Source organism: Miscanthus floridulus, chromosome 3 (genome assembly GCF_019320115.1).
Source record: "Miscanthus floridulus cultivar M001 chromosome 3, ASM1932011v1, whole genome shotgun sequence".
NCBI classification, from domain to species: domain Eukaryota; kingdom Viridiplantae; phylum Streptophyta; class Magnoliopsida; order Poales; family Poaceae; genus Miscanthus; species Miscanthus floridulus.
This window is the reverse complement of record NC_089582.1, coordinates 142,042,388-142,184,149: the sequence shown is the minus strand read 5'-3', so window position 1 is coordinate 142,184,149 and position 141,762 is coordinate 142,042,388. Positions and strand designations below refer to the sequence as shown.

General features: G+C 45.5%; 9 protein-coding genes, 1 non-coding gene and 4 pseudogenes across 10 annotated transcripts; 3 read left to right on the top strand and 11 right to left on the bottom strand.

Moving 5' to 3' along the window:
• Nucleotides 1-15,084: 15,084 nt before the first annotated feature.
• On the bottom strand, nt 15,085-16,373 carry LOC136544579 (uncharacterized). The gene is made up of 3 exons (XM_066536689.1): nt 16,108-16,373; nt 15,607-16,024; nt 15,085-15,144 (listed from the first exon to the last, which is right to left on the bottom strand). The coding sequence occupies exons 1-3, from the start codon at nt 16,371-16,373 to the stop codon at nt 15,085-15,087; spliced, it is 744 nt and encodes a 247-aa protein (XP_066392786.1).
• Nucleotides 16,374-28,002: 11,629 nt separating this feature from the next.
• On the bottom strand, nt 28,003-28,767 carry LOC136544578 (uncharacterized; annotated as a pseudogene).
• Nucleotides 28,768-32,173: 3,406 nt separating this feature from the next.
• On the top strand, nt 32,174-34,922 carry LOC136542659 (glucan endo-1,3-beta-glucosidase 4-like). The gene is made up of 5 exons (XM_066535185.1): nt 32,174-32,293; nt 33,288-33,419; nt 33,869-34,177; nt 34,381-34,408; nt 34,510-34,922. The coding sequence occupies exons 2-5, from the start codon at nt 33,320-33,322 to the stop codon at nt 34,697-34,699; spliced, it is 627 nt and encodes a 208-aa protein (XP_066391282.1). The 5' UTR covers nt 32,174-32,293; nt 33,288-33,319; the 3' UTR covers nt 34,700-34,922.
• LOC136542658 (uncharacterized) lies at nt 34,869-36,453 on the bottom strand. Its single transcript, XM_066535184.1, has 5 exons — nt 35,976-36,453; nt 35,777-35,863; nt 35,586-35,693; nt 35,259-35,459; nt 34,869-35,169 (listed from the first exon to the last, which is right to left on the bottom strand). Exons 1-5 carry the CDS (start codon nt 36,246-36,248, stop codon nt 35,020-35,022), a joined length of 819 nt encoding a protein of 272 aa, XP_066391281.1. The 5' UTR covers nt 36,249-36,453; the 3' UTR covers nt 34,869-35,019.
• Nucleotides 36,454-55,402: 18,949 nt separating this feature from the next.
• Nucleotides 55,403-57,516, bottom strand: LOC136544577 (uncharacterized; annotated as a pseudogene).
• A 236-nt stretch (nt 57,517-57,752) lies between these two features.
• LOC136544576 (E3 ubiquitin-protein ligase AIP2-like) lies at nt 57,753-59,056 on the bottom strand (annotated as a pseudogene).
• Nucleotides 59,057-60,077: 1,021 nt separating this feature from the next.
• Nucleotides 60,078-68,239, top strand: LOC136547300 (uncharacterized). Its single transcript, XM_066539254.1, is given in 23 exon segments — nt 60,078-60,119; nt 60,121-60,360; nt 60,488-60,682; nt 60,770-60,929; nt 60,932-60,992; nt 61,131-61,203; nt 61,308-61,364; nt 61,558-61,637; nt 61,713-61,775; nt 62,295-62,382; nt 62,530-62,625; nt 62,724-62,801; nt 63,549-63,622; nt 63,799-63,863; nt 64,031-64,194; nt 64,292-64,359; nt 64,445-64,505; nt 64,948-64,985; nt 65,268-65,336; nt 65,522-65,831; nt 66,300-66,407; nt 66,512-66,608; nt 67,815-68,239. Coding segments are annotated over 21 exon segments (2,112 nt in total). The 3' UTR covers nt 66,330-66,407; nt 66,512-66,608; nt 67,815-68,239.
• Nucleotides 68,240-74,062: 5,823 nt separating this feature from the next.
• LOC136547299 (serine/threonine-protein kinase VIK-like) lies at nt 74,063-78,918 on the top strand (annotated as a pseudogene).
• A 717-nt stretch (nt 78,919-79,635) lies between these two features.
• LOC136547298 (transmembrane emp24 domain-containing protein p24delta9-like) lies at nt 79,636-82,215 on the bottom strand. Its single transcript, XM_066539253.1, has 4 exons — nt 81,845-82,215; nt 81,525-81,734; nt 80,011-80,087; nt 79,636-79,921 (listed from the first exon to the last, which is right to left on the bottom strand). The coding sequence occupies exons 1-4, from the start codon at nt 82,100-82,102 to the stop codon at nt 79,777-79,779; spliced, it is 690 nt and encodes a 229-aa protein (XP_066395350.1). The 5' UTR covers nt 82,103-82,215; the 3' UTR covers nt 79,636-79,776.
• A 2,966-nt stretch (nt 82,216-85,181) lies between these two features.
• On the bottom strand, nt 85,182-95,832 carry LOC136542656 (uncharacterized). Its single transcript, XM_066535183.1, is given in 21 exon segments — nt 85,182-85,490; nt 85,932-85,951; nt 85,954-86,155; nt 86,929-86,988; nt 87,116-87,346; nt 89,710-89,856; nt 90,146-90,288; nt 90,422-90,475; nt 90,562-90,632; nt 92,052-92,188; nt 92,276-92,311; nt 92,803-92,899; nt 93,074-93,131; nt 93,398-93,508; nt 94,006-94,063; nt 94,192-94,274; nt 94,364-94,448; nt 94,566-94,643; nt 94,943-94,985; nt 95,439-95,508; nt 95,620-95,832. Coding segments are annotated over 21 exon segments (2,040 nt in total). The 5' UTR covers nt 95,741-95,832; the 3' UTR covers nt 85,182-85,355.
• Nucleotides 95,833-118,298: 22,466 nt separating this feature from the next.
• Nucleotides 118,299-120,343, bottom strand: LOC136542654 (29 kDa ribonucleoprotein A, chloroplastic-like). Its single transcript, XM_066535181.1, has 4 exons — nt 119,927-120,343; nt 119,482-119,583; nt 118,793-119,104; nt 118,299-118,701 (listed from the first exon to the last, which is right to left on the bottom strand). The coding sequence occupies exons 1-4, from the start codon at nt 120,248-120,250 to the stop codon at nt 118,639-118,641; spliced, it is 801 nt and encodes a 266-aa protein (XP_066391278.1). The 5' UTR covers nt 120,251-120,343; the 3' UTR covers nt 118,299-118,638.
• A 137-nt stretch (nt 120,344-120,480) lies between these two features.
• LOC136542655 (exosome complex component RRP41-like) lies at nt 120,481-123,604 on the bottom strand. The gene is made up of 7 exons (XM_066535182.1): nt 123,282-123,604; nt 122,808-122,886; nt 122,204-122,306; nt 121,992-122,112; nt 121,434-121,522; nt 121,182-121,331; nt 120,481-121,103 (listed from the first exon to the last, which is right to left on the bottom strand). The coding sequence occupies exons 1-7, from the start codon at nt 123,433-123,435 to the stop codon at nt 121,014-121,016; spliced, it is 786 nt and encodes a 261-aa protein (XP_066391279.1). The 5' UTR covers nt 123,436-123,604; the 3' UTR covers nt 120,481-121,013.
• Nucleotides 123,605-133,568: 9,964 nt separating this feature from the next.
• On the bottom strand, nt 133,569-133,642 carry TRNAI-AAU (transfer RNA isoleucine (anticodon AAU)). The gene has a single exon. It is a non-coding gene; the product is annotated as a tRNA-Ile (tRNA).
• A 1,130-nt stretch (nt 133,643-134,772) lies between these two features.
• On the bottom strand, nt 134,773-135,930 carry LOC136547296 (probable calcium-binding protein CML46). Its single transcript, XM_066539252.1, has one exon. It carries the CDS (start codon nt 135,617-135,619, stop codon nt 135,017-135,019), a length of 603 nt encoding a protein of 200 aa, XP_066395349.1. The 5' UTR covers nt 135,620-135,930; the 3' UTR covers nt 134,773-135,016.
• Nucleotides 135,931-141,762: the final 5,832 nt, after the last annotated feature.

Genomic DNA, 141,762 nt, shown 5'->3' with positions numbered 1-141,762 from the left:
GTCCTCTTTGTTTCCTTTGTCCACGCCGGACTTTGTCTTCCTGCTTCCGCCTTCCTTCATCAGTTTCTTGGTTATTTCGGGGTTAGTTTGAACCATCTAACCCCCAATGCCGTTCTCCATCTTTCTATTTTTGTTCACCTTTGTGAAGCCTTCCTTGGTATCCCTCCTTCTCTATCTCTTTTTTGCTTTTTCTTTCGTCTGAAACCTCAACCCCGCCGTGAAGAAACTAGTGTTCTTGGCGGTTGCGGAATTCAGTTTCGCCAGGGTCTCAAGATTAAGTTTTTTGACTGTGACCTGGTCGATTCTGTAAAAGATTGGCGTGCCGAGTGGTTTTATGCTGCCAATCTGATCCCTTCTCTCGTCGTCCACTCTGGATCTGGTCCTATGGTGAATGACCGATGGGACAAGAAGCTTGAGTCACCTGCTGAGATTCAAGTGATCCAGCCACTTCTTGATAGGATTAGCATGCTGAAGCAGCAGGGTTTGACCGGCTTCGAAATTGTTTCGAGCTTTCTTCGTCGTCAGGTTCAGCCTTTGAAAGAGCGGGAGCATCTTGGCTTTGAGTATTCTAGGGCTGAGGATCCTTCACGCATGGTCCCAGCTCTTGAGCTGACCGGTGAGGAGGTACTCGAGCATCTCCAGAAGATGCTGAAAGGAGTGAGCGTCATTCCTCCTGCTATCTCTGAGTTCTCAGCCAACAACCCACCCCCAGCTGTGAGTTGTCTATCTTTTTGTTTGAGTACCTTATGTACTCTTGCTGCTTCCGTTCTTGCTTAGCTTTTCTTTGTCTCGGTGTTTTATCCTTTTTCGCAGGGGCTTGGGCGGAATTTTGTTGATCCGATCCCCCTTGATGTTCTCCCTGTTGTGGCGGAGACTGGGGATTGTCTAGCTAGAACTTCTGCAATTAGTAAGTCCCAAACCTCTACAACCCTTCCTAGGGTTTCTTCTGGATTTGTTGATGTATATGAAGAATATGTTCCTCGTCTAGTCCCTCGCGGTCCTCGTAGTGTCCCGAAGAGGGGGCGAGCAGATGGGTCTTCATCTGGCCTACCTATCTCCAAGAAGCTTCGCAAACCAAGTACTCCCTCAGGTACTCCAGTTGTTGCTAGCATGCTCTTAGGTGAGCACATTTAATACTCTTTGTTCCTTTATTTTCCTGTTTCTCTCTTGAACCGAGTACTTTTTATCCTCTTTTCAGCAGGTGCTCTGGTTTCCTTGGCTTAGGAAGAAGAGGATGATGAAGTACCCCTCATCATGTGGCGGTGAGTTGTTTTTCATATTCCTGTTGCGTTGAATTTCTCTTCTTTGTCTTGACCTTTAGTCTTGAACTTTTTGAAGTAATCGGAGGTCGGGTGTGAGTTCTTCCGAGGCTCCCGCGCCAACTTCTTCTGAAGCTCTGGTGTCGAGTTCTTTGGTAGCCTCTGTCCCGAGCTCTACCGCTCCTCCAGTGCAGAGTTCTTCCACGGCTTAAGCCCCGGCTTCTTCCGTGGCTCTGTTGTCGGCTATCCCGCTCCTATCACTGGGTGGCGGGGATGTTTTCGCCATCGTGGTTCCCCCTGCGAGGCCTTCTTTTGGCTTCGCGAAGAAGAAAGTGGTCGGGTGAGTAAATTCTGGCTTTTATCTTTTTGGTTTCTCTCTTCCTTCTTCTGGTTCTTATCGGTGTTTCCTTTTATCATTTTTCAGTGTTTCGTCTTCTCTCGTTTCTTCATCGACTTCTTCTTTGCCTCCTGCCGTGCCGACGAGTTCTGAGCCTCAGGACTCACAACATTCTATTGATGAAGTTGCTGCAGGGGCTTCGGAGCTTCCTGGAGAAGTTGCGGATTTGGCCGCTCCGGAGGTGACTGTGGCCGTCGTGCCGGGTCCTTCTGAGGGTTTGGCTCTGACTTCCCTGGAGGTTGCTTTGGTCGCTCCTTCTTTGCCCCAGCCGGCTTCTTCTTCTCCTTCTCTTGCTTTCGGCGGTCCCTCTTTTTCTGGTGACATGGTACAACAGTTCGATGCCACCTGTTGGTTATCGGAGCTGACCACAGCCTGGGGGAGCTTGTCGACCCTCGTGACTTCTTTTGGTGAAAAGCTCCAGGTAGGTTTTACTGCCACTCCTTTTTTGCGTGCTTGTTTTTCTTTTGTCCTTACGCCTTGTTTCTCTTTGCCCTTTTTTGCTCAGTCTTTCTCTCGTGATCATTCTGGCTTCTTTTTCTCATCTAAGAATGAGAGAAAGTTGTCTTCTGAGGTGGACGCTCTGAAAGCCGATCTCGACCTTCTCCGGGCTAAGTTGGAGACAGAGCGTCAAATGTACCAAAAGGAGGAGAAGACCCTTCATGCTCGGGTCGTGGAGACGGAGAAGCAGAGGGACACCGCGGTGGAGTCTGTGAAGAATGAATGCAAAGGTGCTGCGGGTTCTACCTGTTTCTTCTTGTATTTTTTACTTCTTTTTTCGCTGACTTGTTCTTGGGTGTCTTGTCTAGTTCTTCGAGTTGAAAAGCAGAAGCTCTCGGAGAGTATCGACGAAATGAAAGCTCTTGTCCGCTCTAGTCATAATAAGGCTGAGGAGGTAATTACTCATGCTGAGGAAGAACTCGCCCTTGCTAAGCTGATTAGGCGCGGAGCTGATAGAGATCTTGTGCAGGCCCAAAAAACTATTGAAGGCTTGTCCGGAAAGCTGGCGATGGCTACTGAAAATTGGAATGTTTTATGGAAATCTTTTCGTTCAGTAGCCGATGTTCTTCGGACTCCAGCGGATGACGGGCAATCTTGGGCGCAGTTCATTCCCTGGATTCTAACTCGTTTTCAAGAGTTCGCGAAGAAGTGTGCTCAAGTATGTACCAAGAATGTGCTGACCTAGGTCCGGGTCCTTGCTCTAGAGGCGCCTCTGTCCAAGATAGCAGAGGAAGCTGAAAGCCAAGAATATCTTGACGTCGTTGAGAAGATGGAGCCTGAGGTCGAAGGTTTAGCCAGTAGGGTTGTAGACAGTCTAAATATTGACATTTTCCTTTCTGATGACAATGCCTGATCCGATTGAGCATCCCCCTGTAATATTACACTCCTCTTTAAATGAAGATTCTTTATTTTTGTTGATGTATTCTTTGCGTGGGTGCGGTCGAAGTTGCTTGTCTTGCTGAGTACTTTGTCCTATTTTCGTCTCTGCTCCGCAAAACAACTCTATGCGTTATCCTAATGAGACCCCTCGATTTGTCGAGTACTTTTCTTTTCTTCCTCTTTTGTGATCCATCGAGCGCTTTGTCCACGCTATGACTTGTTAGGTGTAAATCTTTGTGTTGATAACCTTTCGTCCGTGCTATGTAAAAACGACTCGGCATAGAATGTTGCCTTGACGAACTTGGCGCTTGTGCTTTTCCGAGGAAAAAGTATTCCTATGTGGATGTAGCCCCCGAGCCTCTTGCTTTTCGGAACGAAGAGCTGGAGGGTCTTTTGAAGTTCAATTTCGGTCGACTAGTTTTAGCTTTTAGCTACCTTCATCGGCGGGCTCAAGCGTCTTTTCAGCTATTTTGCTCTCAGCCGGGATGCTCAGGCATGTTTTCAACCATTTTTCTTTTTGTTTCGGGTGTTGGCTTTTAGCTACCCTCATCGGCAGGCTCAAGCGTCTTTTCAGCTATTTTGCTCTCGGTCGGGATGCTCAGGCATGTTTTCAGCCATTTTGCTTTTTGTTTCGGGTGTTTGCTTTTTAGCTACCCTCATCGGTGGGCTCAAGCGACTTTTCAGCTATTTTGCTCTTGGCCGGGACGCTCAGGCATGTTTTCAGCCATTTTGCTTTTTTGTTTCGGGTGTTAGTTTTTAGCTACCCTCATCGGCGGGCTCAAGCGTCTTTTCAGCTATTTTGCTCTTGGCCGGGATGCTCAGGCATGTTTTCAGCCATTTTGCTTTTTGTTTCGGGTGTTAGCTTTTAGCTACCCTCATCGGCGGGCTCAAGCGTCTTTTCAGCTATTTTGCTCTTTGTTTTGGGTGTTAGCTTTTAGCTACCCTCATCAGTAGGCTCAAGCGTCTTTTCAGCTATTTTGCTCTCGGCCGGGATGCTCAGGCATGTTTTCAGCCATTTTGCTTTTTGTTTTGTGAAAACAACTCGTTGGAAGTCATGACAAGACATGCTCTAGATGAATATCATCTTTATTGATCATGAATATAAATTAATACATATGTTGTTGAAGAGTATTGTCTTTCGTCTATTGTGAATGTTGGTCCCTTTTGGCTTGTATATCTGCTTTTTCTTGAGTTGTTTTTACGCGTAGAATCTTCTTAGCTGGCTGATGTGCCATGTATTGCTGACTTCTTTTCCATCTTCGGTCATTAACTTGTATGTGCCTGGTCCGGTGACTTTTGTGACAATGAACGGGCCTTCCCATGGACTGAGTAGCTTATGTCGTCCGTCAGTCTTTTGTATCCTTCTTAGCACTAAGTCTCCAACTTGCAGTGATCGAGGTTGGGTACTCTTGTTGTAGTGCCGTCTTAAACCTTGTAGGTATCTGGCTGATTGGAGGGTAGCGTTTACTCTGACTTCTTCTGAGCTGTCGAGTTCTAATCTTGTGTGTTCTGCTTCTCCTTCATCGTATTATTCTATCTTTAGGGATGTCCAGATCAAGTCGGCGGGTAGTACAGCCTCTGACCCGTAAACTAGGAAGAAGGGTGAGTAGCCTGTTGCTCTGCTTATTTGAGTTCATAGCCCCCATACTACTTTCGGTAATTCTTCAATCCATTTGGACCCATAGTCCACTAGTTCTTCGTATAACCTTGGTTTTAATCCGGCTAGTATGAGTCCATTAGCCCTTTCTACTTGTCCGTTGGCTTCTAGATGTGCAACAGCCGCATAGTCTATACTGAAATCACAGTCTTGTGCCCAGCTCTTGAATTCTGTAGCTGTGAAGGGGGAGCCTAGATCCGTGATGATTCGATTGGGCATGCCGAAGCGGTGCATAATGTCTTAGATGAACTCGACTGCTTTGGTTGCGATGTATTTCGCGAGTGGTTTGTATTCAATCCACTTGGTGAACTTGTCGATTGCTACAAAGATGTACTCGAAGCCGCCTTTTGCTTTTTTCAAGGGTCCTACTTGATCCAACCCCCAGCAGGAAAAAGGCCAAGCGGGTGGGATGCAGATAAGATTGTGAGCTAGTACATGGGCTTGTCTTGCAAACATTTGGCAACTTTTGCATTTTCTGACAAGCTCTTTTGCGTCTTTCAAAGCGGTTGGCCAGTAGAATCCGGTGCGAAATGCTTTGCCAACTAGTGTTCTTGAAGCGGCATGATTTCCACAGCAACCTGAGTGTATTTCATCTAGGATCTCTTTTCCTTCTTCAAATGAGACACATTTTAGGAGTATTTCTGATAATGCTGCTCTTCTATAAAGTCTATCTCCTACTAGAACGTAGTTTTTGCTTCTATAAACAACTTGGGTGGCTTCTGCTTTATCTGCTGGCAATTTATTTTCTTTGATGTAGTCGATGAAAACTTGGCTCCATGAAGTGTTGATTACCAAGATCTAAACGTTTTTAGCCTTAATTTCATGGGTTGTTTCACCGGGTTGTTTGATAGAGGGAACTGATAGCTCTTCTATGAATACGACGGGTGGAACCTTTGCTCTATCCGATCCGAGCTTGGCAAGGACGTCTGCTGCAATGTTGGAATCTCGCAGGACGTGTAGAATTTCTAATCCTTGAAAATGTTTTTCGAGTTTCCGTATTTCAGCACAGTAAGCACTCATATTTTCTTTGGTGCAATCCCAGCTGTCGATGTTTCACCACCGATAGCCTACCACGGGGGTACCCGGGGCAGTATGTTCGGGCTTCGGCGTATGCCGAACTCGATGGTTAACGCAAGAGACAGTCAATTTATCCTGGTTCAGGCCCTCGATCGTAGATCGAGTAATAACCTTATGTCCAGTCGGCGTTAGCCTTTGCGTTGGATTGATCGTGATATGTTGTGTTTTACAATTGTTGGGTTATATCTGTCTCAGGAGCCCTGCCCTCCTTTATATAGTCAGGAGGCCAAAGTCCTAGTCGGTTTACAATGAGATTTCCTAGTAAAATTACTTAATAGTTCTACTACTAAGATTACATGGGAAGAAACCTAGTTGGATTAGATCTTCTCTCTCTTGCGGGGTATCCAGTGGGTCCCACATCGACAAGCCCCCGAGCACTTCATGGTTGAGCTCTGAAAGTCTCGCTTTGCTTCTTCAAGTCTTGTAAGAACAAAATGTCATCCGAGTGCTTTCTGGAGCAAAACCTTATAGCGCTTCTTGGGATCCTCGATTTGTCGAGTGCTTTTTGAAGAAAAAGTATATCCATCTGGTTGTAGCCCCCGAGCCTCTTGCTATTTGGAACAAGGAGCTGGAGGATCTTGTCTTGAAGTTGCTCTGATTGTTCGTTGAAGTTTTATCAAAAAGAACTCGAATATGGCTCGTTCCGGGTTCTTTTTGTCGTAATGTCTTGAAGTGGTCTGCGTTGAGGAAGTCTTTTGGTGACGTGCGCTTTTTCAAAAAAAGTGCACTCACTGAGTGTAGCCCCCGAGCCTCTTGCTATTTGGAACAAAAAGTTGGAGGGTCTTGATCCTTTATGTTGTTTGAAAATTTGTGTTCTTAAGTAGTCTCCGAGACTTGGATTATGTCATCATCCAAGTAGTTTTGCAACATCTTTCCATAGTGGCCCTTTAGTCTTAGATTAAACCATCATTCGAGTAGTTTCGCGGTACCTCTTGCTTTTACTTGCAAAAGTTGGAGGGTCTAGATTCTTGTCTTCAAAAAATTCTGGGGCTATGTGCCCCGCGGCCCCGCGCTTTGTCTGAGTTCTTCTCTTTTAGAAAAGAAGTCGGATGAAGAGTCTTGATGTGTCGTCGTCGTTTTAGTCTTGAGTTTCTTGTATTTTGGTCCTTTGTCTTTGGTTCCAAGCCTTCAGGAGTAGTTGAAATGAAGGCCGAGCTCCCTAGCTTAGTGTTGATTAAGCTATGATGCTGGCTGAGCCCCCGAGCGTATATCCGTGTTGTTCAGGAAGAACTCAGATGCGAGGTCTTGGCGTATTCTTTGATAGTCTGCAGTTGTCAGATGTAGTTGTATGGCGGTTGAGTGTAAATGCCTTTTGTTCACGGGTTGTACTGTGCTGGTATATTCTTCCGAATATGCCTGTCTTCGAGTACTGCTTCCTCTCGCCTAAGTCATCCATTATTGAGTCCTATCTTTTCACTGTGTCCTTTGTTAGGCTTATTTCGTTGATACTCCTAGTCCATGTGCGCTGCTCCTTTAGTCTATAAATACTGTCCCGGAGTGCTTGTTTTCATCCATTGGACATTCTGTTGAAACCTTCATGGTTATGAACATGGTAGTTTGTGAAGTAGAGCAGCCCCCGGGCATATTTTGTAGTTCCTGTGTGTCTTTTCATAGCTGGAGGAAGTCTTGTGATAGGGATTAGAGGTAGGCTAATCCCGCAACAGCACTATGCCAGGATGTACGTGGTGGTAGTTGGAGGAAGTCTTGTGATGTGGGCTTCGTTCCTTCATCCGGCAGTTCTAGGTTGATCCTCGTCGCCTGTCTTGAGACTATCCAGTGCAGATCAACACCATATCCAGCATCACATCGGTCTTGGGTAGACAGATGCCCGCCGGCCTTCTCTGCTCCATGTTGCCCTGCCGTGCTGCCGATTTCCACCTTGGATGCACTACGTTCGTCCTTTGAAGAAAACAGTGTAGCTGATGGCGGTTTGTCCTTCCGAGTAGCAATTTGGGACACGTAGTCATTCCAGAGCCTAGCCGTGTCCGTGTTCCTTTTTGCTACTTTGCTTTTTATGGCGCCGAGTTCGTTGGGTCTTGTAAGATTTGTAATCTTTCATTTTTGAAGTTGCTTATAATGTAACGAATCTTGTCTTCTGAGTTGTCTTTTACTTTTCTACCGTGATCCCTGTCATTCATGAGATTACCGAGTTCTTTCTTAAATAAACGGGTTACTTTGTTCCTTGCAAGGTAGCCCTTCCTTTCTTCTTGGCTTGACGAGTTGTTGTTGTAGTTATCTGATAAACCTGCCGTGGTGTTGTGCGGATAAGTCTGAAATCTGCCTGTTGGTTTGTACCGTTGTGTGGATTCGTGCCCTCCGTCGTTTTAGCAGCGTCAGTAAATGGACCGTTGCGTTCACACTATGTTTTAACGGGCCTTGTGGGCCGTTTTTGTTACTGAAAAATCTATTTAAGGACCTTTTATCTTCCTTTCCCTTGCTGCCTAGCTTTTGTCTTTAAACCCTAGCTTTCAGAAATCCGCCGCCGTCATCGTCGCTATCATTTAAGCACCATCATCCTTGCTTCCTCTTCCCTAGTGCCTTCTTTGCTTCCACCAGTTCATGGGAAAGAAGAAATCCGCAAGCAAGTCTCAGGCGACCTTCGTGGACGAGGAGTCGTCTCTTTCTTTGATTGAAAACCAGGAGTTCATGGCTATGAGGGCTGCTCAGAAGGTTTGGCCAGCTCCAACAACAAGCGAAGACCAGCTGCGTGAGCTCGTTAGCGATGGCTTGATCCAAAGCAAAGTTATCGCTAAATGGAGAGTTCCGGGCGAGCATCGGGTTCCGGCTCCGGGTCCTGGTGAGATTGTCCTCTTTGTTTTCTTTGTCCACGCCGGACTTTGTCTTCCTACTTCCGCCTTCCTTCATTAGTTTCTTGGTTATTTCGGGGTTAGTCTGAACCATCTAACCCCAATGCCGTTCTCCATCTTTCTGTTTTTGTTCACCTTTGTGAAGCCTTCCTTGGTATCCCTCCTTCTCTATCTCTTTTTCGCTTTTTCTTTCGTCTGAAACCTCAACCCCGCCGTGAAGAAACTAGTGTTTTTGGCAGTTGCAGGATTCAGTTTCGCTAGGGTCTCAAGATTAAGTTTTTTGACTATGACCTAGTCGATTCTGTAAAAGATTAGCGTGCTGAGTGGTTTTATGCTGCCAATCTGATCCCTTCTCTCGTCGTCCACTCTGGATCTAGTCCTATGGTGAATGACCGATGGGACAAGAAGCTTGAGTCACCTACTGAGATTCAAGTGATCCAGCCACTTCTTGATAGGATTAGCATGCTGAAGCAGCAGGGTTTGACCGGCTTCGGAATTGTTTCGAGCTTTCTTCGTCGTCGGGTTCAGCCTTTGAAAGAGTGGGAGCATCTTGGCTTTGAGTATTCTAGGGCTGAGGATCCTTCACGCATGGTCCCAGCTCTTGAGCTGACCGGTGAGGAGGTACTCGAGCGTCTCCAGAAGATGCTGAAAGGAGTGAGCGTCATTCCTCCTGCTATCTCCGAGTTCTCAGCCAACAACCCGCCCCCAGCTGTGAGTTGTCTATCTTTTTGTTTGAGTACCTTATGTACTCTTGCTGCTTCTGTTCTTGCTTAGCTTTTCTTTGTCTCGGTGTTTTATCCTTTTTCGCAGGGGCTTGGGCAGAATTTTGTTGATCCGATCCCCCTTGATGTTCTCTCTATCGTGGCGGAGACTGGGGATCGTCTAGCTGGAACTTCTGCAATTAGTAAGTCCCAAACCTCTACAGCCCTTCCTGGGGTTTCTTCTGGATTTGTTAATGTATATGAAGAATATGTTCCTCGTCTAGTCCCTCACGGTCCTCGTAGTGTCCCGAAGAGGGGGCGAGCGGATGGGTCTTCATCTAGCCTGCCTGTCTCCAAGAAGCCTCACAAACCAAGTACTCCCTCAGGTACTCCAGTTGTTGCTAGCATGCTCTTAGGTGAGCACATTTAATACTCTTTGTTCCTTTATTTTCCTGTTTCTCTCTTGAACTAAGTACTTTTTATCCTCTTTTCAGCAGGTGCTCTGGTTTCCTTGGCTGAGGAAGAAGAGGATGATGAAGTACCCCTCATCATGCAGCGGTGAGTTGTTTTTCATATTCCTGTTGCGTTGAATTTCTCTTCTTTGTCTTGACCTTTAGTCTTGAACTTTTTGAAGTAATCGGAGGTCGGGTGTGAGTTCTTCCGAGGCTCCCATGCCGACTTCTTCTAAAGCTCTGGTGTCGAGTTCTTTGGTAGCTTCTGTCCCGAGCTCTACCGCTCCTCCAGTGCGGAGTTCTTCCACGGCTCCAGCCTCGGCTTCTTCCACAGCTCCGTTGTCGGCTATCCCGCTCCTGTCGCCGGGTGGCGGGGATGTTTTCGCCGTCGTGGTTCCCCCTGCGAGGCCTTCTTTTGGCTTCGCGAAGAAGAAAGTGGTCGGGTGAGTAAATTCTGGCTTTTATCTTTTTGGTTTCTCTCTTCCTTCTTCTGGTTCTTATCGGTGCTTCCTTTTATCATTTTTCAGTGTTTTGTCTTCTCTCGTTTCTTCATCGACTTCTTCTTTGCCTCCTGCCGTGCCGACGAGTTCCGAGCCTCAGGACTCACAACATTCTGTTGATGAAGTTGCTGTGGGGGCTTCGGAGCTTCCTGGAGAAGTTGCGGATTTGGCCGCTCCAGAGGTGACTGTGGCCGTCATGCCGGGTCCTTCTGAGGGGTTGGCTCCGGCTTCCCTGGAGGTTGCTTTGGTCGCTCCTTCTTCGCCCCAGCCGGCTTCTTCTTCTCCTTCTCTTGCTTCCAGTGGTCCCTCTTTTTCCGGTGACGTGGTACAACAGTTCTATGCCACCCATCGATTATCGGAGCTGACCACAGCCTGGGGGAGCTTGTCGACCCTCGCGACTTCTTTTGGTGAAAAGCTCTAGGTAGGTTTTACTGCCACTCCTTTTTTGCATGCTTGTTTTTCTTCTGTCCTTATGCCTTGTTTCTCTTTGCCCCTTTTTGCTCAATCTTTCTCTCGTGATCATTCTGGCTTCTTTTTCTCATCTGAGAATGAGAGAAAGTTGTCTTCTGAGGTGGACGCTCTGAAAGCTGATCTCGACCTTCTCCGGGCTGAGTTGGAGACAGAGCGTCAAATGTACCAAAAGGAGGAGAAGACCCTTCATGCTCGGGTCGTGGAGACGGAGAAGCAGAGGGACGCCGCGGTGGAGTCTGCGAAGAATGAATGCAAAGGTGCTGCAGGTTCTGCCTGTTTCTTCTTGTATTTTTGACTTCTTTTTTTGCTGACTTGTTCTTGGGTGTCTTGTCTAGTTCTCCGAGTTGAAAAGCAGAAGCTCTTGGAGAGTATCGACGAAATGAAAGCTCTCGTCCGCTCTAGTCATAATAAGGCTGAGGAGGTAATTACTCATGCTGAGGAAGAACTCGCCCTTGCTAAGCTGATTAGGCGCGAAGCTAATAGAGATCTTGTGCAGGCCCAAAAAACTATTGAAGGCTTGTCCGGGAAGCTGGCGACGGCTACTGAAAATTGGAACATTTTATGGAAATCTTTTCGTTCAGTAGCCGATGTTCTCCGGACTCCAGCGGATGACGGGCAATCTTGGGCGCAGTTCATTCCTCGGATTCCGACTCGTTTTCAAGAGTTCGCGAAGAAGTGTGCTCAAGTATGTACCAAGAATGTGCTGGCTCAGGTCCGGGTCCTTGCTCCAGAGGCGCCTCTATCCAAGATAGCAGAGGAAGCTGAAAGCCAAGAATATCTTGACGCCGTTGAGAAGATGGAGCCTGAGGTCGAAGGTTTAGCCAGTAGGGTTGTAGATAGTCTAAATATTGACATTTCCCTTTCTGATGACAATGCCTGATCCGATTGAGCATCCCCCTGTAATATTACACTCCTCTTTAAATGAAGATTCTTTATTTTTGTTGATGTATGCTTTGCATGGGTGCGGTCGAAGTTGCTTGTCTTGCTGAGTACTTTGTCCTATTTTTGTCTCTGCTCCGCAAAACAACTCTGTGCGTTATCCTGATGAGACCCCTCGATTTGTCGAGTACTTTTCTTTTCTTCCTCTTTTGTGATCCGTCGAGCGCTTTGTCCACGCTATGACTTGTTAGGTGTAAATCTTTGTGTTGATAACCTTTCGTCCGCGCTATGTAAAAATGACTCGGCATAGAATGTTGCCTTGACGAACTTGGTGCTTGTGCTTTTCTGAGGAAAAAGTATTCCTATGTGGATGTAGCCCCCGAGCCTCTTGCTTTTCGGAACGAAGAGCTGGAGGGTCTTTTGAAGTTCAATTTTGGTCAACTAGTTTTAGCTTTTAGCTACCTAATCGGCGGGCTCAAGCGTCTTTTCAGCTATTTTGCTCTCGGCCGGGATGCTCAGGCATGTTTTCAGCCATTTTACTTTTTGTTTTGGGTGTTGGCTTTTAGCTACCCTCATCGGCGGGCTCAAGCGTCTTTTCAGCTATTTTGCTCTCGGCCGGGATGCTCAGGCATGTTGTCAGCCATTTTGCTTTTTGTTTCGGGTGTTTGCTTTTTAGCTACCCTCATCGGCGGGCTCAAGCGTCTTTTCAGCTATTTTGCTCTCGGCCGGGACGCTCAGGCATGTTTTTAGCCATTTTGCTTTTTTGTTTCGGGTGTTAGTTTTTAGCTACCCTTATCGGCGGGCTCAAGCGTCTTTTCAGCTATTTTGCTCTCGGTCGAGATGCTCAGGCATGTTTTCAGCCATTTTGCTTTTTGTTTCGGGTGTTAGCTTTTAGCTACTTGGAAGGACAAACCGCCATCAGCTACACTGTTTTCTTCAAAGGACGAACACCGGACAGTCTCAAGACAGGCGACGAGGATCAACCTAGAACTGCCGGATGAAGGAACGAAGCCCACATCACAAGACTTCCTCCCACTACCACCACGTACATCCTGGCACAGTGCTGTTGCGGGATTAGCCTACCTCTAATCCCTATCACAAGACTTCCTCCAGCTATGAAAAGACACACAGGAACTACAAAATATGCCCGGGGGCTGCTCTACTTCACAAACTACCATGTTCATAACCACGAAGGTTTCAACAGAATGTCCAATGGATGAAAACAAGCACTCCGGGATAGTATTTATAGACCAAACGAGTAGCGCACATGGACTAGGAGTACCAACGAAATAAGCCTAACAAAGGACACAGTGAAAAGACAGGACTCAATAATGGATGACTCAGGCGAGAGGAAGCAGTACTCGAAGACAGGCATATTCAGAAGAATATACCAGCACAGTACAACCCGTGAACAAAAGGCATTTACACTCAACCACCATACAACTACATCTGACAACTGCAGACTATCAAAGAATACGCCAAGACCTCGCATCCGAGTTCTTCCTGAACAACACGGATATATGCTCGGGGGCTCAGCCAGCATCATAGCTTAATCAACACTAAGCTAGGGAGCTCGGCCTTCATTTCAACTACTCCTGAAGGCTCGGAACCAAAGACAAAGGACCAAAATACAAGAAACTCAAGACTAAAACGACGACGACACATCAAGACTCTTCATCCGACTTCTTTTCTAAAAGAGAAGAACTCGGACAAAGCACGGGGCCGCGGGGCACATAGCCCTAGAATTTTTTGAAGACAAGAATCTAGACCCTCCAACTTTTGCAAGTAAAAGCAAGAGGTACCGCAAAACTACTCGGATGATGGTTTAATCCAAGACTAAAGGGCCGCTACGGAAAGATGTCGCAAAACTACTCGGATGATGACATAATCCAAGTCTCGGAGACTACTTAAGCACACAAATTTTCAAACAACATAAAGGATCAAGACCCTCCAACTTTTTGTTCCAAATAGCAAGAGGCTCGGGGGCTACACTCAGTGAGTGCACTTTTTTCGAAAAAGCGCACGTCACCAAAAGACTTCCTCAACGCAGACCACTTCAAGACATTACGACAAAAAGAACCCGGAACGAGCCATATTCGAGTTCTTTTTGATAAAACTTCAACGAACAATCAGAGCAACTTCAAGACAAGATCCTCCAGCTCCTTGTTCCAAATAGCAAGAGGCTCGGGGGCTACAACCAGATGGATGTACTTTTTCTTCAAAAAGCACTCGACAAATCGAGGATCCCAAGAAGCGCTACAAGGTTTCGCTCCAGAAAGCACTCGGATGACATTTTGTTCTTACAAGACTTGAAGAAGCAAAGCTAGACTTTCAGAGCTCAACCATGAAGTGCTCGGGGGCTTGTCGATGCGGGACCCACTGGATACCCCGCAAGAGAGAGAAGATCTAATCCAACTAGGTTTCTTCCCATGTAATCTTAGTAGTAGAACTATTAAGTAATCCTACTAGGAAATCTCATTGTAAACCGACTAGGACTCTGGCCTCCTGACTATATAAAGGAGGGCAGGGCTCCTGAGACAGATATAACCCGACAATTGTACAACACAACATATCACGATCAATCCAACGCAAAGGCTAACGCCGACTGGACGTAAGGTTATTACTCGATCTACGATCGAGGGCCTGAACTAGGATAAATCGACTGTCTCTTGTGTTAACCATCGAGTTCGGCATACGCCGAAGCCCGAACGTACTGCCCCGGGTACCCCCGTGGCAGGCTATCGGTGGTGAAACATCGACAGCCGCCCGACTCGACCCCCAACCTCCAGGGCCTTGCAGGCAGTACGGGCGGTGCTCTACAGCGTGTTGTACTCCTGGATCTTGGCCTTGAGCACTGCCTATAGTTCAATGGAGGCCTTAGCTGCCCAGGAAACCTCCTTCTCCAACCCTACACCAAGACAAGTGGCAGGGGGTTAAGCACAAAAGGAAATAAGCTGAACAGGGGCGAAGGCCTATGGGACTCACCCTCGGCTTTCTCTTTCTAGCTTTGGACCATGACCCAAGAGGCCTCGGCCACCCTAGAAGCCTCCTTCTCCAGCTCTGCATTGCATCGGGGAGTTAGGGGTCGAACGCAAGAAAAACAAATAAAACAAGGGGCGCGGCTCAATAGGACTCACCCTCGGCCTTTTCCTTCCAGGCTAAGGCCTCGACCCAGGAGGCCTTGGCCACCTTGAGGGCCTCTGCCAAATCGCCTTTCGTCAGCAGGTGCGCGCCCTGCTCCACCCCCAGCTGCCTGGCGACGGCCTTGGCAGAGACCTCCGCTTGTTCAGCCCAGGACCTGAAGGTGTCCCGCTCGCCGGCCACCCGGGTCAACTCCTCCTCTAGCTCCTTGATCTGCGCCGCCAAAGGGGTGGCCTGCTCCCGAGCCGTGGCCGCCTCGGCCTTCATGTCAGCACAGCGAAGGCGGAGGTCCTCCACCTCTGTGCTCTGCACTGACAGAAGCTCATTGGCACCGGCAAGCAGGTCCTTCTACTGCCGGAGCTAGTCCTAGACGCCCCTCTCCCACTGGAGGAACAATGACTTCCTAAGGGACCGGGCCTCGAGCTCCTAGATAGGCAAAATAGACGTCAAGCACTATGAGAAAACTTGGGAAGAGACGACACAGCACAAGGAAAGAAAGCGCGCACCTAGGCAACGCCTAGCAGATCGTTAGCCATGACAGACAGTGCTATCAGCAGCGACTGCTCCGCCAGCTAGCAGAATTGCTCGAAGGAGCCCCAGTGCCCCCCCCCTCGGCCGTGTCCTCGAGGGCGAATAGAGGCTCCCCCTTAGGGCCGTCTCGGCTCCACCACAAGACACGCGGGCTATCCCACCCGCGGGGCTCGGGTTGTACCCGGACAAGAGCCGAGCTCCCCTCGCCTGAGGTCGGAGCTGGCTGCTCCATGGTACTAGCCGCCTCGGCGTCCGCTACCTCCTTCCCCTAGGAAGTATCATCAAAGGAGATCGAATGGACCTCCACCTCTTGGGCGCTTCCCTGCAACGGCGGTGGGTCTTCGCTAGGGGCGGTACTGAAGCTTGCCCCGCCTCCGTCTCCATATCCTGGGCCACCGGCTTTACCGCACCCAGGCCAGCCTTCGCCACCTCAACCTCGGTGGTCCTAGGAGCCCCGGCCTCCGTCGCTTTGGCCTCGGAGGTCCTAGGGGCCTCAGCCTCACCCTCGGTGGCCTCAGCGACTGGGGGCGTCTCAGCTTCATCTGACGCGCGGGCCTCGGCCTCGTGGGGCATAGGCGCCTCCTCCCTCGCTTGCTTTGTGGCCGCCTCAGTAGCCTCTTCTTGGGCAACCGGCTCCTTCGGGTCGGCCCTGGCTGACGCCGCGCCACGCTCTATGGCGGCTTGTGCCTCCACCACCCATTGGGTGGGGGAGCTAGTGCTCACCTTGAGTGCCTTATGTGGCGCCAAGGCAGGCGCTTCCGCCTGACGCTTCCGGCTAAAGGCAAAGCACTCATGGGGTTAGCATATGGCCAAAGAACGAGTGGAAGATGCAGCAAACTCCACTGATAAAACACTTACCTCAAATGGGGACACAACAGCTTCCGCACTGCGTCCCTCGTCCTCTGCAACGGCGGTGGCAGTGGTGATGGCATGGCCCCCATGTCCGCCGGTGCCGGCCAGCCCTCACTGGACTCCGACGCCCCCTTGACCCTTTGCAGAGGTGGTTGCATCGCCCTCGCTGCTGCCTGCTCCACCTCCGCCGTCGAGCCCACTGGGCTGACGGCGCACTTCCCTAACGCCCGTGCCTTGGGCGTGTTGGCCTTGGCCCTAGGGCGGGTGATCATCGGCCCTAAGGCATCCTTTCCTTCTCCTCCTAGAAATGTCAGGCCGCTCGCCGATGCCCCGAGCGCAGTCTCCCTAACGTCAGGGAGATGGTCCAGAGGACCCTACCCCGCCTTGCTCTCGTCGTCATCGCTCGAGGAATCCGACAACGATGGTGATGGAGACGGCTCCACCGGGAGATCGTCGTGCCTCTGCTGTCGACGGCGTTTCTCTAGCTCATCACGCTCGAGGCCCTTCCTCTTGTGCCTTGCCTCCTTGGCGTCCTTCCACTTCTTCTGTGCCTCGACATGCACCCTGTTCACCGCCCACCACTCTGCGTCTTTGGGAATGGGCGGCGGGGAGGCTCGCACATCCCTCATCCCCTGCAGGAACAGCAAATGTGAATAAGGAACACATCGAAAATGTAAGGAGCAAGGAGGCCTTAGGGGTTGTAGCGGCGCATGACTTACCAGAGAGAGGTACCCCCGTGATGGGTGTATCGGAAACGGGGTCAGACCACTGCTCCTCAGCCACCCCTCCACCGTCTCTCTCACCCGACATAGAATCTCCTCGTCGGAGAGGGCGACGGTGGACAACCGGACGCCATCGATCAGCTCGTCCAGTGTCATCACGAACAGGCGTTGCCGTTGAACCATCAGCAGAAGCACCCTCCAGCGATGGAAGGCTACCATGACCACAGCCACCGTAAGGCTACGGCTATGTAGCCTCTTCAACGCCTCTAGAAGCAGTCACAGCTTGGGCTGATTAGCCATCGAGACACCGTACCTCCACTTCTCTGGCTGGCTCTCCATGATCTGCTCGGTATAGGGGGGAAGTCCGCCGTCATCATTATAGAGGTAGAACCAGCTGTTGTACCAGCGGCGGTTGGACGACGTGAGCTGGGCCAGGATGTAGAGGAGCTGCCGGTCTTGGCGCACCTGGAGAGTGCAGCCGCCAGCCCTCATCGCCTTCTGTGTGCCCGTCAGCTTGGTGGTGAGCCCCTCCCAAAAGAGGTGGAGCCACAGCTCCTAGTAGGGGGCAATGCCCAGGTACCCCTCACAGACAGCGACGAAGATGGCCACCTACACGATGGAGTTGGGGTTGAAGTTGTGGAGCTCCACACCATAGTAGTGTGGGAGCACCCATATGAACCGGTCCGCCGGTAGGCCGAGACCGTGCTCGTGGAAAGCCACGAAGCTCATGATGTAGCCATCACGTGGCCTCGGCTCTGGTCTGTTGGGGTCAGTAACTAGGTGAAGGAGGCCATCGTCGACAAGCGACTACAGTGTCGCCGCAGACATGTTGGACGGACCCCAAGGATCCACCTGGACGACAATAGCTCCACCGGCCATGGGTGCGGTGGAAAATGTGGCTATGGCGGTAAGGCGAGCTCTCGCTATCTCTCTCTCTCGCCTTTCCACCCCCTTCTCCCTTCTTCTCCCCGGCGCTCTCTTCCTCTGTTCTTAGCAACCGCTTGAGGGCAGAAAGGTCAAACGTATGTAGGCAAGGTAAGGAGGGGAGGGGCGAGGCTCGTCACATATTTATGAGGAAAGGGGGTGAAATGGATGAGCGATGAAATCGGGGAAGTTTCCCTTAGATCTGGCATAGTTAATCCGGATCCGATTAAACTGCCCACATGTCCACCTTTTCCTTATTAAACACGCGTGCATAGTAACGTCCCATCTGCAGACATCGCATCGCGTCCGACCACAGCGACGGTAGGCATCATTCCATCTCCTCGAGAAACTGCCTCAAAAGGCACGCCCACCGTTGTCAACCGATGGGAGGGGAATATCCCACACCCGATTCCTTTTAGACTAAGGAACAGGGCACCGAGCCCGTTACGGTCCAGGGGTTCGAAGGCTAGGCCCCTGAGGGTCTCAACAGCCGCCCTAGGACAATATAGTCAGGAATGACTATGGGCGAGCCCGTACATGGCCAAGGCCCGAGCAAGTGATTGCTTGGGATGCCCTAAGTCGTGTCCGAGACCAGCAGGGAGGTCTCTAAATGGGATCCCACCGTAGGGAGGCACCGAGCCCCTGGGGCCAATCAAACGGCCCTAGGACCCACTAGAGAAGCCTTCTGGTACTTTTGGAGTGTGTCTCTAGACCACCAGTCGACCCCTATCAAACGAGGCACGAGCCTCCACTTGGACTTACCCAATAACAGCTCACCAGAGGTGTCACTGCTCGTGCCCACTGAGGGTAGCCTGGCATTCTCCACCCCTCCTTCCGAATGAAAAGAATGCGCGAGGGCCACACAAAAAAGACAGAGAAACTCCTGATCACCCTCTTGCTCCGCACAGAGGCTCGGGGGCCCTTCCTGCATACACACCGAGGCCCAACAACTCGAACTCGCACTTAGGGGCTTGGTAAAAAGCGATAAAGGGCACCAAGCCCGTTACGGTCTAGGGGTTCGAAGGCTAGGCCCCTGAGGGTCTCAACAGTCGCCCCAGGACAAACAGAGTTAGGGATGACTATGGGCGATCCCGTACATGGCCGAGGCATAAGCAAGCGACTGCTTGGGATGCCCTAAGTCGTGTCCGAGACCGGTAGGGAATTCTCTGAATGGGATCCCACCGTAGGGAGGCACTGAGCCCCCAGGGCCAATCGAACGGCCCTAGGACCCACTAGAGAAGCCCTTTGGTACTTTTGGAGTATGTCTCTGGACCACCAGCCAACCCCTATCGAATGGGGCATGGGCCTCCACTTGGACTTACCCGATAACAGCTTACCGAAGGTGTCACTGCTCGCGCCCACCGAGGATAGCCTGGCATTCTCCACCCCTCCTTCCAAACGAAAAGGATGCGCGAGGACCGCACAAAAAAGACAGGGAAACTCCTGATCGCCCTCTTGCTTTGCGCAGAGGCTCGGGGGCTCTTCCTACATACATGCCAAAACCCCACGACCCGAACTCACACTCTGGGGCTTGGCAAATGTGACAAAACCCCCCCGCTCGATAGGGAAAAGCCCCTAGAGGAGTAAACCCACTCCTCCAGGGCCTCGGGGGCTACACCCGGCGGGTGCGCTCGCACGCACCCACCGAAGCCTCGAGTCTAAAACACCATCCCACCAGGAGCTACCGTGAGCCAAGTCTCGTCAAAACCTTAGGGAGAGCGCTCACGCTCCCCCCAAGGCTCGGGGGCTACTGTCGGGTATCATAAAAAGGGGTCCCCTAAGCAAGAACCAAAAAATCGCTTAGACCTTGTAAAAATTGAAGCCATGAGACAAATCACCGGCAAACCCTGACCTTATCTGAGGCTCAGCTGGATCACCCGGCCCACCTCGGATAGTATCCCGCCTCACCCGAGGCCCCGCATATAAGGCCTCGGACGAGGTACCGATTCTCCACCTCGCTCGAGGCCCCGCACGTAAGGCCTCGGACGAGGTGCCGATTCTCCGCCTTGCTCGAGGCCCCACCCGTAAGGCCTCAGATGAGGTGCCGATTCTTCGCCTCGCTGGAGGCCCCGCTAGTAAGGCCTCGGACAAGGTGCCGATTCTCCGCCTCGCTTGAGGCTAGCTTGGCAGCTACCCCATCACCGCCGCCTCAACCGGGACGTCACGTCCAACTAACGTGACCAACCACTCCCGCGACGTTAGCCAAATGATGGCTCAACACAGCGGAGTGACCGACGAGATGGGAGTCACATCAACACCATGCCGCCCAAGACAGGACGGGGCAGGGGTTACCGCCCGCTGTGCTCGGCACTGTGCCCACGATTGACACTCATGTGGCACTGTGCTGCCTAACCCCACCTGCTCTAAGGACAGTGCAACATGGGGAGTCATGTTTGGGTCCCTGTAGCCTCAGAATCAATATAAAAGACCAACTGCTCCCTTCGAGCCTCGGCTACCCGCCTCCGCACCCCTATAGCCTCAGGACTCGCGCCCGCTGAGCCCCCCGTGATGGTTCAGCCTCTGTACCAACTAGGCCTTGGCTCTCTACGTTGTCAACATATAGCAGTCGGCACGTCGTCCACAGTATGCGCCATGCCCTGCGTCAAGCCATCATAGGAGCTCCCACGTCGCATAGGACCAGGCGTGATCGGCGTGTCGCTCTAGTGCACCGAGGACAAGACTACTCCGTCGACCATGCCGCCACAGTGACAAGCCACAGGGCTCTGACATACCACCTCCGCTCACATACGCCATGTAACGAACACATGTATCGCCCTTGTCCCCCCCTTCAACTATAAAAGGGAGTGATCGAGGCTGTTTCTAGAGGAACACGCATAGATAGACAGAGACTCACGTAGACTCACACAGACACACATGCTCCAGCGACGCTCAACACTCTGTAATACGCATGCTCCCTCACTGCGAGAGATCAACATCTCAAGCAACTCATGCCACTCTATGCAGAGACCTAGGACTAGCTCCGTCTCTCGCCTAGCTTGTAAACCCCTACTACAAGCACCTCGGTGCAAGGAATACAAGATCGATCTCTCAGACTAGACGTAGGGCACCTATTGCCTGAACCAGTATAAACCTTGTGTCTCTTTGCATCACCATCCGAGATTAGGGGCACGCAGTACACTTTCACTAGCTGGTTGAGGGCCCGCCGGTCCAAAACACCGACAATTATAGTTAGAAAATATATTAATGTTAGTATGGACATTACGTATGATGATTTCGATGACTTAATGAAGTTTCTTGAAATACTTCTGTAGATGGATTGTTGTGTTAGAGTTTTGTATGGAGGAAGTGTTAGGAGAGAGAATGGTATGTTTGAGGATATGGAAGAAGAATTGGAATGGTTTGATGAACCTCCTAGCTTCAACGACCTTTGTGTTTGTTTGAATATAAAGTTTGGCGATGATTTCACACTAAAGGGGAGGTGAAAGGGTTGAGATGGTGACTAGAGGGGGGGTGAATAGTCTTTTCTAAAACTTAATCTCATCGGCTAACCAAAACAAGTGCGGAATTATGACTATCGGTGTAGCCAAGACTACACCCTCTATCTATATTCACTAGCACCTTTCAAAGATACTAATTAGCAACAAAGGTGTCGGGCTAGCTAGAGCTCTCCTAACCAATTCTAGAAGTAAGGTCACACAAACCTATACCACTAGTACTTTAAGCGACAAGAGAGCTCCTACACATGCTAGTAAGCAAAAGCACAAAGCCAACTAAGCTTACTAGCAATGCTCAATAACAAGGCAACCAATGCCAAATTAGAGAGCACAATTACTTAGCTACATAAACTAAGCAATGTGACTAACAAGGTTATGCAAACCAAATTAGCCACGCAAGGAGCTACTTCTATGCTACACAAGCAAGAAGGTAACTAGTAAGCTACACAAGCTAACTAATTACAAGAGCAACTACACAAGCTTAATATGTATAAAAGTAATTGCAAGCTTGTGTAATGGGGATGCAAACCAACAGGAAGAACAAGGTTGACATGATGATTTTTCTCCTGAGGTTCACATGTTTGCCAACACGCTAGTCCCCATTGTGTCGACCGCTCACTCGGTGGTTCGGCGGCTAATTAGCATCACCCGCTAAGCCTGCATGTCGGGCACCGCAGGAACCTACCCTAAAGGTGAGGGTAGCTCAATGACATACTTTACTAAAGTTGCTCTTCGTGACTCCCACGGGGTGAGCACAATGCCCCTTAGAAGCTCTTCTTCGGAGCGCCGCACAAGCTTCTTGTGGGCTTTGACGGAGACCACCACCAAGCCGTCTAGGAGGTGGCAACCTCCAAGAGTACCAAGCACCACCAGCTTGCAACTTGATCACCTAGTGCCACTCGATGCAACCTCATGATGTAATCGCACTAGAATCGCCCACTCACACAATTAGATAATCACTATCAAGTATGTGTGAGATGGAGGGCTCCTAAGCACTCTCAAGCATGGACACAAAGTCCCCCAAGGTGCTCAGCACTAGCCATGGCCGAAGGCCAGTTCTATTTATAGCCCCAAGGGCTAAACTAGCTGTTACCCCTTCACTAGGCAACTGTCGGGTCGACTGGACGCTCCGGTCGTGTTGACCGGACGCTGGACCTCAGCGTTCGGTCGCCCGATGATAGCCATGTGTCACCTATGTTCAATGGTATTCTTCTAATCTCAATGGTCATCTTCTGATCGAACGCAGTAGCTTCAACTGACCGGACGCTAGACCCTCAGCGTCCGATCATTTACAGTAAGGTACCGACCCTGACCGGACGTGTCCGGTTGGACATAATCGGACGTAGCCCCAGTGTTTGGTCACTCTCAAGCGACACTACTTTGTCCGACAACAGGACCGGACACTGCCACCAGTGTTTGGTCACTTTTAGAGCCAGTGTCCGATCGATAGACCGACGCTACACGCTGACTGCCACTACTGACCGGACGCTGAGCCTCAGCGTCCGATCACTGCGTGACTAGAGTCCGGTCCACTCTATGGGACCTTTCTCATCTTTGTTTCTTCATTGAGTTGATCCACATCAACTCCAACTTCATCTCCTTTGTAAATGTGCTAACACCACCAAGTGTACACCACTATGTGTATGTGTGTTAGCTTTTCATAATCATTTTCCAAAGGATTAGCCACTCAACTTGCCACGCCACTCAATCCTAGTGACGATGCAAAGTTAGATCACTCGAGTGGCACTAGATGACCGATATGCAAACAAGTTTGCCCCTCTTGATAGTACGGCCATCTATCCTAAACCCGGTCATAAACTTCTCTACACACCTATGACCGGTGAAATGAAATGCCCTAGGTTATACCTTTGCCTTGTGCATTCCATTCCATCTCCTCCAATGTTGATGCAACACATGCACCGACATGATCAACAATGATATGATCCACTTCATATCATCACATGATCATATTGGTTCATCGATCTTGACTTCACTTGCTCTTCACCGTTGCCATCGTCCATCGACGCCAAGTCTTGCTCAAGCTTCACCGCCACGTGGTCCATCACTCCAAAGCCTTCGACCCTCCCATCATGCTTGCAACCGGTCCATTAAGCCAAGTCTTGTCTTGATCTTCTCCACCTTGATCACATGACTCATGTGCATTTAAGCTCCTTCATCATCACATGTGTGAGCTTTGCAACATCTCCAAGCCATTTTCACCTTCATGGCATACGTTGCTCATACACATGTACCTATGGACTAATCACCTATGTATCTCACATAAACACAATTAGTCCACCTAAGTTGTCACTCAATTACCAAAACCAAACAAGGACCTTTTAGGAGGTTTGATACTGGGAAGACTAGGGTACACTATGTCCTCATGCCCTTGCATGACCCTGCTCACTGGTCCTGCTACACTAGGGTTCTCCAAGGTTCCAATGTGTCCATGGCTGAGGTGGTGGTGGAGAATGGGTACAGGATGCATGGTGTTTAGGATGGCCCATCCATTGATGGTTTCAGAGGCAATGAAAAAGAATTAGGGGTCGAAGGGGAAGCATCTTAGGATAACATGGATTTAGACGGTCAGTTGACGCAAGAGCAGTTTCATTCAACTGCAGTAGGTTGTATAAGCAATGACTTTGATGTAAATGAGTTCGAACGGGAAGAGGAGGAGGAGGACAGGATCAGTGATGTAGTTAGCAGTGATTTAGACGATTCTGATGATGACCAAGGAGGTATAGATGCTATGGCAACAACGGCTGATGTCATGCCAGTACCGGTCCATACTATGCCATTACCAGTACCAACTGAGGTTTTGCAAGGTGTCCATGCTTAGGGTAGACTAGTCACATATTTGACTGTAGATGATATCCCCTATGATTCATAGGCCAGAATTAGCGAAGCACAGCAGTATGTTCCACCACCACCTTACACAGCGACTGAGCTTGAGCAACTAAAGTCCAAGAACGTACCTTTTAGGGGCGTTCCAAACTATAGGGATGTCAGCATGATGGATATGGTAGTTTGTGATACCGGTCTCCAGATGTGTAGGAATTCATTGTATAACCATGAGACAGAAACCTTTAGAAAGGGGATGATATTCAACACAATGTCAGAGATGAAACTCTTCCTTTAGGACTATGCTATGTACCACCATAGACCGTACATCGTCACTCATTTGGACCAAGAGTTGAGGTACCACTTGATATGCAAAAATGGTTGTCTGTGGAGGTTAAATGCACGAAGGAGACAGAGTGATGGCAAGTGAAGGATAACTAAAGTTGTTGAACCCCACACTTGCCTAGACAATAGGGGGAAGGAAAATCATCAGCAGCTCACTGCACGTTACCTTGCCCGTCGTATATTAGGGCTCGTTGATGACAACAATGACATCTCAGTGTCTTCTTTACAATAGTCCATATCTAGATTCGTTAGGTACGATGTGATGTATGGAAAGGCTTGGGGTGCTAAGCAAATTGCTCTGGCGATTCGATGGGGTACTTGGGAGGAAGCGTACAACAGGGTGCCCCGCATGTTATGTGCAATGCATTATTACAACCCTGGCTTGAAATGGTTTGTGGACACCGGAGGGATGTTTTTTTGAGACCTATTGAGGCATGTCCTCTATCATGTGTTCTGGTCGTTTGCGCAAATAGAACATGCATTCTAGTTTTGTCGTCCAGTCGTACTTGTTGATGGCACTTTCCTGACAGGAAAGTATAGGGGCACCTTGATGATGGCTGCTGTTGTTGATCCTGAGGACTAGATAGTACCCATGACATTTGCTTTGGCAGAGGGAGAGAATAATGAATCATGGTCAGGGTTCATGCGGCTTCTACGTGTGCAAGTGCTTGGCCCAACTCACACTATATGTTTGATCTCCGACCATCACGCAAGGCTTCTTAATGCTATAGCTGAGCATATAGATGGGTTCCCACCTCTAGTACATAGATGGTGCATGACACACTTTGCCGCTAATTTCTAGCGGCGTCAGTGGAAGCAGGAGATATGTGACAAGGTAAAGGCTCTATGCTGTGTACGTACAAAGCACTAGTTCAAGGAGACAAAGAGAGAACTAGACAAGTTGGTAAATACAGCGGGAAAGGCCTGGTTAGAGGCGTAGATGGAATAGAAGGCTCAGTGGGCGTAAGCATATGACGAGGGGGGTTTCAGGTATGGCATCATGACCACTAACTCCTTGGAGTCCTTCAACCGTGTATTCACCGGAGTTCGATCGTTGCCTGTGTCTAAAATTATTGAGTTCTCCTTTCATAAGTGCAATGAATATTTTGTGAAGAGGTGGGAGCTTGCGTAGAGGAATATAGCTGAGTAGGGGCATTTTGGTAAGGCCGGAGCTGAACATTTGAAGGAGACCGAGGAATTGGCCAAGCAGCACACCACCGAGCCGTATGGACCCCGCCGCCATATCTTTAGTGTACGGGGCAAGGGTGGCACAAGCCTAGGCGGCGAACGTTATGGTGGATGAAGCTACCAAGTTGATCTTGAAAAGGTAGAGTGCAGTTGCAACATCCCTCAGATCATGCATGCCCCTTGCTCTCATATGATCACGGCCTGCAGGGTTTGTGGGTACAACTATAAGGATCGGCCATATATGTCACCCTTGTATCTCCGTTCGAACACCGTTAGTATTTGGGAGATGAGCTTCGAGCCATACCTTGACCCAACATAGTGGCCACCTTATAATGGTTATGACTACATGTCGTATCCGGATCTAATGAAGGTAGGGAAGGGTGGGAGGAAGAAGAAGCGACTGAAGGGGGACATGGATGCTATGAGAGGGTACGGCGAAGACATGTACAGTGGGGGAGACTTCAACGAAACCCATGGCAGGAATCTTTGCTCCGTTTGCAAACAATCTAGCCACAAGGCTAGCTGGTATAGAAGACACCAGGTGATTTCATATTGTGTTCGTATTGCAAAACAAATAGTTCAAATTTTGCAATGCTACATAATGTTACTCTGAAAATTGTTAATTTGAATACTGCAACCCTTTGTTTATCATTTTGTAATAGGATGGCCCCTCCCACGCCGCACCAGCTAATCCCCCTTCTTGATGTGGAGTACGACGACCCCCTTCTTGTACCGGACGACGAGGTTCATTACGTCGTGGGACTTGGTTCATTACGTCGAACTTATGTCGAACGAATATTGTCGTCGAAAACTTATAGACTCATAAACCAATGAAAATGTTGTATGACAACTTATCGTCCATTTATTTGCTTCATGTTCATTTTGTACAACACTTGTAGTTTTGTACAGCACCTCTACCTATAAGCCCACCTCCGCTTGTAGTTCTATAGTTTTGTACAGCACAGACACGCCGTGGGCTATGGCACGACAAATGATTATGTTCGTTTTAGAAATTTTTAACGCATGATACAAATAAATGTGATCACTTAAGATTAATTATGGGTAATCCAAGTACATGATACATGGGTATAATACATTAGTAGTTCAAATGGAATATAAGATAACACAATAGAATTTCTACTACATGGCTACATTGACCATTAATAAAGCATGGAACTAACAGATGACGCAATAAAAAACCCTCAGTCAGAAACATACTGAGTAAGCAACTCATTATCCGAGTACCAATCCTCAACCACAACCTTGTTCCTGTGGCTAGGCTCACCTATGTTGCTCTGACCTGCCTGTCGCCTGTAGTAAGCGGCCTCCGCTTCATCTGTGGCCTAAGTGAAAAACGCGTTGTCATCCTCCTCCGCCTGTAACCCCACCTCTGCTAGAGCGATGAGCTCGCTCAGTCTGCCAGTGTCGTCCTCATTCTCCTCCACCTGCAAGCCCACCTCTACTACAACAATTAGCTCACTAAGTCTAGCAGTGTCGTCCTCATCCTCGTCCCCCTCATCAGACAACACAATCGGTGATTCAATGGTGCGACCAGCTCGCTTTCTATGCTCATCTAACTTCTTTTCCTCGTACCTTGCACGAGACACCTCTACAGCATGTTCCTCGCTACATCCAATCCCTTCATGTATAAAATGCAATCAGTTAGCAATATGATTATATTACATTTAAAATCAGGAAACAAAAATAGGCGTTCAAGCACTCACTGGCACATAATGTTGCAACATGCTCGTTCAAGACCTGCATCTGTACTCTTGTCTCCTCCCTTGCCTCCTTTCTTGCCCTCTCCTCCTCTAACATCATCCGTCTCTCTAATCCCCCTTTGTTAAGCCCAACATCGACCGGGTTACAAATATCGCGTTGTCTAGCAAACTCACGCATCTTTTCTTTGTGATGTTTAACGAATAGGTTGACGTAGTCAGGTCCATATCCCCTCTTCCTTGCAATTAGTTGCCTCTTCTTTAGTTCATCCAAGAACTTAGCTTGACCATCGTAACGTTCCCACCTGTATTTCCTAGTGCTCTGTTCAAAAGAAATATTATATCATATATGTCTTAGCAAAAGAAACAAAATACGATTTCTTGTTTACCATAAAAATAACGAACCTCTTCGTACTCAACATATGGCCGCAATAATGGCCTATTCCAAGCTCCGAAGGGACTAGGCCATAGTTAGAATTAACACCACATTCGCACTTGACTGGTGGTGCTTTGTAAATTAACCTTTCTTTCTTCTTTTGTTTTGCTTTTGGAGGTTCTTCGGGCCATTTGTTCTTAGGACCATACAATCACTCCTTGAAATGACACTTCACCATTGAATACACCTAAATAACGTGACATTAGTACATACACATATAGCTCAACATTTCAACACATACACTTTGCACTTACTTAATGCTTGTTTGGACACACAAACTCTAACGTATTGTCAGGGTTTATCATGGCTCGGTCTCCATAATGGCACAGAGGAGGTTCCTCGAGTTGTCTAACTGCGACTAAGTGCTTCTCCTTAGCCATCATTGGAGGAGGGTTAGGGGTAGGTGGAACCCACCGCTTGAAGTGCTCTCGTGGATGTTGCCCTCTCTACCAATCGTCGAAAAGGAGGTACCTGGGATCAAACTTATCTGCACCATCGATCAACTAAAAGAAAAAGCATCTCTCATAGGCCTACACAACAAAAATTCAACAAAATATTAGTAACCTAGTAATACAAATGAAGAAGAAAAATATACGGAAATAATAACTTACATTAAAACGACTGCACGTGTAGAAGCAATGAGCCGTTGTGTCCGGATGTCTCGATTGAAACATGTTGGCCGGACGACCACAGTCACAGTTAGAGACAGGGAGTTAAGGAGGGATGGAGGCATCTTTGCTAGACTCGTCGGGATACATTTCTCTAGGACGACCCCGTTTTCACCATAACTGCTCCTGAAACATGTCTTCCATCTAATAAAACGGTTCAAATTAAACACCAATCAAAACAACACAAATTAATGTAAAATGTAATCATTTGCAATGCAACTAAAATATTATAAACAACAATTATAGCAACAAAAATATACATGGCAAACATACTTCTAACTAAATAATTAACCTTGATATTGACAAAGTCATACTAATATCTTCACCATAGTTCCCAAACATAATTTTCCTACTTACCTTAACTCCCATTCATAATATCCTATCCACCATTCAAACGAAAATAAAATGTGCGTCATTACCTTGAACTAGGACGAGGAGGGAGGGAGGCAGCCGGGGAATGGAAGGGAAGGGAGGGAGGCGGCAATGGAGGGCCGGGCTACCGCCGTTCGTGGCGCGGCGACCGGCGTGCTTGGCGGCAGTCGAGAGTGGGAGCGACGCCTAGGCCGTTTTGCTGCTCGGGCAACGGGACTGGCCGCGGCGGAGGTTATACCCGGCTCTACCGCGCCACCGATCAGGGCGCGGCAGAGCCCTACCACGTCAACGGCCAGCGTTTCTGGTCGCCGTCACGTCAGCCCTCTGCCGCGGTGGCGCGGCACAGGGCAATAGGCGCGGCCAAAAGTGTTAGTTTAAAAAACCAAGAGTGTTAGATTTAAAATTAAGTCTGAAAAAGTGTTAAAATTAAAAAAATCGAGATGGACAATGATCAGTAGGCAGCAATGTCCTTAATATCGTTCCTAGCCGTCAAATTGGATAGCACACTTCCCACACTTATATTCATATTTTAAAACAAATACAATATAGACTTAAATATCCTCAAATACGGATATGAACTAAATTCGATCTTTCATAGCTGAATTCAAAATCGAATATCATATAGAGTAAGAACATGGTCCCAATGCAAATGTACAAGAGAGAAATAAATATGGATACGAAGCCACGCTGCTGCTTCCAGATTTCTGGTCATGCTTCTTCGCTTCTTCCTTTAGACCTGGCGGATGCAGGAATCCATGGAGCTTGCCGAATCGCCGTCCCTCATCCCTGCCTCGGCACGCAACGCTGCAATGGTGTTGCTTGGAGGCTGGCATGGCGGCACCTGCGGATCCGTGGCAAGCCGATAGCCCCCACGCTTGCTCTGTTGGTGCGCTCGCTACTCACGCTCGGTGTGGCCTGTGGCGGGCGATGTCGGGACGTGCGGTTGGATGCCATCGGAGCCCCGCGTCAGGGCGCCGTCACCGCTCGGCGCACGCACGCCGAGACCCGTGGGCGGGCGCCGCGACCTTCCCACGACCACATGGAGGAAGCCCGCGCCCCGCCGATGCAGCCGCCGCGGCCAGGAGGCAATCGTGCCCCGCGCCTTGGAGGCAGCCCCGCCCCTCTGGTTCTTCCGCCGTTGCCGCCGCCGGAAGCCCGCGACTGGATGTAGCTACGTACGAGACTTGGGATGAGGCGACCCGTGCTTCTGTTTGGGATGAGGCGATAAGGATAGAGGGCAGTGTGGTCATTTCGCCTTTGCTTTTCAGATTTATAATTTTTTAATTCGTTTAATCCATGTCCAGCTGACGGACGTCTAAAGCAGAGGCAAATGGACCATTCATTTCAAAATAGCAGGGGTAAAAATACAAAGTTAAAAAAGCAGGGGCAAAAATCACAATTAAACTACTGGACAAGGGCAAGAACCTAATTTTCCCATTATAAAAGTGGTTTGGGGTGATTAAGGAATAGTTTGGAATTCCTAATGCAAAATTGTCTTCTTTCTTTTAAAAGCGAGATTTTAAAAATAATTAGAGGAATCCAACGAATATGCTCCTAACTTTTCTTTACCAATTGTTTATTTATTTATTTTGAACTACTGGACATGTTCTTACATGTTTTTATGCTTAATATTTCCTTTTCTCGAGACTGTGCTTGGTATATGGAATATCACATTAATATTCTTCGTCTTCTCTCAATATTTTATTCCAAAGAAAGAGTGCAGAAGGACATGTAATAGAAGGTTTGCCTCCCTAGGCCATTTAGTATTTCTCATTAAGAATGTAGATATAGACGATTTGGCCGGTGTGGCCATTGTGTTTTTTCCACTGTTGACCACATGGAGCCGCACTCTTGATGGTGATGACTCCATTTTCTCATTGTGCCTGATGTGGTAGTACCAACCACCTATGCCATTATCTTCCCTCCACATGGCCCTACAAGCGTGTGCAACAAAAGATAAGGTACAAGAAGCATGGCGAATATTTGGAAAACAAAAAGGTCCAACCTTTTGTTGGTTGCTTTTGTGAAACTCAAAGCGAATGTCCATGAAAAATGAATTGATATAGATAGATACAAGGGGGGGGGGGGGGAGGTGGATGTGCTCGATCATTACGCAAGCGTGTGCATAGTTGCTTTGGAGTGGACAGAACAGTTGGAAAACTGTAGAACATCTGCACTGCTAATCTTCCTTTTGTGGATTGTGGATTGATGTTTATGATTGTCTTCCAAATTATATAGAATCTTAAATTCCATGTCTTCTCCTTTCAGAGCAAAGACAGTGATTCGTCGTTGTGGGAAAAGAAACATGAATTAGTGGAAAAAAGTGCAAGCGAAAACAAAAGACATGCTGATTGATCATTAGTATAAGGTTTAAGCATGGATATTATCCATTCTCTATGCTCATTGACCCATATAACTTTCAAAATAGGTCTCGTATCCCCCTCCCCCTATCCGCTCAGTCCACTACGCCAACACTATAAATCTGTTGATTTTCCCCTTTTTCCATTCGTGCAATGCTATATCTACCTTAGCATTGTATGTTCCTTGCCATCTTCTTATGTAGAAACATGATATAAATATGATCCTTTGAACAACTTATAGCATGTTTGGGCAATAAGTGTTTGGGCTGTTAAATTGACTCATCCTTCGCAAGCATATATTTAAGCGTAATCATAAAAGATTAGTTGACGGATACAATGCGGTTACAGTAATTTCTTAAACCAAACTCCATGCATATTCGCATAAGACCCTCCAAGTCAGTGGTACATTTTTAGATAATGAAGCCAGTGGTAGTTATTTTCTTCTCTTTTTCCGTGAAGAGTCAACAATTCTAATTATTATTCATTCTCTTATATGCCGACCATTGTAGCAACTATATAAACGCCTAATTTGTTTAAAAAAGAAAATGTAATTGCATGAATATCCTTTGTTATTTAGTTAAACCCTTACATTTTCGCAATATATATTAATTCAATCCCCGATTTGTTGGTATGAGCAGGTGGATGCGGGTAAAATTATATACAGATATATCATGTAACAACTCTTTAAACCAGATCAACTCTATATAAAATAATATCAGTTTATATATTTCATAATTAGTGATATTGTATACTTATTTAGTATCATAAATGTCAGTATCTTTTATATAGATTTGATCAAACTTAAAATTGTTTGATTTTTTTAGAAGCGAGAATTGTTTTTTATGAATGAAATATATTGTTATTTTAATAAAATCCAGAAGGGTTATAGAGGTGCCGAAATGGTTTCTTCCATCCAGAAAATAAAAATGGGTCGATTTACTTACTGCTCCTGATGTGGACCCACACAGATTTCTGTCTAGGGTCCTTCCAAACAGCACCAGAGTTGTTGCCTTTTCTTCTCCCGTTCCCCGTTCACCCTGCGTGCTCGCTCGCTCTTTCTCTCACCCGCAACTCGGCGACCGCCGCCGCTGCCCTACGCCAGGTGCGCTGCTGCTGGTCTAGTAGCATCGTCGGTCCCTTCGCCGGCGACGAGCACCCGCCAGGTATGCGCTCTTCTCTCTCCTTTCCTGTGCTGTGCGAAACCGAGCATTGGAACTCGAAGGAGTAATAAGCTGGGGCCGCCCCTGCTATCAGGTTGCAGAATCACTCGTCAGAATCCGTTGAATTATCACAATTCGATCAACCTACTGCTCTTTTACCAGCCAATACTATTTTCTCTCCATAGATTACAGATCAAATCAGTAGTTCAGGATCCGCGGAGAATTTCCCTAGAATATAATAGGATATATGCACCTGTGCAGCGAAGAAATTCATCTACCATGTAGGTCGATGTTTCTTTCAGCTTAATAAGCAGCACAAAAAGGGGGAAAGGAAGTGGTATTAGTTCATGCCGACGCAATAGTTTTACTTGATTGTGAGTCAAGACTGAAGAGTAGGATTAGAAATTTGGAGTATGACTGTGACGCATGCGTTTCACTATCTTCGTTTTCCAAGAGACGTCTCTTGTTCCGCTTCTGTCACGTCATGCTATAATGGTGCGAATATGTAATTCGGTCCACAAGGGTCTAGGGTTATAAGGAAAAAAAGAAGAGTGATCATGAAGGTGGAGTTTTGAGTGCTGCTATACATACAACCTTGTAACTTGTAAGATTGAATTGAAGATCAAATGTTGGTCCTCTTTTTAATTAGAGGACTATGGATGCTCCTCCATGTTGTCACATTGTCTACCATTCAAAACTTTTAGACATCCCAATCCGAAAATACAAAACCACAATATTTGAGATCTTTTCTTTCACATGATTCGATAATCAATATACGTGTCTCTCCGACGTACACGTACATATTCTGTGATGGAAAAAGTACTATAATGTTGTGCGCCAACAACTCCTGCTTGATTATGCTCAAAATCTAATATTTTAATTCCTTGAACAACTTGTTTGATGAATTGCTTTCACTAGTTTTCTCTCGATTGCTCTTGCTGACGTGATGTCTTTGTTCCTTTTCCTTTGCTCTCGATCACTATATCTAAAATTTCAGCACATTGTTACGGTAGCAGGTGGTCCTTGAGAATGTTGGCGGTTAGAGAGTCGAATAGTAAAATGCTCGGCAAAACATTGTACTTGCACGGATGCCTGCTCCTGCTCATCTTCCTTCTGGCAAACGTATCAGGTACGTGTAACGTAGCTTTCGCTGCAGTAGCCGCATCCATTTCTTTCTCACTTCCTTTTTCTCATTATTGAGATTCCCAATGCCCCTGAAAATTTCACCATAAAAGGCGGTGCTACTTTTGTGGCTGGGGATGGGTTTATGCTGCAAAATATCTGATTATATGAAGCTCGGAGCACCATGTAGTCTTACATCAGTGAAAATGCTCTTTGTGTGTGCGGATCTCCGGTACTTTTTTACCCTTTTTCCTTGAGCAAGTGTAGTTCACCCCCACTTATTTGCAAATATAGATATATTTTCATGTGTCCGTGGAGTCTGTAGGGTTGCATGAGGGCGGTGTTGTAGACGAGAACGCTCTTTGCTCTGATGTTTTCTGCAGTAGCTCCAACCCCAGCCCCCAGTTTCTTCATTTGTTGCAACTTCACAACGTGCTCTGTTCCTACAATGTGCAGGCAGCCATGCTGAAACCACCGTCGCTCCAGACTCAGAGGACGGCAGCAAGAGGAGGTCGCTGGCCACCAGCATGTTCTGTGTGGCGAAGCCGGGCGCGGACCCAACGGCGCTGCAGATTGGACTGAACTGGGCGTGCGGGCCGGGCCAAGCGAACTGCGCGCCCATCCAGCCCGGCGGACCGTGCTACAAGCAGAACAACCTGGAGGCGCTAGCGTCCTACGCGTACAACGACTACTACCAGAAGAACTTTGCCACCGGCGGCTCCTGCAACTTCAACGGCACGGCCATGACCACCACCGCTGATCCCAGTAAGTCTACTGTTTATTACCTGTCAATATGAAATGTTCCTTGCAATTGCAAGAGAAAGCATGTCCTCGTCCTTGGCAAGGTTCAGTCAGGTTCAGCAAAGTTTGCGCAGTACCAATGTTCCGAGATTCAGTTTCATTAAATTTGATGGGAATTGTCTGAATCACGACCTCTGATCTTTTCATCTGAATTGTTCTCATTTCAGGCTCGGGGCAGTGCGTCTTCACGGGAAGGTGAGCATCTTGAGATCACAGAAGCGCACCATACATGTCAGTCAGAAACGTGCACCATCTTGTAAGTTGTAACACGTCACATTTCTCTTGTCGGCATGCAGCTCCATGGCAGGAGGCGGCACGCCGGCCGCGAGCGCCCCCAGCGGCCTCTCCCCGCCGTCGACGTTCACGCCGGGGATCGGGAGCCCCTCCAACACCCTGATCCCTCTGGACGGCGCCGAGAGCCTAGTGTCCAGCGCTCGGTGGGCGATCTGCGCCCTGCTGCTGGCGTTGCCGCTCTTCTTCCTCTGACCACCGGCGGCGGCAGAGATGAGGGCCGGTGCTTGCTGGTACAGCGCTAGCTTATGTTTTTGTTCTTGGGTAGGTCGCTCTCGTGTGGCGGTGTTGGTGTACATGTCAGGGTCGCGTTGGATGTGCTGGGATGGGAGATTACATAAGATGCTACAGAGATCGATTCATATGTAGACAGTGGACTGGACTCCGCCGTGTTTCCGTGTGTTCTGGTCTCAGATTAGTTCCTGTATAGCAGAAACCAGATGTAAATGATCACGCTGCACACATACGCCTCTCCATGTACAAGCTAAGGCTAGGATCGTCAGCGACTCTAGCTTTCAGAGGCTTTGGTCTCTGCTCGATGCCGTCGCGTCCAGCGTCGGCATGGCCCTGGACGCTGCCGCCTTCTCCCGGTGAAACCTCCTGAAGTCGGTGACGAGGCCGACGTCCACGTCCCGCTTCATCTTCTCCGCCAGCCTCGACAGAACCTGCATTGCATTACTTGGTTCCAGCTTTCAGGAATCGGAAGAGTACCGTTTTGGATGCCAGGCGAGGCGAGAGCTACTGAGCTAGGTACCGATTCGGCAACGCCGCGCAGGATGGTCTCTGGCACGAGGCGCAGGGGCGGCGGCAGGACGCAGGTGATGGCGATCTCCAGGTGGCCCCTCATCCGGCACCCGTGGCTCCGGCTCCGGTCGGCGTACAGCGACCCGCTCACGCCGAGGTCGAAGCTGGAGGGGGCGTAGCTGACGTCCAGCCCCCCCAGTTCCCACTCCGTCTGAAAAGGGACACAGCCAAAAAAAAGGCGCATTTCGATCACCACTCGCAGTTGCAGGTGCTGGTACACGAAGGAGAAGGAAGGAAGAATTCTGGTAAGCCAGCCGGCTGGTCAAGCTATACGCACGACTCGGAGGTCGAGCCCGCCGGCGCGGTGCCGTAGCTGCATGACGACGACGGGGCGCACGGTGAGGAGGAGGAACTGCAGCGGCAGCATCTGAACCCGCCACTCCCCCTGCAGAACCCAAAATCTATCGGTTTCGCCGGGCGAGCTGGAGAAATCGACAGGAGCGGGCGCGTGAGGTGGTGGTTACGTACGTCGCCGACCCGCTGGCTCCTGCTCTCGTCGGGGAACATGGCGCGGAACACGCGCGCGCGGTCCTGGAGGTACTCGTCGAAGGAGACCTGCACGCGCACGCACGGCCCGTCCGGGACAGCTTCAATTTTTGCCCCAATCCACATCTATGGCCGCACTCGCAGAGATTAGGTGGTAGCTGGTAGCTGGTAGCTGGCTTACCCCGGGGGATTCGTGGAGGGGCGTGTCGGTGGAGATGCTTGCGCTGTAGGTCACGGCGTCCGGCGGCGACGACGGCCGCGCCCCGGCCTTGGCCCTCACGGCGTGCCGAGCTGCAGGCGGTGGTGGCCTGCTCGTCCATGCGTTCCGCGCACCGCCAACTCCGACTCCTGCGGCAGCGGCTGGCCATCGCGTGCGGCGGCCCGCGCTCGCTCTCGCTGGGACGACCAGCTGCCACGGCTGGTGACACTGAGGTGTATTCGCCGCGGCGGCCATGGCCGGCCGTAGTGCCCCACTACCCCACCCCCCAAGCTAGCTGACAACAGCCTGACACGAGACGTAGCAGCAGAGCAGAGACGAAGGGTAGTGAGACGCAGACAACGGCACGCCGAGAAACACTGGCCTCACATGTGTCTCAATGTGGAATTCCTCAACGTGTCGGGCGGCGCAAGCGAGACTCGGAAGTGGATTGCCGGTCAGCGCTGCAGCGCCAGCAGACGCCTCCCCCCCACCCCCTCGTCGAGACCTTGTGTGGTGGCGCTGACGTGGAAGACTTATACATACGCGCCCATACGGCAGTCAACCTACAATCACTGCACATGTCATTTTTTAGACCTTAGTCATTTGAACGTTTGATACAGGGATTAAAGTTTAGTAGATGTCGTATTTAATACTAATTAGAAAGACTAAACATGAGCCTAATTAGGCTTAATAGATCCGTCTCGTAAATTAGTCTCAATTTATGCAATTAGTTTTGTAATTAGTCTACGTTTAATACTCTAAATTAGTGTCTAAATATTCGATGTGACAGCGACTAAATTTTAGTAAAAGAAACCAAACACCCCAAGCTTGTGGTCATTGGCGATAAGATTGATTGTGTCCTCGTGGAGAATGCCCAGGAGCAACCTACACTTACAACTAATGGCTCTAATATGGTCACTTGTTGATGAAATCAAGGTTTGCAATGACGTTTCGTTGTAGCAACCATCGAAGTTATTGTAGGTAACAACATCCTAAGAAAAACATTTGATTTCGCCGGTGGATCATATAGGGATTCTAAAGATATAAATCTTACTTTGCTAATTGATATATTTTTAAAATTAATAGTTAGAATTAGAAATGTTTGACTTAGTACCTCTATATTGGGGGTGTTTGGGACTGCTTCACGAACTCTGCTCTACAAACTCTATTGTGAAGCAGCTCTAAAAACACAGTTTGTGGAGCACTCCTTTAGGCGGCCTCACAACGTGTAGCTGAATCATTTGGCTAAAAATGTGGAGCTAACCTGAAACGGCGTGGCTAGCGCCCGGACGTCCCGACGCTACCTCCCGTCCGGACGCAGCTCTGGCACCTGTAACACCCCGGTGTTATGCCTGCATTTAGTCACTGCAAATCATGCATATCATGCATCATCAAGCATTCTAATCACACATGTCTAATCATGTAAATAACAATTGAAACACTGCTTCGAAACATTTGAAACATGTGTGAAACCTGAATGTTGCATACCTTTGTTTGACTTGTTTTGCCCTGATTTTGCTTGCTAGGTTAGTAAAACATGGTTGGCTACTATTGTAAATCATCTAGGATTGTTTAGTTCAAATTTTTGGAGCAAGGTTGTATTCAAATTAATTCGAAATTTGGCTTCAAAAATAAATTCCCAAAAATTAGGATTTTGAGTTAAACTTGGACTTTGAATTTACAATTCAAAATCTAGAAAGAATTTGGCTTTGGTCATAAAAGCAAAGTTGTAGAGAATTAAATTCTAGTCAACTTTTATTTTTGGTACATTTTTAAAAGATGTCATTTTCTTGCTCAAAATAATATTTGAAAGATGGCATGTAAAAATTCCTTGAAAATACAAATGAAAAAGGCTTTTCCCTCCTTCGCGGGCCGCCGCCTCACTTCTGGCCCACGACCGAAGTCGGCCCAGCCAGCCTCCCGCGCGCGCCTTGCCTCGCTCGGCCCAGCCCAGCGCCGCGCCGCGCCTGGCCTGCATCCGCGCGCCTGCCCGCTGTTGGCCGCGCCGCGCGTCCGACCGCGGCAGAGCTTGCCCGCCGCGTGGCGGCCATGCGCCGTCGACGCTGCCGCGCGTCGTAGCCGGCCTGCGCCCGTGCCCACGCGCCCGCCTACACCTGCTGGTGCCGGTGCGCTCGCTGGCTCACTTCCGCGCTGCCTCGCCTCTCTGCAAGCACCGCGCGCCCGCAGCTCTGCCTCTCGCCGCGCCACGCACCCGCCGGCGAAATTCGCCGCGGCTCCTCCACCTCGGCCAGCAAGCACGCGCCCGCAGCTCCGCCTTGCCCTCCTTCAAGTTGTGCTCGCATTTGCGCCGCCTACCGAGCTCAGGTAGAGCCGTCTCAAGCCTCGCCACGCCGGCCATGGCGCCGCCGTGCTCGGCCGCCATGGAAGGCCTCTTCCTTCTCTTCTCCAGCCCCGCCTAGCTACCCTACCGCATTCGCCATCCTCTCGCGCATCACGTGCGCCTGCTAGCTCGCCCTGCCATGGCCGGAGATGGCCGCCGGCCTCGTGGCCAAGCCGCTCCGCCGCGCCAGCGCAAGCGCCGGCGTAACCCCTGCCTCAGCCAAGCCAGGCCGTGGGCCGACGCCTGCCGGGCTGTCTTCCCTTCCTTGCGCTCGGGCCGCGTAGGCCAAAAGCAGTCGTGGGCCGCCTAATCCGTTCGGGCTGGCCCAGTAGCGATTGAAGGAATTGTTTTCCATTTTTCTTTATTATTTGAAAATAGAAATGGTTTGAAAAATGTTTGGATACTCAAAGTTGCTCCAAATCTATTGAAATAAATTTGTCTAGGTTCCTTATCATCAGATATACTTGGGAAAATTATTGCATGTCATTTTTGAAATACTTTTCGGTAGAATTTTATTTAATCATGTATATTGCTGATTACTTGAAAAATATGTAGAAAAATCTATAGGCTTCAGAAAAATATGACTCCAAGTTTGTTAATCTTCTTATGTCATGTATTTCCTAGGAAAAATATGTTTCATGCATGTGTTGTGGGAAAATTTTGAGGTGTAGTTCAAGTACCTTTAATGGCTGATTTTTGTTATTTTAGCTAGAGAGCAAACTTTGTATAAAACATGCATGTGATAAATTTTGTATAGTCATTGTATGCTATGAAGAACATAGGAAAAATACTAACTCTATTGTTTGACACTTTTCACAGTACAAAGTATTTTCATGTACAAAATTATGCCATAGCTTGTTATTTTTGTGTAGGCTAATCCACTCATTCAAATATCATGAAAATCTGTTAGTAAACTACTTAGGGTAGTACTATGCTGTAGTAATTTTCTAAGATTTTTCTAAGCAAGAAAAATAGAGGTTGCTATTCAAACCTATTATTAATTATGTTTTAATTAAGTGTTGCTTTTTGTGGGATTTAAGAAATTAGTAAAGCTTTGGTGTATCTTTGAAGCATTTAATAAAATGTGTTGAATTAACATATTAGTAGTAGAAGAGAATGCAGTAGATAACATGTGCTTGTAGTATATTTTCTTGGATGATGTTGACTACCTTGCATTTAAACATATCCCTTGTATTCATCTCATTTGATGCACCGATTGCATAAGCACTTACGCACATTGCATCATACAGGATCGCAAACCGAGAACCCAGCCGTCATATCCGAGGAGCCCGAGGAGGTGCAGCCGTAGGAAGTACCCGAAGCCGACGAGGAGGACGTTGAGGAACTTCCGGAGTGCCTAGATCACCGTCCGAGCTCCTTCGAGAGAGGCAAGCCCCGGAGCATTTTTCTCCCGGTTTGCAATGATTTAATTAAATGCTTTACTTTAATTGATGCATTACGTTCAGGAGTTGTTTGCAACCGTTGCTGCATTATACCTTGTCTACCTTTGTTATACTATATCCTTGTTACCCGGGTATCCGCAGTCGAGTCAATGCTTAGCTGGCTTAGACCGGTAGAAGTCGGGTGATTCCCTGTCACCTGCGAGCTATAGGTGGTTACCTGGATCTGCTTGGATGACTATGAAGTCATGTTATAACTAAGTGTTAAATGAAGTTGAGACCGGACGGAGACTTGCAGAGTTTTGGACTGTAGTGCTTTCCGTCTGTGTCAATTAAGGACCGACCGTTGTTGGGCCTCGAGTCATGTTGAACGCATGCCTTACATTTAGCTGGCCGAATAAAGTACCTTCCGACCGCGAAGCTGGGAGATTTTTCGGGCCGAGTAGATTGCCCGCAACGCACTGTGTCGGAGCAGGTGTGGTAGGACACGGGGAAGGGATGATAAGACCAAAGTGTAGTCGGTCGGCCCCCGGGTACATGTGGTTCCTGGCAAACTCGAGATACCTGGAAAGTTGACTCGGTGATCAATATCTCACTTTAGCGGGTGAGTGAGGTTTGTGTAAGGAATAAATCACCAGCTGGTTAGAAATCGATTCAAATCGCCATCGCTCCTGGATAGTGAGCACTTGACTTGAGTTACTTCATCGTAGTAAATGTTTATGGAACACTTGGATAGTTATAATGAGTATGACAGTATGGAAGTTGTTTAATGATCATTGGTTATCATTATCTGCTTAATCACATGTTTACTCTAGTACAGGTGCAAATCTAGTCGACAGGTTAATAATAATGAACTTGGCAATAATGCTTTTAGAAAGGTTCTTGAAATGCTAAAAATGCTTCTTTTTGCAAATGAGTCAGCTACCCTACTATAAAGCCCTTCATAATCCTTGGTGTCATTTATTTTCGGTTATGTCGGGTAAGTCTAGCTGAGTACCTTCTCGTACTCAGGGTTTTATTCCCACTTGTTGCAGATGGGCAGATGTATTACGGCTACTGTATCAACTGCCTGTATCCTGCGATGGGTGATGCTTAGGACCGTGGGCATGGTCATTTCTTACGTCTCGTCTGATGCTTTTGTTGGAGATGATCATTCGCTGGCACTATATTTGAACTCCGCGTGAGTGTGTGTGTGGTTTGAACAAATGACTTCCGCTACTTTTATTCGAACTGGTTTTGTAATAACTATGTTGAAACTCTGATGTATCTGAGATTGCGAACTTTTATGTAATATGTGATGGTGACCGCTAAACTTATTACAATCTTGGCTGGAATGGAAGTTGGTTTGAAATCCTTCGTGATTTCATGGACTACCAGGTTATACGGGCTTAAGTTTGCTAAATCGTCTGCTCTGGCGGATGATTTTCTTACTTAATTTCGTATAATTGGTCGGTTCTGTTACAGCTGGTATCAGAGCATGGTTTAGCATGTTACTGTTCATAAGTGTATTTAAAACAAAAAGGCATTTGAAAAACGTGATTTCCAAACCATAAAGTGTGCCAGTGGTCATATCCTCTATGCCCAGTTAAGGACTCTAGGTGACTTAATTAAGTACTGACTTGGGGTTCTTGCATCATATTTCTCTTTCGTCGCTCATACGGCGTGCTATTGTATGAGTGCCACTTGTTTGAGTGGTAATGTATGGATTAATTGCCTCTACACCTCGGTAAGTGTGAGTTGTGAGAGCATGATCGGATACACCGCCGATCTAGGGTGAATGCTTATAAGATGCTGGAGTAATTACATGTTCTACGCATGTTTTACAAAGGCATCTCATGTATGGGTCTTCCATTTGTTGAGGCGATGCCGTCAATAGGACGATGGTTCGGGTAGTTACTACCGTTGTACACATATCTGGGGATTCATGTAGAGCGTATAGATAAAATTTACTGCTTTTATGCATTCATTGGGAATTGGGCTGAAATGAATCTTCTGTAGGTACATAACAACGCTATCGTGTAGAACGTATTAGCTACGTATTTGAGAGTGTTTGTATGACACCGAATTAGTCGTTAGAAAGTATTTATTTCCTAAGTTTGTGAGAACGTACGGCACATACATACATCATGTTACTTGTGCATTTCATTCATGTCATGCATTCCTCCCCTTATAAATTGATTATCTTATTTTGATAAAAGTTGTATCACCTAAATATGTTTCCCCGAGGTAATAAAAGAACTTTTGCTACAGATGGCCCGCATGAAGCAGACCGCCCGTAAGTCCACCGGAGGAAGAGCACCTCGACGTCCGTTGGCCCTGAGGGAGCACCGCACCACGGACACCTTCTTGAGCGAGTTTGGCATGCCGACTTTGCTTTGGAGAGTGCTCCATGATGTGGGGTACCCAGAGGGTCAAGAGCCGGTGTACTCTTGGAATGAGAGCCAGTTAGCAGAGGATGGACTTGTAGTGGTGGAGATCACGGTTCCTGCTCTTGGTGATGCTCCAGATTGGGATGGTTGGCATTTGGAGTTTGAGGGTCGCACTCCAGCTGAGGGTGCAGAGGGAGCAGCCTTCCGTGTCATCAGGGACATTATGAGCAGATTTCCCAGTGAGCTTGCAGCATCTCTAGCTAGCACTTTTCCTAGAGATGATCCTCGTGATGCCATTTGAGTTCAGCCTTAGGGAAGTGCATTGGTCAGAGGTCCAGCTGAAGGATAGGCTAGCGACAACCAGGCAATGAGTGCTATGTTCGCCGCCATCAGAGCGTATGAGGGTCTCGAGAGTACCTACTGGACTTTGACTGGCTTGCGTGGTGAAGATAAGCTCAAGGGGAGAAAGCAAAAAAAGAGACAGGCACGTGCTATAGCTAGTTTGCAGGAGCAGTTGGCTGATATGAACTTACAGCGAGATCAGGCGGTTGAGAGAGGTGATAGAGCTATGCAACGGGTGCATACGTTGACTCAAGCCAACAACAATGCAGACCGCATGATAGGACAGTTGGTTCAAGAAAGGAATGAAGCCTAGGACGAGAGGGACCTTCTGCTGCAGAGGGTCGATGAGCTAGAGGAATATAACGGCAACCTGCACGAGGAGTTTCATGCGCTCTACAATGGGGTTGGCCCATATGCTCCACCAGACGCCGCTGGCATGGACATTGACGACGACAACTAGGATGAGCCTGTAGTTTCACCTGGAGGCGATGGTGACGTCTCTGATCCCGACGATGGCCCCGAGGAGTAGGCTAGTTGCCTTGCGCTAGTATCTAGGTCCTGTCGCGATGACCTTTCTTTTGTTGGCATGTAAAATATTGTATGTTGCTTCGAACATAAGAGACTTGGCATGTGGTTGGAACTTGATTTTCGAATGCGATATCTGAACGCATAAAAAGTCTAGTGTATGTATGCTGGCAATTTGATTGTATGAACGCGATGTTTGCCGTTGAAGTAATTTGATTAAGTGCTGTTGTTTTAATTGGGATGCGATTGTTGTGCCTCTGTTTTATTGTATGAATTTATTCTCTCCAGTAAATTCAGTACGGCATAATTTTTCCTTCACTCGCAATTATTACAGCTTCACTCAATCATTACTTGTTGCTGAAATATGCAGATGACAAACACTCGCCGAACCATGTATGAGGCCGCTGAGACCGGTGCTAACGGTGCTGGGACTGGTGGTGGTGGTGGAAACCATGGCAACAACAATGAGCCTCCCCATGAACCACATTTGCCATCTCCTCCCCCGTTTACCCCCGAGATGTTCCTCGCACAGCTGCTCGGGAGTCAGCGCAACGCGGAACAATCTCAGAAGAACATGGAGGATTTTCTACGCACCATCGCCAACAACGTTCAACGTGGTAACAATCAAGGTGGTGGCATGGGAGTGAACCAATATAGCAGCTTCAAAGATTTCATGGACACCAGGCCGCCAGTATTCAAGGAAGCAACAGAGCCACTCGACGCTGAGGAATGGATCAACACGATGGAAGATAAATTCTATGTGTTGAGGATGACTGAGGTTCTGAAAACGGAGTATACTGCACATCAATTGCAGGGACCGGTGGGAATGTGGTGGAAGCACCATCGCACCACCTTCCCTCCAAATGCTCAGATTTCTTGGAGAGAGTTTGCTAAGGCCTTCCGTGGAGTCTATATTCCACCCGGGCTGACCTAAATGAAGTTGGGAGAGTTTCTGGCGTTGAACCAGGGCACCAAGACCGTGACGCAATATCTACATGCCTTCAACAACTTGTATCGCTATGCTCCCGACATGGTTGACACAGATGCTAAAAGGATAGCCAGTTTCAAGAGGGGACTCAATCCAAAAATAATGAAGCATGTTGGTACCCACAACCGTATCAGATTCAATGACTTCATCAGTGACTGTCTGAAGTAGGAGAAGAATAACAACGCTAGCACCACACCCAAGACACGCAAGAGAGCCTTTGAAGGTGGGCCGTCGCAAGCTAGAGCACCTATGGGAGGTCGTCCTCCTTATCGCCCATCGGCACCTGGCGCTAGATTCCGGCCACCTCAGCAAAGAAGTCAGAATTTTCATGGACCTCAGAAGCCGTACAAGATGGTAGTACAGCCCAACAAAGCAGCCGCAACTGCGGTACAAGGCAGTTCCAAGGGAGCTGTGGGATCTGCCGGGACAGTGAGAGGACCCTGCTATAACTGTGATCAACCCGGCCATTTCTCGAGGTTTTGTCCGTACCCACCCAAGAAGAAGAAGCAGACTTATAATGCTAGAGTGCATAGTACAACAGTGGATGAAATTCCTGAGGGAGAGCCCGTCACTGCTGGTAAGTTTCCTGTCAACGAAAACCCTGCAGTTGTTCTATTTGATTCTGGATCATCGCATTCTTTTATGAGTCAAGCATTTGCACAGAAACATGAACAACTATGCATAGAATTGGGTTATGATTACCGTATAAGTTCAGCAGGGGCTGATGTTTTGACCAACCGGATGGTTCGAGGGGCAACCCTTGAATTAGGTAGCAGGAAGTTCCGAGTGAACTTAATAGTTATGCCTGGATTAGTTTTGGATGTCATTATAGGGATGAATTGGATGAAGGATTGGGGAGCAGTCATAGATACTGGAAGTCGAGTACTTACCCTTAAGGATCCCCTGGGTGAGGGTACTTTCCAAGTACCATTGCCTCGGAGAACACACCTTATAAGTGTTACATGTGCTATGACAGTCATTCCTATTCATCAGATTCCGATAGTGTGTGAATTTCCAGATGTATTCCCGGATGAGCTACCTGGTCTTCCGCCGGATAGGGAGATTGAGTTTGGAATTGAGTTAGTCCCTGGAATAGCTCCGATTTCAAGGAGACCCTATCGGATGCCTCCAGATGAGTTAGCTGAGCTGAAGAAGCAATTAGAAGATTTATCAAAAAAGGGGTTTATTCGGCCAAGCAAGTCTGAATGGGGATGTCCCGCTTTGTTTGTGAAAAAGAAGAAAGAGGGCACATTGAGAATGTGCGTAGATTATAGGCCATTCAATGCTGTGACCATCAAGAATAAATATCCTTTGCCACATATTGATGTTCTGTTTAACCAATTATCCAAGGCCAAGGTGTTCTCAAAAATAGATTTGAGATCCGGTTATCATCAGATTAAGATTAGGCCACAGGATATACCGAAAACTGCATTTTCCACCAGATACGGGTTGTATGAGTATCTTGTCATGTCCTTTGGCTTGACAAATGCTCCTGCATACTTTATGTTTTTGATAAATACAGTTTTCATGCCAGAATTGGATAAGTTTGTGGTAGTGTTCATCGATAACATTCTGGTGTACTCCGAGAACGAGAAAGATCATGAAGAGCATCTGAGAACTGTCTTGACCAGACTTAGGGATCATCAACTATATGCTAAGTTTAGCAAATGCGAATTCTGGTTGAAGAAAGTTCCTTTCCTTGGTCACATTCTGTCAGAGAATGGAGTTTCAGTCGATCCAAGTAAGGTGCAAGAAGTTATGAATTGGAAAGCACCGACCACAGTTCCTGAGATTAGAAGTTTCTTAGGACTAGCGGGTTATTACCATCGCTTTATACCAGATTTCTCGAAAATTGCCAAACCGATGACGAGTCTCCTACAGAAGGATCACAAGTTTGTGTGGATAGAGGAGTGTGAAGCAGCTTTCCACACTTTGCGGAAACTGTTGACCACTGCTCCTATTCTAGCACAACCAGATATCGAGAAACCATTTGATGTGTTTTGCGACGCATCGAAAACTAGATTGGGCTGTGTTCTTATGCAAGAAAGGAGAGTCATTGCTTATGCATCACGTCAATTGAGAAAACACAAGGTCAACTATCCAACACATGATCTTGAACTTGCTGTAGTTGTGCACGCCCTAAAAATTTGGAGACATTACCTACTTGGTAATGTGTGCAACATTTTCACAGATCACAAGAGTCTTAAGTACATCTTTACCCAACCAGAGCTAAACATGAGACAGCGCAGATGGTTGGAATTGATCAAGGATTACAACTTGAATGTGCAATATCATCCTGGAAAAGCCAATGTAGTGGCAGATGCTTTGAGCAGAAAGTCACATTACTTGAATGTGTAGCCATTACTTGAAGATGGGTTCGATCTAATGCATCCTGCTGTATTACATAGTATTCAGATTAGTTGCTCTTTGGAGAGTAAGATAATAGAAGGCTAGAAAACCGACAAGGGAATATTCCACATCAAAGAGAAAATAAAAGAAAAGTCGTCTCAACACTTTAAAGTGGATGAACATGGCGTGTTGTGGTTTGACGACCATCTTGTGGTTCCCAAGGATCGAGAGCTTAGGAATAAACTCATGGATGAAGCTCACCTTTCTAAGCTATCTATCCATCCCGGAAGTAGTAAGATGTATCAAGAACTAAAATCTCGCTATTGGTGGACCAAAATGAAGAAAGAAATCACAGCATATGTTGTCAGATGTGACACATGTTGTCGAGTGAAAGCAATTCACATGAAACCTACCGGTATGTTGCAACCCTTATCAGTCCCTAGTTGGAAGTGGGATGATATAAGTATGGATTTTATCACGGGTTTGCCCACTACTCAAAAAGGACATGATTCGATTTGGGTAATTGTGGACCGTCTTACCAAGACCGCTCATTTCTTGCCTATCAAAACAGATTATCGACCACCTCAATATGCCGAGAAGTATATCGCAGAAATTGTGAGGTTGCATGGTATACCAAAGACCATAGTATCTGATAGAGGCTCACAGTTCACGGCTCACTTTTGGGAACATTTACACAAAGGCTTAGGAACTAGTTTGATTCGTAGTGCCGCTTATCATCCTCAGACATATGGTCAGACTGAACGAGTGAATGCTATTTTGGAGGATATGTTAAGAGCCTGTGTATTATCTTCTAAGGGATCTTGGGAGTCATGGTTACTGTTAGCTGAGTTTTCTTATAATAATAGTTATTAAGAAAGCATCAAGATGGCTCCCTTCGAAGCTTTATATGGCAGAAGATGTAGAACACCATTGAATTGGGTCAAGCCTGGAGATAGAAGGTATTATGGCATTGACTTTGTAGAAGAAGCCGAGAAGAAAGTTCATATTATTCAGCAGAATATGAAAGTAGCCCAATCACGTTAGAAAAGTTATGCAGACAGAAGAAGGAGACCCCTTGTGTTTGAAGTTGGTGACTATGTTTATCTGAAAGTCACGCCAATGAAGAAGAAAAGGTTTGGAGTCCGAAGAAAGCTTGCCGCGAGATTCGTAGGACCATACCAGATCTTAGAACAAAGAGGTCCGGTAGCCTACAAGTTAGAGTTACCTGAGACAATGAGTACCGTTTTCCTAGTTTTCCATGTATCACATCTCAAGAAATGTTTGCGTGTTCCGGAGGAAAGAATAGAACCTCGAGGTATTCAACTCAAATCAGATTTGGTGTATCGTGAGCAACCAGTACGAGTGTTAGACACTAAGGAACGTGCTACTCAGAATAGTGTGGTGAAAACATACTAGATACAGTGGGATCATCATGATGAGGGAGATGCAACTTAGGAAATAGGAGAGTATCTATAAAAAGCTTATGAAGATTTTTATAACAAATGGTTCGTAACCCAAATCTCGGGACGAGATTTTTATAAGGGGGGAGGGCTGTAACACCCCGGTGTTATGCCTGCATTTAGTCACTGCAAATCATGCATATCATGCATCATCAAGCATTCTAATCACACATGCCTAATCATGTAAATAACAATTGAAACACTGCTTCAAAACATTTGAAACATGTGTGAAACCTGAATGTTGCATACCTTTGTTAGACTTGTTTTGCCCTGATTTTGCTTGCTAGGTTAGTAAAACATGGTTGGCTACTATTGTAAATCATCTAGGATGGTTGGCTAATATTTGAAAGATGGCATGTAAAAATTCCTTGAAAATACAAATGAAAAAGGCTTTTCCCTCCTTCGTGGGCCGCCGCCTTACTTCTGGCCCACGACCGAAGTCGGCCCAGCCAGCCTCCCATGCGCGCCTCGCCTCGCTCGGCCCAGCCTAGCGCCGCGCCGCGCCTGGCCTACATCCGCGCGCCTGCCCGCTGTCGGCCGCGCCGCGCGCCCGACCACGGCAGAGCTTGCCCGCCGCGTGGCGGCCATGCGCCGTCGACGTCGCCGCGCATCGCAGCCGGCCTGCGCCCGCGCCCACGCGCCCGCCTACACCTGCTGGTGCCGGTGCGCTCGCTGGCTCACTTCCGCGCTGCCTCGCCTCTCTGCAAGCACCGCGCGCCCGTAGCTCTGCCTCTCGCCGCGCCACGCACCCGCCGGTGAAATTCGCCGTGGCTCCTCCACCTCGGCCAGCAAGCATGCGCCCGCAGCTCTGCCTTGCCCTCCTTCAAGTTGTGCTCGCGTTTGCGCCGCCTGCCAAGCTCAGGTAGAGCCGTCTCAAGCCTCGCCACGCCGGCCATGGCGCCACCGTGCTCGGCCACCATGGAAGGCCTCTTCCTTCTCTTCTCCAGCCCCGCCTAGCTACCCTACCGCATTCGCCATCTTCTCGCGCATCACGTGCGCCTGCTAGCTCACCCTGCCATGGTCGGAGATGGCCGCCGGCCTCGTGGCCGAGCCGCGCCGCCGCGCCAGCGCAAGCGCCAGCGTAGCCCCTGCCTCAGCCAAGCCAGGCCGTGGGCCGACGCCTGCCAGGCCGTCTTCCCTTCCTTGCGCTCGGGCCGCATAGGCCAAAAGTAGTCATGGGCCGCCTAATCCGTTCGGGCTGGCCCAGTAGCGATTGAAGGAATTGTTTTCCATTTTTCTTTATTATTTGAAAATAGAAATGGTTTGAAAAATGTTTGGATACACAAAATTGCTCCAAATCTGTTAAAATAAATTTGTCTAGGTTCCTTATCATCAGATCTACTTGGAAAAATTATTGCATGTCATTTTTGAAATACTTTTCGGTAGAATTTTATTTAATCATGTATATTGCTGATTACTTGAAAAATATGTAGAAAAATCTATAGGCTTCAGAAAAATATGACTCCAAGTTTGTTAATCTTCTTATGTCATGTATTTCCTAGGAAAAATATGTTTCATGCATGTGTTGTGGGAAAATTTTGAGGTGTAGTTCAAGTACCTTTAATGGCTGATTTTTGTTATTTTAGCTAGAGAGCAAACTTTGTATAAAACATGCATGTGATAAATTTTGTACAGTCATTGTATGCTATGAAGAACATAGGAAAAATACTAACTCTGTTATTTGACACTTTTCACAGTACAAAGTATTTTCATGTACAAAATCATGCCATAGCTTGTTATTTTTGTGTAGGCTAATCCACTCATTCAAATATCATGAAAATCTGTTAGTAAACTACTTAGGGTAGTACTATGCTATAGTAATTTTCTAAGATTTTTCTAAGCAAGAAAAATAGAGGTTGCTATTCAAACCTATTATTAATTAGGTTTTAATTAAGTGTTGCTTTTTGTGGGATTTAAGAAATTAATAAAGCTTTGGTGTATCTTTGAAGCATTTAATAAAATGTGTTGAATTAACATATTAGTAGTAGAAGAGAATGCAGTAGATAACATGTGCTTGTAGTATATTTTCTTGGATGATGTTGACTACCTTGCATTTAAACATATCCCTTGTATTCATCTCATCTGATGCACCGATTCATAAGCACTTATGCACATTGCATCATACAGGATCGCAAACCGAGAACCCAGTCGTCATACCCGAGGAGCCCGAGGAGCAGTTCGAGGTGCAGCCGCAGGAAGTGCTCGAAGCCGACGAGGAGGACGTTGAGGAACTTCCGGAGTGCCCAGATCACCGTCCGAGCTCCTTCGAGAGAGGCAAGCCCCGGAGCATTTTTCTCCCAGTTTGCAATGATTTAATTAAATGCTTTACTTTAATTGATGCATTACGTTCAGGAGTTGTTTGTAACCGTTGCTGCATTATACCTTGTCTACCTTTGTTATACTATATCCTTGTTACCCAGGTATCCGCAGTCGAGTCAATGCTTAGCTAGCTTAGACCGGTAGAAGTCGGGTGATTCCCTGTCACCTACGAGCTATAGGTGGTTACCTGGATCTGCTTGGATGACTATGAAGTCATGGTATAACTAAGTGTTAAATGAAGTTGAGACCGGACGGAGACTTGCAGAGTTTTGGACTGTAGTGCTTTCCGTCTGTGTCGATTAAGGACCGACCATTGTTGGGCCTCGAGTCATGTTGAACGCATGCCTTACATTTAGCTGGCCGGATAAAGTACCTTCCGACCGCGAAGCTGGGAGATTTTTTGGGCCGAGTAGATTGCCCGCAACGCACTGTGCCGGAGCAGGTGTGGTAGGACACGGGGGCGAGATGATAAGACCAAAGTGCAGTCGATCGGTCCCCGGGTACATGTGGTTCCTGGCAAACTCAAGATACCTGGAAAGTTGACTCGGTGATCAATATCTCACTTTAGCGGGTGAGTGAGGTTTGTGTAAGGAATAAATCACCAGCTGGTTAGGAATCGATTCGAATCGCCATCGCTCCTGGATAGTGAGCACTTGACTTGAGTTACTTCATCGTAGTAAATGTTTATGGAACACTTGGACAGTTATAATGAGTATGATAGTATGGAAGTTGTTTAATGATCATTGATTATCATTATCTGCTTAATCACATGTTTACTCTAGTACAGGTGCAAATCTAGTCGACAGGTTAATAATAATGAACTTGGCAATAATGCTTTTAGAAAGGTTCTTGAAATGCTAAAAATGCTTCTTTTTGCAAATGAGTCAGCTACCCTACTATAAAGCCCTTCAAAATCCTTGGTGTCATTTATTTTCGGTTATGTTGGGTAAGTCTAGCTGAGTACCTTCTCGTACTCAGGGTTTTATTCCCACTTGTTGCAGATGGGCAGATGTATTACGGCTACTGTATCAACTGCCTGTATCCTGCGATGGGTGATGCTTAGGACCATGGGCATGGTCATTCCTTACGTCTCGTCTAATGCTTTTGTTGGAGATGATCATTCGCTGGCACTATATTTGAACTCCGTGTGAGTGTGTGTGGTTTGAACAAATGACTTCCGCTACTTTTATTCGAACTGGTTTTGTAATAACTATGTTGAAACTCTGATGTATCTGAGATTGCGAACTTTTATGTAATATGTGATGGTTACCGCTAAACTTATTACGATCTTGGCTGGAATGGAAGTTGGTTTGAAATCCTTCGTGATTTCACGGACTACCGGGTTATACGGGCTTAAGTTTGCTAAATCGTCTGCTCTGGCGGATGATTTTCTTACTTAATTTCGTATAATTGGTCGGTTCTGTTACATCACCTGCGCCCCACATCGCATGCCACGTCCCATGCCTGCATCAGACACCCCCCTGCGACCAATCCCACGCCACACGCCAGTGACTACGTCCGACCGCGCGACCCATCGCACGCCTCCCCCGCCGCGACGCGCTCCTGCCCCTTCCGTGGCACCATTCCCCGCCGCGCCACTTTCCCGTCATAACATCTCATATCCTCTACAACATCAGTCCTACCGTTGCAACATATGCAGTCTACTCTTTTTTGAACAAGCAGGGAAGTTCCCTACCTGATTTTTTTATTTTCATTAATAAATGGTACAAAACTTTACAAATATTTACATTTTACAAGGGCTACTAGGCCCAAAAGAAAAAAGAAATGAAATGCATCATAAGAGACTCTCTCGCCACTGTTTCAAAACGAGGCTCCTGCTGGGCTTGGCTTTGATGCACACCAGTACAAGCTCCTCTTTGAAGTTGCTCTTCCATACCGAGAGGTTACAGGAGGCATTGTAAAAAATGATGCAATTCCTCATTTTCCAAATGATCCAGCATGCTGTTACTACTATCTCTCTTAAAACGATGCTCCCGAAGTTTGTTCTAGCCTCAATGATCATGTCCAATGGCTGAAGATTCAGATTCCAATGAATATTGAGATAGTGCCAATAGCTCTGGCTAAAAGGGCATTCGAAAAACAAATGAAAGGCACTCTCTTCCAACCCAATGTTACCTTATTTTTCCTTCTAAGCAAATTCCTTGTATTTAGTCTATCCCTGAGAAGCAGCCAGAAGAAAAACTTATGTTTGCCAAGATTACTTGAAGACCAAAGCCATAAGAATAGTGGTGAGGCCTCCCAAACACCATGTAAATGATTATAAACTCTCCTTATGTTGAAACCACTGGTCCCCTAAGTATATGTCCGTCTGTCATTGATGTTTTCATCTAAGTCACCAGCCTCGAGTAGTTCCTACAAATCTGTCAATTGTTGTGCTGCCTGTTCAGGTAATGGTAAGCCGAAGATTCTTTCAAGCTACTGGTGCTCTAGCAAAAAGGTGATGGAGCATTTTGGTTTTCTGATAAAAGAAAACAGTTGAGGCATAGAATTCTTCAGAATAGATGCACTCCAATTATCACCCCATAATTGCATATAATTGCCTTGGTTTGGAATGCAAATAGTAAAGGATTTAAATTTATCAAACAACTTAAGGACATCCTTCCACCAAAAAGAGCCAACAAGACTCCTAGCATGTGGTGGAGTCTGTGTATGTCCATATAATTTAGACCATGTTAGATTCATCCATGGTAAGTCAACATTGTTATAAAACTTGTCCAAGTGCTTCAGCAACATAGTAGAATTCTGAATTTTCAGGTCAATGATACCTAGACCACCCTCTTCCTTAGGTCTGCATGAACTTTCCCAATCTGCTAGGCATGTACCTTTCCTATGTATGTCACCTGCACTCTAGAGGTCGTGCTGTCGATATCTTTCAATCTGTTTGATGACTTGTGGGGTATCTGCAAAGTGCACATATAAAATGTGGGGAGGGTAGAACACTGAGTTGACAAGAATCAACCTTCCATGGTAAGATAAGAACTTGTTGATCCCTGAAAGTCTCCCTTCTATTCTAGATAGGAGAGGTGTGAAGTCTTGAATTGATGGTTTGGTGGTGCCCAGTGGTAACCCCAAATATGTGAAAGACATTTTTCCTACTTTGCATCTAAAAGTATTTGTAAAGTGCAAGGCTCTTTCAGCTGTCATGTTAATTGGTACCAGGAATGACTTACTGAAGTTAACATGCAACCCTGTTGAGTTTGAGAAGCTCCTTAGCAGGCCTTTCAAATTAAACAAGGTTCTTGCTTCAGCAGGTAGGATGAGAAGTGTATCATCTGCATACTGGACAATAGGATAGTCCCCTCCAAATTTTTTAGTGAGAGGATGTTTCAAGACTCCACCTTGCCATGCCTTGTTCATAATGGTTTTGCAACAGGTCAGCTACTAGAACAAAGAGGAGGGGCGACAGGGGATCCCCTTGCCTAACCCCTCTAAGACAGTTAAATGGTTTTCTAGGAATACCATTTAAAATGATAAATGAGGTGCTAGAGCTTAGGATACTATTAATCCAACCCACCCATTTGTCTCAGAAACCTTTGAACTTGAGAATTTACAGGATTGCTTGATGTTCCACTTTATCAAAAGCTTTCTCAAAGTCTAGTTTCAAAATGACTATCTCCTTCTTAGAGTGATGACAGAGATGAAGAAATTGAAATGCCCAAGCAAGACAGTTCTAAATTGTTCTCCCCTTTATAAAACCATATTGATTGGTGTGAATTAGCTTGAGAATGACAGATTGAAGCCTGATGGAAAGGATTTTAGTGATGCACTTCACTGAGTAATTCAATAGAGAGATGGGTCTAAAGTCATCCACTGTTTTAGGATTGGATTTCTTTAAGATCAAGGCAATATGAGAAGAATTGATGCTTCTCAAGTCTAAATTGGTATGACAAAAATCCCTAAATAACCTAAGAAAGTCATCTTCGACAGTATTCGATCACTTCTTAATGAATAAGCCATTAAATCCATCTGGGCTAAGAGCACGGCTGTTTGGGAGGCATCTGATAGCACTGTTAATTTTCTCTGGACTAAAATCAAAATCCAAATGTTATAAATTGGTTGTAGTGAGAAGAGAGCTAAGGTCATAGTGAATGCCATTGAACTCACATTGACCCATTCTGTTTTTAAAAGATTCCAGGAGCAGATGAGCTTTTTGATTATGATCAGTCAAGATGTGACCATCAGAAGAAGACAAACTTGCAATGAAGTTTTTCTTCTGTGCAATTGTAGCCATGGTGTGGAAGAAAGAAGTATTTTCATCTCCAAGTTTTACCCATCTTACTGTATTTCTTTGCTTCCAATTAATTCTTCTAGCTTCTAAAAGTTTTTGAAGGTGCTCTTTGGTCATTGATCTCAGACGCACTTCAAAATCAGGCAAACATCTTTGCTCTTCTAGGCCATCAAGGAAGAGGAAAACCTAATTACACTTGTAAATTAGTTTACTTAGATTGAAAAGCCTTCTGCTCCAAGATTTTAAACCTGATCTGATCTGCTTGAATTTTGCAGAAATGGTTCTAGCAGCATTGGCATAAAAAAGCTATGATGTCCCAATGTAATTTGACAATGTCTACTCTTGCAACATGTATTTGAAACAGTTGAAATATTTGAAACATACATTTGCAACACACGTCTAAAACAACTGAAACATGTGGAACATATACTTGCAACATACGTATGTAGCCATTGCAATATACACAACATCATGTCTACTTTTGCAATATTCAGATGAAACACATAAAATGTACTGATAAAACACATGAAACATATATTTAAAACGTATGAAACATACGGTTGCAAAAGACTTGTCTGACGTGGGGCTCAATGTCGGTATGGAGCTCGATGCCATAGAGTACTGTAGAGGTCGCTGATGCAAAGCTCATCGGTGACATGGGCCTCGACGGCGGCCGCAGGCGAGCGGCGCTAGTCTTGGCGGGATGTTGATTCCAACGTGAGGCGCGATGGAGGCGGTGAATCCGACCGCACGGATGGAGCGGGCGACGGGAGATAGCAAGCGTCACATGGAGGCAGAGTGAGGCACGGCATGGCCAAGCGTTATCCAACCTGAAAACTTAGGAGTGCAGGGGTCTGAACACTGAAAGAACTGGAGGCTTTTACATGTATGCCATTAAAGAAGTTTATAATTACACACAAACCATTAAAAAAATTGACCGCACACGAGTGCCATCGTTCTGAACTTCTTTGCTCTCCAAGCCATTCCGTCTGTGTTCTGTTCGTTTTTCACCGTTTGGGAGTCCTGACAAGTGGGTTTGATTAGTCAAAACGTCCATAATACCCCTCTTATCCATATCCTCTCTCTCTCTCAAACCACGTGTCCTCCTCCAGCTTACTAAGGTAATGCAGCTACGTGTCCTCCTCCAGCGTACTAAGGTAATGCAGTAGCTCGATGTTGGACTACGGGCCGTTGTCGGTGTGTTGGAGCTTCTGGGACACCTGCGACTGTGTGTCCTCCAGGTCACTGAGGTAATGCGGCTGCTCAACGCCGAACTGCTGGCCACTGCCGGCACGCTAGGGCAGCTGGGCTGCCTGCCACTATGTCGCGTACCTACTGCCGGCAATTGTCAGGTCGGCGCCATAGCTCATGGCGAGCGGCTGGGCTAGCGTTGTGTTGGTGAAGTTGTCGCTGCTGCCACCGATGGTGTGGGAGAAGGCTACTAGTGGCGCGTTGGAAGTTGCGGCCGCCAATGCAGCCAGCGGTGCCCATGGCGAGGGAGAGTTCTGGTGGGGCATTGACGAAGCTGCAGTTGGCGCCCATGGCAAAGGACAAGCCACCACCGCCTGGACACCGAGTGCCGCCGTCGTGTCCATGTAGCTGAGGCCGATTTCGACGGAGGGGTAGTGGACAGGCACCATGGCATGGTGCGGCTCCTTGGCGCTCCACATGACCAGATTGGTCTGGGCAGCGCCCCAGCCCAACAACTCCTACATCTGGTGGCCAGCAGGTATGCCAAAGTCATCGGTGCCTGTGCATTGGTGGAAGCCATAGCCGTGCTGCAGTGTGCCAGCATCACACGGTGGGTACAGGTGGTCGTCCGTCGTGAGGAGGCCGTTGTTGTTGTTGCTGCTGCCACCGACGGCGTACATGTCCGGCGTTATCTGAAGGTGGTAACCCTCCATGCCCACGCCACCGCTACCGTTGGTGCATTGCTGGAAGTCGTACGCCTGAACGCCATCATTGGCCCATATGGCCTGGTTGTCGTAGTCACCGCCACCATCGAGGGCATGCAGCGGGTAACCGTCCGCGCCAGCAAAGGCGAGCGGCGTGACCCCCCTTAAGCACGATGCCAGCACCGACCCCGTCCTCGCCGTCGACCGGCAGACCCAGTGCCCTCATCCTATTCTCCGCAGCCTGTATCGCGACATCGATGGCCTTGAGCAGCCCCTGCGCCTCCTTCACCGTGGCGACGACGCCCAGCACCTTGTCCTAGGGATCGAGTCCGGTGGGCCCGGCCTGGCGCACGTGGGCAAGCTTGGCCTCCTCCTTGCCCAACCCGCCCTCGAGGTACGCCCGGTGCGTGTGCCACGAGAGCACCTCCAGGTCCAGCGCATGGTACTGGGCCAGCACAATGCCCTCGGTGGACTCCCACACGTCGACGGCCGCGCCGCCACCATCGCAGTCGCTGTCCACGACGGCGACGACGAGCGTGACGTCGACGCCGTAGAGCATGGAGAGCTCGTACGCCTTGACCTTGAGCGTCTCCTTCCGCTTGCCGAACGTGTCGGCCCACGCCCGACGGTCGCGGATGAGGCCCAACGCGCGGTGACCATGGCCATGGCCGTGGCCTCGCCCTGCTGCGCCTTGCTGCGCACGCTCGAGGGCGCACGTGGGCGAGCTTGGCCCCGGCCAGCCGCTGCGGGCGCGGGCGAGCTCCGCCCCGGCCGCACGCACGAGAAGAGAGATCAAGTTTGAGAGAGAGAGAGAGTTTGAGAGAGAGGATAGGGACGAGAGGGTATTATGGATGTTTTGACTGACCGGACCCACTTGTTAGGACTCCCAAACGGTGAAAAACGAACAGAACACCAACGGAATGGCTTGGAGAGCAAAGAAGTTCAGAACAATGTCACTCGTGTACGGTCAATTTTTTAATGGCTTGTGTATAATTACAAACTTTTTTAATGCCATACCTATAAAAGCCTCAAAGAACTGAGGGAGTAGCACATATACCCGTTGGACCGATTTTTTTTTACATTTTAGCCCTTTTTTTGAAAGTTTCTCATAAATAGACCCCTAGCGTTAAGAATTCACAAAATAGACCCTTAGCTCGGCGCCATTGATGCTGGCGCCGAGATAACATGTCTCGGTGTTAGCGTCTCTGGCACCGAGCTCCTGGGCACAGTAGATGACATGGCAGTGAGCTCGGCGCCAATCACTCTGGCGCCGAGCTCACTGCCATTTAACCCCGACCAACCACGACTAGGATTCCAGCTATGCAGCCTAGAAACTAGATGATAAGATAAACGAACATAGACAACACATAGCACATATCAGAGGTTGATCACAAGATATGTAACTAGGTACATGTAGCACATGGTTATACCTAGTATTTGTGGAGAACAAGAGGTGTATGACAGTAATGCATCAGATAATCATGAAGTTCATCAAAGTGATTACATTCTGGTACTGTTGAGTTCAGATATACATGAATTCCCCACCCCTGACAGCATTTGCCGCACCCCTTCTATCTTCTTCCTCCTCCCTTTCACGCTCCTTCCTACTCTCATACGCATGGTCATCCGTCCTCAGCTCATGCCGACATATAGGGTAGGAGTTGTTCTTGTCCTAAATGAAACAAAAAGTCATGGTTGGTTAGATACACTGATTGCAACAATGATGCTCCTCCACTCCAAATCTACCTACTTATTTGAAGGGTTCACAAGAAGTTTACCAGCCATGGCTTTAGACAAGGAGGATGGAAGAGATGCTTGCAAGGAAGCTCCTGCATCTTGTCATCCACAACCAAGTTTTTGCGGCAGACAGCACACTCCGTCTCACTACCCAATCTAGCGATGACTTCCTTGGTAACCGTAATGATAGGTAGATTGGCAACAACTTCCTTTGAAGCCGGGGGTGCTCTTGGTGGATGCTCAATGATTCCCTGGCATCAAAATGTAACTCGAGATCAATATTTTCACATCCTATTACAATTTCAGCTACCTGAAGCAGACTTACATGGCAGAGTTAGAAAGTTGTACTTGACTACAAATTGTATAGCTAGATCCTTCCCACTACATGCAAGGTCTCAATAACAATGATAATAATAAATTTAAAGAGAATTATTTCCCCATCCATCAAAACATGATGAGATTACCTCTGCCTTTGAGCAAATCAGTACTATCACTTGAGTGCAGTGCAAATTTGGTGTACAAGGGTAGTTTGTTATGAGATTGGACAAACTAAAGATCAGAAGCATATAATTGTGCACCCTTCTTTAGTTGGTTAAAAGACCTAGCAGTGTGCACTGACAAGAGACCTAGCAATGTACTAAAGAAGTGGATTCTCATGAAATGATTATTAAGTATTCATACACACCTGCAGTGATTCTTCCAAAGCAGTTTCTAGATCCCTATCGCCTGATATGGTCTCTAGGAGGTTCATTATAGCAGGTGTAATCTCCTCGGCTCTAGGCACTGTTACATTGTTGTTCCCATCTTGATCTCCAGAGGATTCAGTTAGTATGCTCAATTTCCGCGTTAAATTCTAGGCAACAAGCCATGCTGGAGGTGGAGGTTCTTGTCCCACGGTAAGGTGCCCTTCAAAAAGAAATCTGGTGTCTGCGAAAAGCAACATCTTATTAACAAAGAGATATTGATAGGTAATTCTTTTGAGGAGATATAGCTATGTTAAGTGCATAACAAAAATAGACCCACATTTGTTTTGTTTTTACATATGCTCAACTTGATAAACCCAACAAATGTAAACTCAACATATGTCATCTAATTAAATGGTCGTAAATGGTCGGCATTTGATGTAGTTCTTACAACATTACCACGAGATCACTCATTTCATGCAGGGTTCCACATGTATTTAACTATTTATAGATAATCTCCTCTGCTCTAGGCACTGTTACATTGTTGTTTCCATCTTGATTTCCAGAGAATTCAGTTAGTATGCTCAATCCCCGCGTTAAATTCTGGGCAACAAGCCATGCTGGAGGTGGAGGTTCATGTCCCACAGTAAGGTGCCCTTCAAAAACAAATCTGGTGTCTGCGAAAAGCAACATCTTATTAACAAATATATATTGATAGGTAATTCTTTTGAGGAGATATAGCTATGTTAAGTGCATAACAAAAATAGATCCACATTTGTCTTGTTTTTACATATGCTCAACTTGATAAACCAACAGATGTAAACCCAACATATGTCATCTAATTAAATGGTCGTAAATGGTCGGCATTTGATGTAGTTCTTACAACATTACCACGAGATCACTCATTTCATACAGGGTTCCACATGTATTATCTTATCATCTAGTTTCTAGGTTGCATAGCTGGAATCCTAGTCGTGGTTTCTAGTGACTGGCGTCGAGCTCACTGCCATGTCATCTACCGTGCCCAGGAGCTCGGCGGCAGCACCTATGGCGCCGAGCTAAGGGTCCATTTTCTGAATTCTTTTTGCCAGAGGTCACTCTGACGCCGAGCTCACTGCCATGTCATCCACCGTGCCCAGGAGCTCGGCGCCAGCACCAATGGCGCCGAGCTAAGGGTCTATTTTCTGAATTCTTTCTGCCAATGGTCTATTTGTGAGAAATTTAAAAAAAAAAGGCTAAAATGTAAAAAATTCGGCCCGCTGGACGGCCCACGCCGGAGGCCGGACGGCCCGCGCCTGCCACGTCATTGCTCAGTTTACCCTCTGCGTGAAGAAGAAACAGAGCGCCCGCGCGCGCACAAGCGGGATAGCAGATTGCTCCCCGTCTCCCCAATCCGGCGGCCGTGCTCCCACCGCGCCCCCGACGGAATGCGCGGTCGCCACCTCCTAAAACCCCTGCCCCTACTCACCCCTAAACCCCCCTTCCCGGCCGCCCGCCGCCCACTTCCGCCCCCGTGCTGCAGCCCATCCGCCCACGCCGCGCCGCGCGCCGCTGGCCGAGCCCGACGTCGGCATCTCCCGCTTCGCCTCCTCCATCCCGGGCTTCTGCGGCGCGCTCAAGCAGCGCTACTCCGACTTCGTCGTCCACGAGGTCGCCCGAGATGGCGCCCTCGTCCGCCTCACCTCCTTCGATCTCCCCGACCGACGGACGGCGAGGAGGTATTTCTCTCCCGAACTCCCACGCTGCGGGCTTGGATTAGCGGAATGGGCTGTAATCTTATCCGCCATGTCCGAGGCTCTGACCTCACTTCGGCTGCCTGGTGTTTGTGGATTTGCAGAGTGGAGATAATGTGGAGAACGGCGGATGCGACGCCACCGCGGATCCATCGCGGGCGCTCGAGTCGTTCCGGCTGCTCTGCGGCGAAGTGGATTATGACGCGTTGAGGGGATTCCTGGAGAGGGTTTCGGAGGGAGGGGATGGTGACTTGTCGCCAATCATTCTGTCAGCTGATTCAGATAAGGCCCATCGATCGGTGAGTTTGGTTATCCCGAACGTGGTTTCTGTGGATGCCTGGATGATATGTGTGTCACCTGTTCTGTTGTAATTGTTTTTGGTGCAGGAGGTGCACGAGTTCATCAAGAGGAATTTGAAGTTCCTGAACACGGATACGGTTGAGCACAGCGATGGCATTCAGAAATGTATTAGGGTGCGCTTGGGTTCAGGGCCACGTGGTGGGAGGGGAAGGAACAGGAGAGTCATGGACAGTTCAGGCTGGAGAGATGCAAGCCATTTGACAGTAGAGGCTCTACATCCTGGCCTTATCACCTGGGGAAGTTCCTGAGGTGCTGCCATTTTTTTTGTCATATGCATCTATGACTTGCTGAGATAAGAATGTGTTAGGATGCGAATTTGACTTGTGATTCCTATTTCATGTATTCTGATTTTGAAATATAGTAGGTAATAGTAAGAAATATTACCAGGTTTCACCTTTACAAGGAGAACAAGGACACACAAGAGGCACTAGGAGTTATAGGAAAGATGCTAGGGGTTCAGGTGGTCTCCATGTTTTACTTCAGCAAAGTACTTCACAAGTTTTCTGTTGAGTTGCTCAATTCTCATCGCTTCCATTGATTGGTTGGTGGTATTAATTTTCACAGCCAAGATCTTTTGGATTTGCAGGGACAAAGGATAAACATGCTGTTACAACCCAACAGGTATGCCCTGAGTTTTTCCCATTTATTGGTTTATTGTTGGACAATCTGGGTCAATATGGTCTGGTCGGGAAACAAAGTATTTGAATAGCCTTGATGAAAGGCTGATCTCAGTGTGAAGCATCACCCCCCCCCCCCCCCCCCCCCCCCCCTCTATTTTACCCCCCACTGTCCTGATTCCCTGCCTTTTGATCAGGTGACACTTTTAAAAGTGCATGCTAGTAGGTTGGCTGCTCTTAATAGAAAACTCGCAGGTATCAGAGTTGGAGACTTTAGGTAACCAGTGAAGCATATATCTATGAACCCCTTTATTTAAAATCACTGACTACTTAGCTACAAATGGCTCTTCAGTTACGTGAAGGAGGGCCTTACTCTTGGTCAGCTCAAAGGGAACCACTTTGCAATTACTTTGAGGTGCGTACTCTCCTTTCTATGTATGGCACTATTGGCAGCATAGCATGCTGGTCGTATGTCATGAATGGTCTTCGTGAAACTGCTTGCGCTTTGGCCAATTTTTATGCTGCACGTGCACTTTGAAACATGTCGACAAAATGCTTGGTGGCTTGCTTTTAATACAGTGTATCAGTGGTTATAAGTTTTAAGTTACAACTTATAAGGAACTTTAGAATTTTGTCCATCATTATGCGCCATTATCTTTGAAGGGCGGGCCTGGTGCAAGCGGTAGAGTCTTACCGCCTGTGACTGGAAGGTCCCGGGTTCGAGTCGCGATCTCCTCGCATTGCACAGGCGAGGGTAAGGCTTGCCACTGACACCCTTCCCTAGACCCCGCACAGAGCGGGAGCTCTCTGCACTGGGTACACCCTTTTTATTATGCGCCATTATCTTTGGTCCACTTACTCAGGCCATGATCTTGTTTTCTAATTAAAGAGTGAACAGATAATTCATGTTTCCCGTTTCTTTTATCTCTTCCAGGAATGTTATTGCAGAATCGGCCAATGCTATAAATGCCGCAGTTAATGGTCTAAGTAAAAATGGATTTATCAATTACTATGGCTTACAGGTACAGGAAACATGCTTCAAGTTAGTACTATTTTTATGTTATTATGTGATGTGTAGTTCATCATTTTGCTTCTTATGCCTTTTAAGAAATGATTTTTTGTTCGTTATTCTGCAAAACATAATAGTTTGTTTCCATTGTGTTTGATAGCGCTTTGGCAGCGGTTCTGTACCTACTCACTTTGTTGGTGCTGCTTTGCTTAGAGGAGAGTGGCGACATGCTGTTAGCTTGATTCTTGGTACAAGGGTAGGTGATATTTTTTCCCTGTTAAATAACTAATAATTTATGTTAAATTTGAAACTTCACTTCACTTCTACCAGTTTCATGCAATGAATGACGTGCAGGTACATTATAAATGGCATGGTGCTGTTGATGCAGCACTTAGGAGCATGCCCCGACATCTCACAGTGGAGAGAGCTATTGTAGGTTTTCTTGATCTTTTTGCAAACATAGTAGATGTTACGAAATAAATTCATACACCTTTCCCTTCCTAGCACATTTACTGCATAGTTTTGGGATGCTGGGATTTGATTGGTCCTATTCCTACAGAGTCCAGTTATATAAAAATGTAAGATGTATGCATGTGTGTTTCCCGCCTGCCAAGAGCTTTCTTGACTACACAATACACAGTCTATGTAACTGTTGAGGTGTTTGGTGCAGTTCCACTCATGAATTTTAAGTTCAGCAGTTCAGTTTTAGATTCAGTTTCAAACTAGGAGGCTCAGAGGTAAACCATGCCTGGCAATTGGTCCAGAGCGGTGAAAGTTGCTCAAATATTTGCATGCCTGGATAGACATGTGTATTACACTATACTAATTTAGGCACCTCTAGGTACTACCGTACTAGGCAGCACCATACAGCCTGCCTTACTCATAACGATTTGAAACATCGGGTAACACACAATTACTTTTTTCTGTACAAAATGTACCCACCCAAAAGATAAAAGTTGCTTACTTGCACAGTAAGAGGTAATAAATAGAAAAATTCCTTAGATTGAGTTTTGCATTTTCTGTTCCAATTCCAATATTTACTAAGTGATCATGATAATTCATGAATGCCATATTTTAATGTCCATTCTTGTTACCATTTTAAGATTTTACATTCTTGCTCGTTGTTAGTCTGAATTAAATTGCATTAATGTGGGAGCCTTTGTTTTCTTTCATTTCCAGCTTCAGAGATTGAAGAAGTATCCTGACAACTATCTACAAGCACTAATGGCTATACCTAAAACACTGAGGCTGATGTATGTTGCAATACATTATCTAAATTTTCATTCGTATTGCTAATTATGTAATGCAGAATGTGGTACATCACTGTTATGTAAGAAATTAGTATTCAAAATCTACTGTCAGAATATATTGTTAGGGCTTTTCGTATTTACTTTGTGCTCTGGTACTCCAATGGAACCATGCTGTGCAGGTATGTACATAGCTACCAGAGCTACCTATGGAACCATGCTGCAAGTATGAGAGTGGAAAAGTATGGTAAGTCTACTTGTGCATTGGATTCTGCTGCTCTTGTTCCAGCTGTTCTAAAACTAACATTTGGCTTTCTTTTCTTTTTTTGAACGGGAAAACCTTTGGCTTTCTAGGGAGTAGGGGCTAATATGTACTCTTGTTTCGTCTTTACATGCTAATGGCTGAACTCACAGGTATTTCACAAGTTGTAGAAGGTGACTTAGTTTACAAAACAGGGTCCTCTCTTGGAGAAGCAACTACCACAGATACGTTTGATGATGATGATAGCCATGTTAATTCATCTGAAATGGAAATGTCTTGTGAAACACTTCCTGAAGAAATGATCCAGTCTGTGAAGGTATGCTATAGAAGATCGTTACTGATCATACTTCTGATGGCAAACCTTTGCATAACACTGTTATAACGAAATTCCCAATCATGCGCTTCTCTTCTAGATAGTTGATTCTGAAGATTTATTGAAGGCAGTCTACTCGATTGAGGATGTTGTCCTCCCTTTGCCTGGGTGAGGACTGAGGAGCATATGCTTATGTCGTATGTTTTTGTGATTTGAGTGTTAATCACTTATGCTTACCCTTTTCCACGTGCAGGTCAGAAACATTGTTTCCTGAGAATGAAGTTGCTAGGATTTATCATGAAATAGCCAAGAAGGTAATGAGTTTTGTCATGAACTTTTAAGTTATTCAAGAGGTTCGTTGTGTTATGAACTGAAGAAACATCTGTAATGATAACTAAATTATGTTGTACAAGCATCTTTGCTCTTTTATGCCCAAGAAAGGATATATTTGAAAATTTTCTGTTTACATGCATATTATTTGGAGTATCTAGTTATGAAGTATATATGTTTAGTCTGAAAGTTATGGTGAGGAAATGATCTATTAGGTCATGAAGTTCCTTTTAACTTTTAGAGTGGTTCTTCCATCGGTTACTATATTATCTCTTTAGAGAAATCTGTGAGATTCAGAATTTTTGGTAAACTCATGGAATACGTAATTCTTCCAGTCAGAGTATGAAGAAGTGATAGAGTTTCACACGTTCAAATGATTTCTTGTCCAACGATTACCATAATGTTCATCTTAATTTTGTGACACAGGATGGCATTAGCCTGATAGAGAGCGCCCATGGTATCAAGTAAGTCGCTCTATCACAAGGTCCATTTTTTGCTATCTGACTCCTCTTTTGAACAGCTTAGTGGTGTTTACGAACTGTAATTATACACTGCCACTAGAAAGTTCCTTCTGATTTCACCAGAAGGAAAATGAGGGTTTTAAAATGGCATTTATCTATGTAGGCTTCAAATGTTGTGCCTTACATATTGGGGATATATTCCTTTTAGTTCCTTATGCACAATATACTTAGGCCAGTGGAGCAAGTTCTTATTTCGCATGCATTTCTTTGACTGTCATTTGTTAGGGACTTCTCGATTACAAGCATGAAAGGAGGTTACCGCTGCGTACTCCAACGCCCTATTGATTTTGAATGGTACACACAATACAAGCAGAGTTTTTCTGTTCCGTCGAATCAAATGCTTTGCCCCTTATCTTTTAGATTTAAACTCTAGTTTTCTGTATATTTATTCATAGTGAATTTAGATGAACTACCCAAGCTAATTGTACGTGTACTCCTATAAGACATTTGGTGCTATGATTTGTTTTTAATGAATGCAGGGACCTGATGACTTACAAAGATGACAATACACCTTTAGTACCAACTGATTTAGATGTTCTATCAGAAACCCCATCAGAAACAAATGAGCCGTTATCTGATGGGACTTGCAGTTGTCCATCAAGTGATTCCAGGTTGCAAGTTTCATTGGACACCTCTGGACCAACCATTGAAGCTAGCTCAGTAGAAACCAAATCAATTGGCATCTCAGATCTGTCACCAGAGAAACTGGCTGTGAAATTAGAATTTACTCTACCAGCATCATCTTATGCTACAATGGCCATAAGGGAGTTGACGAAAACTTCAACTTCGGTGAGTTCCTGCTCAATTCTTTTATTTGGTTTTGAAAATACTTAAAATATCTTTGCTACTCCTTCGTTTCATCTTTTGGTCATCGAACCGAACCATTGGGGCTCGAATAGTCACAAAGTTTCCGGGTTGACGGGGTCGAGGGATGGGGTCACGGAACATGGTACGCTAGTGCTACGCTACTCGCGAGAGATTTTTACACTTCGGGTCGAAAATGAACCCGTGAACTTGGGTCGGGGTCGATGAACCCGGGTCGAGGGTCGAAGGTAGTGAACCCGTTTTATGTGACTATGGCTCGACCACGATCACATAATTTTCTTTAGGGCATCTCACTCAATGCTTTCCTTTGACAGACAATTATCGTACAACTAAACAATTTATTTCTTCAGTTTGCACTTCAATGCTTGAACAAATCCACCACCACCCTCTCTTATAGTCCATAATGCTATGTTTTTCTTTGGTCATGTACAGGTTGCTTGCCAGAAAACATTAAACGGCTGACCAAGCCTTACGGTGTAAAATGCATTCTTCACAAGCTGGTATCCATTGTGACAAAAACACATCATGTGGGTTTAGCTGGTACGTCACGAGTGAAAATTTCTTTACCAAAATATGCCTTTTCTTCAAAACCTTAATTTCACATTATGATTTATGGACTTGTTTCCGTACTTGGTTGCCTGTAGATATTTTCTTTTCTGAATCATACAACTTTAGAGGATTTCTCTACTTATGGAGCTTCTAAAACAGATGGTCAATTACATGGCTGAACTACTACTTGAGGTTAGTTATTGAACATGAGAATTGCGTGTTTAGATCCTAAAAACTCTAATAATTCCCTGTAGTAGGTTGCCTTGAAGTTATATAATTTAATTTAGAATAAATTCACAGCAAATTCCTAGGCTTGCTTCTCATGGTTGTGTTGCTTGGATCCCTGGACATGAGAATTGCATGTTTAGATCCTAACTTTACAAGTTGATCAATGGAGATCAAAATTTTAATTAGAAAATGTAATTGGGGATTATATAGTGTCTTGGCTAGTCTGAATGTTGTTTCATTACGTGATCAATTCAAACCACTATGTCAAAATAAAAAAAATTAATAGTTCTTCGTGTCGTATAATTTTCTGTGGGTAGGCGGAGTTGTTCTTTCTAAAAGTTTGTTTTATCCCCAAATTGGTGTAAATCTGAACTTCTCTTTGATCAAATTCTTCCAAATTATTTTGGGCTCTATTTTCATTTGACTATTGGTAAGTAGTGAATTAGTATTGTGTGTGCAGACTGCAGAGCAGGAAGATGAGCACTTAAGTAGCCCTTCAAGTTAGTTTGAAATTAATATTTCCTATCATATAAGGGCCAAATGGAAGGGCGGGCCTGGTGCAAGCAGTAGAGTCTTACCGCCTGTGATCGGAAAGTCCCGGGTTCGAGTCGCGGTCTCCTCGCATTGCACAGGCGAGGGTAAGGCTTGCCACTGACACCCTTTCCCAGACCCCGCACAGAGCGGGAGCTCTCTGCACTGGGTACGCCCTTTTTATATAAGGACCAAATGGTTCTTAAAAAAAATATCCAGCTAATCATGTAACTAAGTGTACTTATTGCAATTAGTAGTGTAATTCAAAACTCATACATGGCATGGAATAACAATCTGTAGATTTGTCAATATACTAGCACTGTTTTTGGTCAGCAAAGTTAATGATTTTGCCTTGTTTTACCAGTTGATTTCATCTTCTTTTACCAACAAACTGTAGATCTATCAACTTACCCTGCAACGTTTGGCTTGACTCGTCTTATTTCATCCCAGTGTTTTGTAATTGTCGAGAGCTACCCTGATACATTGACACATGTACATAGAAATCACAATTGATGTTCTAGAACTCTAGAAGTTGTTACAGCATTGTTACTACCAGTTGCTCTTGATGCTAGCTGTAGATTACACTGCTATGTGAATGTGTATCTCATACTACATCGTTTTAAAAAACATGTATTTCAGGGCCCAAAGCATGAAACCAAGCTTCGGAAAAGAAGGAACATTTTGGTCCTAGCTCTCAGTAGGCATGATGAGTCTCATGCTGTTACATGATTTTTGAGAAAACTGGAACAGGTGCTGGTCTGTCATATATGGATGTAAACTTAGATGACTGAAAAGTAGCTTTACCTTTTGCAGATAGGTCTTTTAGTCTTTAGTTATGCATCCTATATCGTTATGTTTGAACTGAGGTCGCAACCGCGTGGGCATGCACGTATGACGATGGACTTCTGCGAGGCGTGCACTTCTCTATTCGCTCTGGACATGAGTTAGTACTGCTTTACCGTAATAACAGTACTCCCTTCGTCCAAAGTAGGTGTCGTCCTCGCTTTTTGATAAGCTAAACACTTACAATTTTGACTTAACAGCAATAATAACATAGTCTTTCAGTCCAAGGATATGCTAGAGTTGAAATCCACCAAGAGGCTCAAGTCATGGTTCAGGCACTTCAGTAACTGTTTTTCAAGTATTCCTATTCAAATATATATCTTTAGGTATATTCTAAGCTTTTAAATATCTTTTTATTGTCTTTCTCATGTCAATTTTGGTCTTCCTCTATCTCCTCATATTATTAGCTTGGCTTTGGACTCCACAATGCACTGGTTCTTTTGGAGGTCTTCTTTGAACATGGCTAAACCATTTCAACCGATGTTGGACAAGCTTTTCTTTAATTGGTGCTACCCTTAGGCGATTACGTAGATCATCGTTTCGAACTCGGTCCATTCTTGGGGATTATCGTTTCGAACTCGGTCCATTCTTGTGTGCCCATAAATCCATCGTAACATACACATTTCTGTAACACTCAATTGTTGAACATGTCGAATCTTTGTAGGTTAATATTTTGCTCCATACAACATAGTCGGTTTAATCGTCGTTCTATAAAACTTAACTTTTGTGGTCACAGAGAATGCCAGAAGCTTGTCGCGATTCACTCTGCTTTGATTCTATGACTAACGTTCGCATCAATATCTCTATCCCTCTGTAGCATCGATTTCATATGCTGAAAGGTATCTTTCTTAGGCACTACTTCCAAACTCATATCTTTCTCCTCATGTGCAGCTTCGTCAAAGTCGCATCTCATGTATTCGGTTTTAGTTCTGCTCAATCTAAAATCTTTAGACTTAAGGGTTAAATATATTAAAATATATTAATATATATAAATTGTTAGATAAATCGTTGAATTTATTTTTATAATAAACTTATTTAGAGACACGATGTTGCTAATATTTTTGCAAATTCTAACGCGCGGCCAGTCGTGCGTTTTGCGTGACGCGGGCCAGCTGACACGCGCAGCCCACGCAACCTGGCGCGCCACTCCTATGCAGCCCACTCGCGCGGGACAGCACCCATTTCCGCTCGTCACGTAGAGGCGTACAGCAACACGAGCTCGCCAACACTAGTTTTTTCTGATTTCCTGCCTATTGCTGTGTCGGTCCAAGGCTCTCTGTACTGAGATGTATATCATGAGATTCCAGAAATTGATGGATATCAGATTGAACACTTTTCCTTGTTCTATGTAATTTCAGTCTTTAATTTCCTTTTTTATTTCTGTTCTCAATTTCAATTTTTTATTTTGAGTGCTGTATTTCAGTTTCTATTTTTAGGTTTTCAGTTTTTTTCTAGTGTTTTTTAGTTCCAGTTTTCAGTCAAGTTTTGTTTTTGTTTTTTTGTTATATTTTCTAGTCACCCTTTTAGGTTCGAATGCATTCCTAAATCATACATATTAGTTGTCTCATCTACAATATATAAGTTGTCATAAAAAGATAGTCATTGCACACATAAGTTGCCACAAAAGAATTTTGCCTTCCCCAGCTTGTGCAGTAGCTTCTATTTTTAAATAATTTACCCTCCCTCAAGTTGTACGGTTATAGTATTATACGGTAGTAACTCCTTTTAATATTTTTTGCCCCCAGCTTATGCATAATGAGCTGTTCGGCTGATGGTTTCTGCGGCTGATAAGCCGATTGATGTAGTTTTGTTGTGAGAGAAAAACACTGTACCATGGCTGGTAAGTTCAAGCGAACACTGTATAATAACTTTAGTATATTTTTGGAGTAGCAACTTTAATTTTACACGTTAGTAACTTATTTTGATTTTTTGCTCCAGAGCTCGTGTATGCCATGTAAAAACTTTATTATATTTTTGGAGTATTAAGTTTAGTATTACATAGTAGCAACTCCTTTCATAAATCTCCTAGCAAATTTTTACACATAAATTGCTATTGAAATAAAATTCTTCGAAACCTAGACAAGTGGGGTCTAGTTTTGTTCGTCTCACCACATAGAACACAACGGTGCAGACATAATTAAAAACGGACACATCATTCAAAAATTATAGTCGTTCAAAGAAAATGTTGTGCTTTTTTTTTTTGTCTCAGCTAAAGTCACACCTGCTGAAAACGGAATTTGGTCTGGGGCTCTGGGTGCCTGGCAGAGGAGTGGAGTGGCGGGGTGGCGCGGAGGGGTCCTGCTCTCTCCTAAAGCGCGACGGTCACGCGTTAACGTGACTCTAATATTTTTTATGAACCAGTTAGATTTAAAATACTAGTTTGATCGGCACGAATATTACAGCGACACTTATTTTTGGATGGAGAGACCGTACTACTATAAGGTTAGACGGGACAGTGAGAGTATACTACTACAAGGTTCGGCAATCTATATGTATATGCATTTATATAAATTATCCATATGAGCAAACCATATTTTAGAGGCCATTCACTAAAGTTCATTTGTGATCCTCACAACAACACACAATAACTTGTACGTGGTAAAGGGAAACTTTACCATATTTTTCGCCCTTCATCAACTTTCAGGCTGCAACTTTGTCCGCGGAGGATGGTCAAGAAGTCAATACCAAAAGCATATGCTTTGCGCCTTTGCCCTAAGGGAAATGCTCAAAATTTCCTTAACCTCCCGTCTGATCTTTAATCGAGCTTTGCTTTCCAAAAGGATATGCTCAAATACATTTGTTTAGTTTCAGTGGTTTCTGACTTGAGACATTACCTCGCCTGATTCCAGAAAGACTTGGACGCTGTTTGGTTGGCTTTTTTTTGTTGTTGAGGAAAACAGGAGGGTGCAGACCCACCCCTACTGTGCTTTTTATTATTAATGTACAAGTGTTTACAACAGAGGTTATGATACAAAGAGAGTAACAAAGAAAATTAAAGCTATTACACCGCCAACCGATCACGTTAGTTATTGTTTGGTCGACGTACTTTGTAAACGGATGACACGGGAATAGTTACGCGCGTTCAGTGCGCCGATTACGTCCGATCGTGGGTAGGAAGCGATCACGCTGGCGTCCACGTGAAAATATAACTGCCTTCCGATTCCCACGCCTGGACCAAACAAGATACGTAAATAAGGGCCCGTTCGGTTATCTCTGTTCCTGGCCGTTCTTCGCCGGAACAGTTCCGACGCTATTCAAATTATTGAAGGAAACCCGGACAGGAATCATTCCCATCCTCGACCGAACGAGGCCTCTAGACAAACAGCACCTTGGTATCCAGCGGCAGTGGTGCTAATGCAGCGTGCTATATATTTCTTAACACAAAAAACTTGGTCCTCAATGCTTATCGCTTGTACGGTAGGCACCCATGCGTTGAACCAATATATATTGTCAGTTTGTCACAAACTATGAACATCAGTTCGAAAGCTCCGCTGCGGACGTCGGGTATTGGATATAAGCATGCTTAGCCCATGCACGGTCACCCTGAAACTTGCCGGTCATCTAGACACTGAACACGAGTCATCCTTCGAAAAAAACATAAACGCGAGTCGGTATCAATATCTTTCTCCCCCGACAAAAACATCACCATCACTATCCTTTCAGAGTCTCGTTCGCCTCATCAGAAAACCAAGGAAAAGCGCGGCGGAGGGACCGGTTCCGCACCTGCAGCGACCGGGGCTGCAAAGCCGAAGCATTTGCCAAGTCCTGGGCGGAATCCATGTGCCGCACATGGAACCGCACGGTGGCCCCCCCTATCCCAGCCCACCGCTGCTTGCCTGCTTTGCCGATCGATGAACGATAACGGGTGAACGCCTGGACGGTGATAAGCGCACCGCCCTCTCGCTCTCAGCGCGGAATCAGGATGGGAGCACCGCACCCGGCGAGAGCTGAGAGATACGATATGCCGCCGCACACGCAGCAGCGTTTGTCACGCTCAGGGTGGCCCGAAAAAGCATGGTTGGAAGAGGTACTCCCTCTGTCCCGAAGTGTCGGTTTTTTTTTTCTTTCAGACATCTGACCATTCGTTTTTTTTTTATAAATATCATTTATTTTGTTATGATTTATTTTATCATTAGAGATACTCTAATAATGATTTATTTATTTTATAATTTACATAAAATTTTTAAATAAGATCAACGGTGATGTAGACTAGGCCCGATCTTTCGAAAGGTATGATAGTGTCGATTGGTGGAGACTCGACATTCACGATCTAGGCTTCGAACCAAGACTGATTCGGACCCCGCAACCGTTACACCACTGCTCCGTCGGTTATCAATCACGCGAACGCGATTGACCTCGCCGAGAAGACTTTCCTGCAAGCGAATCGAGAACACAAGCAAGAACGGGATGAACGCAATCTGAAATTGCAAATAAATATGAGGCTTATAAAAACAAGAAGGAGTTCAAGTCTTTATTCGAAAGGACTAATCGCCACAGGCGAACAAGATCAAGAACTGGGGCCCTGGTTCACAGTAAGTAGCCTTGGCGGCACAGTTGCAGCAAAACGATGTCCGTTTCACGAGGAAATCAAGAACTAAACAAAAGCCAAAGCCTAAGAAGAGCGACGACTGCTATTTATAGAGTCTTGGGCGTCACCCCTCTGGACGCGCCCCTAATGGGCCCAAACACGATACACGGTCCAACGGACCAAAAGACGGTGTCGCAGCACCCTGACAGATTCTGGATGCTGACTTGTTTCGATGATTCCCGTTGATTCTGAAGGTCTTTTGACGTGATACCACTTGGATCGGCTTCTTTATCAAATTAGATTTCCAACCATATGTGGATTATCGAAAACGGAGTCCGGATGCGTCCTGGGTGACCAGTTTAAGGTAGACTCGAACTTGAGTTACTTTGGACCTTCACCTTGGGGACTCGAACCGAATTAGCCTCGGACCTCCTTCTTGACTTGGACACCCTTGCTGGCCTCCTACCCCTCCATACCATGCGCCAAACATGGTCATATGTATGGATGTCATGTCCTCATCAAACGGTTAAACACGATGGGACGTCAGGGCGCAGGAATGGACGAATGGCAATCGCGTCCTAGGACCGACCGGAGAGGGACCGGTAAGCACTCGCTCTCGTATGTAACGAGCACAGCAGCGCACCTGCAATTTTTGCATAGCAAGTCAATGGGCGGATCCAACGGTGGGGCGGGGGGGGGGGGGGCTCGAGCCCCCTACCCATACCGGAGGAGTGAAACCCTTAGAGCCCTCATAAATTTTTAGATAAAATTCTATAGTGTAGGTGGGGCTAAGATTTAAGATCGAGCGGTATGTGTTGTTCAGACCCTCTAGAATTTTTCTAGATCCGCCGCTATCATAGTTGTCGTTGTCAGCGCACTTGTACTAGGTCCGTTATTGGTTGCCTACACCATCTTCTGCACGCCGAGATCGGTGTACAGTACCTCCGGGGGTTCTGCTCACCACCCACATTTCGCACAGTGCGTGCGGATCAGTGCAAAAATGGCACCATCTTGGTGGCAATTTCGCGAAGAACTCGGATGTCTTTGCGCGACACGGAAAACCGCAAAGCAGGCCGCACGAAAATAGGAGCAAAGACTGCGTCAGCTCCAGCTCCCAGCTCCGTGGAAAATTCGCCGGTTTTGGATGCATGTATGCATCCTTCAAGCCCGCGCAGGGGCAGACCGGCAGAGCGTGACTGACTGATTGATGCAGCAGCAGCAAGCCTGCTAGGAAGCCTCCTGGTCATGTGGGTCGCCCAGGCCCATGCCATGCCAGCCTGGCACATACGACAAGTGGGCGTCGGCTAGCGGGTTCCTTAACGAAACGGGTTAGCAGCGCTTGACGCTGTGATGAGACGCTAAACAGTCACGGGTTGGATTCAGAGATCTTGACTGACTGGTTCGTATCGTTGTTGGTTTATGAAGAAGTACGACTAGCTAATTTATATGAAAAAAAAATACTATTCCAACTAAAAATTTACGATCATCTACGACAGCCCCGAACAGGCTGCAGATTGCGATCTCGTGCAGTGCACGCGGGCAGAGGGCGATTAAAAAGTCCCCCAGCTCCCCGCACCGGAATAGTAGGATTTCCAGACACACAGAGACAAACGGAGGGGCAGAGAAACCCTTTCCACGCAGATTCATCCGGTTCGGACCACGCGGGGCGGGCGCGGGAGAGAGAGGAAGAGATGAGCGCGGCGGAGGAGGACGCGGCTGCCGCTGCGGCGGATGGGGAATCCGGAGGCGGGAGCAGCGGCGCGGGGTCGTCGGAAGGGGGCGCGCGGCGCCGGTTCGACGACAAGGGGCTCGTCGCCCGCACCTCGCTCATCCTGTGGCACACGCACCAGAACGACGTCGGCGCCGTGCGGAAGCTGCTGGAGGAGGACGCCGCGCTCGTCAACGCCCGGGACTACGACAGCCGCACGCCGCTCCACGTCGCCGCGCTCCACGGCTGGCACGACGTCGCCGAGTGCCTCATCGCCAACGGCGCCGACGTCAACGCCCAGGACCGCTGGCAGAACACGGTGGGTGGGTGGGAGTGGGGTGGGCCAGTCTCCTCCGACGATCCTCGCCTGCCCCTTGCATCTGCGTTTGATTTGCATGCTCTGTCTGTTCTCTGTCTGTTCCGATGTCGCGGGCTCGATTTGGGTCGATGCTGCGCCTTGGGCTCTTTGTTTTCGTGTTGGAACGATTCAGAGGTTTCAGATCCTACTCTCTTCTGTTGGGATACGATTGGCTTGTCGAATTTGACAATTTGGAAAGGCACGCGATCAGCTACATCCACGCTCTGCAGCTTTTCATCCTACTACTGCGTGGTACTCTTGTCATCTTCTGCGTTGGGCTTGGGAACCGGTTTTCCTTAGTGTCTCAACCTTGCTGCATTTGAGGAATTTGCAGATTGCGCTGCGAATTCATGGGGTCTCGCGCTTGCTATGTTGGCTTGTCAAATGTACCGGTGCTACAATGATCGGTTAATTTCGCTCTAAGCGTGTTTGTATGACATTTGTTGCCTCGCGACGAGTCATACTTTCATTGGGTCTCGATTGTTGCTTATTTGGTTCGGTTTGGTGTTAAGTTTTAATGTAGAAGCGTGGCGTGGTTCTGTCCAGTGCACTTCTAGGTTTATGTTTGCTGATGGGTTATATTCGTGCTGTAGTGCTGTAAATATTGACTGGCTTGGTCCAGACTCTAATATTATGATGTCACACTTAGGACGATTGCTAATCATGCTAACATTTCTTTGGTTTGTGTACAGCCACTAGCTGATTCGGAGGGCGCAAAGAGGCAGTCCATGATTGAGCTGCTCAAGGAGCATGGCGGATTGACATATGTATGTGGTCGATAACTTGATTTAACAGGTTGTCTTGGTTATTGGATTAGGTTGAATAGGTTTGACCTGTAGCTCAAGATTACTAAATCTGTAACTTGAACACCAGGTATTCCAATTCCACCTGTCACTGTATGGTATGGATTTAGTGGGTGAGTCCCCTCTATATTGCTCTGCAGCTGTTATCGGTGCAATGTTTCTAAATACGTATCCAGGACACATGGTCCCCAATATTGTTGTCGGAAGTAGAGGTGTCCTTTCTTTTTTTTGGCAAAATATTAGGTGATCTAAGGGGAGGGCTTGCTGATTTACACATGCTCTGTTTAGTTGATACTTTTGGTTTACCTTTTGCTTGCAACTAGATTAATCATGCTCTACTGGACTGAGAGTTTTTAAACTGGCGGTTGTAAATATGATATGATTATGCAGGTTGATGCATCATGTGATCGTTCTCATCTCCTTCGAATTTTTCCTTTTTACCCTGTAGGGGAAAACTGGAAGCCATTTTGAACCAAAGACGATTCCACCACCTCTAACAAATAAGGCTGACTGGGAGATTAACCCACTTGAATTGGACTTTACAAAAGCACAAGTTATCGGAAAGGTTTCAAGTCTTGAAACATCTCTTTCTCAATACAATTATTTGATAAAGTATAGCATAGTTTAGTGATTTACTGTACTTCACTTTTAGTTCCTTTTGTATTGGGTTGTCTTAAGTTTGTGAAACCTGCTTCCTACAACAGGGCTCTTTCGGTGAAATTCTGAAAGCAAATTGGCGAGGAACACCTATTGCTGTCAAGCGCATTCTTCCATCCTTATCTGATGACAGGCTGGTGATGTATGTCAATCATATCAGAATAACTATCGACCTCCTTGCTTGCTCCAACTGATTGACTGTACACCAACTTTTCATCAATCATAGTTAACTATAGTACATGTTTGTGTATGCATATATTTATGTAATGTTTTTTTTTCCTTTCCTGCAGCCAAGATTTTAAGCATGAAGTCAACTTGCTAATAAAGCTGAGACATCCAAATATTGTCCAGTTCCTTGGAGCAGTTACAGAAACCAAGCCTCTAATGCTAATTACTGAGTTTCTACGAGGAGTATGTATTTTGCTTTGTGTTCAACTATTATTTTGTGTCGACTATTTGAAACCTGCTCATGTTAAGTTAAATGCATTTTTCAGGGTGATCTTCATCAATATCTGAAGGACAAAGGTGCACTCAATCCACTTACCGCTGTTAGTTTTGCACTGGATATTGCAAGGTACCCTCACCTCATGTGCTTGACTCTTAGTGCATACACCTCTGTTTCACTGTGTTTGTCCATAGCACAAGTACTTGATTTGGGATGGCCATGCGCTCCCCTATTAATTACATGATACAACTATTTCTCTTGTTTCAAAGCACTTGATTCGGGATAGGGAGTGAAAACATATATACAATAATTACACAATTGATGTCCTCAATGGACGAACATTGCGAGACGTATTCTCCCAAGGGCGAGGACAAACACAGCGAAACATCCTCGAGTAATATTGTGTTCTCCTCGAGGCCTTTATAGTTGTAATATAGTTGTTAAGAACAGCCATTATGCTGTTTAAATAATTTCTCGTGTAATATATAGTAGTTAAGAATAGCCTTGACCGTGAGTCAGGGACGTAGCCAGCGGTGGGGCTAGGGGGGCTTCAGCCCCCCCTACCCATCCTGAGCACGTGGAGTTTTCCTAAGTCACCCCTTAAAATTTTATGCATACATGTATTAGGTAGGAGGGGCTAAGGTTAAGAGAAGATAAAAAAACCTCTATTCTTTTGTTCAGCCCCTCCTAAATTTTTTTCTGGCTTCGTCACTGCCGTGAGTACCTTGACTCTGCAGTTACAAATGCATCTATTTATCACCCCTTGTGAGATCATGTCAAATCTATTTAGTTGACAGCATTATAAACTTATAGTAACATGGTCGGTTGGATCTATTTGAACTGTAGATTGAGATGGTGTGCCATAATCGTATATGCATTCTAGTTATGCCATAAACACCATATCCTTGAGCCTTCATATACTGCCTGCATATATTTCTGACTCACCTCATTGCATACCACTGTCACTCCTCCAATGTATTAGCTGGTTTTCCGTAATTCTTAGCTGTAATAATTGATTTTTGTGTTATTTTCTTCATTATGTTTGTTCTTTTGCAGAGGAATGGCATATCTTCATAATGAGCCTAATGTTGTGATTCACCGAGATTTAAAACCAAGGTTTGTCATGGGATTGCTTGCTTTTGATAATGTGACAATATTTTTTGTCCCAGTCTAACTCAATGTGTCAACTTCTAGAAATATTCTTCTGGTGAATTCTGCTGCCAACCACTTGAAGGTTGGAGACTTCGGCCTTAGCAAGATCATCAAAGCACAGCATGCGAATGATGTATACAAGATGACTGGAGAGACAGGAAGCTGTAAGCTTCAGGAGCTGCCACTTTCCTTTGAATATCTTCTCTTGAATTCAATATATTAATGTTTAACTTTGGACAAACATAGATCGGTACATGGCCCCTGAAGTTTTCAAGCACCGGAAATATGACAAGAAAGTTGATATCTTCTCTTTTGCCATGATTCTATACGAGGTAATTTCATCCCTAAAAGTAGAAGCCAGCACCCAGCAGTAAGGTGGTGTCACTGAATGACAGATTATTCTGTATGATCGTAGATGCTGGAAGGTGATTCCACCCTTCTCCAACTACGAACCTTATGAGGCTGCTAAGTACGTGGCAGATGGGCATCGCCCAGTTTTCCGTAAAAGTCATACCACTGAGTTGAAGGAGTATGTATAAGTCAAAATATCCTTGACACTCTTACAATTACCATGTTAACATGGCGAGTGTGCTGTAGTATTTTAACTTGTTTTTCCTATTGCAGTTTGGTTGAGCTATGTTGGTCTGGGGATATCAGTCTGAGACCATCTTTCTTGGAGATCCTCAAGAGGCTTGAGAAGCTCAAGGAGCATTATTCGCATGACAACCACTGGCATTTGTTCCAGTAGCAGTGCATATATATAATTATATATTCTTTACTACAACTCGTGTCTTGAATGGGATTTTCTCGGGAGATCTGACATTGATGACTGTACAAAATTAGGTGCCTCGAGAAAGGTCCACCGAGACTGCAAAATTTTCTTGCTGTTTTACGTCGATGCTATTTCTGTTAAACAAAACAGAAGCTTTTGTTTGTACCACATCCTTTGCAACTTTGGCTTTAGGTTTTCTTGTTGAATCTCTCCGTAAATTATGAAAAATGTTCAGCTATTAGACCATAGTTCTGCAGCATATAGGTTGATGTGGGGTTCTATAGATCAGATGGTTTCCTTTTTCTGTTCTTTTCTGTTGCCAGGATCTTTATATGCTTATTATTGAGAACTGCATTGGCAATGGGAAGTGAATTTACCTTGCATATTCTGTAAGTGTTACTTGTCAAAGTTACTGTAAACTTTATACGGAGAAATATTTGTGGATTACAAATTTTGTTGTTTGATTACAATATACTTTGTTACCTTTGTGATTTGGAGAAGGTGATTCTTTGCAATTTCCTGAATGAACTGGTAACTGTTACGAAGCTACAGTCTCAAGTTTCGCCTGTAGTATATGATAGTCATCATGTTACCAGCCATCGATCATTAAAATCATGGTGTAGCAACTGTAGCATATGGTAGTTATCAGGTTACCGGCCATCAATCATTGCAGTCATGGTGTAACAGCCATGCTGCAGACTACACCCAGACGATTACATGTGGAACTGGCGACTGGGTCTAGGAACGTCGTGCTTTTCATCGCTCAAGCTTTCATAATATCTAGCAGGTAAAAAAAAAGAAAAAGAAAAGAAAAAGCAGGCGCTCCAGATACACAACTATCACGTAAAGAAGAGTCAACACGGTGCTCCAGAAGTCCAAATTACAACACGAACTATTGAATGGAAGACAATTTAGTTTCCCTTTTAAGTTTCTTAGAAGTTTAACTGGACAGGCTAAGGCTGTGTTTAGCTGGGGGAAATTTGAAAATTTAGCTACTGTAGCACTTTCGTTTTTATTTGACAATTAGTATTCAATCATGGACTAATTACGCTCAAAACATTCGTCTCGCGGTTTCCAACCAAACTATGCAATTAGTTTTTTTTTCGTCTACATTTAATGCTCCATGCACGTATCGCAAGATTCAATGTAATGGCTACTGTAGCACTTTTTGGGAAAACTTTTTAGAACTAAACAAGGGCTAAAGCATAGTGAAGCATATTTCTCTAGTGTGACATACCAGTTTCTTACATGGGATTCCAAGCTCTGTAACAGATCGACAGTTCACCCAAAAATAGGTTACACCTGCGCTGAGGTCTACCATGAATCATGGGGCAACTACAGCAACTTCTTCCTCTCAAAGAAGGTCTTCAGGTGCCACAGCTGCAAACCTGCCACTGATAAGCAGATGCCAAGGGAGAGGAACCCTAGCCAAGCCATCCTTGAGTTTGTTCGCCTGTTCAGGTCCTGCATTTCCTCTTCCCTGGACACAAGACATGGCCATGCGGTATCAGAATTGCTTTTTAGTTTTTCCGCAAAATCCATTTTCTCGCTGGCTTAGTAGACTACTACCTTTCACGCAGATAAAACATCTCTTCATGTATATTTCTTATAGTTTCCTCTAGCTTCTTCAGCTCCAATTCCATCATCTGCAACATATGAGCAACACACGTGCATGAACAGAGGAACTAAGAAACAACATGGCAAAAAGTAGTACTATTCTCACAAAAATAAGACAATTTGCTCAGTCTCAGGAATTGATTATGACTTATGACTTATGAGCAGTGTCAACATGACCAATAAATAACTAGAGGAGCAAATGCTATATGGGACACATTATTAGCAATATCAATTCCTAGATAGCACTAAAAGTTTAAATTACAACCTGATAACTTGCAAATATGAGGTGAAAAGCAGATAAGCTGTCACAGCCACCAAAATGCCCGATTTCAAGTTCTAAGAAGTCAGCAAAAAGATAAGTCTTCTTTTCTCCCATTCCTTTTTCTTTCAATGGAAAGTTAAAAAAAAAAACCTTATGATCAGCATTAATAACATATAATAGTTCAATGCTAAAACCATGACATCCCACCTTCATCACATATCATATCTCTGATACCACTTATCTAGAATTTTATGCCAAGAGACCAAACTCGTTTAACATATATTCAATAAGAATCTGACTATAAATCACACATGATGCTTACCATTAAGTCATGCATAATTAAAACAAGATAAAAAAAACACCAAGTGAGAGACATTACAAATGTCAATTGTGTATCATTCAAGCACAGTCAACATGGTGCACAACTTGTATGAAACTAAGAAAACATTGCAATGAAAACCAAGAAAAAATATCACAAAAAAAAGTAACAAGCAACCTGTTGGTTACTAAGCTTATGACCTTTCTATATCCACATTGAACATATAATTGAACTGTAGCAATAACTTACTAATATCAATATAATTTTAAAAAATGAGCTTCTTGATTCAAATTACAAAACCACACGAACATATTTTTTTTCCCAAAAAAATCCAGCCCCACGTGTATCATACTTGAACCCAGCACCAGGGCTAGAAAATATCAATACAGCACAGGTAGCAAAACTAAAAAGAACTCATTATGAACAGCGTAAAACAGGCTACAAAAGCATACACGATCCATACCCAAATTGAACCTAACTTATTTCAGAAAATTGAAAAGCTCTAACCAGTAAAATCTAGGAGTCCAACATACAAACACACCAAAATCACTAGCAAGCTGAAAATTGCAAAACCAAATGCTCTTCAACATCAACGTGAAACAGAATTGATCAACAAACTGTCAGCATGCACAATCGGAAAATTACTCCTGTCTAAACATACTAGTCCCACAACCGCACAAGTTAGTCCACACTCCACACCAAGCACCCAAATCGAAAGAACAGTCCTGTAACTATGCTGCCACAAGTAAATTAGAACCCATGATCTATTTTCTCAATTCCAAAAAGTGAACCACTAGCCAACGCTGTATCTATCGACGTGACCAGATTGGTGGTGAATTGACCAAAACAAAGGTAGGAATCTGGAGGGCGAAGCGAAATACTCACATCGACCTTGCCCTTCTTGGCGACGCTGGGATAGTCCTTGGCGGAGACGCCGCTCCTCCAGTCGAACTCGAACCCGATGGTGACCGGCGGCTTGTGGTCTGGCGCCCAGAAGCAGGCCAGGTAGTCGCCAGCCTCTGCCGCGGTGAAGGCGAAGTGGCCCGACTGCACGTTCTCCGCGTAGTGCATGCTGTTCCCGTACGGCGAAGTCACCTGCCCATCAATCGAAGGAAAGTGCCCCCAATCATCACACGCACATTGCCATGGGTTCCCCTCCCAAGCCAGATCACCCAATAGCCGCTTGGCGCTGCTCGCTTGCTTACCCTGAGGGAGATGCGGTGCGATTCGGGGAGCTGGGCGTCGGGGAAGTTGGGGTCGGGCCCGACGATGTGGTACTTGCCGACGGCCATGGCGTTGACCTTGGTCTCGTCGGAGATGCACTTGGTGTGGCCGGACTCGAGGTCGAACCGGAGGGCGCGGACCGGCGACGGGGCCGAGAGGAGGGCGGAAGCGACCAGGAAGAGCAGCGCGGACGGGCGCAGCCACCTGGAGGCGGGGGATCCGAGGCGCCGCGCGGCCATCGCCGGAGATCGGGGGCTGGGGAGGTCACGGGGCTGGAATTCGCGTTTGGCTTGCGGGGAGGCCAGGGGAAGACGATGACGCGATGCGCTGGGCCGTGTCAGAGAGCGCGACTAGTTGAAGAGGTTTCTCAAGTCTGACGTCAGGGTGCTTAAAGCTGCAGTGTAGGAGTAGCTTGCAATTGCAGATTAATGGCACTATAAAAAATTTTTGATACTCCATATAATTTCATCTAAAAACAGCTTCATATACTTTGTTTAGCTCTGTATCTGCCCCTATTTTGAGATGGTCACCATTCTCCAAACTCTGGCAAAGCACCATAATCCAATTTTCGCCAGAAGTTGTTGCTCGTGTCCTAAGTTCAAATTTCTTTAGCTATAAAAAATAAACTAACTTATGAATAAACTCACAACATCTCTAATGAATTGAGTTATGAGAATATTGTCATTTTGTCATATAGAGTTTGATTGGTTGTCCAACCTAGCGTTGGTAAGCCGTGCGCAAATGCAAGTTCAATTTAGCCAGAATATGGGGATGTAACTCAAAATACTTGGTTGGCAGCCCAACATGAGCCAAGCATACAAGAGACCAGCAATAATGCACGCTAACAATCGCGTTGGCTTCAGCCCAAGGCCTTCCACGGTGTGAAAAGTGAAGCCTAAAAAGTTTCATACCTCACCACTCAAAGTTAGCACCACTCTCTATAACTTGCAATGTGTAAGCATCAACATTGTTGATGGGCCCATCAACCAATAAAAATTTGTTGTAAAAAAACCAATAAAAACTACATAAATACTTGTCACTTCCCTCGGGCTCTCTCACTATCTTGCCACAAGCTATTCTTCTTTAAATCATCAAACATCGGTTCTTATCGATGCATCGCTCCTAGAATTTATGGAATAATCATCACTACCTGTAACGTGTGGAGCAGTGCTTAATTTCTCTCTCTCTCTCTCTCTCTCTCTCTCTCTCTCTCTCTCTCTCTCTCTCTCTCTCTCTCTCTCTCCAAGCTTCACTTTTAGCCCACAATATAAAGGGCCTAAAGTGACGCTACATGATGGCATGGACAAACTATAGCTAACAAGCTTGCAACACACTCCCTACCGCAGCATGTTCGTTTGGCTGTGGCTTGTCGTAAACGATCGTAAATTTTCAGCCGGAATCGTATTTTTCTCTCACACAAACCAGCCAGCAGTACTTCTTCATGAACCAACAACGATACGAACCGGCCAACCGAACAGGCTGCTAGTCCTCATGAGTAGCACATGCATTTAGGCTTATTTGGTTGATGGCTTCAAAGTTGTTTAGGGGGAGGGCCGGAGGGGTGATTTCGACATACGCCCTTATTTCCCTTCTCTCTCCTCTTCTTTCTTTCTTCATTCGAGAGGCTGGTGGGTGTTGTGGTTCCAACATAACAGGAGATATCTCACCACCGCCTCAACACGTTCAAGCAACTGTTTCACACTTTTGTGATAGACTGAGCTCTAGATTTTAATCTCGCCTTTATAATATCACAGTTGGTTGGTGAATCGTTTCAGATAGCCTGAAGCGTGAATATTTGTGATTGGCCCATGTAAAAGTCCAGAGTGCAGACGAAGTTTTTAAGATTGCAAGAAAAAACAAAAAGTTTTAAAAGTCCAGAGTTCAGTTGCAGGGAAAAACAACGAAGTTGATTGGCCCACGTAAAATCTAGAGTGGAGACGTAGTTTTTAGAAAAAAACCAACGAATGGCCCATGCAGGTCTCGAACCTACGAGGTTCGCGTTTTTAGCTCGACAATCTAACTAACAGAGCTAATAGGTCTGCTTCAGTTTTTAAGGATCATTTTAAATAATCTATTATATAGAAAATCGCATTATATAGAAAATTGCTGACTTCTATCTATGCTTGCATGGTGAGGATTACTTGCATATCTCTCCTCTCTGCATGGTAGATGCATGCAACGGAGACTAGCGCATACTCAATTGGCTCGTCGTTTATCCTGTACCGTTCACTTCATAGTCACAGAACAATCGCACTGCATCCATACTCCAGAGAGCTGTAAGTCAGGTTTCTCAAGTCTGACGTCAGTGTCGCACTTGAGGTTGCAATTGCAGATCAATGGAACTATAAGAAAAATTGATACTCCGTAATTTCATATAAAAAGAGCTTGATATACTCTGTTTAGCCCTATATCTGCCCCAATTTTGAAATGGTCACCAAACTCTTGGTAAAGTACTGTAATGTGTGATTTTCGAAACCCAAATTTGCCACCTGCTCCTATTCCTATGGTCCACAATTCGATGAACCAGCAAGTTACAGTGCATGAGGGATTCAGCTCCTTATATCATTTTCGTTGCACAGAGGAATCTGGTCATCTAGAGAAGCACCATTGGGTGCAGCGGCATGAAGGGGGAGGCCGTTTCAGTGGTTCTGTGGGCAAGGCGCCAACCTGAAGACCTACAAGTTCATCATGAAGAGGGATTACAGAGGAGATGATGCTGTTTGATCTTCACCCAATTGCCAGGTTCTAGACAAGCAAAATTTTGGCATGCCAACATTAGAATTTAGAACTACAAATTTAGTGGCACTACTTTGGTTTTTTTCTCGTCACCAATTAGAATTACCAACTTCCTAGCAGAATGAAGCAAACTTGATAACAAACCAAACACAACAATAAACCTAAAATTTTTACCACTCCCCTCAAGATATTAACAACTTTCAAGCTGACATGCGTTTGGTTTGGTTTTTGCCCAACCTAGCTCTCGAGGACTGCAGCAAATGCACGCGGTATGCCTGAAAGGCATTATATATATATATATATTTTTTTTTAAAATCAAAACAAAAGCAAGTATCACAATGTTAACCGTTTCGGCTTGGACACGACGCAAATACATGCCAGCTTACATCAAACATGCATGTACGTTGTTTGTTGTGGGATACATCATTTACATATTCTAGAGACAGATATGTTCCTGTCTACTATAGTTCACTCCATTCTGAGATTATAGGTTAACAGAGATCTCCACCAGGCTTGTCAGTTTACAAGCATGTGTCAACATAACAATAGCAAAAATATGTCCCTGGAGTCACGTCACAGGGCAGCTGAAGCATCAGAAAGATGGCAACTTGATTACTTCAGTGATCCAACTGTTTTCACTATATCGGTTGTAATCTGTCACGTTTGCCAAAACTAGGGCCACCACACTACTATATAGTTTACTAAAGTTTAACACATCCTTGCAGTAGGTCAGGTCCAAATGTAAGGAGCAAGTCATTAGTCTGAATCCGAGTCTGACATCTCCCACTGACGAGCGTCTTTTGGGTCAACGTCTGCGACAGAAGGTTCACCGAAAAGCGACGTGCTAAGCTTTGGACGAGGTCTCTTTGTCTTGTCTTTCGGAGCTTTCTCCTGTGAGATGACACCACATACTATCAGAGTTCTGAATGCTGAGTAACAAGTAAAACATAAACATACTTTCTGAAGTGTTAAGAACGTGATGTTTCGATTTGCTAGAAAAACGAGTAGGTTTTATGGAATGCAACCACCCAAGTGACTTATTTTTTTTGTTGGAAACAAATGAATAGTGAATCATGTGGAGTGTAACAGTTAGATTGGCGACATCACAGTTTATTCAGATGGTATGAGAAAGAAAAATTAATGGTATTTTGGGTTTACAAATTCAGGTGTATGTAGAGTAGTAGTAGTAGACAAAACCTACATCACAAACTACCTGTAACTGACTGAGCCAACATTAAGAAAATTGAGCATAGACATGGGGAGAACTCCAAAAGTTTTTGAATCAGTAAATAAGGTAATGCTCATCTAATTTTATATCAAACATGAAACTACCTGTCGAGTACTTTGGTTGGTTTGTTGTTCCTGAACCATATTATTCCCATAGAAATACATCCGCACATAATCAAAGTTGAACCAATCATTGGGTGGGTTAGGTAATCTTGGACATGGAAACCAATGTTATCTTTTAGACTTTTCCCTGCTGAGCGGATACTTTTAGAATTTCTTAGCCATTCTTTGCTTGTTTCCTCTGGTACAAGATCTGGCACCTTTGAAGTCTACACACACAAAAGAGCACTGCAAAGATTAACAATATGGGGGATATGGTATACACTTGGTGCAATGTGACTGCTCTGAAAACATTATTTTCAGAAGTGAAAGCATTTTCGTCCCCGGTACAATTAATGCTTAGACCTCAATCGCATATAGTAATTGTCAAGCCATGGTAAAGTTCGATATTCTAGGTGCTTGGGTAGATAGAACGAGTGTTCATACAAAAATGGTTAGAGGCAACTTGTATCGACCAAATAATGTTGACAGTCATCAAAAGCAGGAGATACATTGGGCAATGACTGGATCAAGTAAGACAAGTCAAGCAAGTGAGTCAATCGTCCTTTGGTCTATGTGGAAGTACATTTCATTTCTTGCATATTCTTACCCCTTTCATTTAAGGATACATGCTAAGGAAACTATAAGAGCATTCTTTAACTGAAAAGTCAATCTAATTCAAAATCATTAATGGAATGGACATTCTTGAAGTCTACATATGTCTAGCTAACCTATACACAATAACACAATTTTTTTCTCTTGTAAAACTATCTCGATTCAACTGGCAAAGGTCAAGTACAACATCCTGCAGATTTCTTTTTAAAAAATAATTTTGTACTCCCTCCATTCCAAATTATAAGACGTTTTAGCATTTCTAGATGCATAGATTTTGCTATGCACTTAGATATACACTATGTCTAGATACATAGCAAAAACAATGTATCTAGAAAAGCCAAAACGTCTTATAATTTGGAATGGAGGGAGTAACATGCAAGAGACTTACAAAATAAGGAATTTCTCTAGTATCTCCATCTTTGATAATCTGAGAGATCCACCTATTTATCTGCAATATTAGTTAAAACAGGTACAGAATTAGCAGTGATCTTTTAGTGTTGAGGTACCAAACCTGACATAATTATCAGAAGGCACAAAGATAATGCACTAGAAGGTACAAACCATTAAATTCTCACCTCTTCAATTTCATCTGGACCCTTGTACCTTGCCACTAGCTGGGACGCATCAGTATGCAGTCCCTGGAGAACGTCCACAAGATTGTTCTTTTTTTCAGCTTTCAGTCCCTCATATGTTGCATTTCTTTGGAATCGAACAATGAAAATTTCAGGTCTATCATTGTCATCTCCAAAGTCTCTAAGACCACAGGCTCCAGTATAATCAGTGGCAAGATAGAAAGCACAAATTTGCTGCCAAAATATATGCTTATGATGTTATTCGTATTTACAAATATAAGAGCAATTTGATTGCTGACAGTGGAATGGCCCACACATTTGCTGAAGTCAGGATCTGATGTGTTTCTGTTGCTCAGGTTCCAGTGACGTACATGGGAATTAAGGACAACTATAATATAACCGGAGGTCCGGAGCATTTCATTTGGTGGGAAACACATCTTTCAGAATCAATAACTCATTATCCACTAAGCAATTGGAGGATACCTTGAGGTTCTAAAAAGGCTACAAGTGACAAATAGACAAAAGCACAGACCAATCTCGCATGTAGTGTTTTTTCACAGAATCAATGAAGCACGCACTGTAAATTACTGGTCCACATAATTGTTATGACTAACACAGAACATTTTGAATCAAATCCATTATGGTTCTGTCCACAAGGGTCTAGTATTATGGCCCCTAAGGTAGTACTTGTTACAACCATTAGATCATATCGGGGGATAACTATTGCAGACAATGAGGCCGCATGGCATGGCTTGAAGTGGAGGGACTTTGGGAGAAAGTGTAGACTGGTGGCTGGTGGATACTTCTTTGATTCATTTTTCCTTTTTTATATATAACAAAAGGATGACTCTTTTGATGACACCAATAGGCGCTTTGTGCGGAGAATCCAAGAATCTGAGGTCAGAGAGGCGTTGAAAAGGATGAAAGGTGGTAAGGCGATGGGACCGGATGGTATCCCAATCGAGGTGTGGAGATGCCTCGGGGACATAGCTATAATATGGCTAACCAAGCTGTTCAACCATATTTTTCGATCGAACAAGATGCCTGATGAGTGGAGAAGAAGTATATTAGTACCGATCTACAAGAATAAAGGGGATATTCCAAGTTGTACTAATTACCGGGGAATTAAGTTGATGAGCCATACTATGAAGCTATGGGAGAGAGTTATCGAGCATCGCTTGAGAGCAATAACGCGGGTCTCTATGAACCAATTTAGTTTCATGTCCGGAAGGTCAACCATGGAAGCCATTTTCTTAATAAGACAAGTTATGGAGCGGTATAGGGAGAAGAAGAAGGACCTACACATGGTTTTTATTGACTTGGAGAAGGCTTATGATAAAATACCAAGGAATGTTATGTGGTGGGCTTTGGACAAACATAAAGTCCCAACGAAGTACGTCGGGCTCATTAAGGACATGTACAACAATGTTGTGACTAGAGTTCGAACAAGTGATGGAGACACGGATGACTTCCCGATTAGGATATGACTACATCAAGGGTCAGCTTTGAGCCCTTATTTGTTTGCCTTAGTGATGGATGAGGTTACAAGGGACATACAAGGGGACATCCCTTGGTGTATGCTGTTCGCAGACGATGTAGTGCTAGTTGATGAAAGCCGAACAGGAGTGAATCAGAAACTGGAGTTATGGCGGGAGACTTTGGAGTCCAAAGGTTTTAGACTCAGTAGAATTAAAACTAAGTATATGAGATGTGACTTTGGCACTACTATTCGGGAGGAGGAAGATATTAGTTTGGAAGGTCAAGTAGTGCCTAGGAAGGATACCTTTCGATATTTAGGATCAATGCTACAGAGAGACGGGGATATTGATGAAGATGTTAGCCATAGAATCAAAGCAGGGTGGATGAAGTGGCGGCAAGCATCTGGTGTCCTATGTGACAAAAGGGTACCACAGAAGCTAAAAGGCAAGTTTTATAGGACGGCGATTAGACCTGCTATGTTGTATGGTGCAGAATGTTGGCCTACGAAAAAACGACATGTTCAACAGATAAGTGTCGCGGAAATGCGTATGTTGCGTTGGATTTGCGGTCATACAAGAAGGGATCGAGTTCGGAACGATGATATACGTGATAGATTAGGGGTAGCACCAATTGAAGAAAAGCTTGTCCAACACCGGTTGAGATGGTTTGGACATGTCCAACGGAGACCTCCAGAGGCACCGGTGCGTAGTGGAATCATAAGCCAAGATAGTAACGTGAAGAGAGGCAGAGGAAGACCGAAGTTGACTTGGGTAGAGGCAATAAAAGGAGACTTGAAAGGATGGAATATACCCAAAGACTTAGCCTTAGATAGGAGTGCTTGGAAGACAGCTATTCACGTGCCTGAACCTTGATTGTTTCTGCTGGGTTTCAACTCTAGCCTACCCCAACTTGTTTGGGACTTAAAGGCTTTGTTGTTGTTATTGTTTGTATATAACAAAAGGATGTAATGTCATCCCTTATATGGAGCTGGTCGTAACAAATCAATCTAAACCTGCCAACTAACAAGAGATAACATTCCAAACTGGATAAGATCCTATCCCGAATATGACTATAGATAATAAGAGATAAATAGTAATCAAAATTATAAAGCAGTCTACCTTTTGTACTTCTCCATCTAACCAAACAAAGGTTAACCTATCATCTTTGAAGGCAGTTGCAGCACTTGATGCCTCTACTGAATCATCGACATTCCCAGCACTTCTGTCAACATCACCTAACAGTTTGTCTTGGGCCTTACGCAAAATCTAGTTTCAAATGCAAACCAATATACTTAGCAAACTAAAAAGGGGCATACCCAGTGCAGAGAGCTCCCGCTCTGTGCGGGGTCTGGGGAAGGGTGTCAGTGGCAAGCCTTACCCTCGCCTATGCAATGCGAGGAGACCACGACTCGAACCCGGGACCTTCCGGTCACAGGCGGTAAGACTCTACCGCTTGCACCAGGCCCGCCCTTCATACTTAGCAAACTAGTAATGAAGATTATCCAGATAATAAACCATACCAATTTGCGCATTGCAATTAACTATGAAAACTTACTTGTCTCTTCTTACTTAATTCTGCACCCAGACGACCAGCGACAATTACACAATACCAAATTGCTGCATCATTGCCAGCACGTGAATGGCCTCTAGCATCACAACCCAGTTCCAAAGATGTGTCACTTCTTAGCTGTCGCAGTTCTAAACAAGAACAGTGAAGGAGTGAATGTGGTGATAAAGAAATGTTTTGTTTCATTTAAGGAAACTGCATCCTAAACAATACTACGTGGCTTGATAATTCAGTACAATTAGTTCAGAAACTGTTCAACAATACCGTGGTGCTTGTGCTCCTCCATCATCTCTATGAACTCTGACTTGCTAAAAATTCCTGAATTGCAAAAATAAATAAAAAATAACCTCCGCATTGCAAAAATAAAATTTTAAAAAAAAAACTTAAGGGGAGAGGAATCTTGCCATGGTGTACAAAAGGCTTTGTGCCTGGCCCCTTCAAGAAAACAAGTGCTGGAGCCGATTCCACCCCTAACCTGATCCGAAGTAGACAAGATTGTGTGACCAATTTTACCATGTGTACTAACAGATGAGACCATGGTAATGTTTTGCTTCATTAAAATGCAGTAGCTCAATTGCTCAATGCTCACTGATCTTGAAATCAGTAAATCACATGTTTTCGATGCTAAGTAGCTACTATTTGTGGTATCAGCATTCAATTGTCAGACTGTAACACTAATTATCATGATTAAGAGTTTCTCTGTAGCCAAAAAATGGGAACTTTCGAGTCAAGGCATATAAACATAGCCCAAAAAAGCAAAGGATCAGAAATAGATCATTGACAAAGCTGAGTGGAGACTATTTTTGAACTTAAGGTTGGATGCACCATCATGTGTAAAACCATATATACACGCATGGAATCGTATGTGCAATAAGACTCTGATCAATGAACATGATCGTAATAGTAGTATAATACCACTTACTGAAACAATAAAAGCGGCAAGATGGGAAGGAAATGTTCAGACAAACAAAAAGCAATTTGGTGATTCTTATCCAATATATCTAAGGGCACGTTTGGATCCTTGGAATTGAATTCATTCTAATAATTACAATTTAGGCATAGATTAATTAAGCTAATATAGTTATATGTGGAATATATTTGTATATTTATTAAAAGGGTAGGCCTGGTGCAGTGGTGAGAGCTGTCTCACTGAGTCACCAGGTCGCGGGTTCGAAGCAGCCTCTCTGCAGATTTTGCGGGGGGGAAGGCTTGCCTCGGTTTTTCCCTTCCCCAGACCCCACTCATGTGGGAGCCTCCGGCACTGGGTCTGCCCCCCTTATATTTGTATATTTATTATTAGTCATACAAGGGACATACTTATATGTTGCATTTCTATTGTAGGGAAGTGAGTTGAAGAGTGTGCTATAAGTTGGAGAATAGAATTATAGCATAGTGATCTATAGAATCCATTTCCATCTCCCACCCTATGAATTTGAGATAGTTATTTGTGAGCTTAGGAATGTTATGGAATGTCAAATTCGAAGCCAAATAGCCTAATCCATTATGTAGATTTCAATTCCTCCAAAATGAAGGGATCCAAACGGCCCCTAAATATTTTTTAGCCGGAATATATCTAAATATTATATAATGTCATCTGAGAAAATTTGATGATCAACGATTAGTAGCTAAGTATGAAATAGTTACTGTAAATAGGAAGTGATGTGCAAAATGTGCAGACTCTGCAGAATGAATTTCTGCAACTAATAGAGCCTGAAATGCTAGTGCACAATAGTTTTAGTAAATTGTATCAGTTGATAAAAATTTTCATATTTATTTACTCATTATAAACATATATATAATATTAAACTGCTATAAATAGCTACTGTTAATATATTATACAAAGGCATGATTTATAGATAACAAAAAATTGTACAAAAACTCAAAAAGCACATACGAATTCCACCAAATCTGGGATTCGTCTTCTCTCCATAGGACAAATCCAAATGATGAATAACTTGAATACTCTTGGGCAGCTTGGCGAAGGAACGGGGCAGCACGCTCTCCAGTACTTGAGAAAAAGATAACTTTGACCTACATAATGCATGCAAAGATGGCATGAGCAATTGTGAGTGGCCAAAGGCCCAAAAGGTAAAGGTGCTCCAGCAAAAGCTATTCAACCTTATGACGGCCGCTCTTCCCAATGAATTGGGGGCCCTGGAAAAAAAGCTCTGCATTAGAACCATAATTCCTCAAAAGTAAAGCCTATCAAACCTAACTGCAACTGTTGAATAGTAACACTGAACGGGGCAGCAATATGCAAAACAACAAGAACAATACGTAGAGGAGTGTGTTGGTTGGTTACTTTTATAGTTACAAATTAGCCATAAGGATTGTGTAATTAAAATAGTTCCATGATGTCATAAGATAAACATCCCAAATAAGTGGGCGAGAAACCTAGTCCTGACTGCTTCCCATGCAAGTAATGACAAATTTTTCACTAACCAAACTAGAATCTGTATCTCTAAAAAGGAATTGTGGATGCAGATTCATACTCATGATTCAGTAGGTCACATGGATCTTAGCTACTAACTCAAATAATAGATTACATTTCCAACATGCCTTCAATTTGCTTTGAATTTCAAATATTTAGAAAGAACACATCGACATAGGATAAATAAATAAATAGAGCTAATCATAAGGCTCACCAATGTCTCCTTTGAATAGTACAAGATCCGAGGCAATCCTACAACTGATGTTGCAACCCAATCAACAACAGAATCCACAAAAAGCCCACCTGGGTACCTAGGCATAGAAAACATGGTTATTTAGACCGCGTACTGAATATGCCATGTCTTCCGCACAGATGGGAAATGGTGTGGCATAAAATCTGATCATGGGAATGCTGATATAACAGGAAAAGAAGAGTCACAGACTTAAATATGATCAGGACACTGATAGTCTGGCCAAAATAGTCACCTCATGTAACAGGATGGACTTTTGCAGTTAGCAGGGTATGCAACAAGTGTTGGTACACCTGCACAAATCGAATGAGAATGGAATGAATGAACCATAACAAAAAGAATACCTTTTTTCTCAACAGAAAATTGAAGACAACTTCTCCACTACCAAAAAATAGCAATCCACTTCCCTCACTGACCTACTCTGTTTGACAAAATCCATGTAACAAACTAACAATGTTTCAAATAGACGGTCAATATGTTGAAGTGGATCACCTGCGAAACCTAAACTAACTTATAGTTCGCATCATTATGACTAACAAGACTTGTTGCATTGACATACCATTACGGAAAAAAGGCCGTTTGGAGAACCATTTTTCGGCGAAATAACCAGCCACTTGTGAATCACCAACTTCTACCATAGCAGTTTTGGCGATTCCATCCAATTGAGTGCCTAGACCATGCAATCAAACATTGTGAGGGGGGAATCAACTAGGAGATTTTTTCTAAAGAACGGAAAATACTGTCAAGTGTCGACTCAACTGCCAAAAGATCCATAAAGTACTGCTCAGACAAAACGCTAAAATTTCAAAGCTTGCTCACCTAAGGAATATTCTCAGTCTTAAAAGTAACAAATTCTAAGTAGACAAATTCGATTATATCAGCATATGCCTTTCTCATAGCATGCCACTTGGCAATGCATTAAATAGTAAAGAATGTCTTTTCTAGATCTGACCCTGCAATTTACCGCAATTCCAATTTTCATCATCCTTCAATACCATTAACTACTAAAGTCGATGCAACTTACCCCATCAATAGTAAATAATTTCATGTAAGACTAGTGTGAAGCAACAAACAAACAGCGGCCAAATGTGTAATCCTACAATAGGTTGCATTTTCATTAAGCATCTAAATAAAAAATAGCATCCATGTCAGAATGAAGAAACATACCAATTTGCTTCCAGTACTCAATAAATTGAGCACACCGAGGACTACCCTTTGAATATACCTAGAAAATAGAGCAAGAATCAGCAGTAAGTTCAGTGATTCGTTCCAGAAGATACTAAGAATATGCATAAGTAATGTAAATAAAACAACGGAATCTTAATCGCTTACAGAGGTAGCATAAAAACTAACCAGTATGATTAACGGGTATTCTTCATTAATAGCAGACATGAACGACTCATGTGTGAGCACATTGAAGGCATCATCAGTCAAACCTAACAAATTGAAATAGTTTTATGCCAAACATAACAAAAGCAAGGATATATCAGTACAATTTACAAGTGATTAGATAGGCGGAACTTACTGACTACAGAGTCTTTCAACAATGGGAGATCAATTTTGAGAAAGTGCTCTGTTCGATATTGTTCTTTGACTCTCTCGAGGACATCCTACCAGATGGAAGGGAAAAACTCTTAGACCGATAGGGAAATAGAAGTGATAAAACTGAAGAAACTTTCAATTGATAAGTGTGCACGTGAACGGAGAGAGGGGGAGAGAGTGGTCACCTTATGCTCATCCAGTCCAAAAAGATCATAGTCCCTCTTTAAAACTGGATTTGTCAACAGCTCATATGCATAACGGATCTGTACGAACCATCAAAAAATTGTAAGTTTCATATATTACTCTCATAGCAAGCATTTGGGGGAAAAACAGAAAAAAGACTGAATGGTAGTTGGTTTATAATCTCAATGGTTCTTAAAGTTGAATGACAGAAGGTGTGAAAAGTGTATGACTACATAGATACATGAATGGTGAGTCTGCTATGGAAAGTTATTGCCATGCCTAGGACGTAGAGGCGATTCTTACAAAATAATCACTATATTCTATGCAAACATTACCTACTACCAAGTCTAGTAGACTGAGCTCTAGATTTTGATCTCACCTTTATAATATCAACAGTTGGTTGGTGATTCGTTTCAGATAGCCTGGGTTAACATCGACAAAAGATTCACTCAGATTCTGTAAAGCAGGTATGCAAAAGAACAATAGCAACCAGTACAGATAAGCAACAAGCAAGCAATCATCCACGGTATCTTACTAATTTCCCTCAAACAAACAAATAGTATCTTACTAACACTGGCGTGGAGAATCGAGTGATGCGTCTGCACTATCTCAAAGCTGGTGATTCAGGCAAGCACTAATCATGCCCTCTCATTCCATGTAAACAAAAGCAAACCAGACCAGATTTTGCGCGCGCACACACACAAAACAAGTGCAGAAACACCACCAAACTCGTAAACTCCAACTAGATTACCCCGTTACGACTTGCAATAGTCGAGAAATGCACTTCCCAGTTCCCACAACGAACTCCACAGAACAACACACTTCCAAATCAATTCAAACAGAAGCTATCAGTAAGTCGCATCAATCGCACTCACCACTCCTTGGAGAGCGACTCGTAGGCCCCCACAACCCGCTCGACCGGCGCGAACCTCTCGACTCCCAGTACTGCAAACGACACAGCACGACCAATCGAAAACACCAGTCTCAGAAGTCAGAACGTGGCCGAATCGGAGAGCGCGAGCGAAGCAGGAGTGGGGACGGCGGAGGGGCTCTCACCGTCGTAGTGGGTGGGCGGGATGTGGCGAGGCAGGACGAGAACCTGGAAGAGGAATCCGGCGGTGAATAGGAGTATCGGCAGCCAGTAGCGGCGCACCTGCGCCGGAATCTCCATCGCCATCGACGGAGACGGACGGCGCGGGCGGAGAAGGCGAAGGTATCGGGGTTTGCGTGGGGACGAGGGGTTTGCTTTGGTTAAGCTTTTTTAGGAGGCGCTTAATTTTAAGAGCGTGTTTAGTTCCAGGAAGTTAGAATTTTGGGCTTTCGTTTTTATTTGGCAATTAGTGTTCAAACATGGACTAATTTGGCTCAAAATGTTCGTCTCGCAATTTTTCCATCAAACTGTGTAATTAGTTTTTTTTTCGTCTACATTTAATGCTCCATGCATGGGTCGCAAACATTCGATGTAGCACTTTTTGGGATTTTACACGCGCTAAGATAAGTTCGCGTTCCAAGGAGAAGATTAGGATGGATCTGTGCATTTTGGAAGGTCCAGATTAGGCTGGGGTTTCAGTAGAATTATTATGGGAGAATCTGCATAGTGATTATATATAGTGATTTTATAAAAACATAAAAAGTGATTATAAGACTGCATCTTCTATGGTTTTAAACTTGTTTTCTGTTTGCTCTAGCTTTGCCATTATGTGAACCATTACGTGAACCATTAAATAGAATGACTCGTTGTCATTGTATGGTATATCTTTCGATATTCTTTTTTTAAATTAAACTTGTCTTTGATGCTTAAGCTAAAACAAGTTGATATATTTCGGTATTACATTTTTTAGAGTATTTTGATCCATGATATGGAATCTAAACAAAATATGCTTTGACAGGACTCCAATGTGGTAGGGGGTGTTTGGATTAAGAGACTAAAGTTTAGTCCCTTTGGACGTTTAGATATTAATTAACATTCGGATGTTAATTAGGAGTACTAAACATGTCGGTGCAGAAAGTGACCAACTAGTGAATATTTGTAGTTTTGCTGTACGTTGTGATCGGAGGTGTTCTAGCACTCAATGACACAGGATTTATACTGTTTCAGGCAACGTGCCCTACGTCCAGTCGGGGTCGATCGGTGACTTTATTCCTGAGCCTAGGTACTCGAAGTTTGCAGTGGGGTAACAAACAAGAGGGAGAAAGATGGGGTATACAAGAAGTCCGGTTGGCTCCGACCGGAAGGGCCGATAGTGACAGAAACTTCGCTACGAGCTAGGTGTTCGAGCGTGTGCTTGAGGAGTTGTGAGCTATCGATCTAGTGAGTCTAAACTTGAAGAAGTCGACCTCCTCTTGTTGGAGGGAGCGCATCCCCTTTTATAGATAAAGGGGGATGGCTTTACAGGTGAAAGGGAGAAAGTACGGATGTTTCTAAGCCTTGTTGCCCACGCTGATAAAGATTGGATAATAGTAGGCGCCCTCCAACACTGTTGATGTTGCTGTAGGATGTCAGATGCGTATGGGAGGTCGAGCTATCTTCTTCAGAAAGGATGGACGCTGGTACCTACAAATACTTTTTGATGCCTAGTGGCATGTGAGGGGCCGCGCTATGTTCACCCGGTACGGTAAATCCTGGAGCTCATACTGCGATTGATGTCCAGAGACACGCAGGGAGCTTACCGTATGGGAGTTTTAGCGGCCCCTACAATACTGTTTGTGTCAGGGTGGCTGCAGAGCACTGTCTCGTGCAGAGTATGGTCCCTGGTACAGTGGTTTTGACTTGTGAGCCATGCCTTGCCTTTCTTTGCACGTCTTCTGGTTCCTTCCGATCGGGGTGCCCCCGGTCGAATGGCTCCAGTCGGCTTCGAGTGCGCCGGTTGGAGAAGAGCGGTAAGCAGGGTTCCCACGAGCCCCGGTCGTGGGGTCGGAGTTACGGGGTCGGAGTCGCGGGGTCGGAATAGGATGCAGCGTTTTGGGCCAGGCCTTCCGATTTGGAGAGACCGCTCAGAGACGGCTGGTGCCCGAAGCGAGTGCTCCGATCAAAGAGGTGGGCCGAAGAAGTTGACGAGCGGGTGCTTGTTCTTTTGGGTAGACCTTCTGGTCGGCGACCGGACTGCCCTCTCGGGCCGTTGTGTTTTAGACTCTTGGGCCGGCCCATGAACTACATGTTTGTTTTCCTAGGTTGAGCCCGGGCGTGGAAGCCGGTCCCCGAGAGACCCTGGGTTTATGAGCCCGACAAAACATGAGCTAGTTATAAAACTAATTGCACATATGGAGACTAATTTGTGAGACGGATCTATTAAGGGGTCGTTTGGATCCCTTCGTTTTGGTGCATTTGGAATCTACTTAATGGATTATGCTATTTGGCTTCGAATTTGAGATTCCACAACTTTCCAAAGTTCACATATAAGCTTATTTCAAATTTATAGGGTGAGAGATGTAAATTGATTCTATAGATCACCATGCTATATTTCTACTCTTTGACTTATAACACGCTCTTCAACTCAGCTTCCCTATAGTTAAAATGCAACATATAAGCATATCTCTTGCATGTCTAACAACAATATACAAATATATTTCACATACAACCATATTAGCTTAATTAATATGTACATAAATTATAATTTATTAGCATGAATTCAACTCCAAGGATTCAAACAGGTCTAAGCCTAATTAATCCATCATTAGCATATGTTTATTGTAGTACCACATTGTCAAATTATGGACTAATTAGGTTTAATAGTTTCGTCTCACAAATTAGTCTCCATCTATGCAATTAGTTTTATAATTAATCTATGTTTCATACTCCAAATTAATGTCAAGGATCTGATGTGAGAGGAAGTATGTCCCTAATAACCAAACACCCCCTAAAAGATGAGACCGGTGCTATATAAGCCATGGAAACTTTTTCGATGCTATAAAAGGAAGGCAATCTTATTGGTCGTTGTCACTTTATGCTATATCTTTTGGTATTTCTTTTTTGATCAAGCTTGTCTCTGATGCCTAAGCTAAGGCCTTGATCTTTCGTAATTTTCCATGAAAATAGACGGATTTCTATGAAATTCTTATATAATCCTTGTTAAATTTCTACGTTCCAAAGGCCCTAAGACTACTGATTTCTATGTAATTCCTATATAATCCTTGTGAAATTTCTGTGTTACAAAGGGGCCCTAAAACTAGTTGATATTTGCAGAAAGATGCTATATCTTTCAGAATTGTTTTTCTAATCAAACTTGTCTCTGATGCTTAAGCTAAAACTAGTTATTGTTCGTAGAAAGGTGGACCATTTTATTTCCTTTTTTGACTTGTCATAAACAAGAACTTCAATCAATGTAGAAATACAATAGTTTATTTGTTCATGTTTGATAGCCCACTTTAAGGCTTCCCTATAGCTCAACCAAGCCACAGGATTTGTTTGGATTAACACATTTAAAAAATGGATTAAAGTGAATCCGAAGGATTGAGGGTCCATTTGGTAGGGACCAAATTCTCATAGAAACATTTTAGTTCTAGATTCTTTTAAGAGACAAAAACATTTTAGATGATAAATCATATATCGTTTGGCTGGTAAGCTTGATTCTGTTTAAAATATCATTTTATTCAAAAAATTATATAAATGATAATATTTATAAAACATTCAGAACTTTTTGTGGGTGAACAACAACTAAATACAACCCATTTTAATTTATATCACTTAAAAAAGATTAAGTGAAAAATACGAGAATCCATGCGAAACCCACAGGCCGTTTAGAATTAGCTCCTTCCCTCCACGATTCATATATGGGAAGGAATGGTTTTTACAAATAATAACTCTCTCGAGATGGTCATGGTACAACACCCCTCTGCTTCACAATTTGTACGTTGCAGTGCTAAAGGCCATACACTCATACAGGCTCTCCACCCCTCATTTTCAAATAGGGATCCAATCATATAGCAAAATCTTCATTTTCACCACCAAATCGACAGGATTCGATGCAACCCCACAACACCCAGGCCACACATCGATATTTTTCAATCAGAAGCTGATTGCTGTTGGTTCAATTCATTTGCCTCTTATTACATTAAAAATGGAACATAGAGTGCAAGCATTTCGATTAAGAAAAACAAAAAAGAGGGGTCTATTTTTTTCATTCAAAAGCATAACAGAACTGGCTTCCTAAACAGGCGTTTCTGACACAACTCCACCTGCAAGGGAATGTAAGCGTTAGTATGGGGTCCCAAATGCACAAGGGGCTATGAATGGCATGAGCAAGCGAGCAGTGGTAAACAGTGGGCACAGACAATGTGAAGTGTGGCTTTTAGCAGTGACAACTGATACACATAGGTGATCCTCCCAGCACTACTAGAATCTGCAAGGTTACCTACAACTTTAGTTCCTAGGGAGCTAGCAAAAGACAGTGAGGAAACAGCAAGGAGAAGACAGTGGGGAAGATGTTTCCCTGCAGATTTTAATTTCCTACTAGGGAACATTTTGACAGGAAGGAGAGAACCCTACCATTTTTCAGGAAAACTGTAGGGAATGAACTTTGCCTAGGTTTCTAGTGGTAATTATGACATGGAAAGGTTTAGGGATGGAAGCAGTGATGTCACAACCAACCAGGAATTGTTTCACTAGTCAAATTCTTATCAAGCATGCCTACATAACAGAAAATGTCAAACAGCAAACACAGATAATGTTAAATATGGCTTTAGCAGTGATAAACATCAGAGATCATTAGAAAGGGAAAGACAAATCTCATTGGACATTTCAGTGATTTTCAAACAAAAAAGTTGTCACGTGTCCTAAGGACCTCAACAATCAATTAACTTCACATCTAATGCCAATGCTCATTTACATATTGAGAGTTTAATTCTACCCATGGGCATCTCAAAATCAACAATTAATGTCCAGTTTCATTTGCAAAATATCAAGCCAGGAGCACAGATAATTTAGGTAAGGATTCAGTTGCTGAACATGGTAAAGGTTTGGTTTTGCAAGGCATCCTGTAGAGTCTTCATTATAGGTTCCACAATACAAGAAACCTTGTCAACACCTCTTTACCATAAATCATAGATTGCTTAACATGTGAGCAAAATCACAAACAACTACCAGTTGGTGCCCTTTTGGCTGTCAGCGAATCCTTCACAAGTGCACTAATGCACAGTTTAATGCAAAAATACACCCTTGCATGGTATTCTCAAGTAGTCAAGTGAGATGCTGATTATAATATAGGAACAGAAACTAAAAGAACACAATGATCTTGGTGTCAGTTGAGTAAAATGGTGATGGCCAATTGGCCATGTTCCGTTAGGAAATGTTAAGAAATCGGAAAGAGGAGAAACATTTTCTAGTTCTGTGCAACCCTGAGAGATGTGAAATTGGATGACTGAATTGCTACTAAGAGAATTTGGAGCGCACAGATGTATTTCAAGTCAGGGCCGTTCTTGTCAGAAGATTCCATTGTCCTTTTACAATGAGTTGAAAGTTCAAATCACTGGTTTCATTCGGTTTGATGGATTTGGAGCATTGCTGCTCACTGTTTTCAACAAAGCAAGATCTGTTTCCTTGTTGGTCAGCAAACAGTCCATGAATTCATATGTTCCATCTATTTGGATGGACTGGACCAGCAGGCTGGGAAACCGTCGAATATTGGCGCCTATTTCATTTCAAATTGTGCAGGGCTACAAAACTGAACCTGGCGATGGAGTTAAATACTTTTTACTCATCATTATTTCATTTTGACGAGGACAATGGAGTTGACTAGTTATGCTTGGCTTGCTGGTTTCGTGCTGGACAACTGCTTAATCCTCCAACTCAAGGATATCAACAGACAAAGTAGTTTTTTTACAAAGTGCCACTGCCAGTTGTTTGCTACTTTGGTAAAAAGTATGATTCTACTAAGGTTCACACACGTGCTACTGGCTGATACTAATAGCATGTCAGATATGGTCAGATACAGCTAATTCACCCAAAGGCTGTTTCCTGACCCGCATGTTTTTACTGGTCAAATTGTATGTTGTAAACATCAACAAAATTAGGCAGAAAAACAATACACCCAACAAAATCTGCTATAAGAGATTATAAAGGTCATTGAAGGGGTCAAGTGTTACATGGACACCGCCGCACCGGTGCCGGTGCGGGTGTCCGATCGCCAGATTTTTTTTGGGACACGCCGAGTAGCACTCGGAATCCGACACGGTTGCGAGGAATCCAACCAAGGCCAGATGTATGCATCACAGAGAGGAGCGCAGATGCAGATCTACGTAGTATGTAGAGACTGGGGACGGGCAAGAGCGGATCGGAGCCTCACCTGGTTCGTCAGTGCCTCTTGTGCTCCTGGACAAACTTGGAGTTCTTGAGGTCCTCCTCAGTGAAGTTGGCCGTCATCTTGGTGATGAGGAAGCCGGTGATGGCGAACCCCGTGAGGAAGGGCCAGTTGCGCCTCCACTCCCGGCGGAAGAAGACCGGCCACGGGTCGAACGTCTTCATCTTCTCCGGCTCCGGCTTGCTCGAGATCTCCTTCCTCCGCCTCCGGCTTCGCTTCTGGTGAGAAATGGATGGGAGACGAATGGAATCGGGATATTTAACTTTTTAGCATAGCATTCTTAAATTGACGATAAGATTTTAGGAGCATCCGAGAAAATTGATACATATTTACCGCTTTGCGCTCGCGTGGCACGTTAGCACCGTAGTCCAACTTCATCGAGTCAGCCATCTTAAGTAAAATGACCGTTTATCGATACGGGACCACCGGATACCCCATAATACAGAGAGAAGATCTAGTCTAACTAAAATTTCTTTCCTTGTAAACTTAATAATAGTATTATTCTGTAATCTTACTAAGAATCTTATTATAAATTGACTATGACTCTGCCTCCTGACTATATAAAGGAGGACGGAGTTCCTAGAGAAGAGACACACAGAACATACAACACAACGTAACACAACACTTGACAATCAATCAAACGCAAAGGCTAACGTCGAACTGGACGTAGGGCTGTTACTCGATCACGGTCAAGGACCCGAACCAGGATAAATCGACTGTCTCTTGCGTTTACCGTCGAGTTCTGCATACACTGAAGCCCGAACAAACTGTCCTAGGTACCCCGTGGCAGGCTATCGGTGGTGAAACATCGACAGCTGGCACGCCAGGTAGGAGATTTCGACGAATTTGCATCCGAGAGCTCGATGAACCTCTACAACATGATCTTCTCGACGGGGTCAACCTTCATCTTCGGTTCATGGATCTGCGAGGCGGACAACAACGGCAAGCTTCAAGGCCGTCTCCTCGAAGTTTTGGATCACCACGAAAACCTTTCCATTTCGGCGACTACGACAGATCAAATCGCCGGAAGATTCGCACAGCTCGTGATGTCTGATCCAACTCAGATTTCGCGGCTTTGCGCATCCAACTCAAACTCAGGCTCCGCATCCGAGATTGAGTCTTACCCGAGTTCTTTTGAGAAACCGAGTTCTTTTTTGGCGGGGCTCCAGAACGCGACATCAGCCTATCAAGAATACAACTCGAAGTACATTCAGAGTTCTCTCAAGAAGTCGGGTCATGGTACGACTACGTCAAGCTGTCCGAGCCAGGGGCAAGCCAGTTGTCTGGCTACGACCCGAGCCGGAAGCAAGCCAGTTGTCTGACTACTCGTCATAGTTTCCGACTACTTTGGCTGCGGTGACCAACTACTCGACAGTTCATGTCCAAGTACTCGTGAGCTGATGCTCAGGGGCTACAACCAATAGGGTCTCCTGAGCGCAAAATGTTAGGATCGCGCGCTGATTCTACCACGTGGCCGTCAATCAAGCTAAGTCATGGTTTAATATTTTTTCAAATATTCTTTAATCATCATATATCTCTGGATATTATCCATATGTCTTCGTGGCTCTACTACAGTTGATTTACCTAGGTTGCTCTTCACGCAAGCTTCGCCACTATTTTGAAAGCCACAAGATTACCGTGGTGACAGATTTTCCACTCGGAGATATCCTACACAATAGAGACGCAACAGGGCGCATATCCAAGTGGACAGTTGAACTTGATGCTCTCAATATCGATTTCACCCCACGGAAGGCAATTAAATCTCAAGCTCTTGCCGATTTTGTTGTCGAGTGGACAGAAATTCAACAACCTATGTCAAATACCATCCTTGACCATTGGAAGATGTACTTTGATGAACCGCTCAAGCTAGGCAGAGCTGATGCAGACGTTCTCTTCATTTCTCCAAACAGAAAACAACTCAAGTATGTCCTTCAGATATTATGGTAAGCTACAAACAATGAAGCAGAATACAAAGCCCTCATCCACGGGCTCCGAATAATAATTACCCTCGGAATCAAGCGATTACTCGTATACGACGATCCGACAGTAGTCATCAACCAAGTCAACAAAGTTTGGGACTACACCAAAGAAAACATGGGCGCTTACTGTGCTGAAATACGAAAACTCGAAAAACATTTTTAAGGATTGGAAATTCTACATGTCCTGCGTGATTCTAATATTGCGGCAGATGTTCTCGCCAAGCTCGGATCGGACAGGGCACATGCAAAGAGATCTTAGACAAAATACACTCAGGCTGCTGTGAAAATCATGCCGCTTTCAAGAACACTAGTCGGCAAAGCATTTCGCACCAGATTCTACTGGCCAACCGCTTTGAAAGACGCAGAAGAACTCGTCAGAAAATGTAAAGGTTCTCAAATATTCACAAGACAAGCTCATGTACCAGCTCACAATCTCATCTACATCCCACCCGCTTGGCCTTTCCCCTGCTGGGGGCTGGATCAAGTAGGATCTCTCAAGAAAGCAAAGGGCGGTTTCGAGTACATCTTTGTAGCAATTGACAAGTTTACCAAGTGGATTGAATACAAACCACTCGTAAAATACAGCGCAGCCAAAGCAGTCGAGTTCATCCAAGACATTATGCACCGCTTTGGTATGCCCAATCAAATCATCATAGATTTGGATTCTCCCTTCATAGCTATAGAATTTTAAAGTTGGGCACAGGATTGCGGCGTCGGCATAGATTACGCATCAGTCGCACATCCAGAAGCCAACGGACAGGTAGAAAGGGCTAACGGACTCATACTAGCCGGATTAAAACCAAGATTATATGAAGAACTAGTGAACTATGGATCAAAATGGATTGAAGAATTACCCAAAGTAGTATGGGGGCTACGAACTCAAATAAGCAGAGTCATCAGATACTCACCTTTTTTCCTAGTTTACAGATCAGAAGCCGTACTACCTGCCGACTTGATATGGACGTCACCAAGGATAGAACAATATGACGAAGAAGAAGTAGAACACACCCAAAGATTAGAACTCGACAGTATAGAAGAAGTCAGAGTAAACGCTACCTTTCAATTAGCCAGATACCTCTAAGGTTTAAGACGCCACTACAACAAGAATACCCAGCCTCGATCACTCCAAATCGGAGACCTAGTACTAAGAAGAATACAAAAAACTGACGGACGCCATAAACTACTCAGTACATGGAAAGGTCCTTTTATTATCACAAAAGTCACCAGACTAGGCACGTATAAGTTGATAACTGAAGATAGAAAAGAAGTCAACAATACATGACACATCAGCCAACTAAGAAGATTCTACGCATAAAAACAACTCAAGAAAGAATATATATATACAAGCCACAAGAGATCAACGTTCATGATCAATAAAGATGGTGTTCCTCGACAACATATGTCTTATTATGGCTTTCTCCCAGTTGTTTTCACTAAGCATACCGGCTGAGAGTAAAAGAGCTGAAAAGATGCTTGAGTCCGCCGATGAGCATAACTAATAAGCTGACACCCGATCTAAAAAGCAAAATGGCTGAAATCATGCCTGAGCATACCGGCTAAGAGCAAAAGAGCTGAAAAGATGCTTGAGCCCGCCGATGAGGGTAGCTAATAAGCTAACACCCGATCCAAAAAGCAAAATGGCTGAAATCATGCCTGAGCATACCGGCTGAGAGCAAAAGAACTGAAAAGATGCTTGAGCCCACTGATGAGGGTAGCTAATAAGCTAACACCCGATCCAAAAAGCAAAATGGCTGAAATCATGCCTGAGCATACCGGCTGAGAGCAAAAGAGCTGAAAAATGCTTGAGCCCACCGATGAGGGCAGCTAATAAGCTAACACCCGATCCAAAAAGCAAAATGGCTGAAATTATGCCTGAGCATACCGGCTGAGAGCAAAAGAGCTGAAAAGATGCTTGAGCCCGTCGATGAGGGTAGCTAATAAGCTAACACCCAATCCAAAAAGCAAAATGGCTAAAATCATGCCTGAGCATACCGGCTGAGAGTAAAAGAGTTGAAAAAATGCTTAAGCCCACCAATAAGGGTAGCTAATAAGCTGACACCCGATCTAAAAAGCGAAATGGCTAAAATCATGCCTGAGCATACCGGCTGAGAGCAAAAGAGCTCAAAAGATGCTTGAGCCCACTGATGAGGGTAGCTAATAAGCTAACACCCGAACCAATCCTAAGATGTTTCTGTAACTAGAACAAAGCCAGACAAGCACTTGATAAATCAAGAAAGTTTGTCAAGACAATGATCTACAAATACTGAGTTGTTTACACGGCGCATATGAAAGCCAGACAAGCACTCAACAAATCAAGAAAGTTTGTCAAGACAACGATCTACTAAAACCAAGTTGTTTACACGGCGCATATGGTAGCCAGATAAGCACTCGACAAATCAAGAAAGTTTATCAAAACAATGATCTACAAATACCGAGTTGATTACACAACGCGGTCAAAAGCATGGTAAACACTTGACTAAATCAAAGACATCCAGGCAAAGAAGACATCAACAAAAAATAAAGGATTTTCATTCAAAAAAGAAGTATAATATCCTTATTACAGAGGCTAGAGTACTAAAGTCAAAATACATCAAGCATCGCCATCAGGAGAAGAAATATCAATATCAAGATTGTCTACAATCCTCCTAGCCAAATCTTCGACCTCAGGCTCCATCTTTTCAACAGCATCAAGATATTCCTGACTCTCGGCTTCCTCCGCAATCTTGGACAGGGACATCTCTGAAGCAAGAACCCGGACCTAAGCAAGAACATTTCTGATATATAGTTGGGCACATCTCTTCACGAACTCCTAGAAATGGGTCAGAACCTGGGGAATAAACTGAGCCCAAGATTGACCATCATCCGATGAAGTTCGGAGAAGATCGGCTACTGATCGAAATGATTTCCATGAAGCATTTCAATTCTCAGTAGTCGTCGCCAATTTACCAGTCAAGGCTTCAGCTGTTTTTTGGGCCTGCACAAGATCCCTATTAGCTCCACGCCTAATCAACTTGGCAAGCGCGAGTTCTTCCTCAGCACGAATAATTACCTCTTCAGCTCTATTGTGGCTATTGCAAGCGAGTGTCTTCATTTCCTCAATACCCTCTGAAAGTTTTTGCTTTTCAACTCGGAGAGCTAAACTAGGCACCAAAAACAAGTCAACAAAAAGGAAAATTCGAATACAAGAGGAAACAAAAAGAACCCGTAATACCATTGCACTTATTCTTCATGGCCTCCATAGCTACATCCCTCTGCTTTCCTACCTCAACCACCTGGGCACGGAGAGCTTTCTCCTCCTTTTTGTGCGTTTGATGCTCAGTCTCCATCTTGGCTCGATAGAGATCAAGCTCTGTTCTTAGAGCACTAACCTCAGAAGACAACTTTTTCTCGAATTCAGATGAGAAAAAGAAGCCGGTATGATCTCGAGAAAAAGACTAAGCAAAAAGAGAAAGAGAAAAACAAGACATAAGAATAGAGAAAAGACGAACATCCAAAGAAAAGAACTTTAGAAAAGACTTACCTGGAGCTTTTCACCAAAAGAAGTTGTGAGGGTCCCCCAGGCAACGGTAAGCTTTGACAACCGATGAGTGGCATCGAATTGTTGCACCACATCATCATCCAGACGCTGAACGCCACTAGAAAGAGGAGCAGAGGGTGAAGCCGACTGAGGCAAAGAAGACAAGACCAGAACCGCACCCTAGGAAGCCTCGGCTACTTCCCCAGATGGCTCCCCCGCCACGACCACAGTCACCTCCGGGTCCAGCAAATTAGCAGCAGTGGGATCACCGGAGGACCCTATCACCCTCACAGCCACCTCACCGACCGCACATGCTGAGTCCAAAGACTCAAAACGCAGGGGTGCAGCAGAAGACTAAAAAGAAGTCGACTGAGGGTTGAGGGAAGGCGAAGGCCAGCAAAATGATAAAGAAAATCGACAATAAGAATATGAATCAGAGAAGAGGAAAAACAGAAGCAGAGAAACATAACCAGGATTCACTCACTTAGCTATTTTCTTCTTCATAAAACCCCCAAGACCAACAGAAGATCTTAGAGGGGGAACTATGGCAGTAAAAATATCACCACCACCTTGAAACTGGAGCGGCATGGTCGGTACCAGAGCTCCAGAAGAACTCGAGGTCGATAACTGCTTACTACAAGAGAACAAGGTCAAAGTTAGAATAGAAAGAAGTGTTCAATAGCAGAAAAATAGAAAAACGACTCATCGACGAGTAACAAGGGCCGCATCATCATCCTCCTCTTCCTCACTCTCAAGCATGGCAGCCACAACGCCATCTGAAAAAGAAGAAAAGTACTCGGTTAAGAGGCAAAAGCAAAAAAATAAAAAGACAAAATATATCAATATGCTCACCTAGGAGCACGCTACCTATAACTTGAGTACCTAGACAAGTACTCGATTGACGAGACTTCTTGGAGGCAGACAAATTGGAAGAAGAACAATCTGCTCGCCCCCTTTTTCTGACACTACGGGGAGCTCGAGGAATTGAACGAGGAACATACTCTACATATGTGTCAAGGATTGTAGAAGAAACACCAGGAAACATCGTAGTGGTTTGAAACTTATTGGTTAAAGATGCCCCAGTAAGATTCTCCCCAAGCTCCACAACGGCGGGGCAGTCATCAAGGGGGATCGAGTCAACAAAATTACGCCCCAATTCTTATAAAAGAGTAAAACAACTAGACAAGAACTATTAAGCAAAAAGTGGAGACAACAAAGGAAATACGAAAAGTACCAGCATAAGAAAAAACAACTCACAGTAGGAGGCGGTTAGCACAGGACTCGGGGACAGTATGCGGGACGACGCTCACTCCCTTCAACATCTTCTAGAGGCGCTCGAGTACCTTCTCACTGGTCAACTCAAGGGCAGGGACCATACGAGAAGGGTCATCCGCTCCAGAGTATTCAAAACCGTAGTTTTCTCGCTCTTTCAGAGGCTGAACACGGCGGCGAAGAAAACTGGAGACGATACCAAAGCCGGTCAAGCCTTGCTGTTTCAGAGCACATATCTTCTCCAAAAATGGCTTAATGACCTAGAGCTCATTCGCCGTCATGGGATTCTTCTCCCATCGATTGTTAACCATGGGACCAGAAGAAGAATGGACAGCAAGAGGAGGGATCATATTGGCGGCATAAAACCAGTCGACACGTCAATCCCTCATAGAATCAACCAAATCATAATCAAAGAATCTACCCTTATGACCCTAATGAAACTAAATCCCATAGCCACCAAGAACATGGGTGTCATCGCTGCGGGGTTGGGGCTTAAGATGAAAGAAGTAACGAAAAAGAGAAAGAGAAGGAGGAATTCTAAGAAAAGTTTCACAAAGATGAACAAAAATAGAGAGATGAAGGACAACATTAGGAGTAAGATGGTCTAGGCTAATCCCAAAATAATTGAGAAAGCGATGAAGAAAAGCGGAGGCAGGAAGGCAAAGACCAGCACGGATAAAAGAGACAAAAAGAACAATCTCACCAGAGCCTAGGGTTGGAACCCGATGCTGGCTTGGAGCTCTCCACTCAGCAATCTCCTTATCCTAGATTAGGCAATCGCTGACCAGCTCACGCAACTGATCCTCAGTCATAGTCGGAGCCGGCCAGACCTTCTGAGCAGCCCTCATGGCCATGAATTCTTGATTTTCGATCACAGAAAGTGATGCCTCCTCGTCTACAAAGGATGTCTGGGACTTGCTCACAGACTTCTTCCTACCCATATACTAGTGAAGGCAATAAGGCACTAAGAAATGACGACGGTCAGGTGGCGGCGCTCAGATGACGACGACAATGGTGACGGCGGAGTAAGAACTAGGGTTTCAAGGCAAAAGCAGGGCAGTAAAGAAAAAGAAAAAAGAAGGTCTTTAAATAGATTTTTACGGCTCATTAGGCCTGTTTTAATACGGCATGAGATCGCAACGGTTCATTTCCCAACACAACTGACAAAGCTGAAATGACGAGCGGCACACTTCTACACAACGGTACAATTCAACGGGCAGATTTTAGACTTATCCATCCAGCACCAAGGTAGAGTTAACATATAGCTACAAAAAGAACTCGTCAACAATGAAGCAACAAAGGGTTGCCTCACAAGGAACACAAGAACTCAGTTCTTATAGAAAGAACTCAGAAATCTCGTATACAACCACATCTGACAATAGCAGAATACCAGAGAATATGCCAAGACCCTGCACCCGAGTTCTTTTTGGGTAAAAGAACCCGGATATACGCTCGGGGGCCGCAACAGAAGAGGTTTTTTAGCTCTTTTAAACAACATAAGATGCGAGACCCTCCAGCTCCTTGTTCCAAATAGCAAGAGGCTCAGGGGCTACACTCAGTGAGTGCACTTTTTTCCTTGAAAAAAATGCACGTCACCAAGAAGATTTCTTCAAGATAAACAACTTCAAGGACTCATGTCAAAAAGAACCCGGACCAAGCAATATCCGAGTTCTTTTTGATAAAAAAACTTGGACGAGGAATCAGAACAATTTCAAGACAAGACCCTCTAGCTTATTATTCCAAATAGCAAGAGACTCGAGAGCTACACTCAGGCGGATGTATTTTTTCTTCAAAAAAGCACGCACCAATCGAAGATCCCAAGAAGCGCTACATGATTTCACTCAGGAAAGCACTCGAACAACGATTGTTCCTGCTCAGCAAGACCTAAAGGAACAAGATGAGGATTCTAGAGCTCAACCATGAAGTGCTTGGGGGCTTGTCGTTACGGGACCCACCGGATACCCCATAATGCAGGGAGAAGATCTAGTCTAAATAGGATTTTTTTCTCTGTAAACTTAGTAGTAGTATTATTCTGTAATCCTACTAGGAATCTTATTGTAAATCGACCAGGACTCTAACCTGCTGACTATATAAAGGAGGACGGAGTTCCTAGAGAAGGGACACACAGAACATACAACACAACATAATATAACACAACACTTGACAATCAATCCAACGCAAAGGCTAACGCTGAACTGGACGTAGGGCTGTTACTCGATCACAGTCGAGGGCCCGAATCAAGATAAATCGATTGTCTCTTACGTTTATCATCGAGTTCTGCATACGCTGAAGCCCAAACAAACTGCTCCGGGTACCCCCATGACAGGCTATCGGTGGTAAAATATCGACACCGTCCTCGTGGTAGAACCGCCTAATCTAATGCCTCCTAGGAGTGCTCGTCTTCCATTAGACACTAAGCACCCAAGGGAGAACATCAAATTACTCAGTTCTATCGGGCACACCCCGTGGGAGAATAAAAAAATTCATATTTTTACCATCAAGATCACAAATTAGAGAATAAAATTTACATCATTCTTAACCATCTCGTACGTCACTTTTAATACAACATCAGGGTATAACATTTATTATTTAACAGCAGAATGTAATCATATTATCAGAGTTATGAACAATTTAATTTAACAGCAGAATATAAATATGTGATCAGAATTACAGCGAAAATAAATACCTATTCATGAAATGATGAAGTATTGATATATAAACTATGACAACAGATTATAATACTTTCATTCATAAAAACATTTAGTGAGAGTTATAAATAAAAACTACGATCGCAGCGTAAAGGAATCCTTGCTGAGCCCACCAGAAGGTATCCACACATAAGGATCAGCTCTAGTATTCACCTGTCACCTGTAATAGGGGGAATAAAACCCTGAGTACTCAATTGTACTCAGCAAGACTTACCCGACAGGAGGAAAGAAAAGACTCCAAGGATATGTAAGGCTATCTGGCTTGTGGGTTTATTGCATTTGCAGGAAGCATTACTAAGCGTGCGTCCTTATATTCGATTTTTATTAATAGTCGCATTAGTTCATTAACTAGCCATTATATGTAAGCACCTGTACCACTTTCAAGTAGGTGGTAAGCAATTAGAATTCCTTTTTTTCATCTTTTATCTTCCAGTTCTTACTACGGTGCTAGACATGAAACAAGCCGTACCAGATCGTCCGGCGATTCACGAATTAATGCCCCTAGCTGGGTACCCCGAAAACACATGCCCCGCTTGTACCTAAGGCACAAGTAGGACCAACCCGTCACCCTCCTATCCTGGGGTCCTAGGTCCCCGTTCAAACTGGGACTCCAAGCCCCAACCCCTGAGTCCTGGACTCAGTGCGGTGCAAAAACCTCCTTCACCAGACCAAAACCTGATAGTCGGTCCAAAAACAGCCGGAACCCACGACAAGAGAGTAACAAGTCTTTCAAGCGCCCATACTCAAGTATGTGCTCGAGATAATAAGTCTGTGATTTCCTTGATGGCTTATACAACAATCGGTCCTTAACCGACACAGACAGAGAAAGCAGTTTAACCAAGCTATGTCCCGCGTCTACGGCGACACAACCTCTTACACCCACCAATACCCAAACCCTATCCCTACCCGGTCACCATTTTTCTTTCCACCATTCTTATATTTTCCAAGTGATAATAATCCAGTAATATATTTTCTATATCTCACGAGTGATAGACAATCACTTGACTTCTATCGGAGCCCTATAGCATAGCAATCTACATGATCCTATCATACTAGTAAGACTAATGAGATAAAGATATATATTATATATATATATAATATATCTATGCAAGTGGGTTTCATCCAACTCTATAAAACTTAATGCACAAATATAATTTAAAATGCAGAAAAGTAAGGGTTATGCATCGGGGCTTGCCTGGGTAAGATATATATTAAAAAGTTAGTATCTGCATCTTCAGATCATCCACCATCAACTGAATAGAAATCCCATTGCATCATCTCCTGTAGAGAATACCATTATACCATCTTCGGATTCCTAATCATCCTTCAATTGATCCGTTGATCCATCATCGTACCTATATGATATGCTTTGATACAAATGCATAGATGTAAATAATCGACGACAACCGAAATGCTTAGAAATCCGATCACGCCTCACAAGCTAACAAGATAGCTCTAGCGACGATCGTACTTAGGCTATATATACACATGGTCGGATAAGGCGTTATTTCTCAACAATTATTTTAGTTATACAAACCAAGGTGTTTCTTTATTTCATTCTATCGATTTAACCATTATTCGAACAGTGCATTATTGTCTATCAAGCAAACTAATTATTCTGGAGCTACAAAATTACAGGGAGTACCTAATATTGCTAAGAGCCTACTGTAACAATTTTAGATCCAACACTATTACCGATTTATCACAACAATTCATACAAGTTTATATCTTTGTAATATTAAATACCTTAAATTAATTATAAAGCTTCCGAGAATATTATCAAACTATGTGAATAAAATATACTAACAGGTAGATCATGATTTTAGAGACTTAATAAAACTGGTTTCACCATTTTTGGACACCTATAAAATTTTATATTGATTGCAAGTTTATTTCCTAAACTAAATTAGCTAATTGATTTAGACAACTGAAAGAACCAGCAGTCATCAAAACGGCCCAACGGATGCGCTCGGCCTGGTCCAACGGCGAGGTAGCCCGGTGGGCGGGCGCGCGTAGGCGCGGGTGGCCCAGGCGCGGCAGCACCAGCCGGCCCAGCAAGGGCGCGGCCGGCGACCTAGGCGCGGGCAGTGACCGGACAACCTAGGTGCGCACGCGGCCCAGCAAACCAGAAGCGGTCGGCCCACGCGAGCAAGCCCAATGACGGCGGCACTATTATGCAAAAAGGCCCCTGTACTTACTCCTAATCCACTAAGACCCTAATTGTAAACCTATGAGTCTAGCGCTTGTGCAAAAAGAACACTGTAAAAGGTGCTATTTACGCATAAGTCCATTTCTACCTTTCCATCATCCTCAGAGCAGAGCACGGAGCAGAGGAGGCCCTCCGCCGGCCATGGAAATGGCTCGCCGGCGGCGGTGCTGACTCGAGGCGGTGCGTGGAAGCATCAGTGGATCCGGCCTCACCCGTGGATGGCCACAGCATGGTCGGCGTTGGCGGTCATGGCGCATCGGCGGAGTGCCGGCACAGCCGCGGCGCATGGAGGAGGCGCATGGAAGGGACAGCGATGGAGCTACGCGTGGCTCGAGACAAACGACCGCGACGGTGAAGCTGTACCGACATGGACGGCGGTAGCCGTGGCACGGTGACCACGGCATGCAGCGGTGTTGGTCGGGCGGCACAGGATGCTGCAACGGCGGTGACGGGGCTTCGGCTTCGGTGCTGCTCGGCGACAGCGGACCGGCCACGACAGGACGCTATGAGGCAACGCGGGGGTAGGAAAACTGCAGGACCGACGTAGCCATGGGGCACGTGCAGCATGCGCGGCACAGCACCAGCACTGATGTGCACAAGCAGAGGAGAAGGCCGAGCGAGAGGGCAAGCGAGCAGGAGCTAGGTCGCCTCCCTACGGCAGCAAGAAAGAAAAGGGAGGAGGAAACATCCTACGCATGCCAGAGGACGGACGGAGACAAGGAAGGACGAGGCCAAGGCCGTAGCTGGTGGCGTGACGTTCGTGCGATGCGGCGCGAGTCTCGACACGACCAGCAGAGAAAGAAGAAAAAAGGAGGAAATAGCGTGAGAAACGTCGTACACGCTACGCGGAGGCAGGATGGGATGGTGTAGCATGGCCGGCAGCGGCACACCTGCGCGTGCACAGGGAAAAGAAAAGACCCGGCGTTACAGGGGCAGAGCCACGTGCTCCCTTCTAACTCCCCCGTGCGAAGGACTTGTAAGAAACGTGGGCTTCTTTGCGTTACGAAAACTCTTCTCCACTAGATGACCAAAACCACAGCGGATGTAAAGACAGAGCAAGGTAGATGCCAACCGAGCTGAGACGAGGCATGTGAATGTGTGAGACGATCACCAGGCAAACGTGGCAAGACAAGCAGAGGGAAGGAAACAAGCAGCCGGCAAGGTCAGCAAGCTAGGTCCTATCTCGTAACGCGCGCATCGTACCGGTGAGGTAGATGAGCTGATTGGCCAGCGACACTTTCGTTATTAATTTAACATCCATAAATTCATTTTCTAAAACAACTTTATGCATGTACAAGCATAACAAAAACTCTGAGGTTTTATTATTAGCAAATCTTACTTTCCACAATTTTTGGTTTATAAAAATTATTTTTCACGCTTAATCAAATAAACAAGCCATTCGCCCTTTTATTTGCTACTATCGTTATCAGACATTCCTAAATATTTCTATGCACTGCATAACTTAACTTGAGCATTTATTTGAGTCCACGAACTAAGTCACACAAGACTCGTTTATCGCCTCAAGTACGTTTTAAATCAAAAACCCGATAAACTCGTTTCAGAAATTTTCTTAGGCCTAAATCGCGGTGCTAAACGAGCTCGTAACACCAGGGGTGTTACAGTCCTGCCCCTAGCTTCTTTGTTCTCCCCCTCCCCTATCCCTCCCGACTCCACGAGTCAGATCTTTCTTCAACCTCCGATCATCACCACGCAATGAGGGAGGAAAGGGGAGGAGCTCGCCATGCACACGGCTCCGTCCATCTAGACCAATCCAATCCAGCAGACTCTCATATGGCGGTGTATAACGCGAGGGAGAAAGCCGAGAAGGTGTACTGGCTCGCGACGGTGGCGGAGGAGCTCTTCCTCGCCGGCAAAATCCGTGACACGCATAGAAAGGCCAAGAAGGCGAAGCGGCTCTGCCCGTCGCTCCCGGGCGTGGACAACACACTCGCAGTGTACGAGGTCCATGTCCGCACCGCTGCGCGCGGCGACACTGGTGGCTGGCGCGCGATCCTTGGCATAGGCCTAGGAGCCACCGTCGCCGCCGCCGTCATGCAGGACGCCATCTAAAAGCAGTTTCGGCGGTTGTCGCTCCTCGTCCACCCGGACAAGACCCACTACGCCGCCGCCGAGGGCGCCTTTAGGCTACTGCGGGAGGCACACGATGAAGCCCTCTCGCTGCCGCCGCCCAGCCTCTCCTGCCTCTAGTGCACTCCCCTGCCTCCACTCCCGAAGGTGACGGTGCTGCTGATGATGCAGCCGCCAGTGCAGGAGCCACGCGAGCCCATCCTCATATACTGCCCCTCTTGCAAGAACGAGTTCCGCGGCATGGTCGGACGCCGGGAGCGGCAGAACGACATGAGGTGCACCCTCTGCCCCGCGTGGCTCAACACGCCGTGGCAGACGAAGCCACCGACAAAAAAGAAGCCTCCGACCGCGCACGGAGTGCTCGAGCAAGTGTCGCGGGTGTGGAGAGCGGTACACGTCCATGGTGTGCGTCGGCCGGCGGTGCCTCCCGTGCAAGGCATGCTCCATGGCAGCCATGTCGATGTGCACGGACCCGATCATGCCACTGCCTCTATCAAAAGCCCGAGCTCATCCCCTCTCCTCACTGTGTGGTGATGGCTGGAGGTTGAAGGAGATCTGACTTGTGGGACTCGTGTGTCAGCGATGGGGGAGAGGGAGAAGAATAGAGAAGGCAGAGGCATGGGCGGTTATTTTACCTAAGGCTGCTGACTCGATCTAAGCTGGACTACGATGCTAGCGCGCCACGCGAGCAAAAGTGATAAATGTGTATCAATTTTCTCTCTCTGCTACTAAAATTATATCATCAATTCTAAAAATACTATCTGAGGAGTCATCATCTCTCAGGATGGTAAAAAGTTAAATATGCCAATGGAATCTGTCCGTCCGCGCCGGCGACGCCTCCGTGCCAGCGCGATTGCGTGGTGGCCTGGTGGGACTTGGGAGGGGGGACGGGCACGTAGCGATTGGACTGGGCCTCATCCTCGTGGACTGTTGGGTCGCTGCTGGCCTGCTGCCTTTCGCTCAGCTCGTTTAGAGAGTTTTTTTTTGTGACTGCTCGTTTAGAGAGTTCCATAGCATTTGCATTAGGAAAAAAAAATCTTTACTTCTGAATTATTAACAAAATTAATTACCTTTCTTACCCAAATAAAAGTGGTTTCCAAGGTTGTTTTATTATTTTTTTGTTTAAAATTTGATAAACACCTGAGAAGGTTTTGAAACCATGAAAAATGTCTCTAAGCTTATAAGTTATCATGATAAAAAACATAGAGATGTATTGGGACACAAGAAGCCCAAATAAATTATCTAGAGACCATGAAGTATCTCTAGAAGTTTCCAAAAATTATATTTAGCCCTAGGGAAATGGGAAATATTATTGGAAAAATAAAGAATTCAAACGGTTATAATCCATGTCTAAATGCATTTTGAAAACTTTCCACAACAAAAATGCAAGATGCAACTAGCATGCAATGCAAACATACATCAGTGTTGAATACATCCATATTGGTTGCCTCTTATGTTTTTGTTGTCAAAGTTTAAAAGGACATTTAGACGTCAATTAGAATGCTTCGGAATTTTTTTAGTTTTTTTCTAGATATATCTTTCCATTTCTTCTAAAGCTAAATCCATTTTTGGAAACTTCTAGAGATATTTTCATGAGTTTAAGTAATTGATCTGAATTTCTGGTTCTCCAATATCTCCATGGTTTTTCTCCAACTTTTTAAAAGCTTAGAGATATTTTTTTTTCATGATTTTTAAAAACTTGTCAGGTGTTCACTGGAATTCGTTTAGCCAAAAAAGATAAAACCACCTTGAAAACCATTTCTAACCAATGCAAAGTATTAACTGAAAGTTGAAACCGTTCTGAGAATTGAGTGAGCAAGATGTTTAGTTTTGGATTTCGAGAAGGAAATCTGAACTCTGGTGATAGTTTGAAGGACGTAAAAGTGACCTTTTTTTTTTCTTCACATTAGAGAAAAAGGATTAAAAAACAGCGGTACAACACCGAATTGTAAAGCAAAAACAGAAAACAAACAGACAGGGAAAAACACAAACAAACACACCACCAACACACATAAAGAAGAAATTGCAAAACTAAACACGCGTGCTTAGATGCCTTAGAACATAGATAGACGACCTGGAGGATTAAGGTCACAGAGAACTCCAATCTCTTTGCCTCTTTCCTCTGGCCAAGGCCAACTACCAAAACCTGCTTTCATCTTTGAAATCCGAATACACCAACCGGGTATTTGGAGAAGCACCCTCAAACACGTATTGAAATCCGAAAACACAAACCGTGTATTTGGAGAAGCACCGAATACACCAACCGGGTATTTGGAGAAGCACCCTCAAAACACGTATTGAAATCTGAATACACCAACCGGGTATTTGGAGAAGCACAGTCAAACACGTAGCTATTTCAATGCTTGCACAACCACTATGCCACAAGAATTACCAATGAGTTGAAAACTTTTGTAAGTTCTCTAGGCAAAGTCGATTTTCATTTTGAACTGAATACAAGTTTTTTTCTAGAGCTAAAATTTTTCACCCTACCTCATCAGGGACAGGGATACCATTGTGTGGGCACATTAATATTCAGGCTATAATAGACAATCTGGGCTCAAGTACAACAGAAGGACGCAGTCAAAGATTAGAATCCGCTAGTATTTAATAAGGAAAAAAAAGTATGCCGGCTAAAGATAACTTCCTAAATAGACGATGGCAGGGAGATTTGAATTGTCAATTTTGTGGTACAGCTGAAACAAATAAATTCATCTTTTCAGAAGGATGACACACGGATACATTCATACATGCCATCAGGAACATTCGGAAAAAGTGCTCTTGACTGCCCTTATGTACGCATGTGGCACAACTTTGTTAAGATTTCTACTTCTGTTTGAAGGCACAATGAGCATAAGGGCTGGGAAAAATATCTTCCTGTGTACAGCAATTTCACTTCCAGTTTCTCATTATCAGCATCTTCTTGTTACTCATATGGAGGAAAGAATAGACGCTACAAACTAAAACTTGTGAAACACACTATTAACCTCTAAACCATCTTAACAAAATCTCAAAATTGACGCCTCGGCTTTGATTCTGCAACCGTGACTCGGATCTGTCTACCATCCAAGTCCTGCATTACGATAAAACATTCACATTAGCACATCCTCTATGTATAACAATGTACAAGATACATGAAAGGATCAAAATGGCATAGAACTTACGATGCCATCAAGGTTCGATATGGCATTGTTGACCTCCTCGATGGTGCCATAGGTGACGAAACCAAACCCCCTTGATCTGCCACTATCCCTGTCGTATATGACCTTAGCATCAAGCACCTGCCCTTGCTCACTGAATAGGTTCTCAAGAGTTGAGTTGTCAACGCCCCATGCAAGGTTCCCCACGTAGATCTTGTTCCCTGAATCGACAAAGCTACCACCACCTCCACTACCACCCCTTGGCGCTCTTGGTGTGAATTCATCTCTAGGCGGCGGCGGTCCACAGTTCACCCTCAGTGGTCTTCCTTGAAATGTCTGTTTGCAAGGTAAGGTTAATTAGTCGAGAATCTTATCTGCAATGTGACGCACTATGCACTCAATAGAAGCAATTCAGTCCCAAACAGCTAGCCGGAAACTATGAGCAATGATTAGTTATAAGGTATGATTCTGATTTCAGGTTTTTGAGTATTGCAAACTTTTACGTTCAAAAACAATGTATTGCAATTTGCAAACTTTGGTGCAAACCCTGAATCTGAAAATCCTAAGAACTGGCACAAAACACCAGCATTACAATCTAGTATAGACCACCGTCTTATCAGTACTGCTGCATATTTTCCTTCAATTAAAGCTGATCATCAGATTCAGAAGCATACCAAGAGACAGTTAGCTTAAAAGAGTGGAAGTATCCTCACATAACCATTGAATTGCTCGACAGCAGCTCCGGCTTCTTCAGCTGAAGACATTGTCACGAATCCAAATCCACGGCTCCGTCCAGTCATTCTATCATATACAACCTAAAACACAAAGAAATATTGGGGTATTCAAACACAAAAATTTAACAGATGCATGCAGCTATGTGGTTGTAATTGACAATTTGAATACCATGACAGTTCTTGCAACTATTTACTTATTTAGTATTTACTGTAGTACCGAACCAATTTAGACATTTCAGATATTTAAACTGCATGTAAATCTACCTTAATTCGAACCAGCCCAACTGTAACAATACTCATCTAGTGCCCATAGCACAGTCGGCAGAAATTTGTCATTTTCAAATACGAGTACAATTTGAATTTCAAGTAAACTCAACTGACGACTAGTAATTACGAAGACGAGGACCGGAAAACTTGTATATACCTCGACCATCTCGACGGAGCCGGCCTGCTCGAAGAGCCCGGCGAGCTGCGCGCTGTCGACGCTGAACGGCAGGTTGCCGACGAACAGCTTGAGGTCTTCGGAGAACTCCTCCGCTCCCTCCTCCTCCTGCTCCGCGCCCTCGGTCTCGTACTCTGACGACACCGCGACGGCCACGGGCTCGAAGACACGCCTCCCCGGCGCTGACACAGCGCGCAGCGGCGGCCTGAAGGGGAGGAAAGCTGAGGCCGCGGGCGCAGCCGGCTTCGGGGAGGATAGGGAGATGAAGCGGGGTGAGAGAGAGGTGGAGAAGAGCGCGGCCGCCATGACGCTCGGGATGAGATGAGGATTTGGTGATAAGGTTACGGGGCTTGGAGCGCTGGAGGTGAATGGCGATGCCACGAGAGGACTGGGGGAGTGAGGAGGGGCTTAAATACCTCACGCGCGGTATGGGGGGACGGCTTGCGCCTGGCTGTTGGGATATTTTTGTGGTGCTGGGAAAGGGGTTATGAACGTGTGGCCCACCGTCAGTGCAAGTAAAACTGGCCGACTATGTTGCTGGTCGAGCTGCTACCGCGTAGCGCAATGGATGGCTCATGGGTGCCAAGTTTGCAACTTGAAATTTGTCACTAGTATTCTAGTAACCAGTAACTAGGCTAGAAATTTCATGTAGCAAATCATGTGAGATTACCATATCTGAATCGGACCTAAAACACGTGGAAATAACTCAAAGAAGTGGGTAAAAATCTCAGAGCGGCAAGATGTTTTTCTCACCCGAACCAAAAATTAAGGGCAGTATCAAAAGAATCCAGTTCATTGTAGAGCAAGGAGTACTACAGCAAGCAGAAAAAGAAAGATACAGATGCTACATGAAGCCAAAGGTCAGAAGTCAGGAGTACGTTACATGGCAAATACACACTGCCCTGCAATTTCTTCCCAGCTTGACAGTTCACCCTTTTGCCATGAAGGAGACAATCATCATTAACCATGCATGCTCACTCAAACATCAGGCCTACCAGCCTCCCTTCCCTTGCCTACAGAATTTGTACAGCTAAGGATATCTGTTGTTGCAAGTGTTGTCTCTGCCACGTCATTCACTCGTCAAGGTGGCAGTATCTTTCAAGCGGTCACGCATTATGTCACCGAGCTTACTGCAAGCATCCATACAGAGCTCTACTGCCTGTTGACAAAGGTAACAAGATGTTAGTACTTGTTAGAGCCTTGATACCATCTCTTCTAACGCAGTAGTAGGACATACATTGGTTATTCTGCCATCACTCCACTCTCCGGTGAGCGTGAGTTGTGTGATCTCCTTGCGGGCTGGCATGAAAGCCACCACAAGGCTTCCATCTTGCCATGCTTCCTCGTCCGAGGTTGGATCGATGATGATGTTCTTTGCAAAACAGGACTGGACAAGGAAGTAAAATCTGGTCATCCTCAAGCTTAACTAACTGATGGTTTAGGTGCGAGTATCATAGATTCATAGAGCAGAGACAACATGGGGCCATACCACGGATACAGATGTAACAAGGTCATACATCATGATTCCAGCATCTGCCAGTGCAAGACTAGCGCATGATATAATGATGGGAAGATCACCTGAAACGAAACAACTGCAAGTAAGGTCCAGCATTTTAACAAGGAAACTTATGCAGAAAGAATTGGTCACAGAAGAAAGGTTTCCACTGAAACAATACAAATATAGAATTGAAGATGGGTGTAAAACTGTCCTTTTCTTTAAAACAACAAGTGTACCATCATTTCTACTGACATATTAGCTATATCTGACTGACTCGAGAATTAACAACTCAAAACACGTTAACCTCATACAGTTTTGTAAAATAAGCAAATACAATGGATAACACGTTCAAACTATGTATTTGTCATTTACGGCTTAGCTCTAACTTTAACTCATTAGACCAAGGCTAAGGCTCTAGCATGTCACGAAGATAAGCAGCATTTCAATATTTTCCTACTACTTAAACATTAACAGAACTTCCACATATGTAAAAAGAAAATCTAGTATTATATTTTACACAAAAACATCAAGGCTAGAATAGTATCATACTGCCACCAGACTCAAGAACCAAGGCAAAAACATCAACAGTGGTCTTTGGAAAAGTGTGTAGCATTACTGCGCCTTCCAAAGCTTTATGAAGCATGGATGAGTACTCTTTGTTGTCTGCTCCCTGGAAATAAGATGAATGGATGCAATCAACTCCAAATACCTTCCAACAGTTAGTCCACCAAACAGAGACACGAGAGGTAAACATGGTGTACCTGTCCACGCACTGGAGTGGCAAATGTTGTATAGCTCACATTGCAATTGAGCCTACCAACATCACTGTACATCATTGCTTTCTTACTTTCCCTTGGTCCAAACCTGCAAAGTTAATCATTAAACAAAGAGGAATGACCAACCAATAAGACAGATTCAATATAAGCAAAAAATCTCACAAATCGCCAAGTTCACAGACAAGATAGACAAAATTCAAATATCGCAATGCTAAGAAATGCATACTAGAGCCCAAGTAATTTCCTCCAGTGAGCAATATTGACCTTACAACTAAACTCATAAGTGGTAAGAGCACAAGCAGCACAAAACTAAAACCATGATTGTCACATCGCCAACAAGAAATATATGAAACTGAAATAATCACACTGAATGACTGAAAGCAGGTGCTTATAAAGTTACAGGGCTGCTTTGATTGACCCTAACTTGCTCATATTTGATTGCAAAAAAGACACCAATATAAACATTTAACAGGCAAGGAGAGTGATGTGCGGAATATTTAAGTGAAACACTATCTTTTCACATTTGATATTCCAAAAACATAAAACATACTATGAAAAAGCAGGTGGTACCAAAGGATGTTGCACTTACACCGATACAATGACCTTTGTCTTCCCAAATTCCGCATAAGCAGAACCTGATGCAGCAGTAGTTGGTCCTGTCTGCATAACTGCAAGATACATTGTAAATTACCAATTAATTCGATGATCCAGAAATGAATACTGCTAGTTTCAACTCCACAGAACAACAGGTAGTATCGTTCAAATGAAGGTTAAGATTCAAATCGTAGTAAACCACATTGGCATAAAAGCACGGGACAGATCGTTTAAAGAGGCATGGAACCCAAGCAGCAGAAGACACAATAACTAAACGGAGTTCAACCCAACGAATGCCATGTCCGCGGTAGCTCAGACACGCCCTCACCCATCACGCATAACGTCGAACACCATAAGTACGGGGCTGGTAAGAGCAGACGAAAGGCACGAAGCCAAAATTCTCAAGCAAGAACAGGTAGAGAGAGGACGTGGAGGAGGGGGGGGGGGGGGGGGGGGGGGGGGTAGTTACACGCTGGTCGGCAGTCGTGGAAGGAGCGGCCGTCGGCCCGGGGCCAGTCGGCGTCCTCGACGAGGTGGCGCCGCAGCTCCTCCTTCCTCTCCCGCCGCTTGTCCCCTGCGGCCGTCGCCGGGGAGTAGGTCCCTGTCCCCGCCTGCGCCGACATCGCTGGAAACCACGAGCACGTCGCCGCCGGTCGCCTGGTCGAACTACAGCGGGGGAACGGAGCCTGCGCCGGACTAGCTGGAGAGTGGAGACGCGTGCTTAGGTTGCTTCGATAGACTTCCCCTATGGCTTTGCTAGGGTTTTTGATTCGATAAGTGGGCTGTGGCCTATGGGCTAGTCAGGTATCCCTTCCCTCGCTAGATGAAACTAGGATCAGAAGCCCAAGAGGTGGTAACCTATGGGCCAGTTGTGTTAAAGAACTCTAGGCCAAAGCGAAGCGTGAAACAAAAAGTCCACGGGAAAGTTCGTTTTTCCACTCTGAACTTAAAACCCTCAACTTTTAAAAACATTCATCTTACCCCCGACCCTGTTATAAGCAGTTTTGAAGGTGGTTTTGTCTTTTTCTTTTTTATTTATTTCGGCTGAATCTTTAAAAATTATAGAAAAATCATAAAATAGAAAATCTAATTTTATTGGACTCCACATGAGTAGATCTACACAGTGAACATATAATATGGTATGCTTTAGTACAAAGTTTTTATTGTGGCTTTAGATCTATGCTTTTATGTAATTAATTGGAATAATTCATAACTGCAGTTTCTATATTCCAATTATGATGGAATTTTTATGGTGGGCTAATTATTGTATGATTGAACTGTAGTAAAAATTTCATACTCATTCGATCATGTATAGCTTAGTTATAGATTTATTTATATTTGACAAGTATAAACCTAAATAAAATCTATAACTAAGTTATACATGATTCAATGAGTATAAAATGTTTACTACAGTTTAAGCATAAAATAATTAGCCCACCGTAAAATTTTTACCATAATTGGACCATAGAAACTGTAGCTATGAATTATTCCATTTAATTACAGAAAAGCATAGATCTAAAGCCACAACAAAAACTTTGTACTAAAGTGTGGCAGAACCGCATAACCTAATGCCTTCCAGAGGTGCTCGTCTTCTAGTTCCATTAGACACTAAGCACTCAAGGGAGAACACTACGTTACACGGTTCCGTCGGGCACACCCTAGGGGAGAACTCGAAAATCCATGTTTTTACCATCAGGATCACAAATGAGAGAATAAAGCTTACATCATTCTTAACCATTTCTTACATCATTTTTAATACAACATCAAAGTATAATATTTATTATTATAACAACACGATGCAATTATATTATCAGAGTTATGAACAATTTAATTGAACAACGAAATATAAATATGTGATCAGAATTACAGCGAAAATAAATATCTATTCATGACATGATGGAGCATTAATATATAAACTATGGCAACAGATTATAAAACTCTCATTTAAAACATTTCGTAAGAGTTATAAATGGAGACTATGACCACGGCGTAAAAGAAATCCTCTCTGAGCCCACCAGGAGAAATCCACACACAAGAGTCACCTCTAGCATCCACCTGTTACCTGCAGCAGGGGGAATAAAATTATGAGTACTCAATTATATTCAGCAAGACTTACCTGATAGGAAGAAAGAAAAGACTTCAAGGATATGCAAGGATATCTGGCTTATGTGTTTATTGTATCTGTAGGAAGCATTACTAAGCGTGCGTCCTTATATTCGATTTTTATTAACAACCGCATTAGTTAATTATCTAACTATTATATATAAGCACTTGTTCTACTTTTAAGCAGGTGGTGAGCAATAAGATTTTCTTTTTCTATCTTCTATCTTTCAGTTTTTACTATGGTGTTAGACCTTCGACGAGCCGTACCGGATTTCCTGGTGATTCGTGAATCAATGCCCCCATCTGGGTACCTCGAAAACACACGCCCTGCTTATACCCAAAGGCACAAGCATGACCAACCCATCACCCTTCTATCCTAGGCGTCTAAGTCCTCGTCCAAACTAGTACTCCAAGCCCCCGCTCCTGAGTCCGAGACTCAATACGGTGCAATGACCTTATAACCCAAAAATCACCAAGACAGTCGGTCCAGAAAGAGCCGGATCCACGACAAGAGAGCAACAAGTCTTCTAAGCGCCTATACCCAAGTATGTGCTTGGAATAATAAGTCTGTGACTTGCCTAGAGTCTTATGCAACGGTCGGTCCTTAACCGATACGGACAGGGAAAGCAGTGTAACCAAGCTATGCCCTGTGTTCGCGGCGACACAACCTCTTACACCCACTAATACCCAAACCATATCCCTGTTCGGTCATCATTTTTACTTTCCACCATTTATATTTTTCAAGTGATAATAATACAGTAATATATTTCCTAGCTCTCGTAAGTGACAATCAATCGCTCGACTTCTACCGAAGTCCTGTAGCATAGCATTCTACATGATCCTGTAATACTAGTAAGACTCATAGGATAAAGATATATATAATTTAAAGTAGGTTTCATTCAAATCCTTAAAACTTAATGCACAATATAATTTAAAGTGCAGAATAATAGAGGTTATGCACCGATGCTTGCATGAGTAATATTTATATTAAAAAGTTAGTATATGCATCTTTAGATCATCCACCATCATCTGAATAGAAAGCCCATTGCATTATCTCCTGGAGAGAATACCATTACCCCATCTTCGAATTCCCAATCATCCTTCAATTGGTCCGTTGATCCATCATCGTACCTATATGGTATGCATTGATGCAAATGCATAGATGTAAATAATCAACGACAACCGAAATGCTTAGAAACCCGATCACGCCTCACAAGCTAACGAGCTAGTTCTAACGACGACCGTACTTAGGCTACATATCCATATTATCGAATAAGGCATTATTTCCCAACAAATATTTTAGTTATACAAAACCCAAGTTGTTTCTTTATTCTATTCTATCAATTTAATCTTTATTCGAAATAGGACATCATTATTAATCCAGTAAACTAATTATTCTAGAGCTACAAAAATTACAGTGAGTACCTAATATTGCTAGGAGCCTACTGTAAATATTTTAGATTCAACAATATTACAAATTTATCACCACAATTTCTATAAATTTATATTTTTACAATATTAAGTACCTTAAATTAATTATATAGCTCCCAAGAATATTTATCACACTATGTGAACAAAATATACTAACAGTTAGATCATGATTTTAGGAACTCAACAAAACTGGTTTGGTATTTTTATGATTTTCTACACTTTATTTTCAACTTTTGAAAAGCACTTAATTATCAAAACAAAACAACACCACAAGACACGCCCTGGCCGGCCAAGCTCGGCCCGCAGACACGCACGTGGCCCAACGCGGCGTAGTGGCCCAGCATCGCGGCGCGGCCCATAGGGGGGCGCATGGCCTACCGACCAGGCGGCCCAGCAACACATGGCCGATCCGGACAGGGCACGCGCTGCGGCTCAGGCGTGGGCAGAGGCGCGGATGGCCCAACAATGCGCCCGGCTGGTGGCCCACTAGGCGCGTAAGCGGCAGCGGCCCACGCGGCCAAGCCCAAACACGACGATAGTTTTGCACTAAAACCCTTGAACTTTCCCCGAATTAACTAAGCCCTTTCTTGTAAAGTTATGAGTCTAGCACTTTTTACGAAATGAACTCGGTAAAAAGTGATATTTACGCTTGAGTCATTTTCTACCTTTTTATCAGCTTCGAAGCAGAGCACGGACAGGGGAAACAGAGCACCGGCCGATGCGACGGCACGCCAACGACGAAGATGCTGCACAGGGGCAGCGAGGGTAGACACGGCGCACCGACAGGTGGGTGCGGCACGACAGCTGGTGAGGGCAGCCCTTCGGCACCGGGCGGACCAGGTGCTGGAGACGGAGCCCCACGGCAGCATCGATGACGTGGAGCTACGGCCATCGAGGAGGAGGACATGGCGCGTGGCAACACCGGCCAAAGGGGTGGCTAGGAGACGGCCGAGCGCCTAGTGCCGGGAGGGACCGGTGCCGCGGCTCGCGTGCATAGGCGTGACGTGCCCCGAAGAGACCGTGGACGACGGCTGAAGGGAGGCACAGGAGCAGACGCTGAAGCGGGCGTCGGGTGGCGCGGGAAAATGTGCGGCCACGACTCGGCTTGTCTAGCCATGGCGTAGACCGAGGTGAAGGGGCGCCTGAGAGGGGCGGCGTCCGACTAGGGCAGGTCGTGGAGCTTGCGTGCGCAGTGGCCGACGATGGAAGCGCGGCCACGGCGGGCGCTGCGGCTCGGTACAGTGCGGGACCGTGGTGGTGCTCCAGGCTTGGGCAGATGCGAGCGCACAGGAGAGGCAACGATGATGCGGTCGTCCCAAAAGGGGAGCAGCGCAGGGCAACGCGGGCCAGGCGCACGCTCGCGGAGAGGAAACAAGAGAGGCACCGAGGAACAACTGGCCCAGCGCGATTTGCTCGGCATGGCAGCAGCAGAACAAGGAAGAGGGAGGCGAGGCTAAGAGCACGGGTGTGCTCGCACACGTTGGACGGGCGATGATGGACTGGATCTTGGGCGTCTCCTCCTCAGCAGGAGGGAAATAGAGAGAGGAGGAAACAGCGCGAGGCTTGATAGAAACAAGCAAAGCAGTAGAGACACACAAGGCAGAGACGTTGATTGCTACAGGAATGATGCGATGGAGCAGGCAGATACAAGCAAGGCAGGCCACAGAAGCAAAGGGACAGAGCGAGCAGCGACTCACAAATCCCAGTAAGGCGCTCCCAAACAAAGTCGTGCGAAAGCAGGCGCACGTGGCCTACTGCGCGTCCAGTACAATAGCAATACCAAGCAGAGCAGGGACACGCTGGGGCAGGCGAGCACAATCAGAGACAGATGCAAGCAGAAATAGAAAAGGGAGGAGAAAAACAACACGAGGATTCGGCCAACTTCATTAACACAGGGACAGCAGCATGAGGGAGGAATACGTTATACACACGCCAGAGCACCGACGCGGAGGCAGGATGGGATGGCACAGCGTGGCCGACAGCAGCGCACCTGCGCGTGCACCAGGAAGTGAAAGGACCTAGTGTGGTAGGGGCAGAACCACGTGCACAAATTTCAGACGTCCAACGTAGTGGACCAGTTCAGATGCGGTTGGATGGGAGGCTTTGCAATGCAGAGAAATACAGAGCCACGACGAGAACGAGACAGTGAACAATAGCAATGCCAGGTGAGTACGCTGCATGCCGCGTCAGAAAAGTAAATGAACCATGCTGAGCAGTCGCGCTACCTCTCGTCTACTATGTGCTTTCACACTAATCACGTTGAATTTGTGAGGTGGCCAGACGGACAGTTATCGTGGGTATGTTACCAAATTATTGTAGGGACTAAAACGAGTCTATACGTACACATGTTACTAGACCAAGGCTATATATATGTCATTCTATTTATTAATGAATTTTATTTTATTTCTAAAAGTTTCTTTCCCTGCTTAATCTAATAGAATAAACCGTTCGCTATCTATTGGCTAGAATCGTTATCGGACATTCCTAAATATCTTTACGTACTGAGCAATTTGACTTGGCGTTAATTCGAGTCCACGGAACTAAGCCACATAGAATTCACTTATCACATCAAGTACGTTTTAAATAAAAAATCCGAGAAACTCGCTTTCGAAAATTTTACTTAGGCCTAAATCACAGCGCTAAACGAGCTCGTAACACCAGAGGTGTTACATAAAGTATATCATATTATATGTTCACTCTGTAGATCTACTCATATGGAGTCCAACAAAATTGGATTTTCTATTTTATGATTTTTCTATGATTTACTATGATTTTTCAAAAAATTAGCCAAAATAAATAAATAAGAAAAAGACAAAATCACCTTCAAAACCGCTTATAACAGGGCCAGGGAGGTAAGATGAGCTGTTTTAAAAGTTGAGGGAGATATTTTGCCCGGTTTTGAAGTTTGGGGAGGAAAAATGGACTTTTCCGAAAGTTGAGGAGGTAATGTAGACTTTTTCTAAGCGTGAATGTGTGTGATTGGCCCACGTACAAGTCCAGTGTTCATTGCAGACCCACGTACAAGTCCAGAGTTCATTGGCCCACGTACAAGTATAGAGTTTATTGCAGGCCCACGTACAAGTCCAGAGCTCATTGCACAAAAAAATTTTAAGTCCAGAGTTCATTGCAGGCCCACGTACAACTCCAGAGCTCATTGCACAAAAAAGTAACTCTAGAGTTTATTGCAGGCCCACATACAAGTCTAGAGCTCATTGCACAAAAAAGAGAAAATTATCTGGCAGACATCTAAAGTGATGGTCATTTGCTGGCGGACACCCCGTTTTGAGCAGTTTGCCAGAAGACACTCTGGTTCGTTGAAATTAGGCCACAGGACACCGTGGCCCGGTTTCAGCCGGTTGAGGAGAGAGAAAATTTCATTTTGGACATCCGGTGCCCCTGAGCCATAGTTGGGTCCGCGCCCCCAACCTGGTCTGGTTGGACCAAGTAAGAACCGACCGTTTTTCTCAGGCCAGGCCCGAGCCAGCCTCACGCTGGTTCCTGTCACCGCCCCCACCGGTACTCTACTGGTCCTCCCCATCGTTCTCCTCACCTCTACTGCTCCTCCCCACCGATACTCTGCTGCTCCTCCCCGCTGGTGGTGCTCCCCTGCTTGTCCTCCCTGTCGGTGCTGGTCCTCTACTCTGATGAGCTCCTCAACCCGTGCACGCGAGCTCCATGGACCACGCCTAGAGTGAAGGGATACGCTAGAGGGAGAGAAGAGCACGGCAGCGAACCCTTGCCAGTGCAACCCGATCTCGGGCTACGGAGCATGAGAGACGATGATATCAAGTACGTTGGACTCAGGAGCTCACTGCGAAGTCGATGGAGGGTATCTCATCGACGGGAGTGGCACCGAGAGGGGAGGCATTGTGGAGAGGCGGATGGATGGCGGTGACATGCTTCAGCGAGCTCGTAGCACCCCACAAAGGCCACAGATTGGTGTCGAAGAGGGTCGCAGCGGGTGCGATGTTCTTCTGTGAGGCCGAGAGCAGCAACAGCGAGACAAGCATGGGCCTATAGTGGGAGGGCAAGAGCTTAGATGTGCGCTCACCAATGGCGGCGGCGGCAGCGACGGCGGGAGGCGCTGCAGGACAAGAGAGGGAGCGGGAAGCAGTGGGGTGGTGGCGGTGTGCTTGCACGGGGCCGGGGCTTCCCTTGTATAGGTTAGAGAGGGGGATGAATGAGTGGTGGGGGAGCTCGGTCATATGCCGCCATGACGGCTATGATACAGAACCGCGCAGAGAGCGTGTCGCGGTGGACTGGGGAGGAATGGACGAGGTGGAGCAGGGAAGGGGAGGGGCGTTGTCCTCGTGGCAAGCTCGGTCGCGTGGAGCAGCCTGGTCACCCAAGAGCCGGTGATGGCAGAGGTTAGGGACGACCGGAGGTGGGAGATGGTCCTTACGGGTTGTAGGATCAAGATGGCGGACTAGAGGGGGGTGAATAGTCCTTTCTAAAATTAATCGCGTCGACTAACCAAAATAAGTGCGGAATTAGAACTATCGGTCTAGCCAAGATTACACCCCTCTATCTATGTTCTCTAGCACCTTCCAAAGATACTAATTAAGCAACAAACTTGTCGGGCTAGCTAGAGCTCATCTAACCAATTATAGGAGCAAGGTCACACAAACCTATGCCACTAGTACTTTAAGCAACAAGGGAGCTCCTACACATGATAGTAAGCAAAAGCACAAAGCCAACTAAGCTCACTAGCAATGCTCAATAACAAGGCAACCAATGCCAAATTAGAGAGCGCAAATACTTAGCTACACAAACTAAGCAAAGTGACTAACAAGGTTACACAAACCTAATTAGCCACGCAAGGGAGCTACTTCTATGCTACACAAGCAAGAAGGTAACTAGTAAGCTACACAAGCTAACTAGTTACAAGAGCAACTACTAAAGCACAATGTATATGAAAGTAATTACAAGCTTGTGTAACGAGGATGCAAACCAACAGGAAGAACAAGGTTGACACGATGATTTTTCTCCCGAGATTCACATGCTTGCCAACACGCTATGTCCCCGTTGTGTCGATCGCTCACTTGGTGGTTCGGCGGCTAATTGGCATCACTCGCCAAGCCCACATGTCGGGCACCGCAAGAACCTACCCTGAAACTAGAGTTGCTCTTTGTGGCTCCCGCGGGGCGAGCACAATGCCTCGCACAAAGCTCTTCTCCGGAGCACCGCACAAGCTTCTTGCGGGCTTCAATGGAAACCACCATCAAGCCATCTAGGAGGTGGCAACCTCCAAGAGTAACAAGCACCACCGGCTTGCAACTCGATCACCTAGTGCCACTCGATGCAACCTCACGATGCAATCGCACTAGAATCACTCTCTCACATAATCGAATGATCACTATCAAGTATATGTGAGATGAAGGGCTTCCAAGCACTACTACACAAGCCACCAAGGCTCTAGTGTGCTCAGCTCTCGGCCCAAGGCCGACCATGGCTTCTATTTATAACCCCACGAATAAATAGAGCCGTTATCCCTTCACTGGGCAAAAGTCGAGACGACCAGACGCTCCGGTCCGATCGACCGGATGCTGGACCTCAGCGTCCGATCGTGCGATGCACGCCATGTGTCCCTTGCTTCAAATACTGTTCGCCCAATCTCAACGGTCATCTATCGACCGGACGCAACAGCTTGAACTGACCAGACGCAGCAACTCTAGCGTCCGGTCATTTCCAGTAAGGTACCAGACATGACCGGATGCGTCCGGTCGATCGTGATCGGACGCAGCACCAGCGTCCGGTCACTCTCTGGCCTTTCTGCTCTGCCTACGTCACCACACGTCACCCTGACCAGACGCACACAGTCAGCGTCTGGTCACTTCCAGCGCCAGTGTCCGGTCGATGACCGACGTCTGCACGCTGTCTATCGCCATTGACCGGACGCAGGACCCCAGCGTCCGGTCACTGCGTGACCAGCGTCCGGTGCACTCTATGAGACTCTATCTTTTCTGTATAGGGCGCCGGTGGTACCGTCGGACTGTCCGCACTCTACGGGCGGACACTCCACCGGTGGAGTTTCAAACTCTTTTCACCTCCGTTCTATCACCGAGTTGATCCACATCAACTCCAACTTCATCTCCTTTATAAATGTGCCAACACCACTAAGTGTACACCACTATGTGTATGTGAGTTAGCATTTTCACAATCATTTTTCAAAGGATTAGCCACTCAACTTGCCACGCCACTCAATCCTAGCGACGATGCAAAGTTAGATCACTCGAGTGTCACTAGATGACCGATATGCAAACAAGTTTGCCCCTTTTGATAGTACGACCATCTATCCTAAATCCGGTCATCAACTTCTCTACACATCTATGACCGGTGAAAGGAAATGCCCTAGGTTATACCTTTGCCTTGCGCATTCCATTCCATCTCCTCCAATGTTGATGCAACACATGCACCAACATGATCAACAATGATATGATCCACTTCATATCATCACGTGATCATATTGATTCATCGATCTTGATATCACTTGCTTTTCACCGTTGCCTTCGTCCATCGGCGCCAAGTCTTGCTCAAGCTTCACCGCCACGCGGTCCATCGCTCTAAAGCCTCCGACTTGCCCTCACGCTTGCAACCGGTCCATCAAGCCAAGTCTTGTCTTGATCTTCTCCACCTTGATCATATGACTCAATGTCATGTCTCATGTGCAATAAGCTCCTTCATCATCATATGTGTGAGCTTTACAACATCTCCAAGCCATTTTCACCTTCATGGCATATGTTGCTCACACATATGTACCTGTGGACTAATCACCTGTGTATCTCACATAAACACAATTAAGTCCACCTAGGTTGTCACTCAATTACCAAAACCGCACAAGAACCTTTCACGGGTGAGGACCACACGTCAGAGAGAGGGAGGCGCGGCACAGGGCGACTGCGGCTGGGTCTGGACCGTCGGGCGAGCGCGGAAGAGGAGTGGGCCGGTCAGATTCGACACAGGGAGCGAGAGAGGTTTTCTTTTCTTATGGGATCCAACCAGACCAGGTTGGGGCGGACCTAAGTGTGGCTCACGGGCACCGGATGTCTAAAACTAAATTTTCTCTCTCCTCAAACGGCTAAAACCGGGCCGCGATGTCCTGTGGTCTAATTTTCACGAACCAAAGTGCCTTCTGGCTAACTGCTCAAAACGGGGTGTCCGTCATCAAACGACCATCACTTTGGATGTCCGCCAGACAATCCCTCCTCCAAAAAAAAAAACATGGCCCATGCAGGTCTCAAACCTGCGACCTTCGCATTATTAGCACGACACTCTGACCAACTGAGCTAATAGGCCTTTGCAAATATATTCAAAATAAAAAGGGAAATTACTTAGACAAACCAACCGCCGCTGATCTTGAAGCCAAGGAATCCTATACCGCACGCACGGTAATACAAAATTGGTCGCTTTTTAATTTGTGCCGTGGAGAGTGAAGATCACTGCATATCTGGCGAGCCTCCCGCGATCAGATTCTTAGAAGAAATTAAAGCGGCCAGTTCTTCGCTCCTCCTCTCTTTCTGATGGCGAGAATATATTCATGGATGCGACGGAGACCAGCGACTGGCCATCAGGGCGTCGTTTATCATGCGCCTTTCACCTCACAATTACAGGTCCATGACACCGCATCCAGACTCCAGAGAGGGTGTGGTCGTGTACACCTCACCTGCAGCCCAGGCTAGCTTCCTGACAGCTTCCAACGCCAGCCAAGTAGCGAGCTCTGCAGCAGCAGACCCCGTTACATTACGTACCCCGGCTTGGACCGTTCCGGTCCGGGCACGTCGGTGTCATGCCGGCAAGTTTCCAACGCCAGCCAAGTAGCGAGCTCTGCAGCAGCAGCCCCCCTGCGAAACTTCGTGGAAGGTCGCCGCCACAGCAGCCTCTGGATCAGGCTGGCATCAGCGCCAACTAATAACAGGAACACATCAAAGCTGTGACCCTGATGGAACGGACCCGACCAGCATGTTTGGTTGGCTGGTTCGTATTGTTGCTGGTTCGTGAAAAAGTACTGCTGGCTGGTTTGTGTGAGAGAAAAATACTGTTCCGGCTGGAAATTTACGATCGTTTACGACAAGCTACAGCCAAACGAACAGACCGAGACTTGCGAAATCGGTGGGGACAGACCCCCAGACAATGCTTTGAAGGTTGAAATCATTGCGATTGAATTTTTGACCGAAATTTGCAGAAATTCCAGGCGCGCGTGGTGGACTACGAACAGTGAGTCCTGATCCAACAAGTTCTCCACCACGAGGATTGACCTTTACGCCAATGAAGCGGATTGTCTGTCTGATCAGGTGATCATGGTAGAAATTAATAAGGATTTATATTTTGTTGTCTCGTCAGAGAAGGCATTCGAGTTAGAAAAAAAATTAAAAAGATAAAGAGAAGGCATTCAGGATATGTCATCAGTATAGAGTATAGACAGTAGATGATCATCAAAGTGAGATGCTTGCAACCGGCAAATTAGTTCCATCAATTGATTGTTCTTAACTTGGGAATTAGTGCGTTAATTGCTGCACAGTCCACCCCCAAAACTCATGGCAGGAGGAAAAACACACCCCCGACGAACTTACACTCTCTCATCTCCTGCCACGAGCAGCTGAGGCGACGAAACGAAGAAAAAGAAGTGAAAAAAATGAAGGAACAGTCTGCTCCTCCGGCCCTGCAGCCTCATCAGCACAGGCCGTTCTCGAGGAACCTGACGAACTGGAACAGGTTCATCCGCGCGTCCCGGCCGCCGCCGGCCGCGACGACCATGGCGCGGCACGCGGCGGCGTCCTGCCGGATGCCGAGCCTAGCCAGGGGGCCCTGCAGGTCCTCGGCGCCGATGAACCCGTCGCGGTCGGCGTCGAAGACCGCGAAGACGGCCCGCACCTCCGCGAAGCTGGGCTCCTCGGCGTCGAAGAGCCCGCGTACGTCGTCGAGGCCCATGGCGGCCGCGAGGCCCTCGCCGCGCCCGACCGCCGCGAGGCCGATCGTGGCCATGATCGCCTCCACCTCCGCCTTGCTCAGCGCGGCGTCCTCGTCCTCGCCGTCGCTGTCGTCCGGGCGCGGCGCGGCAGCGGACGACGGCGCGTGCGCGGCATGCTTGGCGTTGGGCGGGAACAGCGCCCTAGCGAGCGAGTGCAGCAGCGACGAGTGGCTGCGGGCCAGCGCCGAGGCCGCGGCGCCCAGGAAGCTGAGCAGGTACGGGATGACCAGGAGCGGCTCCCGAAACGAGAGCATCCGGCGCAGGAGTGGCCGCGGCGCCGCCATCGCGTTTGTCCTCTCAGCCATCGGTCGATCGATCGAGATCGGTTACTGATTAGTCTGTGTCGTGCGAAGGAAGGCGCTAGCTTTGCTTGCTCCGACGAATTGCCGCCGCTGCGATGCGCTGGGTTGTGGTTGGAGAGATGGTGGGGGTGGAAGCGAGCCTTATATATACGACCCGACGGTGAGGGCAAGGAATAGCGGGCGGCGTGACAGCTTTAGGGCCGGGCGGGAGGAGGAGGAGGAAGGTCACTTGCATGGCGTGATGGCGTCGGCTCGGCTCGTCCTGTCCTGGCAGCGCGCAGGAAGGTGCCCGTCTGCTTCCGCCAAGTACTTGGCCCTGCGACTGCGAGAGGGATAGCGGACGCCGGACGCTACCACTTAGCCCGGAAAATCCCCGAGAAATTCTTAAAGAAAAGGCGTGGTGGATCGGAATAGGTGCGGCCTCGAGAAAACGGGTGGAAATGGGGAGACGGGGGTTGGTTGCGTTTGGGTGCGGCTTCATTTCGTCATGTGATCCGTCGCGGTTGACACTAGACGATACACACACAGCACTGCACTGCTCTCTCGGCAGACGGCAGGGGCGAAGCTTCTGCGTGGTTAGCTAGCTTAGCCGGCAGTGGTGCTGGCTACCAGCTCGGGTAGTGCGTGCGTTGCGTGCCCTGCCAAAGGTCCTGTTCACTTCGCTGAAAAAATAATTTAAAGGACTGTTCCAGCTAATTTGTTGTGAGAGAAAAATAATATTCCGACTAAAAAAACAAGTTGAAATCGGGGGCAAAATCCCAGAGTCCACGCACTCGTTATTTTTCTGGATGCTGCTGTTCCGAGGGGCCTGTCAGCGTGATTCCGAGACGTGCTTGGCATGAGGGATTGGATGGGATGGCGTGAGACGTTCGGATTGGATAAGTCGTGCGCGGACGAGCTTCCTGTGTTGTGTGAAAATGCACGTAAGTTTCGTGCGTGGTATGGTAATTGGTGTGGAAATGCGAACTGTGCGCCGTACGGACCGGACCAGCCAACCATGCAGTGTGAAAAAAGGAGTCACTCGTGCTGGGTTGTGTTAGTTTGGGAAAATGGGGTGGATAGATTCTATAGTTGACGGTCGAAACCTTGAGTTCAAACCAAAACAAGTTAATAGCAGTAGGTTATCATAATATCATATACGAGTTGCCTTGCAGGTGGGCTCGTTCGCGGTCGGACGCTAACCCAGATCGCTTGCCACAAAGTTTATTAGCAGGTTTACGGCCAGCCACTATGCTATAGAGTTTGCAGACAAGTTTTTCACGGACACAATGCACTTGGCTGCAAAACCCGCGAGACCCGCTACACTACAGTGTATGTACACGTACAATGTATCTACATGGACACAATACCATGAACTTATGATGGCAAAAACAAGAGCTGGAATGGGAGCCACACCCGAGACTGAACATGGCCATTCCGAGCCCCGCGTCCGACATGATGGAGATGGATTGTAGGATGATGGCCAGCATATGGAAGTTCTACCTGCAAGACACCAACAGATCCAGTAGCGAAGCTATCAACCGGCTGCCTCGTCGAATCACCCGCTACTCTACTCCGCCGATCGATGCATGCATGCCGTATCGGTTGGTAGTTGCTAGTACGGACCTGAAGCAGACGAGCGACCAGATGTGAGGCTGGAGTAGGTGTTTGGGTTGCGGATGGGCTTGCGCCACACCATGATCAGGATGAGACGGGACTGTTAGAGATCTCCAACCAATTGGCCTTCACCGTCGGTCTTCACCGCGCCACCGTCAAGCAACCGCATGGCCAACTCGTCTTCCACGGAGGCAGCCGATGGTTTGCACCTCCTCAACCCCTATCTCTCTCTCACTCTATCTGTTAATCCCATACTAGTACATGTTCTAGGGTTTACACTTCATCAAATATCAGTTTTGTATGCTAGATCTATGGCTAGTGATCCTGTAATGCTCTATCAATGGTATCAGTCACCTAACTAGGTGTAGATCTAGCTTATCGGGGTAGAGAACCGAGTAGCAGCAATTAGATGGAGGTGAGAGATCCGATTCGGATCTAAGCAGAGGGTTCATCGAACCCTAAACCCAAATCGGGTGAAGAAAAGGAGTAAGAACGGGTCTCGGTTTTGAAAATGAACTCAAACCCTAACCCTAACCCGCGTAGACAGCTCGGGGAAGAAGAACAGTAGCCAAACTCTAACCCTAACTCGAACTAACCCTAACCCTAACCCAAAATTGGACAAGATCCGAGAAGAATAGAAGAAGATTCAAGCAGAGAAAAGAAAGGGAAAGGGAAAGGGCTTCGAAGGTGGCTTACCTCGTCGCCCTCCACTCACCGGAGTCTCTGGGAAGGGCTTCGCGCCGCCTGCTAGGGCGCCGCCGCTAGGCCGCTCGACGGCGGCGCGCTCAACCACTGGGGAGCTCGCGCGCTGGTGAGGGGGTCGGCGATGGCGCCATCACCCTCCGCTCTAGGCTACGGCCACCGGACAAGCACCACAGCTCTTTGCTCTCTGCTGCGGGACTGAGAGAAGAAAGTGAGGGCGACAGAATGAGCCTAGGGTTCGGGGAGGGCGCCGCGTCGCGTGGTTTGTATCTGTCGAGATCAACGCATGGCCGTCCGATCTGCATCGATGGCTGAGAGCTGTCGGGCCAGCATTTGGCCCAGGCGGGCGTGCGCGGCGGGCAGCTTTTGCCGACCCAGGCCCAGGTTGCGGCCTGGGAAGGCAAAGCGCGCGCAAGAGCAGAGCAGGCCGGGCTGGATTCGCTGCTGGGCCGCGACAGTGCGCAGCTCGCAAGCAGTTTCGGCCCAAGTTGCACATTAACTTTTTTTGTTTTGTTTTTTAATTTTTAGAAGCAAATTTTGATGATTTTTTGACTAGTTTAAATCTCTATCCAAATTTGAACCAACGGGATAATTTGTTCAGAGAGCAGATGAATGCTTATAAAAAGTAGATAAAGAATTTTTTCATGTTTCCGCTGCAATGTTAAAGTTTATTATCTTCTATTTAAATTTGAACCAACGAGAGAATTTAATTTGAAGAGCAGTTGAATTTTATTTAGTAAATTATAATATTATTATTTTCTGAACAACGTTGATAATAGCAATATTATAATGATTATTCATAAGTTTTTTTCATGCATTAATTCTATTTCTGTCCAACGGTGATGTAGAATTAGTGTATAAGAAGGTTATATGTTTAATTTTGACCAATGTTAAATTAAGGCATGCAATCTTTATGTCATGTTTTCTCACTTTCTCTGACACTGTTTTTAGGACTCAATTCAATGGCTTTTATCTCGCACATACCGCATCTTAAAGGGGGCAACTACAGGGTATGGCATGTGAAGTATGAACTAGCACTTGCGTTGTCTGAAATGACCTAGCGCTTACCCCATGTCCGACTGAGCCAGTGGACCCAGTGAGGGAAGATAATGAGACTAATGCTGATTTCACTGTTCGACAACGAGATCATGTAGAAGTGCGGATGAAATATGATCTCGAACGCAAGAAATGGGACATTTCAAACCGCGAGTGCTTGATGGTGGCTAAGTCCATAATTTCAGATGCTATAAGGAGGTCTATCACAGATTGTGATTCCACCACAAAATATCTTAAGAAGGTGGAGAATCAGTTCACTGGCTCTTCAAAGGCTTATGCCAGTTCTTTGATCAAGAAATTGTTCAATGAGAAATATACTGGTGGCGGTATCAAAGAGCACATATTGAAGATGAGCAACACGACTTTGAAGCTAAAGCCAATGGATTTGGGGCTCAAGGATGAGTTCCTGATTCATTTGGTTTTTGCTTCCTTGCCAAAGGAATATGAAACTTTTGTTGTTAATTACAACATGCAGCCCGATAAGTGGGATATAGAGAAGCTCATCGCAATGTGTGTTCAAGAAGAGAAGAGGCTGGAATCCTTACAGGGTGACTCTGCTAACCTTGTGAAGGACAACAAGAAGAAAAACTTCAATAAGAATGCCAAACCTCAAGGAAAAGCCCCTCAAAATGACCACCATCCGAAGAGCAGCAATGCTCAAGTTGAGAAGGATCAATGTAAATGGTGCAAGAAGCATGGACACTACCAGAGGGACTGTTCAGACTTCCTGAAGAGTCTTCTGAAGAGAGGTGGGGATTTCATTACATTCATAGATGAATCCTTGTATTTAAGTTATGTAAAATCTACTTGGTGGATTGATTCAGGTGCAACTGTTCATGTTGCAAATTCATTACAGGGATTCCATACGAGGAGGACCCTGCAAAGAGGAGAAATAAGAATTAAAGTAGCAAACGGAGTTGAAGCTAAAGTTGAAGCCATTGGAGATCTCTATCTAGAATTAGTTGATGGTTTTGTACTTAATCTTTCAGATGTTCTATATGCACCCTCTTTGCGAAGAAACTTAATAAGTGTTTCATGTTTAGATGATGGTGGATATGATTGTCATTTTGGTAATGGCAAATGTAGGATTGTGATTAATAATAAGTGTGTTGGTCTTGCCTTCCGACAAGACAAGCTTTATTTATTATCATTTTCTGAGAATGTGAATGATGTAAGTACTGAGAATGAGAATGCCTCTTCGTCTATGAATGCAAGTAATAAGCAGAAGAGAGTTCATCATGTATCATCAAAATTATGGCACTGTCGTTTAGGCCATATTTTGAGGGGGACAATAGAGCGATTGATTAAGAAATCAATTCTTCCACCTTTAGAATTTTTAGATTTAGAGCAATGCATTGATTGCATAAAAGGAAGGCACGTTAAGAAAATAAAGAAAGATGTCAAACGAAGCGTAAGAATTTTAGAAATGATTCACACAAACATCTGTGGTCCTTTTCCTGTGAAGAGTGTTGATGGTTATGATTCATTTATAACATTCACAGATATCTATTCTTGTTTTGGCTATATTTATCCAATTAAGGAAAGATCAAAAGCATTGGATAAATTTGAAATATTCAAGGCTGAAGTAGAAAATCAGTACAACTTAAAGATTAAGTTAGTAAGGTCTGACCGTGGGGGAGAGTACTACGGTCGACACACCCCATATGGCCAAGATCCTAGACCCTTTGCAAGGTTCTTATAGGAAAATAGCATAGTAGCCTAGTATTCTACACCAGACGAGCCTCATCAGAATTGAGTAGCTGAAAGACACAACCGTACCTTAATGGATATGGTGAGAAGCATGATAAGTTACTCTTCTTTACCGTTAAGTTTATGGATGGAGGCGTTGAAAACCGTCATTCATATTCTTAATCGAGTGCCAAGTAAGTCGGTGCCCAAAACACCATACCAATTGTGGACAGGAAAGGAACCCTTACTAAACTATTTACGTGTGTGGGGTTATCTAGTTGAGGCAAAAGTATTTAACCCAAACATAGGGAAGCTGGACTCTAAGACAGTCAGTTGCCATTTTATTGGCTATCTAGAAAAGTCAAAATGTTATCGCTTTTATTGTCCTGACAGACAAACAAAGTTTATAGAAACAAGATATGATGTCTTCTTGGAGGAAGATATGATTAGAGGGAGCATGGTAGCGCGTGAAATTAGTTTTGAAGAGAAGTGGGTATACGTGCCCACTCCTATGGTTCAGGAGCCATTCTTCATGCTACCTGTTGTTGCTGTACCAACAGTGCAAGACACTGTAGTAACAACACCTGTTGTTAGTTCTCCTGTGACAACAATGAATGAACATGAGGAACCTATCCTTTAGGATCCCCTAGAACCTATTGTCACACATGAGGGAGAGCAACAACAGCCTCATATAGAACAAGCATTATCTAACGAGGCCCCTAGAAGGTCTCAAAGACTCAGGAGATCAGCCATTCCTGATGATTATAAAGTTTATGAATGTGAGAAATTTCAAATGGAGGGTGATCCCACCTCATTTGAAGAAGCCATGAGAAGCGCTCACTCATCCAAGTGGCTTGAAGCCATGGAAGATGAAATGAAATCAAGAAAACCAATGGTGTTTGGGACTTAGAAACAATTCCTCAAGGAGCCAAGACAGTAGGCTGTAAATGGGTCTATAAAACTAAACATGACTCCAAATGGAATATAGAAAGATTTAAAACGCGACTTGTGGCGAAAGGCTTTACGCAAAGAGAAGGTATAGATTATAATGAGATATTTTCTCCAGTCTCATGTAAGGATTCTTTTAGAATCATAGTGGCGTT

Excerpts from the sequence above, each read along its gene's own strand:
- LOC136544579 (XM_066536689.1), bottom strand. The coding sequence starts at position 16,373 with ATGATCACCCGCCCTAGGGCCAAGGCCAACACGCCCAAGGCACGGGCG. Across the intron at positions 16,025-16,107 it reads CTGTTGTGTCCCCATTTGAG|CCGGAAGCGTCAGGCGGAAG; the intron begins GTAAGTGTTTTA and ends CTTTGCCTTTAG. Across the intron at positions 15,145-15,606 it reads CGGAGGCGGGGCAAGCTTCA|GAGCTCGAGGCCCGGTCCCT; the intron begins GTACCGCCCCTA and ends TTGCCTATCTAG.
- LOC136542659 (XM_066535185.1), top strand. The coding sequence starts at position 33,320 with ATGTTGGCGGTTAGAGAGTCGAATAGTAAAATGCTCGGCAAAACATTG. Across the intron at positions 33,420-33,868 it reads CCTTCTGGCAAACGTATCAG|GCAGCCATGCTGAAACCACC; the intron begins GTACGTGTAACG and ends TACAATGTGCAG. Across the intron at positions 34,178-34,380 it reads GACCACCACCGCTGATCCCA|GCTCGGGGCAGTGCGTCTTC; the intron begins GTAAGTCTACTG and ends TTCTCATTTCAG.
- LOC136542658 (XM_066535184.1), bottom strand. The coding sequence starts at position 36,248 with ATGGCCGCCGCGGCGAATACACCTCAGTGTCACCAGCCGTGGCAGCTG. Across the intron at positions 35,864-35,975 it reads CCCTCCACGAATCCCCCGGG|GTCTCCTTCGACGAGTACCT; the intron begins GTAAGCCAGCTA and ends GTGCGCGTGCAG. Across the intron at positions 35,694-35,776 it reads GGAGCCAGCGGGTCGGCGAC|GGGGAGTGGCGGGTTCAGAT; the intron begins GTACGTAACCAC and ends TGGGTTCTGCAG.
- LOC136547298 (XM_066539253.1), bottom strand. The coding sequence starts at position 82,102 with ATGGCCGCGCGGCGCCTCGGATCCCCCGCCTCCAGGTGGCTGCGCCCG. Across the intron at positions 81,735-81,844 it reads CGCACCGCATCTCCCTCAGG|GTGACTTCGCCGTACGGGAA; the intron begins GTAAGCAAGCGA and ends ATTGATGGGCAG. Across the intron at positions 79,922-80,010 it reads ATGTTTTATCTGCGTGAAAG|GGAAGAGGAAATGCAGGACC; the intron begins GTAGTAGTCTAC and ends TCTTGTGTCCAG.
- LOC136542654 (XM_066535181.1), bottom strand. The coding sequence starts at position 120,250 with ATGGCGGCCGCGCTCTTCTCCACCTCTCTCTCACCCCGCTTCATCTCC. Across the intron at positions 119,105-119,481 it reads TCGAGCAATTCAATGGTTAT|ACATTTCAAGGAAGACCACT; the intron begins GTGAGGATACTT and ends CCTTGCAAACAG. Across the intron at positions 118,702-118,792 it reads TATCGAACCTTGATGGCATC|GACTTGGATGGTAGACAGAT; the intron begins GTAAGTTCTATG and ends ATCGTAATGCAG.
- LOC136542655 (XM_066535182.1), bottom strand. The coding sequence starts at position 123,435 with ATGTCGGCGCAGGCGGGGACAGGGACCTACTCCCCGGCGACGGCCGCA. Across the intron at positions 121,523-121,991 it reads GGTTCTTGAGTCTGGTGGCA|GTGATCTTCCCATCATTATA; the intron begins GTATGATACTAT and ends GTTTCGTTTCAG. Across the intron at positions 121,104-121,181 it reads GTGATGGCAGAATAACCAAT|GCAGTAGAGCTCTGTATGGA; the intron begins GTATGTCCTACT and ends CTTTGTCAACAG.
- LOC136547296 (XM_066539252.1), bottom strand. The coding sequence starts at position 135,619 with ATGGCTGAGAGGACAAACGCGATGGCGGCGCCGCGGCCACTCCTGCGC.